Source organism: Cryptomeria japonica, chromosome 11 (assembly GCF_030272615.1).
Source record: "Cryptomeria japonica chromosome 11, Sugi_1.0, whole genome shotgun sequence".
Classification (NCBI taxonomy): Eukaryota; Viridiplantae; Streptophyta; class Pinopsida; order Cupressales; family Cupressaceae; genus Cryptomeria; species Cryptomeria japonica.
The window spans coordinates 321,489,802-321,633,980 of NC_081415.1; the positions used below are offsets into that span (position 1 = coordinate 321,489,802).

Consider the following 144,179-nt stretch of genomic DNA (forward strand, 5'->3'; position numbering starts at 1 on the left):
ATCCTAGCCCAATGTATCGTACCCTTACCCTGAACAATCACCTGGATGAAGTAAAACATCCACTTCTCAAAATAGAAGGCATGAGGTGCTCCTGTAACTCGGTTGAGCATGGTAATCAAATCTCTGTACTCCTCCTGGAAATCAATCCTGTGCGGTGTGTTCGGGATCTTGCTTAGACGGGGACGACTCTTGAGTAGCCAGTTCTTGTTAATTATGCTTAAGCAAGCATCTGGATCATCATCGTACATTGACCTGGCTCCTTCTATGCTCTTGTATATCATGTCCCTGTGCTCTGGAAGATGGAAAGCTTCACTTATAGCTTCCTCTGAAAGGTACGCCAAAGTGTTTCCCTCATTGGACACGATCGTTCTGGATTGTGGATTATAGTGTCGGGCACATTCGATCATCAACTCGTGGCACTGAATAGCTGGAGGAAAACCGGCCGCCTTAATGATGCCACTCTCTTTATTCTTCGGGCGACAGGTGATGGCTTGCCAATGTAGGGGACCTCTCGAAACTTCTTCGTGCTAAAGTTCCCCAAGTTTGTATCTCCAATGTTGCTCCACTTCGACACGATCTTGGTCTCCACTTCTTCGGTCTTCTGATCTTCTTTCATGAGAGCTGAGCGACTGGTGGATGCTCCCGCCTTCAGGGTCGCCATACCTACACAACATTTCATAATGAGAAGCTAGATTTTGCAATAAATAACATAGATTAGAGGATATTTTAGGAAACTTCATGATAAGTCTTTGAGTTATCATTTCCTAAAATAAAATGATTGAGCTAGGAATTCAAAATTCAAAATTTCAAAACTTAAAATATGACGATGAATAAATAAAGCAATAAAAATCAAATCGCCATACCTCAACAGAGAGCTAACTCTAGAATGCAAAAAGACAAAATTCGCCTAGGCCAAATTGAGGTATGAATGATCTTTAACGTTATCTCCTCAAGAAATCAATTTCGCCACCTTTGTCTTCAATGTGATCTTCAAGTTCACTTTTAACGTGGTCTTCAAATCTTAGCAAATTCGCTCAAATGAAGAGCTATCGCACCACCTTTGATTACTAACGCCACCTTGGATAAATGGAAATTCGCACCACCTCAAACACACTTCGCACTTTCCTTCGTCTTCCTCAATTCGCATGTAGAAAGGTAAAATAATGATGTAGAAATGATAGTTTTTACCCCCCCTTATATAGCGCTCACATCACAATTCACCCTCAAGGCCGACTTGATAAAATAAAGCAATTTCAAACGATTTTTAAATAAAATAACAAGGCCGACTTACATGCATGAGCGTTCTTATTCGACTTTTAATTATTTAATTCATTAATTAATTAAATGCCTTTTATTTTAATTAATAAATTTCGATTTTTAAATCAAGGCAAAATAATTAATTAATGCAAAACGCCATATTAAATGCCAATTAAATAGGACTTTAAATTTTATCGAATTTTGGCATTAAAAAAAAAGGTTTATTTGGCGCCAAAAATTTGAAAATGAAGTGGACGTACCTCATCGCCCTGGTCCCTTGGAGAGGGACAGGAGCGATTCACCATTTTTGTCATGATTCTTGCGTTTTCAACGTTCAACTCCTTCATTTCCACGTTCCAAATCGATCATCTTGTTGGGTTCTTCGAATTAGATTGCCTTGCATGTGCGCATGAGTGTCTTTAGATGTATCATCGCCCTTGTCCCTTGGAGAGGGACAGGAGCGATCTCCATGTTTTCACGTTCATCTTGCATCTTTGATCTTCGAACTTCTATTGCTAGGCGAATAACATCATTGCTAGTCCATTCCACGCACGTCCCACTTGCTTTTGCAAGGTACCTTTGATGTTATAAGGATCATCGCCCTTGTCCCTTGGAGAGGGACAGGAGCGATCCATGTTTTTTCTCCGTTTTGAGCTCAAGTTGGTAACGTTTAACCTTGGTTCATCGTTTATTGCCTTCGAAATAGCGTCCTTTACCTCGTCCATCCTCGCCTTGCCTTGACTTTGAAGGAGTATGAGTGTTTTTGATGAAATCGCTTTGGTCCTTGTCCAAAGGACAGGAGCAATATGGACTCCTTAGCTTGATTGATAACGTTTGGACGTTCAAAACTCTTGCATGTCATCCTCAAAAGACGTCTTGAACCCTTTACAACCTTGTGAAGCCTTGACTCAACGTAATTCTTGCATGAATTGATCAATATACTTAACATCGCTCTGGTCCCTTCCTGAGGGACAGGAGCGAAATTCATCATTGTGAGCTTGTTCTTGTTTATTTCAACTTACAATTATCTTCAACGCGTGTAATGACGTCCTTTCGATCCTTGGGGTAGCTTGATATTTGCTTGTCTCTTGAAATCTATACCTTAATGGAAATATCGCTCTGGTCCCTTCCCATGGGACAGGAGCGATCTGGGGTCTTAGAGCGCAAATCCTTCCAACGTGACGACCTTGATGCTTGTGTTTGATTAAAAATGTCTTAAGACGTTCCTGCCGCCTTGTTCCTTGTCTTGGATCGGTCTTAAACTTGAGGGAAAGGCAACATACTCACTGTATCGCCCTGGTCCCTTGGAGAGGGACAGGAGCGAACTTGCTCTTGTGGTCTTCATTTCACTTTGCTAGCTTCCAAATTTATATTCAACGGGTTCGTAATGCGTCCTTCCATTCATTCATGCCTTGGGATCGATTGAAACTTGGCAAGAAAATCATGTATAACAAAAAATCACTCTGGTCCCTTCCTGAGGGACAGGAGCGAACTAGGCATTTTGGGACCCTTGTTGACATTTTAAAATATTCAATTTATATTCACTGAGTTCATTTCACCGTCTTCCTTGCCACCAAACATGAACTTGTCTTGATCTTGGCCTGGATTTTACCCTATGAAGAATATCGCTCTGGTCCCTGGGAGAGGGACGGGAGCTATAATGTATTTCGCCCTGGTCCCTTCCTGAGGGACAGGAGCGATTTTAGCATTCTGGACCATTTTCCTTCATATTTGCACTTCAAATTATATTCATTTGATAAAACATCTTCCCTTGGACCTCTTCAAATCATCAAGTTGTTGAAATCCTGCAAGGACAAAGCAAAATTGGATTTGTAGCTCCGGTCCTTCACTGAGGGACAGGAGCGATTTTTCTCCTGGAGGCATTTCTGTGCTTATGAAAATCTTCAATTTATATTCAATGGAAAGATCTCGCCTTTCTCCATTACTTCCAACTCGAAATTCATCTTGACTCTGCAGGGACAGTAAGATATTTGAAAACGAGCTCTCGTCCTTCACAGAGGGACAGGAGCGATTTTGCTCCTACAGGCCAAAATAACATGATTTTACACATTTTAACACTTCACAAGGCGACAACAAGTCATTTCCAATGCCTAGGATCAAAATCAAAAAAGGTCAAAATTTGGTCAAAAATATTCAATCGGACAAAAATTCACATTTCATCTCCAACACTTAGACAAATTTAAGCTTTGCATCAACATTCCAATTGAAAATTAGACCATTCTGGCGAATTCATTGCATTCAAAATTAGCATCCTTCGAAAAGGAAGCTCAAAAGCCCTCAAGACGACTGGATTCTGGCCTGAAAAGACAGAAATAAAAACCCTAAGGGTTGACCCTAAATCCAGACAACTGACTGACTAACAAAATCCTAAAAACGAAGGCGAAAAACGAGGGAAAAACGAGCAAAAAGAGGGGGTCCCCATTTGCGATGGGGCGATGTGTGAAATGGTCACAACAGTGCCATAAGCCAAAATCCAAGGTTCCTTTCAAGTATTTGAAGATTCTCTTCATTGCTTGTACATGTGTCTCCTTAAGAGCTGCTTGAAACCTTGCTACCACACCAACTACTTGCATAATATCTGATCTTGAGGCTGTACTATAAAGCAAACTTCCTATCATAGATCTATATAGAGTTTGGTTGGCTTCAAGAGATTCGTCATCTTTACTTAACTTACACCTTGTGACCATTGGTGTACTTGCATTCCTCCATCCTAGACCTTTTTAACATCTCTTTAGCATACTTGGTTTGTGAAATAAAGATTCCATTGCTAAATTGAGAGACTTGTAATCCTAGAATGAAAGAGAGTTTACCCAACAAGGAAATTTCAAACTCATTTTGCATCTTTTGAGCAAAATCTTAACACTTCCTATCTTTGTTGCCTTCAAAGATGATATAGTTGACATGTAATACAAAAATCAATCGATAGTCATCTTCAACTTTGAGGTAAAGATTTTTGTCTACTACACATCTCTTGAATCCTTGATCTTGCAAGTATTTATCAAATCTAGAATACCAAGCTCTAAGAGTTTGCTTCAATCCATAAAGGGCCTTCTTGAGTTTGCACACATAATATTTGTTTTCTAACAAGATGAATCCTTCAGCTTGTTCTATGTAGACTTCCTCTTCTCGATGTCCATTCAAAAATGTTGATTTGACATCCATTTGATAAATTTTGAAGTTTCTGTGACGAGAAAATGCTGGAAACATTCTTATGGCCTCTAGTTGTGCGACTAGGGAAAATGTTTCTTCAAAGTCAACCCCTTCTACTTGTGCATAGCCTTTACATACCAATCTTGCTTTATTCTTCACCACTTGACCATCTTCATTTAGCTGATTTTTTAAAACCCACTTGGTACCAATTACATTTTTATCCTTGGGTCTTGGGACAAGTTCCCAAGTTTCATTTTTCTCTATTTCATTCAACTCTTCTTCCATGGCACTTACCCAATGTGTGTCTTTGCTAGCTTCTCAAATCTTTGGATTTGATTTTAGAAAGTAGAGACATATGTCATGGTGTGGTGGCCAATCTTCTTCTTGTCTGAATTTCTATATCCATGTCACTAATAACTAAATCGTCTAAATGGTTTCTTGAACAAAACTTGAAGTTATTTTGGATGCCTTTGTTGGTGTTGTAGACTTTTCATTCTCAACTTCTTTCTCTTCCTCTTCTTTGCAACATTCATCCCCTTCATGATCAACTTCTCGAGTTATTTTTTTATGATGTATGTTATCATTTATATGAACATTTCTTCTTTAAATCATCTCATGTAACATTGTAGACCCTAAAAGCTTTGCTTCTTGAGGAATAACCAAGAAACATTCCTTCATCAGCTCTAGTATCAAAATTCCCTAAGTTTCCTTCATCTCTCCTTATGTAGCAAATGCTACCAAATATTTGGAAATACTTAACCATGGCAAACCTACCTTTCTAAAGTGCATATGGAGTCTTGCCATGATTAACTATGAGTGCTCAATTTAAGATATAAACTGTTGTATGTACTGCTTCTCTCCAAAATGAATTTGATAATTTGGACTCATTGCATAGTCCTTGACATTTCTTGAACCATCATATTTATCCTTTCCACAACTCCATTTTGTTGTGGTGTTCTAGCAGCTGAAAAGTGCCTTCTAATCCCATGTCTTTCACAAAACTCCTCAAATTCTTTTGAGGTAAATTTACCTCCTCTATCTGATCTTAGGCATTTAATTTTTTATCCAATCTCATTTCTTTGGTTCAAACTAATAATTTAGTGTTAGATTGTTGATCTTATGTCAAAGTGATCCCAAATATGAAGTTACTGAATATTGTCACTCAACTAAACTTTCCAACTTCTGCAAAGGTTAATCATATTGATCAGCAAGATCCAAAGAAACACATTAAACATCACTACGAACACCCTTCCTGTTGTGAACATTATTACATCAGACTACAGGAGTCTAATGTTTATATTCATGATTTTCAACAAAATATGTAGATTTTTAATCGAACTTGTAAAAGACAATCTTAGAGTTCATACCAACAATACTCAAGCAAATGCAATTCAAGAGTTTGCTGACAAAGATACTCAATATCTATTAAGATTGGCATGGCATGGATCGTGCTTGACTCTATCCAAGTTATATTGGTGAACATATTCTCATGGTGCTTCCAAGTCAAAGCTTTTCCAACATGGGAGAGCATGTTATAGCAGTGTTCCACGGGGACGCATCTACAACCCCCCCAGGCCCACGTCCCCCCGTCCCTGAAACCAGCCCCCGAAACTTGGGCCTTTGTCCCCCAGTCCCTAAAGCCCATCCCCAATGGCCATGGAACATTGTGTTATAGTATACATAAGCCAGATTAGTCACTACTATGAGATGAGGCCTATCTCCTTAATAGGACACGTCCTATCAAGCATGCCCCTCGATGCACATATAAATAAGTCATTACCCATTCATTCTCTCTCGCATACATGATTATATATTATATTTTATGTATCAACATGTAATTAATAATTATATTCTACATTTACCATGTGTAGCTAGTACGTATACTATATGTATGCAAATAGATTATGAGATTTCTTATATCAGCTCATCTCAGTTTTTAGTTAGAGATTGTTGCACTTCTGATGCTAAAAGTCAGATCTGAATGTCAGGACTTGCACTTTAATCCTGGGAAAAGTTAAAAGAGTGCAAATTATTGATTTTATTCATCTTATCCGATTGCTCTTGTCCTCTGGAAACTTTGTGCCTCTTTCTGATATATATTGAAGCTTCCTAGATACAGTTCATTTTAAGTGAGTACATATGCTAATCTCACTTTTTAGTTAGAGCTTCTAGTGGTCCTGAAGCTAACTAGATACATTCTGTATTTATTAAGTATATCAGTTCATCTCGAATTTTTAGTAAGAGAATGTTGCAGCTCTGATACTAAAAATCAGACCTGAACTTTTAATCCTCCCAAATTTGTACGTATGTACTTATTACTACAATATAAAAAGCAGTGCATATGGGGTTAGTTTTTGACATAGGTATTGAGATTTTCAAATGCATGGTTTTTCCTTATATTAACAAAAATGAATCATTAAATGATAATACGTGCAAAAAAAATTGTTCCTTTTTGCTGAAATTTATGTGCCATTACCAAAATTTCAGTTGTGAATCAATTCTTACTTGTTGGTCCTCCTATGTTTACAACAAGCAATGGCTTTGGAAGTGGTGCCAAATAATCATGCCACTCTGCAGCAGCTTTTCGCAATGTTGTGAAATCAGCATGATGTAAAGCTCCAACTGTAAGGACCTATAATAATAAATTTTGAAAATCTAATCACCCCATGAACCCATAAATCCAGTGCATATTGAATAAAGGCTCGAAAAATACTGCATATAACCCAGATGTTTGTAATTAGTTCCAAATTTCAAAATGCATACCACATGTCTGTCTGGAGGCTCTCTTGGAGTTATCCAATTTCGAAGAAAACGAGGAACTTGCTCTTGTCCAGAAGGAGTCAAAGCATAAAAATCATGGTGAGGGGTCACCACTAAATCAAAACGATTGAGCTTGTACCTTGGGTGCTGTATCTGATAATAACATGCAACAAAGCCGTCAGCACTAGCGTACATATCTATAAACCAAGATACAAATTTACAAGTAATTCTTGAGAAAATAAACACATACACACATGTATCTATTTATGCACACATACATACATATACACATACGTATATGTATGTATTTTTGTATATATCTGCATATATGCATACACACATACACATACATACATCTATATGTGAGTACGTGTATGTATGCATGTATGCAGATATTAAAGGTAAAAGGTACTTCATGATACCATCAAAATGTTACAAACAGCTAGCTGTTTCATCAAATTTCTTCCTTAAGAGACACATGTGTTTTTAGCTCTAATACCATAGACTATCAAAATGAGGGACAGTTTTAACCAAACAAAACAGAAAGTACTTTGTCAGCCACACAAGTTTTCCCAATTTGTCTTCTCCTTGTTCTTTCCCAGCTGCACACCCACCCTGCCACTTATTGAGAATCTATTAATTATTTTCTGTATGCCTATCACTATGCTCTTGAGCAATCATAACCTTGAGGCTACTGAATTTTAAAAGGTCATTTTCCTTCGAAAGGTTGATGCATGACTGGTATCACTCTGGATTGACTTGGCTTATACCAAAGTTTGCTAGCATAGCTACATCCAACTAGAAGATTTATAATGTTTCCTCTTGTTATCCACATGAGATGCGGTAAGATGGCCCAAAAGAGCCTTTTTTCTTAAGATGTTTTATTTAAGGATCCAGTCACTAGCCGCCAACTAATCGAACACTTCAATTTTGGGCATGCAATTAGCTTGATATATGATTCTCCATCTTTCTTCTGTGTTACGGTTTTGACCTTGTATGAGTTGTATGCTTCTTTTATAATATATTTTCTAATCTTGGCTCTGTCCCATATTATTTTATCCTGGCCTCTTCTTTTGGAAATTTTGGAAGTGTGAAAGATTTATTGGAGCCCATCTTCTCTCACAAATTCTGAATAGCTCATTTTATACCTTAGAACTAAATCTGTCTATAACAATTTCTTCAATCTAGCTAAGTTTCTGTTCATCACCCCCTGGAAGTCATGAACTAGTCCAGAATGGACTTCTCCACTTCTTATAGACTATATGATATATTCTGCAATAATTATTCTACATGGAAAAAAGACATCCAAAGTGATGAACCCTTTAAATTGTTTCACTATTTCAATATCCTTCTTGGCTTCATAATAATGTATTTGCAGGAAAGGACTCTACTCCATAGCCCATTCTTCTCCTTCAATATCCTCAAAACCATAGTAGTATCCATTTACACAGCATTGGCATGATGTTATAATAGTGAAAATAGAAATTCAACTACTTGGGTTTAAAGTGGGAAAAACTTGGCAAAAACTCAAGAACTAATTAATAATGTACTAGTTGTAATAACTAATAACAGAGAATCAAAATGAAGAGCGATAGGAAGAGCGAAAGGCAGAGCGAAGGACAGAGGTGCGAGAAGCAGAGGAGCGCAAAAGATGGGCAGTATGGAACTGATGCGGACACAAGAGTGCGAAGACCCGTGAAATGGAGAATACTGGAAGTAGATTGGAACAATTCCGGAACCCCTTGCGAGGAGCATTTGGAAGGAGCAGCAGAAAACAGTGGAGATAGTATAATTCATCGCCCTTTCACAGAAAGGAGAAGCCATCCAGCGGCATCGAAATTGACCTATCCAAAGATATTGAAAATGAAAATCTGATCTTTGAGAGTCATGCGATCATCGCAAAAATTGTGGGACCAAAATTACCAAGAAAGGATATTGATTCCTAGACCGAGGAAAATTGGGGGAAGAACATAATGATTAAATTTCTGCCCAAAGGCTTCTTTGTAGCAGTTTTCCCCGAAGAAAAAGAACGAAATCACGTTTTGTATCTCAAAAACTGGTTTTTGAACAGTCACCCAGTGTATATGCAGCCCTGGTCTCCGAATTTCGATCCCACACAACTGGCTGTATATGATAAACCTGTATGGATTCGACTATACAACTTACCAATTGAATATTGGAGCGAGACAAGCCTGGAAAAGATTGGAAGAACCCTCAGAACTCTACTGGAAAGTGATGAAGACATAATAGAGGGTAACTTACATACCTATGCCAGACTCAAAATCGCTGCCGTAAAGACAATTCCCACTTCGGTGATACTACTTTCAGCGAATGGCGAATGGAAACAGCAGATTGAAGTGGAAAAAGAAATTAGGGCTTGCTCGAGATGTGGTAGTTTATTTCATAATTCAGACAAATGCAGATTATTTGTAAGAAAGGCCTTCAGCCGCCCTCCCAAAAAATAGAAACAAGTATGGAAGGAAAAAGAGAAAAAAATGGCATCGGAAATTCTGCTCTTAGAGGGACCTAAAATTACCAATCATGAAATGAAACAAGATGCGAGCATGTTGAAATCGGCGCAAGACATCCCAGTGGATATGAACAACGATATACAAATATATCCAATTGAAACCCCCCCTGTTGAGGTCGCACTTCAGGAACCTGAATCAAAAGTATCGGAGTCGGACAATAATGAAGATGAGTTGAATTTGGTAGATCCTAGATGCATCAGTCAATTGGCCAATACCATCCTGGGGGGGTGCGAAATGCACAAGAGGGAGGAGAAGCCATAAGACAGTGAGGGAGCATAGGGCAAATGAGAAGGGTATTGTAAGTATGTTAATAAAATTTGAATCTCTCCAAGGGAGGAAAGGCCTCCCTAAGGGGTCAATGAGGATTATCTCTTGGAATGTCAGGGGCCTATCGGCCCCTGACAAAAAACGCTTGGTCAAGAGAACTTGGCCAAGATTGATGCAGAAATATTCATTCTACAAGAAACAAAGCTAAGTAAGGATAAGGCGATTGAGTTCATCAAGTACTGTTTCAAGTGGGAAGGCATTTTTCAGGATGCCAGAGGTGCGGCTGGGGGTTTGGAAATATTGTGGAACCCTTCCAAAATTGATGTACATCCTATTGCTTCATTTGACCACTGGATGGCCTGCACCATTGTCTGTAAACAAACAGACCTATCCTACCCGCTATTCAATATCTATGGACCTATCAGGACTGAGGAAAAATTGAAAGTCTGGAATGAAATTACTAATCAAATTAAGGCGTTAGAAATGGATAGGGTCATAGCTGCTGGAGATTTCAACGCCCTTTTGGACATTGATGAGAAGGTGGGAGGTCTCCGAAAACCTTCGAAAGTGATGGAGGATTTTAGAGATTTTGTAGCAAATTGCAAACTGATCGATATTATTCCTAAGAATGGTAAATTCACATGTACTAATTGGAGGCTAAACTTTGCCAATATATCTGAAAGACTAGACCGGTTTCTGGTGGGTGAGTGGTGGATTAGTTGCAATTATTCCTTGGAAACTGAAATTATCCCCCAAATTGGTTCGGATCATCTGCCAATATCCCTATCCATTGCCCAGGACATTCGCAGCAAGAAGAATCTCTTCAAAGTATTGAGCATGTGGTGGCGGGATGAGCGGTTCCTTGACAATCTGAAAGAATGGTGGAACGAAGGTAATATCTACTCTGGGTCTCCTAGTTTTAAATTTGTTAAAAGAATCCAGTTCCTGGAGAACAAAATTAAAGATTGGAGCAAAATGTCATTCAAAAATGTATTTGTGGAGAAAAGTAGAATTGAGGATGAGCTAGAAGAAATTGGAAATCGGGTAATGCAATTCAGAATGACCAATGTTGAATTTGAATTGGAGAAAAAACTTAAAACTCAATATATGGAAATTTTAAAGCCGGAGGAACTATATTGGAAAGATAAGGCTAGGGAACTATGGATTGCTGAGGGCGATCTCAATACTAAATTCTTTCACGCTTCTTCCAAGGCCAGAAGGATCAACAACAAAATATGTTCAATCAAAGATGAGAATGGGATTTTGAAAACAGAGGCCAATGACATTGAGCTAATTGCTCTCAGGTATTACATGGACATATTAGGGGGTGCTGAGCAGGAGTCGGGTTCAATACTATTGATTGAGGAAGTCATTAATCCTCAGATTTCTAGCTCTGATTGTGATATGTTACTGGCTCCTTATTCTTTGGAAGAAATTAAACATACCACATTTTCTTTGCATCCCCAAAAGGCACCCGGACCAAATAGCATAACGGCAGAGCTTTTTCAAAAATGTTGGGATTTCATGGGGAAGGATATTTGGAACGTGGTTGAGGAATTCCAGAAAAAGCATAAATTTGTGAAAGAGATCAACCACACTATTATCACACTTATTCCCAAAAAACAGATCTGTGAATCCATGTCCGAGTTCCGCCCAATATCATTATGCAACACTATCTACAAAATAATATCCAAGGCCATGGCTGAAAGATTGAAAAAACTGCTACCAAAACTTGTGTCTGAGAATCAGAATGGGTTCACTCCGGGCCGAGAAATCGCGGATAGTATCATTCTCGTATCCGAAGTCATACACTCACTCCATAAAGATAAATTGAAAGGTATGATTATCAAACTCGATGTCACCAAAGCATATGATAAAGTGATATGGAATTTCCTTATACGAGTCCTTGATAGATTTGGGTTCCCAGCTAGTTGGCTTGAATGTATAAAGTTTTGTATTAGCACTGTGAGCTTTTCCATTCTTGTCAATGGCAATCTGAATGGGTTTTTTGGTGCCACAAAAGGTCTGTGACAAGGTGATCCATTATCTCCTTCACTCTTCGTTCTTATGGCGGAAGTCTTGGGGAGATTAATCAGAAAAAGACATAGTGAAGGCATTTGGTGCGGAATCAAAGTTCATGAGCAATTTGAGGCCATTACGCACTCCCATTTTGCAGATGATACAATAGTGTTTGGAGAAGCATCCATTCGGGAAGCAATTGGTATCAAAAACACACTGGAGGAATATACAATGGCATCAAGACAAGTTACGAACAAAGAAAAGTCCCAATTACTGTTCTTCAATACTTCCAAGATGGCTCAGATGAGAATTGCACAACATCTGAACATAAAAATTGCTGAGCTCCCGATCAAATATCTGGGGATTCAGATTGACAAAGGTTGCAGACAATCCCAAGTTTGGAATGATGTTATAAATGCATGTCAGGTAAAATCAGAAAATTGGAAGAATAGGTGGCTGTCCCAGGCGGGTAGAATCACCATGATTAAATCAGTTCTATCCGCCATCCCTATATACACTATGTCATGCTTCAAAATGCCGATCGCTGCCGGAAAAAATCTGAACAATCTACTCAAAAAATTTGTTTGGGACAGAGCCAAAGATAATAGGAAAATACCACTAATTAACTGGGACACATTGTGCATGATTAAGGAAGCTGGGGGAGCTGGATTAAGAAAAATGGAACTTCAAAACTCTTCCCTTGGAGCTAAACTATCATGGAAAATGTGCAAAGATCCTCAGAAACTCTAGGTTAGATTGTTTCAAAAGAAATACCTGGACTCGGACGACCCAAACCGGATTCTCACAGTGGCCAACTCGAGACGGGGCTCTACCACATGGAACTTCCTATGGGATAGCAGACACATTATCACTGAACACATTTCTTGGCAGATTGGGAATGGCAGATCCGCATTATTCTGGAGAGACTCATGGAATGGGTTTCCCTCTCTCTATGAAACATTTGAAGATAAAGAGTGGATTAATCTAGTCGAGGATAGTATTGGGCGACATGTATGCAACTATATGGAAAATCATGAAGACACAAGTAGTCTAAGAAATTGGAAAAGAATAAATATTGGTAATCCAGCACTATGTGCAAAACTTTGGGAAGCATTAAAAGATAGGAAAGTACCAGCCTCCTGTGAAGATGATAACATAATCTGGTGCGCCTCAAAGTCCGGGGAGTACAGTATCAAACTGGGATATGAAATACGACATAGGGGTACTTGTGATGCGTGGCCTCACAAACTTTGCTGGAGTAAAATAATACTGCCAAAAGCAGGGGCATTTCTGTGGATTGCACTACACGATAGAATCCTTACTAGTGATAGACTCAAAACTATAGGCATCTCGGGTCCCAATCGATGTGTGATGTGTTGTGCAGACGAAGAGACAGCCAACCATTTCCTATTCAAGTGTCCAGTGGCTGAAATTTGTTGGAACTGGTTCCTCGCCCAGATAAATTGGTCCACGGCTAGGAACGAAATGCTCTTGGACTTCCTGCAATCCTGGCCAATCAAACAGAAGTCAAGGTGGAGTGACCTATGGATGGTCAGTCTATCAATGATCGTTTGGCACATCTAGAAGGAAAGGAATACAAGAATCTTCAAGGAGACATCATTATCAAATACTATGCTGATTGACAAAATAAAAGGTGCAATCGAGGAAGTGATAAATGGTAAAATACTAAAGGGTGGTCCTAAAAAATACAAAAATTGGGACTACGAAATGGAAAAGCATTGGTCTCTTAGAAGATTAGATAATTTTGCCCCCCCTAAGAAGCCAGCCGACAGAAAATCTGTCAAATGGAAGGCTCCTCCTAAAGATTGGACAAAACTCAATTTTGATGGAGCTAGTAGAGGGAACCCGGGAGAATCTGGTATTGGAGTAATAATCCGAGATGAGCATGGTAATATTATCAACGGACTATATGAAGGAATTGGTTCTGCTACATATAATGAAGCAGAGATCCGGGCTTTAGAGGCTGGACTACGACTTTGTATTCAGCAGAAGATTACACAAGTCATCATCGAAGGGGACTCGCAGATTATAATAAATGGGGTGACCAAGTCAAATTTTCAGAACTGGAAACTCAAAAAGTGGTTGCCACTAATAAACAAACACCTCAAATCAATCAATAGCTATGAAATAACTCATGTGTATCGTGAGGGCAATCAAGTTGCAGACATTTTGGCAAACCTTGGGATCGAAAGGAAAGAAGGTCTCATCTCTTTCAATCATATCTCGACCGACAATGATATAACTAGACAATGTGTGAAGGACTTTTGTATTTCCCCACGGCAAGGAATAGGATAACAAATCTGCTTTAACTGGATCCACACCTGAGCTTGGGCATTGGCGGCAGTGACATACACCTCTGAAACGTGTAGAAGAGTACGTAACTGGGTAAAAATGGCAGAGTGCATACGCCCTAATCACGAGTTCTAAAAGTGACGGCAGATTGAGGCTTCACATGGATAAGCATTGGCCTGCGCATTTGGGAAGTACTGGATACAGATTGAGACACGCCATCAATATGAGATTGCCCAAGTTCAGAGGAAGAATCTGGTGGATTTTGTGGAATGATGATAATTGGGAACCGGATCATGCTTATATCCATAAATACTTGACAGAAGAATTATCTCTCAGAATTGTTTGTGTTGTGGATATAAATGGCTCATTTTGGAGATATTAGTTGTGTGAACTGTGGCAATGTGTTGGGAACACAACTTCGAAACTTATTTATCACTGAAGACTTTGTTTATGATGCTATTCGGGGATTAATTGGCATCAGTCTCAATTTTGGACGGCACTGGTGTGATGCTACTATCCTAGAGGCGGCTCTTATGCCCCTGGTTGATGTCATAGAGTCAGGGGAGCGTGCGGTGGAGCTTTCAGATGGCTTTGTGAAACCATTCATCGCGAACTATGTGGCCAACGACATCCTAAGTCTTGAGGAGGGCACCAGAGTAAACTAGAATATAAACTAAACTTAACTCATTGTGATTTGAAATTTAATTTCTAAAAGAAATCTATTCGAAGTGAAAAAACGAAAAATTTAAATAACCCTAACCTTCTACAAAAAATGTTCAATTTGCCTTTGCTCTATGTTTTTGTCTCAAGTATAACACTTTTTGAAAAACTCAAGAAACAACGCATCAAAAGGGGTGGGTCATGATTAATTGAGAGTAATCATGAGATTTTCAAAGAATGCTACTATGCTCAAAACCACCTTTGCTCATAAAACTGTATTCAGATCATAAATATCCTTGATTCATGCCCCCTCCCCAAAACATAGGTTTGCAAAATGTATTCAAAGCAACTAAGGGTAACCTTTGTTTCTTCAATGCCCTGCCATATATATCTCATTTGCTTTCCCTTGATTGTTTTGGGCATTAATTACAAAGAATGCTTGAAGAACTACAGTCAACTTGTAGTTTTCCTATTGATATAGTCATTTCCCCTAACAACTTTTGATAGAGTCATAGATGGAGGGTTCAAATAACAACTATCCAACCATGCAACTAGCACAGCACTTAATAGATTCACACAAAGTAATAAGAATAACACGGGAAATGAATTGAAAAGTGTTTTTCTTAATTCACAGTAAGAATTACATTAACAATCATTGTTGCAGGGGCTTACAACAGTATGATTCCTCAGTCTTCAATTACACACAATCAATGTGTGATTCTCCAATTGCAATCTTCTGAGCCAATATGTGATAGATGAAACCCTTCTATACTTTTAGTCTGCTACTGAACTCTTGTGAGCTTGCAATAAGCTAATTGTTTTCAAATGTAGAATGATCTTTTACAGCAAATGCAAGCAAGAAAAATGTTATGGTGTAGACCAGCGATGCGGTACAATGCTCAATGCATATTAGAGATGAAAATGTGTAGAACCTGCCTTACATGAATGAGGTAAGATGTAAGCATTGGAACTCAATGTGGTCCTAAGCATGAACCTACTTGGAACAAGTAAGTTTATAAATGCCTTTAAAAGTTGGCATGAGAACCAAGTGTTTGGCACACAACTCTATTAGATCTTCCTAAAGAAATTTGGCAATTCATTGTATTAACCAATATTCAAAAAACAAGTGGCAATGATGTGGCATGATGAAATATGGCTTATTAAGCTTTGTTAACAATTTGGTGTCTCTAATATTGTTATGCAATATCACACAGTAAGAATACTATACAGAACTTTGATGTATTGAAACGGTAACTACAACAGAAGCGTGCCTCTATGATAGGAATTGACTTTTATGGTAAGAGTTGGATGACTATGACTTTCATTTGGAAACCTATAAAACAAAACAAACATGACAGAAAATGTTTTGTGTGATGCAAAATTCCTCTTACACTTCAACATTCCCACTTCTTAACCTCAATTATATCACTTGGTTCTTTCTTCATTCTGCCTCTAAACAAGGGTATGCTTAGATGCTTATGAGAATCATATCTCATATCCCATAGCTCCACTGATTTCTAATTCTGTTGATCTCACTAGTGTCTTGTTGCTTTCTCATAGTTTAGAATTATGAAGGTTCTTAACCTCTCTGAAATTGAGGTCTTGCGAGAATTGTTTCGTGCATAAATTGCTGAATTGGTTGTGTACCTTGATGTAGCAGTGCCCTCATTCTCTCTTCCTCCTAATGGCCCTACCGTGGCCTTAATGATGAGAAGGTACAACTACGGCAAAGGGGTCTCTGTGTTGCAGTCCCCTTTTGGCAGCACAGAAACCTGCAAGCACACTATTCTCAAGTACTAAGAACTTCAGTCACTGAACCCGTTCATATTATTCTTTTGAAAAACCAGAGCTCCTTTGGACCACTAAGAATGTTTGATCCAATCTGTGATATGTGTTAGCCACACCTAGTATAATTATCATACCCAACCTTTTATTATTGAAGAGAAATTCACCATCACATGAATGAGAATTACACCATACACAATTGACGACTCTGACATAGACCCATTGCTTAATTTGTTGGCACCTTGAAGAGAACTGTATAAGATGTATCACATGGCTATTGGTCTTTAAACATCTAAACAATTTGGATTTTTCCATTTAGGGATATGAGCAGAAATGTCGCATTAAGCTCTTCCATAATGGTTATAAGTTCGGAAGTGCTACTTGTACTACATCGACAACCTCCTTAACTACAGCCTAGTATTTTTAATAGAATCTTGCCAAGATTCCACTTGATACCAATGCTTAGTCAACTTTCACGGGAAAATTGGCAGCAGTCACCTCAATATCTGAAAGTCGAAAATCAATGTCTTTCAGTGATATGCTTACGAATGTGGATTGGAACAAGTGATTTTGGGCTTCTTCATCTGCCTTCCCTAAATCCATCAAGAATCCTTTAAAATAATTCACTCCTTCATTTCTCGTCTCTGCTAGTTTGACTCTACTTGATATTTCCAAAGATTGTACCAAATTTGTGGTAAATTTTAGTACTGTTGTACGCTTCATTAAGCAAAGTTATTCTAAAATTTTGTCTTCAGAAAACTTCTTCCAGAAATATACTCTCCAATCCTTTCTATGTTCTTTGTTCCTCTTGTTAGTTTCTAACATCCCTTCCACTTGAGTCCTTCCATAAACTACGTTCATTTCGGCACCCAATGCTTCTCTATTCCTTAACATGTTTCCAAAGATTTTTCTCTTCCATATCTTCAATTCTTGGTCAAATCTTTTTCACTTATAATTTAACAAATACAATTTTTTTCCATGGCTCTTCAATTGTTCTTCCCATATTTTCTTAATTTTTCTTTAACAGCTGAAATGTCCACATCAGTTTTAAATCTAAAAGGGTCTCTCTTTGACATATCCACCTTGTCCATGGACGACAATATTGGCCAATGGTCTAACTCATTATTTTTAACACCTTTCCACTGCTACATTTATTATTTGTAATCCAATCACTAATTACAATATATCTATTAAGTCTTTTGGCTATTGCTTCTCTAACTCTTCTATTATACCATATCGAGTTTCCTTCAATTGATTAAACATCTCATACCTTAGAACCCATTTTTCAGCTTTCCAATGACAAATCTTTGATTCTTGCATGAATCGTGAAAGATAAGTAACAATAAAACTTGAAGATCACACAAGCAATACTGAGAGAATCGGTATTGTAATTTTCAATACCAACAAATGACACTTTAAACAAACTGAATCAAAGATGTATAGATGCAAGTAAGACTCAGAAACAACAACACAAATTTTTCTTGTAGAAAACCCTTTCGGGTAAAAAACCATGGCATAAAATTTTCTCCTATTAGATAAAAAGGGCACCAACCCAAAGGGCTACAACCCTATGAACAAACTGAGCACCAACTCAGGATGACTGAAGCACTAACTTCAGTTAACAAAAGCACAACTAAAATTGAGCACCAACTCAACAAACTACAGAGGCTACAATTTCTAATCTGCTGTGTACATTCAGCTTTGAGAATGTATTACTCAGAAACACAAACAACATCATCCATCTCCTGTTCTTTTTCTCTAAACCAAGCTGAACCTTACACACAGTGTACAATACCTTCCAAAGGTGATGATGTCACAATACAAAACTCGAATCACACTCAGCTTCTTCTATATCAGATTTATTGTTGTCCAGAAAGCACCCTTAATTTGCAGCACCCTCACAACACATAGAAACACAGCTCAATATGCACAGAGACTACTGGAACTGAATTCTCCATCCACACCCCAAAAAAATTACGACAGCACAGGGCCAACCACACATCTGAATCACCACACCAAGATTTTTTATATCACCCTTCCATCCAAGCAAACCCACCCAACAACCTCTATTACAGATAAAGAAAAAATCAGACGTCGACTTTGATCTATTTCACACCACCATAACCTTAGCAGCTAAAAGGAATATGTATCGACCATTCAAAAATGATGCCATTAACACCTGGGCACACACATCTTCGATAAACACAACTATATATATATATATCCTCCAAAAACTCTCGATATATCTCATACAGCCATTTTTAGAACTCCACCACCCAAAAAAAAATATATTCATTGCGAAGGTGCGAACCAATAAAAAAACACTTCCCCAATACCATCCAAAACCCACGAACTCCTCACAATTAATTCCCACAATTTTTGTATCAAAAAAAACGTCTGCCATACTTTGCACATAAATTTAAAACCTATATCATCCAATACGCACATCCACCCTCTTTAAAACGACCTGTGCAAAATAAGTATCCATGACCTCTGCAGGAATAAAGATGGAAAACAAATAAATAAAAAATCGTATAGCCCAAATAATCAAGCTTATCCTGTCGAGAATGTTAAAGATGATAGCTTCGGTCAGATAAATATGATCATGAATGAGACTTACATCATTAGAATAATTCATATATGCATACCAATATACATAGTAATAATCATTGAGTTTATTATTATTATGTATATTAATATACATACATATTCTTTTCATGAATAAATTAAATCTGATTAAATGATCTAATGGCTGATCATATATCAATTATCATCTTCCAAGTGTAAATCTGTGATCATGCATGATCCATACCCTGTCGATAGAGTGTATCGACTATCATCTTCAATATACCATAAATCGATAATGTGTATTGATTTACCTTAATCGATAATGTATATCGATTAACTGATTCTTCATTTTTACATACCAATTGTGAATCGGTTGTGTTAACTGAATAGTTAACTATCAATTGTGAATCGGTGTTTATTTGTTTGTAATAATAAATGGTTTGTTAATACACTATGAAACTACCGATTATGAATCGGTATTTGTTTTTAATAATAAACGGTTTGTTAATGCCACCGATTATGAATCGGTATTGGTAATATTAAATGGACAGACATATCGGTGGAGAGACATGTCTCCACACGTGTGGAGACATGTCTATCCATCGATGTGCCTCCCCATTTAGATATATATAATTCACAGACAGATCGATGAAGGTAGTACCGCAATCTATTGGTGCAAGCCTTGGAAGATCGATCTCATTCTCAACACAGCGATATTTGTGATATAATCAGCAGCAATTGCAGTATTATCAATACTTAGGAAATCAACATACTTTGTGGACATACTATCTTCCCTTATACTTGTAGCAACCTGCAAGATTCATAGGTTAGTGAGAGCATCATTTGTGAGACAATAAAATTAAAAGATACCTCTATTTTATCTACTAAGAAATCTAATCTACATTAACATGGTATCAGAACAAGGTCAAGGAAGATCCGATTAGATTTGAGATAGTAGATTATCTAGACTATAATTTTGCTCTTAGGAAAAATCACATTCCTTTCCTCATAATGGCAAGCAGAGTCAGATTCGAAGATCGTCTTGAAGGAGCGTCCAACTTTGTATCATGGAAGTTTAGGATCATGCTTACCTTGAAGGACAATGAACTAGATTCATTTATAAAGGAAAACATACCTGAACCAGACGATGATGTTGAAAAAATTCAATGGAACAAGAACAATGGAAAAGCCATGAAAGTGATCGTGGATGCAGTTAGAGACCATATAGTTCCAGTTATTTAAAAGTATGACACAGCATACCGCATGTTCAAATCACTTGAAGACATGTATGAAATAAACAATACCAGCAGAGCTCTCACGTTGAAAAGACAACTCCATCATGTGAAGATGAATAAGGGAGAAACTGTCACATCATATTTTATGAGGATCACTGAATTGAAGGACCAACTTTCCACAATTGGTCATCTAATTGACAACAAGGAGTTAACGTTGATGGCTCTAAATGGACTCCCAACATCGTGGGAATCATTTATTCAAGGAATAAATGCTAGTTCAAAGCTCCCCAAGTTCGATCAGTAGAAGACGGATTGCATTCAAGAAGAATCCAGATTGATAACCAAGGGGATTGACCAAAATACCACCAATGAAGATATTCATTTGTTGAACTCTCACTCTCACAAGAAAGGGAAGAAGAGGAACTTCAAGAGGAAGAAGGACAGGGGCACCAATAGAAAAGGCTCTTCCAAGAAGAGGAGGGACATATCTCAAGTGCAGTGTTTCAGATGTGATAAGTATGGACATTATGCCATGAAGTGTCCGGATAGGCCAAAACAACAAGCCTCCATTGTTGAAGTTGAAAAAGCTAGCGTGGAGAATGAACCCGAGAAGTTTGTCTTCTATTCAGCCTTATCAAGCCAAGTCTCAACCAGCCTCAACACCTGGGTAATTGATAGTGGAGCCTCGCGTCATATCACCGGATTCAGAGAACACCTAGACACTATGGTGGAGAATTCTGATGAGGAAGTAACCATTGGGAACGATTCTAACTACCCAGTCAAAGGGATTGGAACCTGTACCATAAATCTGAAATCGGGCATATCTCTTCAGCTCACAGGAGTATATTATTTGTGCAAGGGATAAAGAGAAACCTAGTCTCCATTTTTGCACTTGAAGACAAAGGGTATAGGATAACCTTTATGGAAGGCAAAGTTCTAGCATGCCCAAAGAACTCCACAATCAAGAAGGCTCATACTATAGGAGTTAGACATGGATGCCTTTACAAACAATGCACTACTCCCACTCAAGCCCTAATTCATGAGACTTCAAATTCAAACGAGATTTGGCACAAAAGATTAGGGCATCTCCATTTTCGTGCTCTACCCTCCATAGAGAAAATGGTGATTGGTTTGCCTAAGCTAAACCAAAATCATGAAGGAACATGCAAGGGTTGTGCCCTAGGAAAGAATACAAAAGGAAGTTTCCACAATAGTGATAGCAAATCTAAAACTGTATTAGAACTAATTCATTATGATTTATGTGGACCCATGTTTGTAACCTCTATAGGAGGATTCTTGTACTACGTAATATTTGTAGATGACTTCTCTAGGAAAACTTGGATATATTTTCTTAAATGTAAAGAGTCTGAAGAAATCCTTATGAGGTTCAAGGAATTCAAAGCTCATGTAGAAAACATATCAGGGAAGCAAATCAAAACATTAAGGACAGACAATGGGGGGGAATATACTTCAGCATTTTTAAGGAGTTTTGTGTAAATACTAGGATTAGGAGGGAGTTTACTATACCTTATAATCCCCAACAAAATGGGGTGGCAGAAAGAAAGAATAGGACCATAGTAGAAGCTGTTAGAGCTATGGTGTATGATCAAAACATAGAAACTTCATTTTGGGTTGAAGCCTCTACAACAGTTGTCTACATCCAAAATAGATGCCCTCATTCACTTCTAGATAACAAAACTCCTGAAAAAGCATTCATTGGCATCAAACCTGATATAAGTCATCTAAGAATCTTTGGTTGTTCGGTCTACTTACATATACCTAGAGAAAAGAGGTCTAAGTTAGAACCCTCAAGCAGAAAAGGAATGTTTGTAGGCTATAGTGAAACATCTAAAGCCTATAGGATATACAAACCTGGCCAAAGATTAATTGAACTTAGCAGAGATGTCATCTTTGAGGAAGACATTGCTTTCAAGAAATCCAAAAGCTCTCTTGAGACAGAAGATCAAGATTCTCCTAACAATATGGAAGGGGATCATGCTCCTGAGATTCAGAGGGAGACTCCTGAAGAAATTGATAGTGAAGATCAAATTGCTCCCTTAAATGAACCCAGTAATGTAAACCGAACGAGACCATTTTGGGCTAGGAAGATGATTCAGGAAGCCAAGAATTATACAGCACCAAAGGGAACCTTCAGGGAAAGCATGAGACCTCACAGATTCTCTAGTTATTTTGCCTTGATGAGTGAGATCATAAATTCAAAACCATCCTGTGTTAAAGAAGCTCTCAATCATCAAATGTGGAAAGATGCTATGTCAGAAGTGTATCAATCCATTGTAAAAAATGATGTCTGGGACATCGTACCAAGGCCTAAAGAAAAATTTGTTGTATCATCAAAATGGCTCTTCAAGATCAAACATGCTGCAAATGGTAGCATTGAAAAACACAAAGCCCGCTTTGTTGCCAGAGGTTTCTCTCAGAAAGAGGGAATTGATTATGAAAAGACTTTTGCCCCTGTTGCCCAATACACTTCAGTCAGAGCCGTAATTGCTATTGCAGCATCAAAGGGATGGAAGATCCATCAAATGGATATGAAGATTGCATTCCTAAATGGCACAATTGAGGAGGAAGTCTATCTAGAGCAACCTGAAGGATTTTTTATATATAAGGCGGAATCACATGTTTGTAGATTGAAGAAGGCCTTGTATGGACTCAAACAAGCCCCTAGAGCTTGGTATGAAAGGATTGATCACTACCTCTTGGGATTAGGGTTTTCCAAGAATGATGCAGATCCAAACCTCTACATTAAGGTAATTGATGGTGATATGTTAATTCTTATTTTATATGTTGATGACTTGTTAATCACAGGAGAAGATCACCTAATTACCCAGTGTAAAAAGGACTTACTTCAAAATTTGATATGAAGGATTTGGGTATCCTACATTACTTACTTGGATTAGAAGTTTGGCAGCAGGCAGATGGCATCACTCTGAATCAAGGAAAGTATACTATTGACATTTTGAAGAGGTTTGGAATGATGGAGTGCAGAACCATGTCTACACCTATAGAAACAAATTTGCACAAATTTAAGGAAGCAACAGTAGACTCAAAATTTGCATATCCCACTCTCTACAGACAAATAATTGGATCCTTGATGTATTTGATCGACACTAGACCTGATATTAGTTATGCAGTGAATGCACTTAGCCAGTTTATGTGTGAACCAAAGGAGATGCATCTTGTTGCGGCAAAACACATTCTGAGATACCTTCGAGGCTCAATTGGATATGGTCTTAGATACAAACATGTAGACCTAGATCTACATGGATACACTGACTCAGATTGGGCTGGAAGTGTGGTTGACAGAAAGAGCACATCAGGATGTTGCTTCAGTTTAGGATCAGCAATGATCTTATGGATTAGTAGAAAACAATCCTCAGTTGCACAAAGTTCTACAGAAGCTGATTACATTGCAGCCTCCATGGGAGCAAGAGAAGTAGTGTGGCTTAGGAAATTGCTTGTAGGACTGTTTGGACAGCCCTTGAATCCTACTGTCATCCATTGTGACAACCAAAGTTGCATCAAGCTTTCAGTGAATCCAGTGTTTCATGATAGATCAAAACACATTGAGATTCCTTATCACTATGTTAGAAACATGGTAGAAAGGAATGTGATTCAGTTGGAGTATATTAGTACAAGTGATCAGACAGCAGACATCCTCACCAAGCCACTCTCCAAGATAAAGGTTGAACACTTTCTGGATAAACTTGGTATGGTTGAAAATGTAAATTAAATTTGAGATTGAGTCTCTAATTATTTTTATTTGTACTAATATTTAAAGATGTTTAATGTGTAAACTCTTTTATCGTCATGTGTGTGACTCCATGACTTCATGGGCCCCTTGTGGACATTGTTGAAAGGTGACGACTTTTCAATAATGAACACTTGTATCTAATTGATATTGTAAGGTGACAACTTTACAATGATCAATTTCACTATCATGATGGATATCATGTGACTTGATATCCGTGGACATATCATGATAGTTACTATCTCTTAGACATTATGGTAGATATCATGAGACTTGATGTCATTAAATATACCATAATAACTCTACAAGAGATCATCATGGTGGATATTATGAGTTTTAATATCCGTGAATATGCCATGATTTGATATCCATTATGGTAGGCATCATGAGACGTGATGCCAAGTGCACATACAATAAATATGGATATTTGTGAGATATGGTGAATATCATGTGACTTGATATTCTTGGTTATACCATATCTTCCTTCACAATTAATGGATCTATTGTGTTATACTCTTGAATAGATTTTATCCTCCCTAGCTAAGAGGGAGTGTTAAAGATGATAGCTTCGGTCAGATAAATATGATCATGAATGAGACTTACATCATTAGAATAATTCATATATGTATACCAATATACATAGTAATAATCATTGAGTTTATTATTATTATGTATATTAATATACATACATATTCTTTTCATGAATAAATTAAATCTGATTAAATGATCTAATGGCTGATCATATATCGATCATCATCTTCCAAGTGTAAATCTGTGATCATGCATGATCCATACCCTGTCGATAGAGTGTATCGACTATCTTCTTCAATTCACCATAAATCGATAATGTGTATCAATTTACCTTAATCGATAATGTGTATCGATTTACCTTAATCGATAATGTACATTGTATATAGATTAACTGATTCTTCATTTTAACATACCGATTGTGAGTCGGTTGTGTTAACTGAATTGTTAACTATGAATTGCGAATCGGTATTTGTTTGTAATAATACACGGTTTGTTAATGCCACCGATTATGAATCGGTATTTGCAATATTAAATGGACAGACATATCGGTGGAGAGACATGTCTCCACACGTCTATCCATCGATGTGCCTCCCCATTGAGATATATATAATTCACAAACAGATCGTTGAAGGTAGTACAGCAATCTATTAGTGCAAGCCTTGCAAGATCGATCTCATTCTCAGCACAGCGATATTTGTGATATAATCAGTAGTACTTGAAGTATTATCAATACTTAGGAAATCAACATACTATCTACCCTTATACTTGCAGCAACCTGAAAGATTCATAAGTTAGCGAGAGCATCATTTGTGAGACAATAAAATTAAAAGATACCTCTATTTTATCTACTTAGAAATCTAATCTACATTAACACATATAAGACTTTGGTGAGCCTACAACGATGAAGCTAAATTTCAAGGAGATTTAACCAATACCTTGGATGTCATAGGTGGTATCATCTCCAAAAGAGACTTTACCATGATGGTGTTTCAATGTAAGAAAGCACTACTATCAAATCACGTGCTTGGTAACACTTGAGTCCACATGCCAAATGGAATTGGACTGAGTTATTTGCTGAAGTGTGGGATGAGAAAAGGTATTCCTCTTCTAGAGACTCTTCCTCTTCAACACAATTGCAATGTTGTTTATGTTTGTTCTTCTGCTCCATAAATGTATTGCCACTTTGAAATAACTTCTTTGGATGTTATTTGTTGGATGATCCTTTGGCCAAGGAGTTATACCAACAATTTTTCACATCATGTCCAATCCTTTCACATATTGGACACTTTTGCGGAGATCTAGATGAATTACTAGATCTAGAAGGTCCATCGAACAAATTTTTAAGCTTCTTGCCTTTGTGGTGTGTGGTCATTGCATGATCCTCCTTACCATGTTCCTAGCTTATAGAGTCTTCTTTTTGCAGTAGATTCACCAACTTTCAAAACTAGGTGTTCTCTGTGACACTCGACATTAACACAAACACTTTATATATGGAAGGCAGTGCTGTAAGAACCCGTTCTTATTCTGCCTTAATTTTCGATTTTGACACGAATGTTAGCCAACCTTGTACAAGCTGAAAGTGCTGTCCAATGATGCTGGAAGTGGATAGTATGAGGTCTGAGACTGAAATGACAAAGTCTGGAACAACTGGGCAAAATCAGGAAATGCCAGCCCTATTTTATACCACAAAATATTGTCTTCTAGGAAACTGATAATGACTAGGATGAAGGCAAATATTTAGTTACGCCTGCAAATAGCTGGAAACACAGAATACAAATGCAGTTCATGCCCATTACGTTTCATTCAAATCATCTACCCATACTGCAGACTGCAGTATTCAAGAGAATTGCCTCAACAAAATGTAGGAGCTGCACCCTCTGTGTTCTTATTCATGTCACTAGAATTGCAGACCTGGAGCTTCAACGTTATCCTCTCAGTCCTAAAGCACCACGTCATTGTTGCTAGCAATGGAAGAGAACAAGTATGGCTTGCTTCAGTGTTGGAAAGCGCTACAGAAAACATCCCAATGGTATTCATCACTCCTTGTTAGGCCAATATGTTGGTCTTCAAGCTTCTACCCAAAGTAACTGCCAGATGTAGCACTTCACATAAATATTAACGGACCTTGTACTCCATGTTGAGAAGGAATCATCAGCAATACTGTTCCAGCCGCAACCTCTGAAAGATGCCAACTAGGAATTGGCTCTAATCTGATTCATTTGTTTCAATCTGAGTCTTTGACCAGCATATAGGTGCTTTGGTTTTTTTGGAGAAGTTTTGAGTTTTATGCTTTGTTTGAAGTTTTGTACTTGTAGATTTGATAACATAGAAGAAAACAAATGCAACACATAAAAGAATAATTGATTGGAATTGAATTTCAGAACTCTGACTATTTATCAGCAAATTATAAATTCAAAGAATGAACAATTTTCAGCATCTAGAGCCCAAATTGGCATACCAGGTGTCCCATGCTAGCCTGGATGAACTTATTTTAATGTTGGAAGCAAGCTTGCCAAACTCGGCGAGCCATTAGAAAACTCGCGAGTAATCGCGAGCCCTAATGGCGTGCGAGTTACTCGCGGAAAAACTCGGCACGATTTTTCCATATAATCGCCGCGATTTTATTCACAAATACTCACCGTTAATCGCCAAAACCCGCCCAAAAACGTGGCACAAAACACGAGAAAAATGCGACTTAAGTCGCAGGCAAAAAAAAAAACCTAAGTCTTTATTCCATTTCGCACGACTCCGGAAGGCAAAAAACGCCACGCGATTTCCATGAGGGTTTGCATTTGCACGCGCGACCAGGTTTTTATTCATGATCTTTTTGTATTGTTTTATTTTGAATTCACAGTCATTTTAAATTTTAATCGACTATGTATTCATAGTCAATTAAAATGACTATGTTTTAAAATTTTAAATGATTGTGAATACATAGTCAATTAAAATGACTGTGTAATACACAGTCATTTCAAATGACTGATGACTGTGTAATACACGGTCATTTGAAATGACTGTGTAATACACAGTCATTTACAAATGACTGATGACTGTGTAATACATTAATGTACATTGTAATTAATGACTGTGTATTACACAGTCAATTGTGAAATGACTGTGTAATACATAGTCATTTGAAATGACTGTCAACTGTGTGATGTCAATGTGTATTAAAGTATTTCATTTAAATTTAAATTTGAAGTTAAAAACTTAAAAAAATACACAACCAATTAAAAAATTTAATTTTAGATAGTGATCTATTAATAGATGACTGTAAATAAAATACAGTTATACAGTCATTGTAATTTTTGGATGTTCGTGATTTTTTTTGTTAACAATGTTATTGATCTCTAAATGTTGTCTCTCTTTTGCTAGGTTCTTTTCCACATCTTTTTGAAAGAAAATGGATTCAGCTTCTACAGTTAAAGTTGGTAGCAAAAAGAGAGACCCTTGTTGGAAACATGGGAGACCAGGTCCAAAACGAGATGTTTTTTGCAACCATTGCAAAAAAATTGTAAAAGGTGGCATTAATAGGTTCAAATATCACCTTGCAAAAATTCAATGCCGAGATACCACAAGCTGTACGGAATGTACTGAAGAGGCTACGAGGGATGCAATAGCAACGCTTGAAGCCTATGATCAAAGGAAGGCAACAAAAAAGAGAACAGCAGAGGCAATGGCAGCCCCAAGGGCAGATTTGAGTTCCATAGGGTCACATACAGATGTGGGGACATCTGGTTCTTCCCTTGGGCCACAGATACAAGCAAAGGGAACTTTGGACAGCAACATGGAAAACTTCTTTATTCCATGTAACACTCCTGGTGCACAACCTGGATTGCTTGGCACTGCATGGAATAAAGAGGCTCACCAACAAGCCAAGGTGGCGTGTGCTAGATTTTTTATCTACAACGATGTTCCGTTCAATGCTATTTCTAGTCCATCTTGGGACCAATTGGTCACCGCGTTGACTGTGGCAAGTAAGGGGTTCAAGTCCCCAAGCCGTTATGAGGTAAGTGGACCGTTATTGCAAGATGAGGTCCAAAACACTCATGCATGAGTGGAAGAGCAAAGGACTATTTGGGAAAAGAATGGCTGCACCATTCTTTCTGATGGATGGACAGATGGTAGGAATAGGACACTCATCAACTTTCTAGTTGCTTCAGGAGGACAGTTAGTATTTTTAAAATCAATTGATGCCTCCAATGAAGTGAAGAATGTGGAGACTTTGTGCAACATGTTGGATGAGGTGGTGATGGATGTGGGAGTGCAGAATGTCATCCAAGTTGTGACTGATAATGCAGCTGCATATGTGGCAGCCGGCAGACTTCTAATGGCTAGACATCCGACATTATTTTGGAGCCCTTGTGCTGCCCATTGTCTTGACTTGCTCCTTGAGGACTGTTGACGTGTATTTTGTACACAATCATACACAGAATAAAATACCCAAGGGTACCTTATCCTCTCTTGAATAAAATCTCTAACTGCTGAAGATATCGCAAGAAGGATCAGTTAGGGTGACTTCAATGTTCTTTTAAGTAGGGTCTCTACGTGTGGATAAGCACCAGTGGTCGTTGTGATTGCTGTGTCATCAAGGGGCCTTACGTTTCCGAAGTAGAATTTCCTAAACTAAACGGATTCTCAAAAAGATCAAAAGAGTAAGGCTTGCAAGAGATCTAGTCTAATCTAACCCTAAGAATGACTCAATGTGGACGAGACTTGGCAAGATTCTACCAACTTCAATATTGCCATAAAATAACAACTCAATTGAAATTGATGCGATCTTCTAAGGTAACGAATGATTTTTCAATTCATCAAGGATCATAGACACTACCGCAAAGGCACATATCCAAGATACAACAATGATTGAAGGTTTAAGTGATTCAAGTTTATCCAGTTGACCACGCAAGGCGTTCCTACAATCAGCAAGAAGCTAGTGGTTTGGAAAGTGAACCTCACCGACGATCAAGTCCAACACTTTGTCCTTCAAATTAAAACACTATTTTGATTGAGAATGATTCAAGAAAACGAACAACCATGAAGATAACCACAAGAATTGCAATAAAACACCATAACTTCAATATTTTATTGATCTCAAAGCCATCATGAACAACAATTGTTTGAAATTCCTTCTTCAAAGCTCAATCTTGCTACAAAATACTTGCTTCTATCAAATTGCTAATCTCTAATCACTAATGCTGATATCTAATCTCTAGTTTCTAGTTACAAAATGAAAAGAAATGAGGGTATATATAGCATCCTCAATTACAATGAACGGTCCAGATCAAAAGAAGATCAATGGCCAAGATTATGACACCTAAACCCTGATTAGGGTTTATTACAAATAGCCCCCTTTTTACTGAACAATATTAAATACATAGCCAAATATTAAATTTGGCATGAAAATCTAGGAGACATAGACCAATGACAATTAAGGTGCCACATCATCTATAACAACCTCTCATCTAGAATCTTATTCCCTTTCCAATGCTCCTTTTTAGCATATGCAATGAATCTAGACACGATTCCTTCGATCTCAGCAATTGGAATCTCGGGAAGATTCTTCATTCGTTCCTCCAAGTGGATTAACTCGGTTGAGTAATGTTATCAAATCTTTGTACTCCTCCTGGAAGTCGATCCTATGTGGTGTGTTCGGAATCTTGCTCAGGCGAGGACGACTCTTGAGTAACCAGTTCTTATTGATGATGCTTAGGCAAGTGTCTGGATCATCTTCATACATGGACCTGGCTCCTTCTAAGCTTTTATAAATCATATCTTTATGTTCTGGCAAGTGAAGAGCTTCACTTATAGCCTCCTCTGAAAGATAAGCAAAAGTGTCTCCTTCCTTGGACACTATCAATCTGGACTGTGGATCATAATGGTGAGCACACTCGATCATCAACTCATGGCACTGGATTGTTGGAGGGAAGCCGGCCGCCTTGATAATGCCACTTTCAATTATTCTCCTTGCGACAGGTGACGGCTTGCCAATGTAAGGGACCTCTCGAAACTTCTTCACACTGAAGTTTCCCAGGTTAGTATCTCCAATGTTGCTCCACTTAGACACGATCTTGGTCTCCAATTCTTCGTTCTTTTGATCTTCCTTCATGAGAGCTGGACGACTGGTGGATGCTCCCGCTTTTGGGGTCGCCATTGTAACACCTACACAACATTTCATAATAAGAAATAGATTTTGCAATGTATAAACATAATTTAGATTAAGGATTGAATTTAGGAAACTTCATGATAAGTCCTTGAGTTGTCATTTCCTAAATACAATTGAGCTACTGGAAATTTCAAAATTTAAGATCAATATTCAAAATTCAAGACAAGGGAAGACTTCGCCATACCTCACTTGAGAGCTAACTCTAAAAATGCAAAATAAGGAAATCGCCTAGGCAAAAAAATCGAAATTTGAAGTATCAATGCGATCCTCCTCTAGCAAAGGCGCCTTCCTTGTTAACTTCGCCAACCTGTGGGGTCTTCAATGTCTTGATGGCAAATTCGCTCCACTTGAACACAAACCAAGTTCGCACTCCCCTTTGAATGGAAATTTCGCACCTCTCGATGAAATTCGCACCTTGTAATTGTCTTCTCCAAATCGCATGCAAAGGATGATTGAATGATGTTTTAAAATGCCATATCACACCCCCTTTATATAAGCGCTTACCTCCTTAATTACCTCTAGGCCGACTTTTGGAAATAAGGCAAAATAAAAACAAATTTTAAATAAAAATCAAGGCCGACTTTTTTAAAATATGGAAAATAAAACCCAAGCGCCCCAATTTATTTATTTAAAATAATAATTAATTAATTTAATGCCTTCGTATTTAATAGTTTCGATTTAAAAGACAAAATTAATTAATTAAATGTCTTGTGCGCACTTATTAAATGCCCATTTTATCGAAATTTAGCATTTGAAATAATTTGAAAATGATGTTAGCGCCAAAACATGGGAGATGTAAGGGGTACAAACCACATCGCTCTGGTCCCTGGGAGAGGGACAGGAGCGATCTAGCATTTTGCTCTTGAATTTCTCGCCTTTTACGTTCAAAATCACTTCCTCCACGTTGAAACTGGCATCTACATTGGGAATCTCGAGCTTGATCTATTCAATTTTGTAGATGAATGCCTCTTAAGATCATTATCGCCCTGGTCCCTGACTGAGGGACAGGAGCGATCTTGCATTTACTCCTTGGTCTTTGCCTCCTTAATCACTAATTTATATCACAAGGCAAGTAACAACTTTATTCTTTCATTCCACGCATACTTACTTGTCCTTTACAAAGCAAATTTGATATTTGAGTGAATATCGCCCTGGTCCTTGACTGAAGGACAGGAGCGAACTTGCCTCTTTGCTCAAGTTGGTCACCTTTTGATGTTTGGTTCCTTGCTTATCATCTTCTCAAAAACATTTTCCACCTTGTGCGACCTCGCCTTGACGTGGTTTTTGAAAGAAATGACCAGTCTAGTGAATATCGCCCTGGTCCTTGACTGAAGGACAGGAGCGAACTTTAGTCTATGGTGCAAATCCTCCATCATATTGATATCAAATTGTCTTCAAGGCGTAAAATGATGTCCTTTATTCCTTCTTGAACGTATGAAATGGGAGTGACATTCAACATTTAAGCACATTTGACTATTTCGCTCTGGTCCCTTAGTGAGGGACAGGAGCGAACTTGGGTAATTTCATCAATTTCCATGGTCCTTGCAACTTTGTTCTTCTTCGAGGCGTTCCAAACATCATTGCCACCTTGTACCTTGGCTTGGAGTGGTTTAAACTTGGAGGAGAATATTAAATAGCCTTGATTTCGCCCTGGTCCTTGACTGAAGGACAGGAGCGAACTTTCACTTGTAAGCTCATTCGTGCTTTGCCAACGTTTAAAACTATCTTCAACGGATCCGCTATGCTCCCCTTCGTTCACCTTTGACATGGAATTCGTTTCAACTTGGCAAGAAATTTGTCTAAGGAAGAAATCGCTCTGGTCCCTTGGAGAGGGACAGGAGCGCCTAGGACAATATGGGCTTCACTTGGCGTTTTACAATCTTCAAATTATCTTCAATGGGTTCGTTACGCCTCCTTTGCTTGCCTCAAACTTAACACTCACTTGATCTTTGCCCAAAACTTGTTTTATAAGGAAAATCGCTCTAGTCCCTGGGAGAGGGACGGGAGCTATCACTAAAATTCGCCCTGGTCCCTGGGAGAGGGACAGGAGCGATTTTGCTTCTAGGGCCAATTTTCTCCTTCGAGGTACAATCAAATTATATTCAACGAGTAAAATGTACCTCCCTTGTTCTTCTCGAATTGCGAAATCGTTCAAATCTTTCAAGGACAAGGCAATTTTGGATTTCAAGCTCCGGTCCTTCAGTGAGGGACAGGAGCGATTTGTCTTCATAGCATGTTTCCTTGTCTGCAAATTTCTTCAAATTATATTCAATGGACAAAAGATGTCCTCCTTTACCTCTTCCAATCCAAAATCGCCTTAGTCCTGCAAGGACAGTTGAATTTTGAGAAACAAGCTCCGGTCCTTCAGTGAGGGACAGGAGCGATTTTTGTCCTTGAGGGCAAAAGTTCAACTTTTCATTGCAAACGGCTAAATCCTGGCGCTCTATCATGTTGATTTCACCTTCCATTGCGTCCTTGATGCTTCAATTTGATCAAAATGAGGTCAAAATGGTCTAAATAAGTCATTTCGCCCTGGTCCCTGACTGAGGGACAGGAGCGATTTGACTTTAAACTTTAAAAAATTTGCCATTTTGAGTCTCAAAAATCTTTCAAAACCTCCAATTCGTGTTCAACTGCATCTCCTGGCGACCCTGCACAAGACAAATGGAATAAATTAATAACCAAGATGCATAAAATATCATTTTCGCCCTGGTCCCTGGCTGAGGGACAGGAGCGATTTCACTTCCATAGGCCAAAATACCAAGATTTTAAGACTTCAGTCACTTCACAAGGCAAAATTAGGTCATTTCCAATGCCTGGGATCAATTATCAAAATTTCCAAAATTTGGTCAAAATCATTCAAACAAAATTTCAAAATTCCATCATTAACACTTAGGCAAAATTTGGACTTGCATTCAAAAATCTGACTGAACCTAGACAAACTCATTTGACCTCCTGACAGATTCACCCTATTTCAAAATGCATCCTACGAGAGGAAGCTCAACAATCTTCAAAATTTGGACTAGACACCGGCTTGAAAACATCAAAATGGAAACCCTAAGGCTTAACCCCAGTCCAGACGACTGACTCACTAACCCAAAACCCTAAAAGCAGAGAGAGAAACAGGCAAAACCGAGCAAAAAGAGGGGGTCCCCATTTTAATGGGGCGATGTGTGAAATGGTCACAACAAGGACATAGGGAAACTAAGTTGGGTAAAGAAAGTGGTTGAAGATGGAAGGAATATCACCAAATACATCTACAATCACACATGGGTCCTGAATCTTATGAGAGAGCACACTGAAGGTAAGGATCTTGTGCGATCGAGGGTCACACGCTTTGCTACCAATTTCCTCACCTTGCAGAGCATACTTGCTACATTGCCCAACCTGAAGCGGATGTTCATGAGTGAAAGATGGTTGGGGAGTCCTTATGCTACAAAGCCTGAAGCAGAGAAGGTTGTGATTGCCATTTTTGATACTAATTTTGCCAAGATAGTGGAGGAGATCATCAATGTAAGTTTTGAAACTTTAATTGATGATTTATTATTTAATTTTCTAATATTTCAATCTGCTGATTTTGTTAGATTTTTTATATCTAGGTGTCGGAACCGTTGGTGAGGGTGCTACGAATGGTGGATGGGGATCATAACTCCATGGGGTATCTATACAAGGCCATGGATAAGGCCAAAGAGGCGATTCAACACTTGTATGGGTCAAACAAGACCAAGTATGAACCCATATGGCGCATAATTGATCGGAGGTGGAACCATCAACTCCACCAACATATTCATGTTGCTGCCTACTTCTTGAATCCCAAGTTTTTTTACTCTCCGAGTTTCAGAGCAGATGCAGAGGTTAGAATTGGCCTTGACACATGCATTCGGAGATTAGTTGATGATGAGATCCTTCGAGACCTGATACTTGATGAGTTGCAGAGCTATAAGAAGGCCTTAGGGGAATTGTTTTCTTCCCCTGATTGCAAACGTAGGAGAGCCACCTTACGACCAAGTAAAAAAAAACATATGTTTAATTTTTACCATTTACTTCTCTCTTTAAGATTATTGAAATCTTTACAAGTTATAAATCACATTTTGTATCCTTGCAGATTTGTGGTGGGAAGATTATGGTGTCACAATGCCTAATCTTCAAAAGCTTGCCATCCGCATATTATCACAGCCTTGTAGTGCTTCTGGTTGTGAGCGCAACTGGAGTGTTTTTGAGAACATCCACACAAAAAAGCGCAATAGGTTGACTCAACAACGCTTGAATGATCTTGTCTATGTGCGGTACAACATTCGATTACATGAGAAGAAGGTGCTAGGGCAAGATTCACATGAAGCACTTGACTTGGATGACATTGATCCATATGCAACAAAATGGGTTGCTTCTCCTGATGATGTTGATAATGATTTGGATCCATTCCTTACTAATGAGCAGCTGAGTGAGTTGGAGAGGGCAGGAGAGGAATGGGATGCGGAAGTGGCAGCACGTGAGGAGGAGTAGGAGGTTGATCATGCAACAGAGGCACCTGTTAGTGTTGAGGATGTTGCCACTACTTCAGCACCACCCACCCAGCGGCCACAATCTGTTTTGAGCTTTAGTCGTAGACGCAATTTATGATTTCTTATTTTCATTGATACCAAACTTTGAACTTGATATGTAATCAGAATTTCAGAGGTTCTTGTTTTGTGGTCTATGACTCTATGAGTCTGTCACTATGATACGTTGATATGTATTGAACTCTTATTCATATGTTGCACTTGGTTTTTGGTTTATGCTATGATACTTGCATTTGTTGCTATGTATTACCAAAAAACTTTGAATTATATATCATGGAAATCATATATGTTATACAAATTTGGTGTAAATGTGTGTTTTTGAATTATATATAAAAAAAAAATGTATTTTCAAATGTTCGATAAAGTTGCCGAGTTTTGCCGAGTTTTTCGCCGAGTTTTGGCGAGTCCCGAGTTTTTAAAATTTTTTGGCCTTGCCGAGTTATTGCAAAATCCAAGTTTTTCAAGCTTGGTTGGAAGTGGTGCAGAAGACAATACTGGAGCCTCCAAGTGCTATCAATTGCTCCAAACTTATTTATTTGCTTCACTAATAATTATCTAAAACAAATTGATGGATAAATGGCAGATCTGGTGCAAGTTCTTCACAGTTGTCAGGCAAAGTCCTTGGATTTGACTAATTTTCCCCAATAAGTTGTTGATGACAATCAAATAAGTCATCGAAACCTTGATTGAACCTCTGATCTGCCGATTATTATTACCAACAACGAATTCTAAAACAAAATTCAAATCTAAAACCCTTCTATTTAGTTATTCTGATTTCTCGGACAAGATTTGAATGGTACGGCCTGCCAAGGAAGGTACGACCTACATTATTTGGCTCTTTGATTGCTGGAAATGTCTTGTATGCTGCTCAGATCTGCAAATTGTTGTCTCAGATCTGCTATAAATGCAATATTCCTCAATAATTTGGCCCCTAATGACCTGAAAGAGGATCCTTCAATGCTGCAAGTGTGTGAGTTTTCATCCAAACACTATAAAAGATTCCATTCCCAACCTGAATTCCAATGGTGGCTTGCTGTTGTAGACCTCTCCAATGCTAAAAGTATAAAAAAATGAATTCAATAATGCTCAAAATGGCCTCCAACATGTTGCTTTATTGGCCTCAAACCCTAATTCGAATTTGGGGTTAGGGTTGTACTATTGGCATCATAAAACATGTTAAAATGTTTCTTTTTATTAAAAAATAACTTCCCCTAAGAGGTTTAACCCATTGAGGATCTAATTCCTAATTAAAAGTGGCCATATTATTAAGTTATAACTTCTAGGAAAATGTGCCAAGGGGCCACTTTATTAATATAAAGTGATTATATTATTTCACTTTATTATTATTTATTTAATCCAACCTAGGAAATTAATTTATTCATAAAATGCTCAAATGAGCTCAAAACTGAAAATTGCTTGTAGCCACCTAGATGCCTAAACCTCATAGGCCAACTGGTAGTTCTTCCCTAAAATCTAGGGATGCTCCTAAAAAGTAGGAGAGTGACCCTGTCAACCTGAAACTGAACCCCAATGGTCCTTTGCTATGTGCACCTCTGGAGAGTTCCTCCTAAAAATTAGGAGATGCACTCAAAGTCTCCAAAACGTACCCAGAGGCCTCCGGATGCCCCCTAGACCACTCGCAGTCAATCCCTAAAAAATAGGGATCCCTCCTAAATTTTGGGAAACTGTTGTCAACTACTCCAAACTACCTGAAAGGCTCATGCAGGACTCTCTAAGCCCCTGAGTTGGTTCCCTCCACACTCCGTTGGCCTACGAGAACCAGATAATAGACCAACCCTGCTAGAAATGTTGTTACTAAGGAAGGGCAAAAATTGGGGACATGACAGCCTCCCATTATTAATGGATCAATATAGTGCAATGGCGATATTCCTCCAGCAGCAATTTCCTTTGAACATTAGACTTCACGGCTGATAGTGATATTCGAATTGATAGTGTTTATCAACAACTAAACCTACAAAGATTAATAAATCAATACTTCGAACCTTCATATGAAGTTCGAGTTAACCATTGCCATTGAATCATAGTCTGGTATTAAGCACTAGTATTTCGTTTTGAACAAGAGCCGCCCTCAGGGGTTTTGTCCTAGGGTTTTAAGAGCTCAAGTCGTTTCTACAAAGAATGGGGAAAACAATAGAAAATGTAAAATCGTGAATGAATAATGGCTTGTAAAACCCACGATTTTGACTTATATTTTGCCTTTCTTCCCTTTCATCGCATTACTCCATGTATTAAAAAATATTTCGCTTAAATAAGGCACTCCACATAAATATTTGATATTTCCCACTTAAACAAAGCCGCCACACTAGATAAGTTGGGTAACATTAAAGTTTTCATGAAGGCATTAATATAATTGTATCGCCTTCCTTTTAAAAAGAAAACCATAGGTTCACAAATATTTTCCAAATTATGAGCGACATTGGCCTCTCTATATTTCGCCTTATAACATTTAATTGACCCATATAGATGTCGCATCCCCAACACATTAACTTAGGCGCTCAAGACATAATGATTAACTTAGCCTTTATAAAGTGTCGCCCAATATTAATATTTCCACCATAAAAAAATCGACACAAAATTATTGAAGTCATTTTTATTTAAATTAATTAAAATAAAGTCATCCTTTTTAATATTTAATTCATTTGAACAACTTTAAAATAATTAATTTTATTTCTTTATTAAGCCAAAATTTGGGGACATTACAAGTGCTCGCAAGACAATGTGCACTAGGACAACATCTTCAACTGTTTCTTCCAAGGCTTGTAAGGAAGCTCTCAACTCAACAATCCTTTTGAGAAAAGACTCCAACCATTCTACATTCTTTATCTTCACGCCATGTAGTTGACTCTTGCAAATTCAGGGACTGATTTTGATTCTTCGCTTCATACACTATATTAAGCTTGTCCCATGCATCTTTGCCTATGGACAAGTCTCAATGAAAGGTTGAACTTAATCAGACATGCTGAACATGATGATAAATTTTGCCTTTTTGTCGGCTTGATCAAATTTTCCTTGTGCATTGGCATCATTTTCAAGTCACATAATGGTACCGCCAACCACATTCCAAACTTCTTCAAACTCGGGTTGAGTTTTAAGTATGGTCTTCCATGCAGAATATTTATTCCCACGTAGCAATTGGAAATCTAGAGGAAGAAACTTCGAAGAACTGCCTGCAATTATGTTTGGCAGTTAAAGATGTTTTTTGTCCTATTTCTCATCACTCAGATCAGCAATTTTCTGTAGAGAAGAGGATACTTTAGGAGGAAGATTAACATCTTTAACAATGTTTTGAGTTATACAAATTGTTTTCAAAATGCACTCTTACAACAGTTGAAGTTTCCATTGTTTAATCACAAATGAATGATCTAATATAATTTTCAGAATGGAAAAAATGAATAATTAAATGTATTAGAGGCATCAATTTAGACTTCCCATCCCCTTGTTGATCTTTGAATGCCTTTTGACCGATTCTCAAAATAGAGTGGTGGAGGCATACTTTCCAACTAGATGCTAATGTGCAAGAATGTATCTTTTTATAGAGATCTGCCTAATTTTGCTTTCATTTCTTTAGGGCCTTAGGCAATATATCACCAGTAATGCTGTGAAGTCTTGCTCTCCTTACAATTGTGGGATTGATTGATCAAAATGCAGAATAATATGTATGCTCTAGATATCTAGCAATTTAGACCCCCTTTTCAAAAAAAATAATTTTAAAGAAACCAAGAATTAAAAAAGAAATACTTGAAGTAACTTGCCTCCACCTGCTAAAGGATACAAACCACCATGATCCTTGCCTTGGAAAACTAAAAGAAATTATGCAACAGGATCTCTCTTAGTTACATTGGACATGGTGTCTAGAAACCAACCACTACCTGAACCTTTTTTGTCTGGATACTGATGAAGGAAGCCCATTAACAATTACATGAAAATCAAACCGCTTAGGGACTACACCACTCTAATATTGATCTTGAGATGAAGGAAGTCCTCAACAAAATCGATGATCACAGAAGCCTTGGCAAAGGAGCTATGATTGCCCACATGCTACTCCATGTTGCAAACAACGGTGCCCTCGCAAATAGATCTCTAAGGCAAGACATTCCCCACAATCAGATTAGTCTTCTTACCGCAGTAAATAGACTAGCCATGTCTGCAGAGGCTGTCAATGATGTGGTGCACAATAGCATGCAATAGCATTTTTCTGCCTGGGTCGCACATGCAAAGATATTAATGCCTTTCAACACTACGATATTCTTTGGTCTCAATGCTATAAAGCTTTGACATTGGACAAAAATTCTTTCTTTTTCAGCATCCAAAATACGAGATTCTTCTCAATGTTCAGCTCCCTGTTAGAAAAAATAAAATTGCAGAGGCACCCTACAGCAGAGATCTCACACTTAACATGCTAGATGATGATCTACACTTTGATGATAGAATCACCGCTGGTCTGGGCATGACACCTATGCTACTTGCACTCCAGTTCTTCAATGCCCAAAAATCCTTTTCAATAAGAATAATATTTGTCTTGGAGATAATGTTCGCATTGGAGAAGAATAGAGGACTTAAAATCCTTCTATGGTGCTTGTTGCCCAATTTGTGTGATTTAAAAAATCTTCAATCCCCTCAATGGTGCTCACTCTAATACTATATTAGAGGGCACAATTGAATACCTTGAGTTGTATTATGAGATAGATTTATACAAAAAAAAATGACTAACCGTGTATTCACGAGTTCAACAAATAGCCTAAGTTAGCTAAAACACAATAACAAACCAAACAAACAAATAACAAAACAAATGATGATGGAGTATGCCAATAATAAAGGTGTCTTATAAAATGCCTTTTCATTGGTTGAAAGTACTGAGGTTGATGAGTGGCATGAGATTACTGGTTAAGAACATCCCCAAGGTATAGTGATGAAAGGTAATGGAGGAAGAAATAATGAGAGGTCGTGAGAATGGTGGATATGAAGGCCTGTATGACGTGTCTTTTTTCTTTGCCCTTATAAGGCTTCATGCTTAATCAATATATAGTTGGAAATATGATCATTTTCCTATGTGCAATGTGGATATCAGAAAATGATCTTGATACCTTGTGTGTTGGGCATTGGAGGCTATATCTAGCAGGTTGATTGTGTAGTGGGTGCTTATCTACAGGTGGTGATAATATACTGATGTATGAGTTGGCTTTGCGTGACCCTATGTGATTGGGACCATTTCAAACCGCAGACTCCGAACAATTTTAAATTATAATTCAACTGCTAAACTAAGGGTTGTGAAAGCAATTCTGGGAATGGTCGGCTTGGCGTATAATGGCAAGCTGCACACAAAAGCATCCATTATGGGGATGTAATGATCCGTGCCAATTTCTATACCAAATTTTTGCACTTTTCCCAAGCTTACAGGAAAAGTATTATATCAAACAGTTCGGAGGTTCACTCGTTCACTATCTCCTCCACCCCACCCCTTGCCAGGGTGGGTGGGGCTCCCTATATAGAACCCTGATACTTCTATTAATATAAAAAAATGTATTGATTTCATAGTTTCTATCTGTTAGTGGAAATTATGGATCATATAGGAATGTCTTTTGTGTGGCTCAAGCAAGCTTAAGAACAGAAAGTTAGACTTATATTGCAGCCTACAAGAGAAAACAAATAATCATCCCCTTCATTCTACAAAATCGATGGGCAGGTTTTCCCATGATCTCAAAAGAGTTAGTGCATTCCATGAAGAAAAACACTCGTAAGGGAAAATCTGCAGCTGAGTTGTTTTCAATAATGTTTGGATTCACTTCAAATTGCACAACTCTATCTTCTAGATAGGGATCCAAGGTTCTTAAGAAAAAAAAATTGAACCACATGGTGAGAGAAGATGTATACAAGGTAGCTTAATTAACTACTCTTCATCAACAAATAGCTGGTCAAACTGAAGTGGTCAAGAAGACATTGACACAACTTCTGAACAGGTATAATAATGAGCATCATAGGACTTGGAATGAATATTTGGAATCGTAAGGGAGAGTATTCATTCTGTTACTGATAGATCTCCTTTTGAATTATGTTTTCCTTACTTATTGAGAAGATAAGGCAAATACACCTTCAAGTGCACAAGAAACTGTCAAACTAGAGGAGTCTCAACCTAGCTACAAAGCAAGACATGATTGGGAATCAATGAAAGTCTCTGGAGGAAAGCAAGGAAGCCAAAACAACTTAGATTTGAGATTCTTGAATATGTGGGAAAAAAATGCATTTAGATCAGGCTACCTTCGTATACAAAGTTATGTTTAATTAAAACTTATATATTAGATGAAGAAGGAGAACCTTTCTTGCCTTCCATTCATTTCTATTGTTTTTTTGCAAAACAATAGAAATTCAGGGGTAAAGGTGCAAGAAAATTCACAAGTAGGTTTGACAGAATAATTAGAAGCAAAGCCAAGCTCATATCCAAAGGAGGTGGGGGAAATTGTTTCTTTGTCTCTTAAGTCATTGAGCCTTTAGGGACCAAAAACCTCGTAATATGATCCAACTTGGATCATGGGAGTTACTCAATTCAGGTAAGGCACTGATCTCAATCCACTAATCAATTTGACTAAGTATATAACTTGAAGACCCTCTCAGTATCTTTTACAAGATAATACAACAAGGATCAGATCTTGCCAGCAACATGGGTGCAGTGCACATGTACATAGTGGTTCAAGGGTGATCTGGACACAAAGGGGTCCAAGGAAACTATCAAAATAAGTTCACATTATGGGTTCAGCCATGGTTAGAACTGTCAAAATTTGGAATGCAGTCAACACTATCCAACCCAGAACATGACAATGGCACAGTTTCAGCACGGATCAGAAAATGCCCTGAATAGAACATAATAGCATACTCCCTTGGATTTAAAAAAGCCAAAGCATTTGAAAATCCATGTTTCTGAAGGGTCCTTTTGTTTGGGTTTTCTATACATGTAACAAGTTGAATTTGTTCAAAAGTACAACTTTGTTGAGGCTGGAGATTTTCCTGTGACTCTTGGTTGAGTGCATAAAGAGTTGAACGAGCAAGTGTGTGAATTCAGTAAATTGCAGAGTTCTTTTACACGTGTTTGGATATTGTAATTGGTTATCAATGTCCTTCAAGAAAGGAGAATATGGCAAGCTTATATATTGTAAGATAGCAAAAGATAAAGGTAAGGTCTTATTCTTCCGGAGTTCCTCCCACATTAGGTTTTCTTAAAGGGTGTTCTCTGATTTCGTGACTTTTTTGAGTTTTGATTATTTTAGTTCATGCATTTGACAATCTCAATTACTGCAACACTTAAAACAACCCATTCCTAAGCATATATTGCTTGCTTTCTTAAGAAAATCATAAATCGATGAAAATAAATTAACTAAGTTTGTGTTGAAGAATTAGTTGGGGATTATTTACACTAATTGCAGATCAACTGTGCCCTGCCTTCAAAATTCTCTATTGTACAATTTTCCTGAAAGATGCCGACTACGGAATGTAGCAATTTGACTTAGTTTTCTGATTTTTAAAATTCTTTGGCCAGCAGTAAAGGATATTGGTTTTGTTTGCTTGTTTTGTTAAAAAGTGGAGGATGGAGTGGTGGTGTCCAAGTCTAACGTGAGCTGAATAGCCTCCTGCAAAGTCTTAGGCTTCAAAGCCTTGACTAAACCACGGCATCTCTCATGAAGTCCCTCTATGAAGAGCATAACTACCCTCCTATCAGGCATCTCCGATACCATCACTACTATACACTGAAATTCATTAATATATGTATCCACATGACCCCACTGTTTCAAGAGAGCTAAATCCTTGTAATAAAGTTCCACATCTTTCCTGTCAAATCTGGAAATCAGCCTCTCTGTGAACTCTGCATATGAATGGATGAGAGTGTGATTCTGCGTGACCAATCCATGGTGCCACCAGTCATATGCGACACCCTCCAAATGTAGAACAGCAATCTGAATGGCCTCGTTTTCAGCCATGGGTTTCAAGGAGAGGCATATATCTAGCTTGTGAACCCACACTCGTGCACTAGTGGAATCGCTGCCATCAAAAGTGGATAAAATTAGCTTATCTGTAGCCTTCTTCAGATCATTATTCCACTGCTGTCTGGGTCCCCTGTCATTTTGTCCCCTCATGGAATCACGATGTTGCATACAATATTGATGCAACGGGAATGCATCTCTAACATGTGCTGGTAGACGTGCCCACTCATCGTTGGCAGCCATAACTGTGTCCTGGAAGGTGATTCCATTTTGAGGCTCAGCCAACGGTGGTACATCTCTAGGAGTGAACCGTGGGAGCATAGGCCTATCCGCTGTCCTAGTATGGGTCTTGTCCCTCCGTGGTGAGATGGATGCATTACTCAGGGAAGATGGAATTCTACTGCTGCCCCTACTTCCTACAGCTGATATTGTCCTGCTACGGCTCCTGTGCCTTCCCCTATTATTTCCCAATTCCATTCTGTCAAGTGTGTCCTGTAACCTGTTGATTGCTTCAACAATTCTTGGTTGTGCTTCAGCCAAGCTCCTCATAATCTCATCAGGATTGAGTGGAATCTGTCTCTCCTGTCTAGGTGGGCTCCTTTGTCCTTCAGGTATATCACCCATATTAGTTTCAAAGAGTGGTTTTGTGACAAAATTTAAATCCACTCTAGGTCTCCTGCGTGTGTAATATCTGTAGGTACCAAATCTGCCCCACTACATAGAGTTACTCTGATGACCCCCACGTTGGCAGGATCATCACTCTGATACCACTAGAAGATCCCTTACTAGAATTCTTATCCAAACTGCTGATTGTTTACAAATTCAAATTCTTTGACCAGCGAAAAGTGTTTTTGGAAGTTTATTGTATTTTCAATTTTTTTGTAGTTTTTTGGATTTTTGACAATACATGAAAAATAATAAATGCAATACAATAAATATAGAACTGATAATAGTTTCCAGACTTCTGATTATTAATTGCAGCAAATACAAATAATTAATAAAGAGGATTCTTGATAGAAATAAGTCGTTCAAGGCCTACTAGGAGTCCAACGCTGGGGTTTGAAGGTAGACTTTGAGCCTGAACTAAAGCAATGGTTGCTCTAAGCACTTCCAGCTGCTACTAAGGGTTGCAAATGACTTTATTTAACTCTAGCATAATTACCAAAAACTAATACTGAAGAATTATTCGAACCCAGTTGGAATTCCATATTCTTGTCAGGCAAGATTCCCAAATTATGTCCCTTTTCCTCAATGAATTGCTTATGTAGACCACATGTGCTGGAATTCCTCTGAATAAACCATGGATCTGTTCTTCCTTATTGCTGACAATAAAATTTATTCCAATTCCAACTCCTAAATACCCCTAGTTTATTTATTTGGCAACCACACCTCCAAGCTAGGGTATGGCTGGCTGCAAAATGGTACGGCTGGCATTAATTACTAGTGAGCTGCAAAGAACTCTCTCCAAAACCGCCCAGATCTGATCAATTCCACTTTCCCTTAAATCTGATGTCTGAAACAAAGGAATTTGGGCCCCCAATGGCCTGATAAGTGCATAAATATGAGTGTTGGAGTGATGTAGAAGGCTAGGATAACGTCCAACCAGTCCAAGATTGAAGGGTTTCGTCCTCAATCAAGCTTCCACAAGCTGTACCGGCTATGGCAGACTGCTGCAGAGACCAAATGAATAATTTCCAAAACAAAATGATACCTCTTTCCAACTCCAAGCCTCCTTTTTACCCCTCAAACCCTCATCATACTATTTGGCATCATTTAAAGATTCCTTTGGAATCTTTTCTCCTTAAAGAAGTTCGACCAGCAATGAGGGGGTAATTAGTCATTAAGAAGGGGCCATAATAAAGTTACTTTACCACCTAGGGATGTGTGCAAGGTAACTTAATAAAGTCTTTATTAAACATCTTTTAAATTAACTTTTTCTATTTTTAGAAAAAGTAACTTATGTAACTTAATATTATAAAGTTACTTTATTATTTCCACCAAAGTCATAAGATGACTAAGTTTAGGTCCCCTTTGGCTAGCGAATTCATCTCCAAACACTGAACTTCACCTGTGGAGATGGATGACAGGTGAATCTGAGCAACCGAATGGCAACTAAAGAAGAGGAGACATTACATTTCCAATTGTTAACACCCACGTGAAATGTCCACACGGCACTATTCTGAACTTCAGATGCTAAACCCTCCTTAAGTGATCCATGTTTTCATTGCCCAATTCCTTGAAACCACCATGAAAAATCCACACAGCACTGTTCAAAACTTCGGTTGCTAAACCCTCCTTAAGTGATCCATGTCTCCACCATCCAATTCCTTGGCTTCATTTCTTTAAGCCATGTCCCTTTGAACTTGAAAGTCGGTGACTTCCTGGACACAGTTTCCTTCTTCAATTAAAGTTCCTAATTAAGATTTCACATAGGCTCATTTTCCAATGCCTTCAAGTAACACTCCATGTTTATAAACTATCCTTGTTCTGTCTGCATAGCTCTTTAGTTGGGCTGTCATCCAAGTTGATCAAGAGTATCCTCTCCCTGATGTTTCTAAAAATCATTTATTTGCTGCATTTTTCCCTTCAATATGAGCCATTTTTCAGGGACTTTATTTCCTCTGGTTGATTTTGCTCAGTTAATCCACATTTACAAAGAGGAATGGTAAATATAAACATGCATGTCTGTGTGTACATTAGTGGACATATGTGGGCATAAGCATATATGTGTGTGTCTGTGTCTGTGTCTGTGTACATTTATGTATATATGTACAAATAAGAATCCCAGCTAAGGGTTTTTCTATACCAATGTTTCAGAGTTGGATAATAGAGATAACGCTTTGCCAAGATGGGCCTTGTTTGTGAAAAGCAGATTATGATTACAATCATTCCATGCCAATATTTGATCCAACTAAGAAAATGGTGACAAAACAACTAGTGGATAGGTTATTTGGATTACAATTGAATTCACAAATGACTCAATTTTTGAAAATATTGAAAATCTTATTGGAAAGCTTGTTATCTCTCCTATGCATCTACTTGATGAAGGGGACTCCCCTTTCACACCCCAAACACATGCTCTGTTACACTAGATGAGGTTTACTCCACCCAAGTGTCATGCATAGCATAACAAAGAAATTGAGAAATTGCAAGGATAGAAATAACTGATTTTCTATTACTTCAATACAAAGAAAAACAAATATTCAGAAATTACAAATCGTTAGCCACATGGACTTTACAAGACCTACAAGCTGTAACTTTACTCAACTCTCAAATGAAGGAGAATTCTTCTCAACTTTGAATGATCACTCAACTTTGGATGATGAAACAACTAGCCCAAGCCCCAATTCATAGTACTCTTTGTGACTCTTGGAAATCCCACACCCCCTCTTAATGAACAACACATGGCCATCGAGAAAAACAACACATAGCCAATAGATGTCTCCAGAACTTCCCCACATGTGCGCCTAAAGTGGTGTCTCTTCAATTTTCAAAGTGGGTGCCTAAAGAGGTGACTTTTCCCATTCTTCTTTACAACCACCAAGACATGTGTAAGCTTGACTCTTCCCCTTCCCCAAGTGGACGCCAAGATGGAGAATTTCTCCATTTTTCCTTACAATTAATGCTAAAATATGTCCCCTCATGAAAATTACAATTACTATTTAACATAGACCACAAATATTAAATTATTTTATCCCCCTATGTCCCCTTGAACACTTTCCAAGGTACGTGGAGACATGCAATAACTTGCATTTAGCCCTTATTGAAAATAGAATTATTCATCCAATTAAATTTATTTTGGGCGATGCAACATTGCTCTTACACCCCTGGATGCTCCTACATCACTACTTGTGTTAAAAACTTAAAAATATATCTCTTTAAACCATTTCCAATACCACTTAAATCACATTATAAATGTTTCCCTTATCCCTACTCTCATGTGCATGTATTTGTGTTGGAAACATATCTCTCTAAAGCCTTTCCAACAACAATTAAACTAAGTTATAAATGTTTCCCCTTAACATGTCATCATTGTCATGAAACGTGGCATTAGGAAGGGATCTGCCAAAAACATAAGTTAATCCAACATTAGTAAAAAAAAATTAAGATCCCATGCCCAAGTGGTAAGCACTCACCAGTGGAAGCCTCAGTAAGGAATTTTTCAAACAAATTTGGAAAGAAAATGGGCTCCAAAGGAAAAGGAAAGGCAATAAGACCAACAGATTGAGAACATGAAGAAAAGGGCTCTTAAACAATTATCAGAAAGAGAATTAAAAAAGATGCTAAGAAAATCATGTTAATAGCAAAAGGATCATTGGAGAATTCTCTTGCCAAATACGAGGCTTGACACAACCAGAAGCACAGCATACGCTAAAGCAGGGGACAAGGTGCACTTGTATTTTACAAAGGAAAGGCAAGCTAGGAAGCTCAAACCTGTAAGTTGCGGGACATTCACCACCTTGAAGCAGGCTCGAAAGAATGCTTTCAGGTTTGACTTGCCCCCGCTCATGTCCATGTACTCAACACTGAGCCGTGAGAACCTACATCTATATAAGCCATCCATGCTCAATGAGGATGAAGGCAGGCAATTGCTGCCCTCAATTGAAGTCACAATCTTGGATTCACAAAGATTGCTGTAGGTGGATGTGGTGTTGCAAACACTTGAATAGACTGGAAGAAGACCACCAGAATTTTAGCAGGTTTGCATCAAGGGGTAAATGCCAAGGCAAGCAAAATGGTACCTCAAGGAGAGAGTGGAAAAGCTCTTCCCATATCTCCTCAATTACTATGATTTTATGGGACCAAAAGCCCCTAAGAAGGGACCTATGATCCATAAGTATCAGGGAAATTCAAAATCCCTTCATTAATCAACTAAAAACAGTCAGCAACGAGTCTTTAATAGAGTATTTCCTATATGATCATGAAACTGCAGGTTGACACAAGTGTTGTGTGATGTCCCCTTCTTAGATTACTATTACTGATAAGTTTGCCTAGCAGTCATTATAAGGAGACAGGTCAGAAACTAGGACATACAATTGGGAATTAGGTTTACGGAACAACTGAATTTAATTATTCATCATAAAAGACTATATTTGTATTAATTAACACAGCGGAAGTCGTACGGAAGTATCCACAAAATACATCGATTACAAATACAAGAAACAGAAATAATATTGAACAATTGCCATTCCAGAATTAGTAAACATCAGTTTATTGTTCATACTCAATTCACTTTAACGCATTGAGAATTGAGTGGGGTAATCACATAGATTCAGTCTCCTAAATATTCTCCCAAACAGATTTATACTTTATCTTATAAATGCCCTGCATCTTTCCAAAGGACGATGGATGGTAATGGTGGTTCATCATGCCAGACCCAAACCCAGGAGCGGTCACTTGCCCTCCTGGCCTACTGGTTCATCTTTACACAGTAGGTGGGCTATTTAGGTGGGCAATCGACCCCACTACAGATCCCCCTCCTCTCAAAGAGCAGCCATATAATGATAAGTTATTACATATGATGTTATTGTGTTCTTTGTTCAAACTTTATCATTAGCTTATTTATTATACTGGTGCAAGTTGTAAAAGATGCTTATTTTCAGTCTTTTAATCAGAATTATAAGATGTGTTAGAATCGCTTAAAGTTCACCGTGATGGAGTATATTTATACAGTTTGGAAATTGGTTTAAACATCGACAGAAATATCATTCTACAGACGTATTTGTAGGGCTACGATTTTAACGTACCAATAATTTCATATCCTTTAGAATCTGAGTATGATGGCATACCTGGCAGTCGGTCTCCTGGCTGTAGTTGATTTCCTTTCCATATATTCCTCCGTGATCCCTTGTCCCCCTTTGATGTGTTTGTCTTATAGTATGTGGCGGGTCAAACTGAGGGTCACGTCTCTTTTTAGAAGAGACGTGATTACTTTATAGTTCGCTGCCCTTTTGTTTGTATTTGTTTTGGTCGTGTCTCTCTTCAGACGCATACCCAGTGCATTCAATATTATATTTAGTACACATCCTATGCAATATTTACATTAATAATTATAGGTATGTTAAGTATATTAATTTAAATTCAACAATAATTGTTAATGATCAACGCAATACTTATGGTTTCATATTAATTAATATTCACTAATTAATCTAACACAATAAGGTTTGAACTGTTTTCTGAGTAGCGACATAAGTATTAAATGAATATCAGAAATTTAAATACATATATGCAAACATATTATGTACAATTAGCATAGGGACATGACATGTTGGAAATTAAAAGAGTAGTTAGAACAAGTGGCAGCAAGTGTTGGAAATGAAAAGAGTAGTTAAAACAAGTGGCGGTTTTGAAACCACCTGATTATGCAGTAACCAAACTGTTGATAATAAAACTGCCAATTAAAAACAAGCAGTGGTTTCAAAACCACTAGATCAAATGTGTGACTATTATTCTGCATTAAGTGATGTTTGCCCTGGGAACCCATACAGGGAAAGATACAGAAGAATAACAGCTTTCATTTTCAGAATGAGAGGACGTCCTTTAGTACTAACTGTCTTCATTTCCAGAATGATAAGGAGTCCTTTAGCACACGAAAGAGCATCCCAAAGGCATTGCAGGGAGAGGATCAGTTGGCAACTGAAAACATGAATGCATGACTGCCAAGATGAGAGTTTGTAATTGATTTTACAATGAAGGAAATACACAACAGAGAGTGCCTATAGGAGCAAAAGGGTTGTTCTATTCATCCTTTTTGTATCTATTGGAAATTAAGGAAGCTGTGATTTGGCACTTCCAACTGGTTTTCCCCTCCTTTGAATTTTGAGATAAAAATTATGAGTATGTCATTCTTATGTTTATTTCTCCTTGTTGCTTGTGACAAATATTTTATATAATTTTTATTTACATTACAGCACTAATCTAAGACTTCTAAGCATTTAAACAAACACACTATGACTGTCATCTGAAGCAATTTCAAGTAGAATAGTTGTGTGATTTTGCAAATTCCACAAGTAGATGTGCTTGAGAGTTTACAGATCAGACGATTAGTCTTTGTTCCTCCATCCACAAAGCATCCCAGATGACAGGCTACACCCAGGGATGTCCTGTGGTATGCTGATAAGAATTAGAATTTTTCTAACAGTTTTATATGGTTTCTTTTGTGAAGCATTTAAGGAATCTATTCTGTGAAAGAACAAAATAATTATGAACTAGCATACAAGAATTATTTATGGTGCAAGTTACAAATATTCCAAAAGCTTCAAGAATTATTTATGGAAATGGGATTGGGGTCAGGGAAAAGAATAGGTATCAAAAAGTAGGGACAAGTCCCCATTGAATACAAGCAGAACATAAGATGGGTTTTCCCTAGACATTTATTGATTTCCATTGTGCTCAGTGAAAGCTATGCATTTCAGAACTTTCTTGCTCTTCCTATATCATTTCCTAGAGAGAAAAAGATAATGACCTAGAATGGAGAAAATTTTAATCTAAGGAGTCTGTTTCATTAAAATGAAGCTGAAGTAACTGAAGCCTGACCCACATACAGCACACAAAGGAAGAATGTGAATAGAACAATAACAAAATGTTAAAGTATCACAAACTCAAAGCAAATGGTCATGACACAAAAAAGCATACATAGATGAAACCAGTCGTATGAAAATAAATATCTTATTGCAAATAGGTAAATTCCTTCGGTTGTCATTCTCTAGAATATATCAAATCACCTAGTATCTTGTACCTGTACTACAAATGTATTTTGCGGAGCTAATCTTTTTATTGCGCTTGCAATTGAAATTGTGTCTCGACCAGATGCAACCACCAACAAGGGTCCGTCTCTGTTGGAAGAAAATGGGTGTTAGATTGGAAAGGCACTTTAATTGTTTTAAAAATATAATACAAATAGAATCAAGGACAAATGCACATTATAAGTAAAATATAATATTTGCTGCATCAGGTGTACTTGCACACCATTGTAGCAACGGAATACAAAATAAATAAACTTGAAAATGTGCACATCAAAAGGGAGATAATATCAATGAAGATCGAATCAAAATGTGGATAAGTTATAAAAGGATGCACTTGTAACAAACGTTAACAAATTTTCTCCTACATTAGAAAGAAAAAAAAAAAGTATATTAACATCCACAATGACCAAGGTAGTTTGATGGAAATCAAAAAGAATGTCAAGACATGTTAGAATAAGATGCTCACCCACAATTAGATGAATAGAGAGTATCTTCTCTCAAGGAAAGTATCGATCAACCAGCAATTAGGCGCTTGGTGTGGTTCAAATAACTCCCCGAGCAATCAAAAGTAAGGTAGTTTGCATCTAGGACTTTGACAACCATTGCATACCACCCAAACCCTACTAGAACATGGGCACCTAACAAGTCTATGGCATATTTTTGGGCTCATATTCTTGCCAACTGAAGATCTAAATCAAATTCTATAATGCATAGTAGCAGATTGCAGCAAAATATTGTGACCTGTTGGATCTGACCTAGCATCCGTCTTTTTGCTGAGAAAATTTTGCCATTTCCCAGAAACCACTGAAATTGTTGTTTTCCCATATTGTCCTATTTCTTCACAGTTCGACTGCTAGATTTGCACAAAAGGGCAATTTTTCTGTAATTTTCCATTTTTTACCATATTTTTTCATTTGTAACCACATTTTTTACCCACGGTGTAGTGATCAAGTTTGACTATTTCATGCTGATTTTAGCAGATTTCACCCAATCATTTCAACATATGTGAGCTTTCTAGGTGCCTAGTCTGATATTCTTAAAGGTTTGAATGTGGAATGAAGGCTTAAAAGCATTCATACCATGGTGTGAAGGGTTTGCTCTAATGCCCTTTAGATGTCACCAATCAAATGAAGCAAGCTTCTGAAGTCCTCTCAAAAAAATAAGGCAAAAAATGCAAAGATAGTCACTCATGTTCAATCAGCTTCTTCTCAAGCTACAGTGGACCACTTTACTAAAGTAGCACAATCACAACACACTTCAATGATTTATGTACCTTCTTCTTATCATAAAGACGTGACAAAGGCAGGGGGGCATAATGCCTTTTTTGCACCACGCACTACACTTGGAGCACAACCAACTTTGAAGAGTACACGATGGAAAAAGACTATACATGAGCAGGCCAAAAAGGCTATTGCTAATTTTTGGTACTATTCTTGCATATCATTCCATATTGTGAGATCTCCATACTAGCAACCTGTTGTGACCATTTCACACATCGCCCCATTAGAATGGGGACCCCCTCTTTTGTTTTTTGGTTTTGCCTTCTCTTTGCTTGTTTTTCTCTCTGCTTTTTAGGATTTTGAGTGAGTGAGTGGTCTGTCTGAGCTAGCTGGATTAGGGCTGAACCTTGGAAGCTCAGTTTTAGGGTTTCATTCAAGTTAAGTCTAACCAAATTTTGGAAAAGTGTTAGTTTACCTGAAGATTCAAGATTGTCAGAATGAGGTATACCTTTCAGGAGAGTCAAATTGGTTAGGTCAGGGATAGGACAGGTCTCAGGTCAGGTCTAGATTGAAGGAGAGTTTTCCTGGGTAAGGTCCAGTTTGTTTCTAAGTCTGGGTAAGCTAAGCATGGTCAATGAAGAAAGGGAGTCCAGTCGGCCAAGTTAAATAGGGAATGAAGTGGATCAAGGGCCTAAAAATGTCAAATTCGCTCCTGACCCTTGCTAAGGGTCCAGGGCGAAATTCCTTGTAGACTGAATTTCCTTCACAATTTTGACTAAGTTTTGACATGTTTGAAGATGGATTTATGTGTTCTTGCCTAGAGAGGGATTTGATCGATTTTGGAGAGCAAGATGATGCCTGAAATAGGATTTTCGCTCCTGACCCTTGCAGAGGGTCCAGGGCGAATTTCATTCTAAACACTGTTTCTTGCCTTAGATGAAATTGCAAACTTGTTCTTAACCTTGAAAATGACCTGACTTTGCCTTGTGAAGTGGTTTGAAACTTAAAAATTGAGTAGTTTAGCCTGGAATGAAGATTTCGCTCCTGACCCTTGCTGAGGGTCCAGGGCGAAAATTTTATTTTGAGCTTATTTTTCACTGACTTTGACTAACTTTTTATGTGCAGGGCCTCCTGGAATGAAGATTGGACGTCACTTGATGCATTTGAAGGTTTAAAAACATGGAAAATGATGAGTTTTGGACGAGGAGGGTAAATTCGCTCCTGACCCTTCCAGAGGGTCCTGAGCGAAATTTTGAATATCTCTTGTTTTGCAGTAAAAGGGGTCAAGTTTTGGACATGAATGGAACAGGAACAACTCCCTTTACCCGCCTGAGAAAGTTTCAACTTGAAAAGATGAAGGATTTTGTTGAAAACCTAAAATTCGCTCCTGACCCTTCCAGAGGGCCCAGGGCAAAAATCTTTATGGGAGATGTTTTTGCTTAACCCTGGTTGAATTGGAGTGTCAGAAACATGATGAATGGTGAAATGAGCATGATGAAGCCCCCAAACTTGTTTAAAGATGAAAGAATGAAGGAGTTTTGCCCAGGAAAGGCAATTTCGCTCCTGACCCTTGCTGAGGGTCCAGGGCGAAATTCCTTTAAAACACATTTTTTTTGGTTTTCTTGGACATGAAATCCTATTCATAGCACAGTACAAGATGAAATCTTACTTGGCAAAGAGGTTTCAAGGTGAAAAGTGAAACATTTTGGTCAAAATTGCAAAATTCGCTCCTGACCCTCTCAGGAGGTCCAAAGCGAAATTTTCAAAAACACCTTTTTCTTGCAAGGTCAAAATGATTTTTATGGTTGGAGTATGTTTTATCCTTTGAAGATAATTTGGATGGCCAACAAAAAGCAACCAAGCCCAAAAAAGGAAAATCGCTCCTGACCCTTGCTAAGGGTCCAAGGCGAAAATTCTAAAACCTATCTCTTCCTCCAAAGTTTGAGAAAAGCTGAGCCTAGGCATGGGTTTAAAACGATGTTTGGATTGTCTTAAAGTGAACTGGGATCGTTAAGAGTGAAGATTTCAAGGCCAAGAAGGAAAGTCGCTCCTGACCCTTCCAGAGGGTCCAGAGCGAAATTCCCAAGTCCCCCCCTTTTCTTGCAAATTCAAGACAAAATCTTGTTGTTCATGACTTAGGTGTGAGAAGGACATCATGTTTTATGCCTTAGAAGTGATTTGAAGCTAAAGGAATGAAGGAATATGCCTAAAACTCAAAAGTCGCTCCTGACCCTCCCAGAGGGCCCAAGGCGAAAATCACAAAATCAACCTATTCCTTCTGAGTTTTTGCTAAGGCAAAGATGCATTAAGGTGGAAATAACCTTTAGGACCATGATGAGTGATGGTTTGCTTCCAAAAACTTGATGATTCTAGGCCAGGGAAGAAAATCGCTCCTGACCCTTGCTGAGGGTCCAGGGCGAAAATTTGAAAAACCTCTATTTTACCTTGCAGAAACAAGACAAACTTGGGTGGAGTGAATAAAGAAGGGCATTGCCTAGTGATGAGTAAAGGATTCAACGAAAGATAATGATGGAGTGAGCCTAGAACATAAAATTCGCTCCTGACCCTTCCTGAGGGTCCAGGGCGAAAAACTTTATAGGAAGCTTTTCGCGCTTGGTTTGGTTGAATTGAAATGTCAAATGCATGTTGAAAAGAGGAATGAACATGATCTTGCTTTGACAAGTGTTTGATAGCATTAAGGAATGGAGATTCTAGCCAAGAAAGGCAACTTCACTCCTGACCCTTCCAGAGGGTCCAGAGCAAAATTCCTTGTAAACCCATTTTTAACCTTTCTTGGACATAAAAAACCTTGTTCCTAGAGCCATAAGCATCGAAATCCCACTAGGCAAGGAAGTTTTTAGGTGAGAAAATGAAGATTTTTGGTCAAGATTGAAAAATCGCTCCTGACCCTTACAGAGGGTCCAGGGCGAAAAACCCTAAAATCACACTTTTCCTCCTAAGTTGAATAAAACTAAGTCTGGAATGCAATGCAAGAGCCTATTTGGAGTGCCTTGAAGTGGTTTTTGAACTTTGAAAATGAACAGTTTGAGCCCAATTGTGAATTTCGCTCCTGACCCTTCCAGAGGGTCCAGAGCGAAATTCCCCTAAATGCACTATTTCCTTCAAAATTTGGATGAGCTAACCCAGTGATGGAAGGAAATGGACCCTGGAGATTGCCTTGGAGGAGTTTAATGATTGAGCTAAGGCGAATTCTGGCCTAAAATGAGAAAATCGCTCCTGACCCTTCCAGAGGGTCCAGGGCGAAATTTACATTTTCACCTAATTACTCATGAGAAATGATTAAAAATTGAAATGCAATACCTTGATTAGGCCAAAACAGACATAAGCTTGCCGTCCAGGAGATTTTGGAGTGAAGGGAATGAGGTGTTCAAGTTTTAAACTCAAAAGTCGCTCCTGACCCTCCCAGAGGGTCCAGGGCGAAATCATTAGCAAGCTTCACTAGCCCTCAATCCAACATTGATATTCCTCAAATCATCAAAATTGCTAAGTTCGAAACAATTGGGAGGATTAAATTAAATTCACATTAATTAAAGGCATATTTAATTTAATAAATTAATTTTTAGGCCTTGAAATAATAAAAAATTCCACCTTGGAGGCATTAAAATTAATTTTAAAAAATTGAAAAATACAAATTGAGCGCTCAAAGGCATTATTTTGCCTTTATTGGCAAGTCGGCCACCTTTTTAAAAGGTCTTTATTTATTTTTTACCCCTTATTGGCAAGTCGGCCTTGGGGAAAAGGACGGTGAGCGCTCTATAATTTCAGGCAATATCTGGAATCATCTATCTTCTTGTTCATGTACTCATAAATATTCACTAGACTAGGAAAATATGAGATTTTTCTTTCTTTGCTAGTTTCACGGCATGTGTGAAGCATTTATTCTTTGAAAATTTGATCAAAAAATAATGACGTATTTTTAGAAAAGCTTTAAAAAATATATTTTGAATTCTGTACTTTCCTTCATAAAATACAACATTAAAATTGAAAACAAAAGCAAAGAATAAGTATACGCAAAACAAGATAGTTTAAATGCACCTAAAAGTCTTATTAGAACATGGCTCTACCCGATTGAGCCGAGTAGGTGAAAATAGGTAACAGTGCCTATGATTGATCCTAACCTTATGATGCCTACACCTATGATCTATCTTCTTGTTCGTGTACTCATAAATATTCACTAGACTGGGAAAATATGAGATTTTTCTTTCTTTGCTAGTTTCACGGCATGTGTGAAGCATTTATTCTTTGAAAGTTTGATCAATAAATAATGATGTATTTTCAGAAAAGCTTTAAAAAATATGTTTTGAATTCTGTACTTTTCTTCATAAAATACAACATTAAAATTGAAAACAAAAGCAAAGAATAAGTATACGCAAAACAAGATAGTTTAAATGCACCTAAAAGTCTTATTAGAACATGGCTCTACCTGATTGAGCCGAGTAGGTGAAAATAGGTAACAGTGCCTATGATTGATCCTAACCTTATGATGCCTACACCTTGATGTAGGGTATCTTCATGTGGTATTGGCACTTAGTCTTTCAAGATTGTCTCATAATTCTCCTTGTTGAATCCTCATCTTCATGGTAATGTTTTGAATCCTAATGTTATGACCTATAGGGCAGTGTTATTTTTTCCTTGCATCATCGTGATATCCTCTACCATGATGTTGGGCAAGCTTTTAGCTTCATGTAATGAGTGTGATCTCTCCTTCACGCCTTGGGGTCTTGACCTCTTCATGTCGCCATGATGGAATGAAAGTTTTGAATATCTTGAAAACCTTGGTGTCAATTGACCTTCCTCTTGAACCTTGATGTTGATCCTTATATAGCTTGTGAAGTCCTTTCACGTTGCACTTGTTTCATTCCTCTTTATCATTCCATGAGCTTCCATCTATTATGATTTCTTCCTACAAAAGCCACAAGTATGAATGAGAACATTTGCAAAATCAATAAAGCCTTCTACACTTGTTAGATATTGTTTGTAAGTTCGTAGCCCTTACAATATGTAAGGACAGATTTTAAGCATCTTATTGCAAAACTAAGGCGCATCTTTGATGTTGTTCTGTATAAGTCATAGCTGGGTGGGTTTTTCATATGTGCATGCACAACCCTGATATTATTTTGGCCAATATTTGCATCATGAAGCCTAAGGAGCATGTTTATACAAAACAACTACTGTTCAATTCATAGCTGCAAATTAAGTCTGATCTTCAGGCCTTTAGGTCAAAATTCAGTGCTCTAGGTCTGATTCCCTTTATGTTTCAGGTCTGATGTTTCATTTGCAGGCCTAATTTCTGATCTCTGAGTCCTTCAAGTCTGATTTAGGTGTGTCTCAACCCCTGCAAGTCTGATCTCTATCTGATTTTGACTGATTTTTCCCCCCTTGAGGTTGGAATTTTGCTTTCTAGGTCTGATTTGCTGATTGCAAGCCTGATTTTCCATGTTTTAAGTGGGCGCATTTCAAGGGGTGTCTTGCATGGCGGGTTCAAGGTATTGTCTTGCACAAGGCATAGCAGGATTCAAAGATCATTTAGGGATAGACTTGCACAATTCAGATGTATGGTGGATTTTAGGGCGTGTTGTGCACAAATGAGGTACGATTTGAAGTGCATATTTGCACAAAATGATGAGTGGCATCTAGGTGCATGCTTGCACAAAGGGGGCGCAATTGGATGAGTGCCATAAACAAAATGATATAAAAGCAAGAGCACATCTGATATAGGTGCTCCAAGGTCTGATTTTGATACCCTTGAGGCCTCATTTGATCTTGCATTGATGAAAGAAGTTGCCATCATCTCTCATTTGACCTCTTCTAGGCCTGCTAGACACAATTTGGAATCACAATTAGAAATGCCTAAAAGATGGTCTTTGAGGTGATTGATGCCTCTACTAAGCTATTCGAGCACCAGGTACAAATAACAATCCCTACTACCAGTCCCATTATAGCATATTTCCAAGTAGGGTCATGACTTCCAAGGAATCTAATTCCAAAGAGACAGCTTCCATTTGTTGAGTCCAAACAAGATGCAGAGCCAGATGCCATTGTGATTGTATATTAACCTAAAATATTGATAAGGAAAAAAAATAGCATTTAAACAAACTAGAACGATTTAAACATGATTTTTCTAATCATATAAAATTTGAATGTATTTTAAAATTTTAAACGTAATATTGTAATAAATGATGACAGAATTAACAACTTTGACAAAAATAACATCTTTTAACACTAAAACAAAAACCCTATATTCATAAATAAAAATAAATAAAAAGTTTGATTCAAATCAACGTAAATCATTTAAATTTTAATCAACAAATAAATTGAATCAATCGATCCAATAAAATATGTAAATTATGTATGCTTAAATAATTAGAAATGATTTACAAGTTTATATGCTTGAAAAAAGAAAAAGAAAATTGAGCTAACTTGATGCAAATCTGAAATTTTGGAAATTTGTTCTTCAAATCCCCTTTAAAATGCTTCCCAATTTTCTCTAGAAAGCTTGTCCACTACCACGTGTGTTGAAGAAGGGTAAATGGGAAATTTAAAGACCAAATTTTGCAATCTTTGGCTCATTAAACACAATATTCCTGTGTTTGGTGTGTGCCCTTGCCATGGCGATTTTTTAGCACAAACTAGCCGAGTTTTTCGAATTACTCAGGACATTGTTCTAGTGAGTTTTCACTATGAGTACTTAAGCATCAAAAAAACTTACAAGTACTCAATGACTCACCCAATTTACAATCTATGTTCCCAACACTATATTAACCAAAACTGTTAGCATACACATAGTATATAATACTTGAAAATATGCTTCTATATATATTCTCCAAGAGTAAAAGACTTTTTGTTGCAATACAAAGCAAAGATGACATGCAAGGTATGAAAACCTTGAAAATAGCATTTCACCTTGTTAATTTTTCTGTATACATACAACACAATCATTAATTAGCCTAACTTAAGCCTAAGACCAAAACATAATAAAGGTATTATCCAAAACTTCCTCATCCACTTTTAAGTATTTCTAATTCCTTGCCTTTGTCTTTTACCTTAGTCAACATCCCCCTCATAACCTATTGTCTACTTTGAACCCACATATTCCATAGTTAAACATTGTTTACTTGATCCTCTAAGTACCCCCACACAACTCTGTACAATAATCCCTTAACACCTTTACAAACCTACACCCACATATTGCTTTTCCGTAATCTAAAATAATACTATACTCCATATCTCTTCCTCGCCCTACATCAAACATTCTTTCTTTTCATTAACATTAACCTAGGGTGTCAAGCTACTAAATGTCCTAAGGATTATGTTCATTCTCTGTGAAATGCCACTCCTCCATAATGACACTTGGTTGATACCCAATGCATGGAAGGCAGAAACAAAAATTGTGGACTTCATTGAAGATGTGAGAACATATAAACAAATGGAATGTTTAAATGCATCACAAGGAACACCAAACAGAAAATTAAATTTGAAGAACAAAGGAAAACAAACATCAGAAAGCAAATGAGGAGAATGGTGGAGTAATTATTTTCATCCTAACTAGTGAAGGCAATAAATCCCACCCCAATCAACCTAGTCTTAAAATTCCGCGCATTGCCATTATTTTCCCTTCAAAGTTTATTGCCATTAGTTTCCCTTCAAAGTTCATCCAACATCATTCCATAGCACACCCTACCTTCACACAAGGCCATCTGGCGATGACCTATAAATCTCACAGGTTTGTATTTGAGCTTTGCGGTAATTTGTCAAATGCAAGGCAATAATATCAAGGAAAAAGTATCCCCACCAAGGAAAAAGAAAGCGTGAAGTTTTACTGCAAATACAGGAGGAAAAAGCCTGTTAAACAGAAGGCAACCATGAACAACATAGATGAAAGGAAGTGTCACAGATATTCTCCAGCCCATTAACATGGATGAAGATGAAGTTGTCACTCATGTTGACACTAACAGTAGGAATCATTAGCAAGGTAAATCCTCTTCTCAAGAGCTCAATTTAACTCACATAATCGAATCAAATATAGTGAAAAATTCAAGGGCCAAGTTTGTAACTCTACTCACCTCATAACAAGGATGGATTTATGTCTCCAAAATGGAAGACCTCCATATTTTTCTCATCCCCACTCTGATTGATTTGGCATCAACACCAACCATCTTCATATTTCAGGACAATCATATTATGCATGTCCTAAACAAGGGCTTTCCCTCATCGACATAGCTCCAAAATGGAAGACCTCCATATTTTTCTCATCCCCACTCTGATTGATTTGGCATCAACACCAACCATCTTCATATTTCAGGACAATCATATTATGCCTGTCCTAAACAAGGGCTTTCCCTCGTCGACATAGGTCCTTAGCATCCCGTTTGGATAGATACTTGTAGACATTATGTTTCTCAAGGTCCAGGTTGTGCATCAAGATCCTAATGCATCCCCTCTACCCAACTCGGCTGCCACCCACTTTAATTAGGTCACACTAACTGCCATAATGGGCATCACCATAGTTATAAGAGGTCTCATCAAAATGATAGAGAAAGGGGTGCATAATCCATATGGATAGTTGTCCCCACAAGATTGCTTCACAGTTTCTTGACATAGTAAAACATATTGAAGGTATCGATGTTTAGGTTGAAAAGTTAAGCAAAGTCGTTGACCAGCATGAGAAGTCTTTAGAGGCTATCAATACTAATAGTATGCTTCTACCTACTAAACATGAAAAATTTGTTGAAATCGTCAAGGAACATTTGAAAGTGACTCTAACAAATGCCAGGCCACTCATGTGGAGAGCTCAAATGAAGCAAATTTCAAATATGTCTGGTCACACACCCTATCTAAACTACATCTTTTACCACCCAGATTGCAAAAACATTCAATGAAGAAGGTGGGCCTTACCCTTCCCTTCATGGGTAGAATTAATGATGTCTTGTTAAGTAATCCAGGACTTTCAGAATCAAGATCTACATGTTTGTAATTTTCCTTTCGAATACATTTTAATGCAACAAACTCATTGAATACAAGTTTACTGAAAAAAGTGGGTATCTTCTAAATTTGATAGTGATCTAGTTATAGGATGTAACAAATGCTACGAGTTTTTAGGCCTCAAATTCTGCTGTCTATGTTCTTCCATGCTCGCCTGTTTTGATCAAGACAGCTCTTTCATTTACTCCCTTTATCTCAATATAATAGAGAAAATTTAGATTTTCCAAAATATAAAGAACTTCCAAAATTTATCCACTTTCAGGGTAATTTTTGCAAAAATTGATCTCTCAAAGGCCCCAAAGAAGCAAGAAAGCAAAAACAAGGCATAAACTTACTTTCCTGAGGAATCACGAGCTATTGCTGCAATTTGTCTTGCATCAGCATCTGAAATAGACATGGAATCTGTACTAGTGCTCTGTTCTAAAGGAAAAGGTGTAACCTGATTTGCTCCTATATTCTTTAGAAGAGGCAAATTAACACATATATGCCTTATAAGATAATCCAGTCTTTTGTGAAGAGAAACAGGAAGCCATCTCAACCATTCATTATAACCCCCACGTGGTCTAGTAATACGCTGCACAGGCCATGAAAAACAATTCAAATTACACAAAATTGAAATTCCATGAAACAATGGTCTCCCCAAAAGTTTATGGACTAATATACAAGTCAAAGATGTATTAATCAACAAAACGGTACAACTTAAATGCTTGAATTCCATCAATTTCTCCTACCAAATTTAATATATTAATTTAAAACAACATTGCTTAAATTTAAGTTTCAACATATGTCGAGTACCAGATAATGAAAAATATACTCCAATAAAAGACAAAAAGCTGCACCAACAAAAGAAGCATCATTTCCATAGCTGCTACATCCAAGATAAATAATATGACATTAAATAATAAAGAAACATTAAAAGGAGTATTTCTTGTGCAAACTGAATCTAAGACAGCAACCTGAGCTTGAAAGTTGAAATTAATAAATCGATCATATAGTATTTGAATATTTGGCTGTATTTTTTCTGTATCTTTGGCTTCATTTGAAAAAATTTACTCCTGGTCTCATCAATTGTTATCAACCATTGCCTGAAAATAGGGTAAGCACAGCAATACTGGGCAGTTCTTTATCTAAATTTGTATTGTGATGATACCAGGGAAAAACTGGTTGCTCCATCAGCAAAGATTTACTTGTTAACGGCAGTTAATGTATTCTTTTTTATTTTGTTACATCTTGAATCTTGATAAAGATAAAACCAGAATGATTTCAGATTGTGCTGCAGGCATTGCAAGCAAAGGCCAAGATGCAAAATCCAAAATTAGATCAATGCTTACAGCCCCAACTTTTCTTGGTCTGGGATTGGTTTTTGAATTCAATTGTCCATGCTCCTGTGATGTGAAACTTTTGTATTTTTCCCTTTATTCTTGGGTATGGTTTCTGAAGAGAAAAATTCCATCTCCAATGATTCTGGCAATTTGTTTCTCAGTGAGGGAAAGCAAACCACTAGGGCCTTGCTGCTGCTTCTTGATCATCTGTCAGAGCTCCTAAAAATTCACTTTCTCACATTTATCATGCTGAAAGGCTGGTTGACAGTTAGCTAAGCTCTACTCTCTCTGTTTCTTTGCGGGCTCATGTCCTTCACAATTTTCACTGTCATCATTATCTCCCTTATAATCACCTTCCAGGCTTCCACCATTCATTAGGCCTGCCCGATACATTCTCTATTCTGCATCAAATCTTTCGGAAATTCCTTGGGCAGCTACAGCTTCAAGATTTCAAATCTTCTTGGGATAAAAACACTCCAACCATACATAGTATACCCATTCCTCTAACATAAATAATCAAATATCTGCACCTTAATAGTTATATAGGGAGCCTTACTCAGATTTACTTCAAGACAGATCTACAGACTTCAACACAGAGCCTTGCAAAAATAACAAATTCCAGTGACATCATTAGTGAGGTCCCAAGTGAAGTGAATTCTCATCATGATCAAAAACCTTGGTTCTAAAATTAAAATGGCAGTGTTTAAGGTTGCCATTCTGAATTAAGCTGGTATATCAAACAGTATTCTTCCAAAGGTATTGAGGAAATGTCTTACAAATCATGAACAGCCCAGCACAGTTTATTGATCCCTTGCTAAGCTTTAAAGATCTTTACTCTATTTGAAAATGATTGTCTATAGCATTATTAAGATTCCCAAACGGCCAATTGTCATGTCCCTAACTCAGATCGCAGCCTCTATTAATAGTAATGATAGTGGTTTGCAAGGTAAAGGGACGAACTGGTAACATACTTCCGCCAAAGTACAGCCCATTGAAATAAATTGCAGCCTTTACAAATACAAATCGCAAGTCCAGGCCAGGTAATTAATAAAGAGGCCGACCAGGATTAGATAAAGTAATAATAGCCAAAGAAGGCCGACTAAGGTTGGGGGAATTAACAAGAGGCTGACCATAATAAAAGAAAGAATAATTATTATTAAGCGGGCTGACCCAGAACTGAAAAGGCAGCAGTCAGTTGGAACAGATGCCTAACTTGGAAGGGTGGTGATCTTGGTAAAGAGATGTGTCCCTCCGTCCCTCTTAAGAGATATATTAAGGTAGATCTTCATTTGAGAGAAGCCCTCGAATCAGATCAGAAATTCTATAATATAATCTGCATTCAGAAAACAGCAGCCATTTGATTTAGCAAGTAGTTGGTATGCAATATGGTTAAGTTGATTGTTTAATATATAATCTCTTATGTATCTTTGATCAAGTTATTAATTGGAATTACCAATCTATCTAGATGCTCATAATTAGTTAATTAAACTATTTAATTCCCTACAAACAATCATATATGGATTAGTAAGGAAACATGTTAGGGAAAGGCAGTAGACCAGTTCCCACAATGTAAGTAGGCCAACCCAAGTTGGATGGACTGGAGGTCCTGCCACTTGTGGGCCAAGGGTTTGAATTGTCTTGGTTGGATGTTCAGCACCCTTGGGCTTAGTTGTGTGAATAGTTTCCAGGGGCCCTATCATGCTTTCCCCTCCAATCCCTACTATGGTTGGTTGTTGGAAGTGAAACTATAGAATGGATCCAAATAGGTAATGATAGGAATATCTATCATTTCATCAATGTTAATTGTTTATTTACCTTTAAAGTTCAATAGCTATTATATGATTTATTTATAAATACTATTTGTAAACAAATTATATTGTTGGAATTGTTATTTTAGGGCAAAAATTTGGTATATCCCAATAGGGGGCAATACACCAATCATCCATGCCCAGTACTTACAGATTTTAAAAATTGTATTTTCTCTCCAACCAGAGCTTAGCGGTTTGAAACAAAGACAGAACACCCATTAAATAGCAGATTTTCCCATTTAAAATATAAGCCAGCATTTAATTCAAGACTACATCCGGCTTTGGTGTTATTTCAAACTTGCTCTATGGGATCACAGCGTAGATAACCATTGAAGCAGATATCACAAAAATGTTGCAATAATTTGAATCTGCAATATTTTGGATCTCAGACACCAGATTAATTTTTTCATTTAAAACATACCTTTTTAAAATCTCATTGACCTTTATTTTGACCAATTTTTTGACTCGAATTATCTGATATGTCAGCCAATATTATCTGATTTCTCCTTTTAAAGGCTGTAAATTGCAAATTTTTGGTCATTTCAGCTTTATTCCGCTCTAGTTTTTTCTGCAACAAAATAGATTGGGTTTTTTTGGGCATCTTGACTGCTGAATAAGTTGATATCATTAGGATGGCCAAGCTATTTGATGAAGAGCATCTGAATCAAATTATTCAAGGGCAGAATGTAGAAGCTTTAAACTCAGGAACTCTATTGTATTCTTTTATGACATTGTTTCATGCTCTTTGTAAACTTTCAATATTGTAATGTGGTAATATTAAGGGCACCTCTGTTTATTCATTGCTTTGTTAGAATTCATGATTGGATGTAGGAAGATATCTCTGCTTGGGAAGATAAATGGCCATAGTTCCTTTTTGAAATGATAATTTGTTATTCGGTATTTTGCAAAGGAGACGAAGGCTCCTTAAATAGAGATTACATGAGGATCTTTCCATAACAGAAACGATCGAGAATAGAAACATGAAAGAAAACATTCTAACTAAGAACTAACTACGAAAAAAAAATCCTAAACTAACTAACTGAATGACCATTATAGAAACATTCCAATATTATTTTAATACCTTTGACTCACTTAAACTTTTGAGTGCAGATTCTGATGTACTCAGTGGAAGTAAGAATGTGCGAGCCATATCAGTAGCCCTGCACATAGCTTGGGAAAAGTGTTATGATAATATAGAAATGTTCTGAGAACTATAGAAACCATATCTCTATTGTAAGCAATGGTTTAGGATATGGAGATGGTGGTGTAGCATGAGGCTTTAGTAAACATCAACAGATCCTTTTATAGTGGCTTTACATCAGATTGGGAGGATGAAGGCCCTTGCATTTCATTGTTTTGAACTAGCACTAAAAGTGAAAAGTGGCATTACTCAGTGAATGACTGAACTAAGTGATTCTAAGCAATCCGGTTTATATTACATATGTTCAAATCCAGCTAGTATAAGACAATATAATCTACATATCGTGTTCATAGTTGATCATACTTCATACTCATAGTATCTGACCTCATTGACTCCACCCACTTTGTTTTACATTGCAGTTTGCTTTAATTTGTAGCTCAACATTTGTAGTTTTTGGTGTAATTGATTTTGAGTATTTCGAACTTTGAAAATCTAACCATGGAGTAATGCACTATGCAGTGTGCATTGTAATCCATGATCTTAAAGTTGATGAAGAAAATCCATATTTCAATATTCATGGTGTACGCTCTCATTTACTCACACTCTCGCTCTCTGTGCAATTAGGATGGCTTTAAGTGTCAAAAACATCAGTTATTTGTCCCCTTTATCTCTCTGCATTTTTGGGGTTCCCGGTTTTTTCCCAACAAATTAAAAATATCTTTACCTTTGGTTTGCCAAGACAATCCCATGAAAGATGTTTGCTTCTATGTAGATAACTACAAAAATAAAAGATACTATCAAAGTGAACATGGGTACATTGCAAACAAAAACCTACAAAAATAGAGAGAACCGCAAAATTAAAAGAATTCCATTGAAAAAAGATAAATTTAGCTATAGCCAACTAACTGATGCTAGACACCATAGTCAAAAAATCTTCACCATGTTGGCTGTCTTTTATAATAAGCATGATCAAGCTGTTGTTTATAACTAGGGAGGTGGATTCCAATTGCCAATGGCAACATTGGAATCCGCTTTAGGGCTGGGCCCTTTCTCACGCCACACTTAAAAGATTGTGTGTTCCCTTCAAATAGGGCCGACCCTATAAAAGAACACGCCACACATTAGATGAAATAAAACATAAAATGGCGCCAAGTTTAAATTAAACCAAGCCGACTTAATAAAGGTCAAGCATCATATATATAAAGTACTTTTGGCAAGCATCAAGAACAATCTTCATTTGTTCAACCCTCAAGCACATTAGCTCTGCAATCTAGTGCAAAATCTGATTGGAGAAGTAGGCGAATTCATCTATCTGCTGCTAGTTAATTCTGTGCAAATACATCTGCACCTTGAAGGCGAATTCCATCCAAATGATGCAAAGTATGTCTGCTGTTTGAAGGCATAATACTTCTGTCATATGAAGAGCTAGGTCATCAAGATGCAGATCTAAAGATGACATTTCCATTGATTTGAACAGCAAAGAAGTGTTGTTTACCCTAGGTGTTTTCATCAAGCTACCTAAGACATAAGTATTGTATAATAGAATATTAAAATAATGTTAATTTTAGTATTAATGCTCAATAGTGTATATTCTATTTTAGTTAGATCGTCTTCGATCTTCTCAGCAGTTTCTTATTAGAAACTTGCTATTCTTGTATTATTTATGAGCGTCTTGCTCATTCTATTAATGAATCAATTCTTTGAAATCCATATGCTTCTGCATTTGTTTTATGGTATCAGAGCTATAGGAGAAATTTTTTCGAAAATTTTTTAATTCTAATTTCCAATTAGTGGAAATTTTCGAAATTATTTCTGGTTTTTTTAAAAAATCCTTCTAGGGTTTTTTCAGTTTCCTAGCTCCTGTGACTACCTCGCGGGTTTGTACAGTCGCGTTTTTTTTTTGCGACCTGTGTTCGGCGGTGTTCGTGTTGTGCGCGACCTGCAGAGCCGTCGCGACCTGTGTTCGGCGATGTTCGTGGTGGTGCGCGACCTGCAGAGTCGTCACCGGTGCTCTGTCTGTCTGCGACCTTCGGCGTCGCGACCTGCAACCTTCGGCGTCGCGACCTGCAACCCTCGGTGTCGCAACCTGAACCCTCGGCGTCGCAACTTGCACCCTCGGCGACGCGACGCGACCTGCAAACGCGTCGCGACCTGCACCTTCGGCGACGCAATTTTTTTTTCTGAGCAAATCATGGCTTCCACGACCCTCTGAAATTTTCGATTAAGGTGTTTACCTTCCAGTTTCCATCGAAAATAAATTATTCTTGCAGATTCTTGGTGGATTTTTTAAACCCCAATCTAGGTAGTTGTCCATTTTTTCTGGGTGCCTCGATTTTTGAGCCCGCGGATCCAGATTTTGACAGCAGATTCCTTCTGGGTTTTTCGCACGAATTTCTGGGTTGTCTTTGGATTTTTTCTGGGTTGTCTTTGGATTTTTTCTGGGTCAGCCGGGAATTTTTTTTGGGAAACGTGCAAATGGCTTCTCTAACCAACCTGATGTTAGAAGGCAGTCAACGCTTTAATGGCAACAATTACAACATCTGGAAACAGCGTATGTTGACCATTTTTGAATATAGGCGTCTTGACCAGCTTGTTTTGGGAAAAGAGCTCAGTCCTGGTACACCTGGTGCAGATCAAGATAAGTTTGATGAACGCAATCGGGAGGCAGTTATGCTTCTCAAACTCTCAGTGACTGATGATCAGTTACCGCAGATTCCTTCCGGCAAGACAGCTTCCGACATCTGGAAGCATCTAAAGGAATTGCATGAGACATCCGACAAGAGCCGAGCATTCTTTCTAAAGAATCAGCTGTTCTCCATTATGATGGACGAACGTATGTCCTTACAGGAACACCTCACGAGGATTAAGGACATTCGAGATCAGCTCGAAGCTATTGGTCGGACTATGGAGGAAGAAGACATGGTAGTAATCACTCTGAAAAGTCTTCCGAAATCGTATGAACACTTCATTGAGACCCTCAATATTACTTCCACAAATGTTGATCTGAAGTTTTCAGAATTGTGCACCAAACTTCTCCAACAGGATCGTTGGAAACAATAGTTTGGTAGTGGTACTACATCAGCCTCCTCGGAAAATGCCTTCACAGCCCAATCCTTTCACAAGGATAAAGGCAAATTTCAGTCCTCTCAATCTTCTCAGCAGAAAGGCTCTTCTCAGACACAGGATGCTGCTAAGAAGAAGAATGTGCAATGCAATTACTGTCACAAGTACGGCCATATGAAGAAAGATTGCCGTCAGAGGCTCGCTTCTGAACAAAAGAAGCAGGGAGGGTCACACCAGAAGGCGCATGTTGCTGAACATTCCGAGCAGAAGGAGTCTGCCTTTTATGCTTTTATGGCTAAGAGGTCTTCAGATCATGCCAGGTCTTCTGCTTGGTACATCGACTCTGGTGCATCATGTCACTTTTCTCATCGGCGTGACTGGTTTACAGACTTCTCACCTTTCAGTGATTCCGTTGTATTTGGCAGAGATTAGGAGTATACAGTTGTTGGCAGAGGCACTGTTCAGATACAGTCTGGTGGCAGGACTCTCCTTTTTCTAAATGTGTTCTATGTTCCTGGAATGGAACTTAATCTGCTCTCTGTCAATCAGATTATGAGGAATTCTCCTCAGCTAGATGTGGTGTTCAGTGCTCACAAGTGTTCCATCATTGATCGGGAGACTCGTCTTACTGTTGCTGTTGGTCTAGAGGATCATGGCCTATATAGGCTTCTTGACACTGGTGATTCTCCTGAAGTGGCTCTGGCAGCTCGTGTTTCTCCTCTCAGCACTTTGTGGCATCAGAGATATGGACATCTCAACATTCAGTATCTCTCTCAGCTATCTCGGGAGGGACTTGTTTCAGGGTTACCTGATATTCAGACTCAGCATCTTGGAGTATGTGGCGCTTGTCAAGCTGGCAAACAGCATCGGACTTCATTCACACATGGAAAGTCTTGGCGCGCATCTAAGGTACTTCAATTACTTCATGCTGATATTTGTGGTCCTATGAATACATCTTCTGTTACTGGTTGCAAATACTTTTTGCTTATTGTAGATGATTTTAGTAGAAAGATGTGGGTGTACTTTCTTAAACATAAATCAGATGTATTTAGTATCTTTCAGAAGTTTAAGTCCTTTGTTGAAAAAGAGTCTGGACATAGCATCATTACTCTTAGGACAGATAACGGGGGGGAATTTTGTTCTTCTGCATTCTCCAACTTCTGTGATACGCATGGCATCAAACGCCAATTGACTACACCCTACACTCCTCAGCAAAACAGTGTTGTTGAGCGTCGCAATCGTACGGTTGTTGAGATGGCTCGCTCTATGTTACAACACAGGAGTGTTCTGAATAAGTATTGGGCTGAAGCAGTGTTTACTGCTATCTATCTACTTAACCGTTCTCCTACTCAGGCTGTTAAGGGGAAGACTCCAGAAGAGGTTTGGTCTGGTCGGAAGCCTAAGATCAGCCACCTGAAGGTTTTTGGCTCTGTTGCCTATGTTTGGATTCCAGATGCTAAGCGCTCCAAGTTGGATTCCAAAAGTCAGAAACTCATGATGACAGGATACAGTGATCACCATAAGGCCTACAGACTGATAGATATAGACACTGAACGTCTTATCTTCAGTCGTGATGTTGTATTTGATGAAGACAGAGGATTCTTTCAGTCCCCTTCTTCTGAGCAGAGTTCTGAGGATCAGCCTCACAGTGTTCTTATTCCATTAGGTTCGCCTGATGGGAGGGATGATGCAGAATCTATTTTCGATGATGCACTACCTGAGTTCCCTCAGGAGAATAATCCTCCTCCTGCTGCTCCTGTTCCTGATCCTGAACCTCTTCCAGCTCCTCCAGATGTTCGCACTTCTACTCTCCGGCCTAAATGGTGGGCCAAGACCATTGGTGATCTCAGGGATACTGAGCTCATTGAGGGTAGAACCTCCCGTAATAAGAGCAAACAGCAGCATACAGTCAATTTTGCTCTCATGGCTAACATACACAGTGTTTTTGAGCCTCAAACATACTCAAAGGCTAAAGGTATACCTGAGTGGGAACAAGCTATGGAAGCTAAGTTCCAGAGTCTTCAGAAGAATCACACTTGGGCCCTTTCTGATCTTCCTTCAGGGAAGAAGCCCATTAGCTGCAAATGGGTGTACAAAGTAAAATACAAAGCTGATGGAACCCTAGACAAGTATAAGGCTCGTCTTGTTGCTCGTGGGTTCTCACAGAAAGAAGGCATTGACTACGAGGAGACTTTTGCTCCTACGGCCAAAATGAGTACCATACGGCTCGTTCTTGCCTTGGCAGCCCAGTTCAGTTGGAAAGTCCATCAGATGGACGTCAAGAGTGCCTTTTTGAATGGTGACTTACAGGAAGAAGTCTACATGACACAACCCCCAGGATTCAAGGTTGCTGGTCAAGAACAGAAGGTTTGTAGACTAGTCAAAGCACTCTATGGTCTGAAACAAGCTCCTCGGGCTTGGTACATGAAAATTGATAAGTATCTGACAGATCATGGTTTTCAGCAGAGTCCATCTGATGCAAACCTGTATATCAAGCATACTAGGAATGATATTCTGTTTGTGGTTGTCTATGTGGATGACTTAATCATTACTGGCAGTTCAGCACATTTGATCACTGGGATCAAACAGGATTTGTGCCGCACCTTTGATATGACAGATTTGGGACTTCTACATTATTGCTTAGGAGTTGAAGTCTGGCAGACTGAGAACAGTATCTTTCTCTCTCAGTCCAAGTATTCTAGAAGTCTTGTGGACAAGTTCAGAATGCAGGATTGCAAACCTGCCTCTACTCCTATGGAACCCGGGATCAAACTTTCAGCTCAGTCATCTTCACCAGTTGTGGATGAATCTCTGTTCAGGCAACTAGTGGGCAGTCTCATCTATCTTACTGCCACTAGACCTGACATCAGTTTTGCAATGAGCTACATTTCACGCTTCATGACAGCTCCCAAGGCTGATCATTGGATAGCAGCTAAGCGTGTGCTGCGTTATGTGAGTGGCACTTCTGATTATGGACTTCTGTACACTCGGAGTTCTGATCCTATACTCAGTGGCTACACAGATTCTGACTCTACAGCAGGGTATGTGTTTAGTTTGGGATCTGGTGCTGTCACATGGACTAGTAAGAAGCAGCAGGCAGTGGCTCTCTCCTCGACATAAGCAGAGTATCGGGGAGCAGTTAAGGAATCTTGTGAGGCGGTTTGGCTTCGACGAATGCTTGCGGATATGCATGTCTCCCAGGCAGGTCCTACTCCCTTGTTTTGTGATAATCAGGGAGTGCTCAAACTCGCCAAGAATCCAGTCTTCCATGAAAGAACCAAGCATGTGGAAACTCATTGTCACTATATTCGACAGCTGGTTGAAGACGGATCCATCCAGTTGCTGTATGTTCCTACCTCGGAGCAGCCAGCAGACATCTTCACCAAGCCCCTTGGTCCTGATAAATTTGTAAAATTCAAGGGGTCTATAGGTGTAGTTAATAGATTGAGCATTAAGGGAGGGTAATAGAATATTAAAATAATGTTAATTTTAGTATTAATGCTCAATAGTGTATATTCTATTTTAGTTAGATCGTCTTCGATCTTCTCAGCAGTTTCTTATTAGAAACTTGCTATTCTTGTAAATATTCTTGTATTATTTATGAGCGTCTTGCTCATTCTATTAATGAACCAATTCTTTGAAATCCATATGCTTCTGCATTTGTTTTATTGTAATCAGAATATTGAATATAATCCATAATTAGATCTGAGGATCCTTTCTGGCTGGGTTTTTTTTTCTCCTAGGAGGTTTTCCCAGGGTAATGGTGTCTTGTTTCATTTTGCTTATCTTCTATGTTTGTTCCTAAGTCTGAAAATCATTAATTCTAACTGCAAACAATCTAATTTAATAGTTAAATTCTGATTTCTCAGTCTTCCATTAATCTGAAAGTATAAAATTCAACACAAGCATTATATAATATATTTCATTGCCAAAAATAGGGCAACAAATTCATATCTTCACTGTTTTCGCCACCCTAGATGGCAGTTTCAGGCCATTTCATCCCACGAAACAATATTCTAAATTATAAACATGGGCATTTTTGTAATAACCAACCTGGATATTGATAACCAAATAAATTGCAGTTTTCCCAAAGTTGATTATACAGACATTTTGTCAAACAGTTTGTTTGCAATAGGCTTGAGAATTCATTTTAATACTTTTAAATCACAAACAATGATCCTCGTCCAACATCGAAACACAAAATTTCTGTCTCCGGTAATGATATCATGATATTTCCAGAGTTAAATGACTGAAAATTGTGTACAACAGATAAATTTCTGCTAATGCATATGCTATGGTAATAAATTGGTGGGTACAAGAAACACTTACAGAATGTCTGCATTAATGAAGTAACACATATAAATAAATTTCTGACCTTTACAGTCTCCACAGAAGTTCAAATAGCAATCACCAATACTCCAAACTTCAAGTCTAAGTTGTATGGTACTCTAGAAATAGTATGGCAGTCATATAAACACAACAGCAAATGTAAAGACAGCTGCAACAGGTTTGATGAGCCCTCACAGGGCTGGAGTGGAATAGAGTTAAGGCTTATACCTTTCAAACAACTCCCATCGATCCCCTCTCCACTTTCTGCAGCTCTTTGGATATGGTAAGGCAACTCAAAAGAAGGCTCAACCCTTACCCATGGCTATCCAGCCACCTAAAGAGCAAGTTTTAAAGAAGAGTTCCAAAAAAATTTCTAAAGTGTCCCCTTCATATGATTTGCTTTTTAGGGGGCTGGATGGACGCCTCCTTGATCCTTTGGTTGAAGACTTTATTGACTACATTTGACTTCAAAATCAGCTACGTAGGGAAGTTTGGATGCCACGTTAGATGTTTTTGGGCTTTAAAAACTCTTCCTTAAAGCTCGACTTCATTTTCATGATATTAACTAAGGGGTAAGGCTTCACCAAATAAGATTTGACCCTCTTTAATGAAGCTGCGTTCGATTTTATGAGACTCCCAATATGCTATGGTAGACTTAAATGGCCTTTAACAAAACATATTGAAGCATTTGTGAGAGCTCGGCTCATTAAGATGCATCAACCAGCAAACACTACCCGATGAGATTGGCATGAGATTGTGATATGGCAAGTGACAGCCCGATGACTCTCTTTTGGAATCATGTTAGCAACAGAAGCACCCTTGATTGGCAGGACTGTGGTGCCATACATTACCAACCCCACTTATGACTGTTTTGTCGTCTTTTGCTTGTTAAGAAAGTTATTTGAGGACTGGCAGCTATCTATTCTTTGAATTTCTGCATAGTGGATAGCCTTTGTCCTTGTTTGTCTTGAAAAGATGCTTTTTGCTTGTTAGGCCATTATGTTTTGGGTTTATAAAGTTCTCGAAAACGGTCAAATTTGAAATTAACCACAAGGGAAAAGGCCAGAACTGTGGACATTAAGAAGATCTCTATCCTGTTGGAAAGGTATTGTATAGCTTGCATGTTAAAATATTTTATAATTGTGCAACATTTTCCTAGGTGAGGTTGTATATGTAATTGCAAAAGTATTTAATGTAGTTGACACATTAGGGGGTAATAGTTTAGTGAGAAAATGGTCAATTGGGCTCATTGAGAGAATAGATTTAATACTTTTCAGGACTTGTAAAACACCTTCAATGTTGTAAAAGCATTTGATGCTTGCACTCGCATGATGCATTCAATATTTTTTTTCTTGGGCCATGCGATATTGGTGAAAAAGTGGTTTGGGAAGCTTCTAGTAAATTTTTTATCATTGGTTGCTCTCTTGCATACAACAAGACAACTTGGGTAGAAGGTTATTGATATCATCTTGTACTTAATTCATCCATGACTGTGGGTGCGGATCTTGTAGAAGAACTTGAAGCTTGGAAGTGTATTGTAATCTTTTCAGACTTCAGTTGCTGAAGAATACAATAGTTCAGGCTTTGGAGGTTGGATTTCTCCCAAAAGGGTTTTCCCAATTGTGTGTGCACTTCATTGTGATCTTTAATTCTTAATATTTCTTTGCACAGTTGTTATTCCTAAATGATCCTGAATATTATTTAGGTCAGATGGCTTGTAACACCATTCTCGTAGGCTTAATTGTGGAAATTGTTTACGTATCTTTTGCATATTTCCTTTCATATCCTAATTTTTCAAATTTTGACGTGTAAAGAACAACTGAAATGGATGGGTTGTAGACACCAAATTGATCCACTCCACTTGAAATAATAAAGATAGGCTTGTCCAGAATTTATTGAGTATGACTATATAATACAAGCAGGATATAGCTTTCGTCTCAACACATGCAAGCAAGGAGATCTCATAAATCAGCGTAGGTGATATACATTTCTAGAATATGATCACATACATAAGTTCCTAGTAATCTAACTACAAACTGTTTTCTGAAAAGAAGCAATTTTGTAACGGTTGTCACGAAAGATTGCGCCCAATTGCTCAAGCTCTGAAGCTCAGCATTCCCATGCAACATGGAGACTCGAAGGTGTTTCATGTTGCACGGGATTGCTGAGCTTCAGAGCTTGAGCAATTGGACGCAATCCTTCGTGACAACAGTAACAACGACGGCAAAATGGCCCTAGTTAAGAGATGCTGAGCTTGCGGTTCTTTCCATCTATATGGATAACAAATGAAAGACAGAAACTGATCTGAAGTAGCACATTTCTACATTAAAATTTTATAATTTCGCTCTTCCTATGACCTAGATATGCTGTTTGTCCATTTTTTTTTGTCTTGGGATGTTGATCCTCTGGATTGTTATACCAAAAAAAGACTATGAAGTACGGATAATAATATTAGGACTAAAGTAAAATGATATATTAAGGTTAAGGCTGTTTGAAAAAGGAAAAAAAGTTCCTCTTCTAGAGTTTATGCATAGACCATGATGTGGTTCGGTTTGAAAAGCAATTGTCTTTGAATTTCTGAATTCAGAACGGAATTCGTGTATTGAAAAAAAATTCAAATAGAGAGGAGAAGAACTCACATAAAGGGAATGGTTGGCAGAAAGTCCAAGGGCTCTAACGAGGCCCAAGCACTGATTTTCGGAGGCAGCAATCCCATTACCAATAATGACGGCCCTTCTCACTACGCTTGACACCCCTCTGTCGAAAATTTCGGGCATTCCAGCTGAAACGCCGGGAGGCTCTGGAAGCTTTATTGGCCGCATTGCTCTGCTCTAAATTTAATTTAGAGAGAACGTCAATATAAAGTTATTTGACAAATATTTAGCGTTCGCAGACTTCAATCCCATGCGTTTCTTCCCGAAGCAACAAATACTCATTGTTATTATTAAAAGTATATTTTTTCGATGCCCCGGAAGCCCTAAATTTGACGGTCAACTCTGGTTACCTTTCAAAAATGAAGACTTATTTTATATATAATTTTATACAAATTTTAACCGTTTGTCTTTGAAAAAATTGATATGATAAAATAATTCAATATTAAATTTAGGTTGTGATAGTGTATATTCAATTTGTTTGAATTTTATAAATCAAATTTATATTTATAGTTTGTTTAAGTTTTGTTATGGTGAAATTTTTGCATTAATATTAATTTTTATTTAATTTGAGTATTTATTTTTTATATGCATGTGGCAATAGAGAGCTACACCTGTAATATATAAAGGATTTACATTGTTAACATAGTCTCGCATTTAAAAGAAATTGAAAAAAATGGCTTGTTAATGGGCCTTCTCAGGTGGATCTGATTTCTTTGAGGGGCTGCAGAGAATCCAAGTCTATTACGGTTTGGCAGAAGCCAGAAGTTGGTTGGATAAAAGTGAATTTAGATGGTGCGTCTAAAGGCAATCTGGAACCGTCAAGGGCAGGATTTATTGCTTGGGATTGGAATGGGAACATTTTGGCTATTGAAGCTAGGTGATTGATCGATGCGAGAAATAATGAGGTTGAGATGCAAGTGGCGTTTTGGACATTAAGGATGGCACAACGTCTAACAATCTCCCATCTGTATTTAGAAGGTGACTCTTACATTGTTGTGAATGCCTTTTCGAAAGGGGAGGCGAATGCATGGAAGATTAACAAATTTATCCACATCATTAGAAAGGATTTAGAAATTTTTTAATCCTTTAAAACATCTCATGTTTTGAGGGAAGGTAATGATGTGGCTGATGTACTATCGAAGAAGGCCACATCATTAATCAAAGTTGGCGAGGTTGGAGTGTGGGAAGACTTATGTGGTGTTGAGTTGGCGAAAGGCTGATGAGTACGCCGCAACTTGTGCGATCTTCAATGATAATTAATGATGTCCTTGCCAAGGGGTGAGTTAGAAGTTGTTTAAATGTGATGGTGGGTGGCGGGTTTTGGCATTCTCTAAGTGTTAGCATGTTGTAGAAGTTTGAGAGATTGAGACAAAAGGGGGCCTGGGAATCTTATAGCTAAGGGAGATGGAAGCAAATTTTTTGCTTCATTCACTCAACGACAACTTCCCTTCTTTGACAAGATTTTGGAGAAACGACTTGGGGGGATTTTCAAATTTGACGACCCCTCTTTTCTACAAATAATGGAGCTCCTACTCGAGGAGGATTATATGCAATCAAAATTTTGCTATAGGACAAACACAGATATTATCACTTTGTTGGTGGTGTGGGGTTCAGTTTTTGAGTCGAGAGAGGAGGTGGTGTGGGTGGCGAATACCTACGTTCCTAACCTTTCCTTATGCAGGGTAACGGCTCTCATGGCGAGGGAAGTGGCGGGGAAGGGTTTGCATCTGTCATTTGGAGAAGATATCGTGTCGAAAGGAGGAGAAGTAGATGTTGCATTTTGGCCATTTATTTTGTGGAATGATGGGGTGAACAAAGAGGCATGCACAGAGGAAGCTCGCTTGGGGTGGGAGGTGCTCAAAGATTTCATCTGGAAGCGTGAAGTGGAGCTACGAATTGCCAAGGAGGCCAAGAAAAGGAACACGAAGGAGAAATAGGAGTTCAGCCATGAGGAATTTTGGGTGAACGGATCAGGCAAGAAGAAGAAAAAAGTTTAATTGTGTTGTAGTCTTTTCTTTTGGGGTGTTGGGTTATAGTTTTTGGTCCTACTTTGCATCTCGCTGCCCTATGATGGTGGTCTCAAACCACTTTTTTTTTAAGGGTTGTTGTGTAGCCGGTAGTATGAATTTTCGGGGATGGTGGTTTAGTGTTTCGATGGTATTAGGTTTACTATTAGCTAGTAGTTATTTATCCATGCTCTGGGACTTGAACAAGGGTTAATCCCTGATTTTGAATTGACATAATGTATACCTTATAAATTTTATATTATTAATATAAATCAACATTGCCAATAAAAAAAAAGTGATTGCAAAAAGCATTAAAATCTATCCTTTACTCATCTAGAGCACCTCTATCTGGGCCCATGTATCACTTCTAAACATGTGATAAAACATATCGTAAACCTTCAAAAATAAAGCAAACATAGAATTTTTACTCTTCTCCTTCCTCATTTTCTTATGTGTGACCACCTCAACACTAAATCCTCCCATGCATGTTATCTAGGAAGGGACCATCAAATTCAATAAGAACCTAATACCTACAATAGCTTGGCCTCATCGCCTGTCCTCATTTATATTCGACCCCTAGATGATGAAGGGTACTAGTCGGTTGTTGAATTGGGCAGGACACCACCATTTCTACCATGTTTAAAACTAGAAACATACCCACTCTCCATTTCACCCACACAAAAGTCTTTGTAAGCCTTTGCATTGTGCCTTTCTCCTCCAACTCTAGTATCCATACCATAAACAAAGAGGCTACATCTACATTTGCTCTATATTTGTAGGCCAATTCAATCTATTCTTCACCCAAAACCATCTTGATGACCTAAAAAAACATCCTTGTATGGCATATGAAAATGTTCTTCAGTCACTTGAATCTATAATTCTCCTCTTACAAACTTGTCTCTCATGGGCTTTCAAACTAGAAGTAGCCTTCATGATATCAAATGCCTTCTACTTTCAACATCTCAATAAATAATACTTTGTATCATTTCTCACCAGGGTAGGCCACCTCTAACACCAATACGTCTTTAAATTTGGTCTCGGTCATATACATTTTTCCATGTCTCAGCTTTAAAGGCATTTAATGCAATCATCCATTTGTTCTCCATAATGTGGTCCAACTTGTGTCAAATATCTTTCATGTTAATCCTCTTGACCTCCTCTTTCATTTCTATCACTTAATTTGCAAGACAATCTGCTACATGATTTCCTTCTCTACACACACATGTGAAATATGAAAGTCTTTGAAATCCTCCAATAACCTCAGGATTGGTCATAAGAACTTATTGAACTTCCACCTGAATGTATTTGTTCACCAAATAGTGTCCGTGATAATTAGCAAGTCCCCTTTTAGGTGGACTTTTCTAAAGTTCAAACTACAACAAATACTCAAAGCAAGCCACACCATTTGAAACTCGGCCTCATTATTTGTCCCATTCTTTTATTTCTTGGCTTCCATCCCTATGATGTTACCTTCCTAATCTCTCAACACACATCATGCACCCGACAAGCCAGGGTTATTCTGAGTGGCTCTATCAAAATTTTCTTTATTCCATCCTTCATTAGGAGCAATACATCTTACATCTACTCTTAACTTGGAGGTTGGATTAACTTGCCCAACCCTATGAATAGGGGTGGTTTGGGTATATTTGATAAAATGGTTTAATACAATTATATATGCATAAATGATATGTTTTTGTATAGAATTTGGATCATTTCCCAATAATTTACTCATTTTCATTTGAATATGTGAAGATCAAAAAACATATTCAATCTTATTTTTATGCCAAGGAGCATAACCTACAATGGTAGCAAGGGTGGAGTTGGAGTGTAATGGTGTGACCATGTTGAAAAAAAATGTTAACTTTAAATAAATAAAAAGTCGACAACATAAACTATTTTATAAAAATTGAACCATCACATTTCATTCAGAAATAAATATATAAATAGCAAGTGAAAAATGACAGTAAATAACTTTCAAAATAATTATTTCTCAAAGAAAAATAAACTTGGGCAGAGCAGAGATAAATTACCGAATATCAAATTAAATGAAAGAGGAGAAAGTTGGGAAAAGGACTAATAAATTACCGAGCATAAGTAAGTTATATTTTATAGCATAAAATAGAAATAAAGTTTTGATGGTTGTTTATTTATTTATTAATATTCTACTTTAACTATTTGATAGTAAAATAAAATAGATATTAGTAAATAAAATTTATGTATCCATGTAATAGTCATTAGTAAATAAAATTTATGTACCCATATAATAGTTGTTGGTAAATAAAATAGTAAATAATATAGAACAATGTATTAATATATCTAAGCTAGTTATAATCATATTCGCATACTCACTTTATACATATATCACTTATTATACCTACTAACATATCTATTTTTAAAAAAATATATCTAAAATATGTTGAGAGAAATAGTACTAGTCATTGCACTTAAGATGTTAATTCAATCCCAATATAATTTTAAGATAAATAATTCTAAAAATTTTAAGATAAGTAAAATGTGCTTATGCCCTCCTAACATTAATACTCTCTCTCTCTCTCTCTCTCTCTCTCTCTCTCTCTCTCTCTCTCTCTCTCTCTCTCTCTCTCTCTCTCTCTCTCTCTCTCTCTCTCTCCTCTCTCTCTCTCTCTCTCTCTCTCTCTCTCTCTCTCTCTCTCTCTCTCTCTCTCTCTACACACACACACATGTATGTATACACACGTGTGTGTGTGTGTGTATATATGTATATGTATATGTACATGTATATGTATATGTATGTATGTATGTATGTATGTATGTATGTATGTATGTATATGTATATGTATGTGTATGTGTATGTGTATGTATGTATGTATGTATGTATGTATGTGTGTGTGTGTATGTACACGTACATATATACATATATACATATACATGTGTGTATATATATACACACTGACATACATATATCACATGTACACACACACACACAACACACACACACACATATATATGTTTATGTGTTTGTGTGTGTGTATTATGGAAAATTTCTACCATAGGGATAGCTCCATTCCATTAATGATCAAAAAATTACATAGTTAAATTACAAAGAGTATGGATCAAACATAAATGGCTTCAATGACTAGACATCCTCTATTTGCAAATCGTTGCCAAGAAGACACAAAGCTAGCTAGGTCGATATGGCATTTGAGACAATGGAATGGGTGTTTTGATCTATGACTTTATTTGACAAGTAGTTTGCTTCCTCGTTTTCCTCTCGCTATTTATGTCTTACCATATAGTCCATCTCATCAAGAAATCTCATGAATCCTGCTCAACCACATGGTTGATTTCCAACTTGGAGACTAATTTGACATTACGGCTCTAAGTACATTGAGATAATTCCCTTAGATGACAACCTCTTGAAGGTTCTTCTCTCTGCATAGTTTTAAGCCGCCAAGAAGAGCCACAAACTCTGCACCATTATTGGTGCCATCGGGTAACTTAATTATTAGATTTTGCGAGAAATGAGAACCGAGCTAGGATTTGATGTCCGTCATAGATCACGTGAAACTCCACTCAATAGATGGTTGAATATCAAAATATCAAAATAAAGAGAGATCCAAAATGAGAGAAAATAGAGAGGAGGCAAGATAAATTACAAAAAACTCTCATCGAGCTATAATTGATCTAGTGCAGATGAGAAGAAGAGTGTTGTGTATACAAAAAATAAATACAGCATATACATCTGAGAGGTCGATTAAATTCTACTTACCATAAAAGGTGGGAGGTTTTACCTACTTGGTAAATGCCAAAACATGTGGCATAACCTCCTTAGGTGAAGATAGAAAAGGAGTTATGAAAGGTTGTACATAAATATAAAAGAGGGTGAGAAAACCAACTACCACATAACCTACTTAGGTAATGACAAAAAAGTGGTTATGAGAGGTGGCACAAGAAGTTGAAAGAGGGTGTGTAACTCAAGTACCCATGTGTGGGAGAGAGTGGCACATGTAGCTGATATATTTTGCACGTGTCCTCGTATTAAGCACTCCTAATAACCTAGGCAAGCTTAAATAATATGTATAGGAAAAACAAACACCCCCTAGCATAGGGAAGATTAAAAAATCTACACAAACACCCTACATTAAGCATAACTTAGGGAGTAAAATTATTATGCAAATGATACAGTATCCTAAATGACGATCCAATATGGGTCCCAACAACTAAGCCACATTAGGTACCCATGTACAACTAATCTCTCACAAATAGAGAAAAGGAGAAAACCCTATGGGATAAAACTCCTCTCCAAACAAGAAATGCAAATATGATCGAGCAATAGACTAAGTGATGCATGGAGGTCTCAACATCAATCCCCCCCAAGAACTACATGCATCATGAAGACACAATCAATAATACCCCTTTGCCTCCCATAAGAGGGTAAGAGAGAGACTAAGTAGCCCTCCATAATGAATAATCTCTTCCAAGAATGGTAAGTGTTTGAAGGCAAAACATGATCTAATGCTTACAAACAACTTGTCTCCCATAGGATGAAACAAAACCAAGTACAAATGCAGGAATGCTTCCCATTCAGAAAATGGTGATGATGTCTCTAAACAATGCTCATGTGTCTCCTTGTCCAAGTAAGATGATGGCATGCTACAATCCAATCAAGTATAAGTGATAAATGGGAACTATGTAGAAATTGATGTATAACAAGCTTCAAAGGTGAATACGACATGACAAAAAGAATACAAAGAACATCATCAAATAGGAGAGATAAACCCTCAAAGGTATCCTCCAACCAAATCTGAAAGGCTCAAATTTGTCCTCTGACCAAATCTAAAAGACAATGAAATAGATCCATAAAAATTTCAATCAATCTCCCTTCTATTTGAAATATCAATAGGAGAGACATTGCCTCCCATAATGAGATAACCTATTCCAAAGAATCATTAGAAGCACTCTTGTGGAGTAAACTCTGGAACCCTTAATCTAAGAAATCAAAGGACTGGATATATCTACACACACAAAAAACTAGAAACTATTGATCAAGGAGTCTCATAGGAATCATAATAAGCAAACAAAACAAGTCATGCTTCAAAGGAATAATTGGAACTCTCAATTTGATACAACCCATGCACAACCCTAGAATCTATGAAGCAATAGTTGATTGACTAATGAATTGGAACTAAAATGAAGTACAAAGATCAAAATAACACCTTCACGAGTGATTGTATGTCCAAATAACGCTTCAAGATACCTAATAGGTGATATCTAAAACAAAATGTACTTGGGGATGCAAAAGAAAAAAGTGCATGGATGGCTATATTGAGCTCCTTGATACTTTTCCAACACTGTTAGAATTACCAAAGTCAAACATTCTAGAAAAAATTTATGAACTTGGGAGCCAAAAATGAGGATCTAACTTCAATTGATAAAAAAATTGTTAAACAACAAAATCTAGAAAAATAACCTGCATCACTATGAAGTTGGTGGAATCACCTTTTCAACATTATCACTTTTCCAAAAATTGACTCTGTATGCCTAAGTTATGCTAGTTAAAAAAGCGCCCAATTCAGGCTATAGAGGGCCACAAATAGCCCCCCTTAGCACCATGGCACTAGGGCTCAATCATTCATATAACCTACCCACTACATATTTAAAAAAGCTAGTTTGTCACTCCCAAGTGGTAGAGTATTGGGGCGAAGCGATATTTAATATGCCCATGCACTTAGCATAGGTGCTAAAACTAAAAATAAATCTGTTGGCAAAAAGGATTTATTTTTTAATTAAAAAACTAATGAAATCATACCTTCTGATGCAAAAAATGACGTAGGTGAGGACAAAAGTGCACAAAGATTACAAATGACACAATATGATGCAGGCAAAAGAATATTACATGAAATTGCAAAGTGTATAGATTGTATGGATTTATACACCTACAATTATGATAAAAAAATTCTTCGATGCCCCAAATGATGATCTCAAAATTTGATGATTTAACAATCAATTCTAGAGTTTTCAAGCCTTATGAGTGTAATTAAAAGGTCATATTTGGCCCAATCTACTCCAAAATATTAGCCACCTCTTAGATTAGCAACTTTCCCTATATTCAAACCCTCATAATTTTGACAAAATATGTCAAAAGTTGATGAAACAAAAGCTAAACCTAACTTTCTCTAATGTCTTGCATTAAACCGTGAGGTCAATCAAACCCCAAAATGTACCCAACATGATCTCCAAGCCATGTGATCATTGTCCAATATGGGACTTATTGTCTATAACAATGGAGTATTATGATACCATGTTAGATTTTATGAGAAGCGAAAATCAAGCCAAGATCTAATGTTAGTTGTAGATCATGTGCAACTCCACTTAACAAATGATCAAAGATCAAAATAGCCAAATGAAGATAAATTTCAAATGATAGAAAATAGATATAAGGCCAGATAAATATTAAAATATCCTCGATACTCTCACTAAGCTATCACTGAACTAGTCAAGGTGAGAGGAAATTGTTGCATATATAACAAAAATATGGCATATACATCCAAAAGGTGGATTAACTCCTACTTCCCATAAAAATTGGGTGGTTTTACCTACTTGGTAAATGCCAAAAGATGTGGCATAACCTCCTAAGATGAAGATGGAAAAGGAGTTATAAAAGGTGTCACATAAAGCCAAAAGAAGGTGAGAAAACCAACTACCCCACAACCTACTTAGCTAATGACAAAATAATAGTTATGTGGGGTGGCACAACAAGCCAAAAAAGGTGTGTAATTCAACTACCCATGCACAAGAGAGAGAGAGAGAGAGAGAGAGAGAGAGAGAGAGAGAGAGAGAGAGACATGTAGCTAATGTATTTTTCTATATTAACCACTCCTAATAACTTAACCAAGCTTGAATAATATGCATAGGAAAAATAAATACCCATTGACATAAGGAAAATAAAGAAATCTACACTAACACCCCCCTTAAGCATAGATTAGCAAGTGAAATTATTATACAAATGATGCAAGATCCTAAATGATGATGTAATATACAAATGATGATGTAATATGCAAATGAAGATGCAATATGTGTGTATCGACTTAAGTTTTTCACCTCAAAAGATAATCTGCAACTTGTTAGTCCATCATGAAAATATAAAACTACAGGAACTCAAGCTTCAACCAATGAAACAAAATTGAAATAAAGAAAATAAAATGATTATACCTTCATGGATTATGTCTCATTGTGTCTTAACCCCATTGTTCTTGGTTTCATATGATTTTGCTCTCAGACAAGCACTGGTAGCATCCAAGATGGCAAGTGTGGAATGGACTGATAGATGATATGATATGCAAAAGCTATGCTATGAAAATGATTTATGCTAATTTTCTCAAAAAATCTAAAATGCTTAGACAAATGAACTCACAGATGCAAAGATTAAGACTCCTAGTTAACTATAAGATTAGCTATTAGTTTCAAAAATGGCTGAGGAGACCTCTATTTATAGATTTTTAAGTGCATAAGCTTAGGTGGCAGAGATCAATGGTCATGATTAAATCTTGCTTTTTGGATGGCTATGAAATAAGAGGTTGAGATGTGAGAGATAATGGTGGAAGATGTTCCTCCTACACCTACAGGATGGAGGAAAAGATGGGAGGAGAAGCCAAGTGTCAAAAGGCTCACCTTGACTGAGGATGAAGACTTTAGAGAATATAGGATATTTGGAGAAAATTTAGGGATGCATAGACAAGTGGAGATGGACTAGGGTTAGGTGGACAAAACCTCCTCCAAGAATATAGGAGTGTTGGAGCAAAAATAGGGAGGTTTCAGAGATTATGTGCACGTACACATTTTATTCATGAATATGGAAGTTGGAGATAAGTGGCTCATAAATGATTTATTTTTATTTGTTTGTATTGATTTAAATTAGCCACATGATGGATGAGTTGGAAAAGGTGGAGATGAGGTGGAGATGAGGTGAGTTGGAAAGTGGTAATTAAATAATTATGAAATTATTTAATAATGGAACTATAGGATAGTGAATAGTGCACAAATATGATAAGGAATGATAATTTAATATTAAATATTTAATTACTGGCTTAGAAGAAAGAGAGATAATTAATTAATTAATTAAATATTTAAACTCAATTAATTAATAGAAGAATATTAAAGACTAATGAATTAAATAAATTAATCTTTTCAAATTAATTATTTGATAAAAAAAAAGCCATTAAATAAATATAAATATTTATTTTATTGCTCATAGCCAATTTTATGTGTATACATTTTGCCCCTCCTTGAAATGATGTTGAGACAATATTGTTTCAAAGATTAAATCAAGTCTCAATGATGCCCCTGACAATAATGAAAATCCTGATTGTGTGCCCCCTCGGGAGATTGATCGTGAAATTTTGGAAAAAATTGATTGAGCGATTAATCTCACGATAATTGATTGAAAAGATTTGATTAAAAATAAGCCCTTCAATTAAATTTACTTTTGAAAAATAAATAAAATTGCTCCAATTTGAAAAATTAATTACTCCTTCAAAAAATAAAAAAGGTAATAATAAAATTAACCATGGCCCATTTTTATCCTCATTTGCAATTTGTCAGTTTTTGGAGAGAAAAAAAAAGAAATCATCTTGGAGTTCTGAGCTGGCAAGATGGTGATCCTGTACGAGAACCATAGAATTGAGCGCATTCGTCGATAACACAGACCTGTCGAGTACGGCCCACCGGTGAGTGACCTATCCCAGGGTTATTTGTTGCTTTCCATACAAGTTTTTTGTATTTTCCGCATCATTGAGGGTAGTGTGAATTTTTTTTCATGATTTTGTTTCGTGCTTTCATTGTCTAGGTTTGTGCTTTCATTGAATAGGTTAGTGTTTCCGTTGATTTAGCACAGTCACCCTTTTTATTCACGCATGTGTCATGTTTGTTAGCACATCTGAAAGGTTAGTGCTTTTGCTTGATAAGGTCGCACATTTGTGTCGTATGTTAGCATTTTCACTTGATTTCACGCTTTTGCTTGATGTGTTCACGCAAATGTTTTGTGAGTTAGCGCTTATGATTGGTTTAGCGCCCGTGTGCATTAAATTAGCACAACTTTTTTTATTAGACAATGCTTTTGTTGGAATTTTAGTCTTTTTTATTGAGGCAATGTTTGATTTCACTCTGATGTATTTGATTAGACGTTTTGATGCTCCAATTTGATAGATTGATAGACAGTTGATGATGATTGATAACTATGATGAATGATTTGATTGATTTGATGATTTGATTAAGTTGATTGATTGATTGATAAATGAGTTGATTCATAGGATAGTTGTTCATTTGTTGATTGATGATTTGATAGGAGCTCGAAGAGACCGATTTAGTCTCTGATAAAGATCTTGATATGTTGATCATGTGATTGATAGCATGATTTGCTTGATAAATAAGATTTGATAGGAATGTTTGATTGATAAGATAGATGATTGATGGACAAACTTGTCTAATTAAATAGGAGAAACTTGATGTTCTCCAGTGTTGGGAGAAATTCTTGGCGATGCTCCACTTAGTTCCAAAGTTGAGTCAAGATGATATTAGACATATTGATGCTCGTGGTCTATGTCACCTTTTATATATGCTAGATATTACCCATAACATGGGTCTTTTGCAACATTAGCCGAGAGATGGCATAGCGAGCATAACACATTTTACCTACCCACATGTGAGTTTAGTGTGACACTCGAGGATGTATATAGGATCCTACACATCCCTGTTACTGGTGAGATTGTCCAATTTGATTACCAAGATTTAGGAGGGATTGAGGCCTGCAGGGAATCTTTTGGAGATGAGAGAATTGATGGGGGAGAGATCAGATGGGAGGATATGATCATGCATTATGAGACTCTCCCAGTTATACTCGCAGGTTTGATTGGTGGATTTATCTGCCCGTATAGGAGATCATGAGGTTTTGTTGTTGGATGGGATGACATTCTTCAGAGCATGATGCAACACCATACTCGATATGCACGGGGTGTTTGGAGGCTTGCACATATTTATAATGATTTACATCAAGTCGTGTATAATGGCGAGGCTAGTCTGTCTACTGGGTGCACACTCCTATAGATCTAGTGTTGGGAGCACATTGTTGTCACATGGTCAGTGCATGACAGGGTTAGAGGAGAGGGTCATCCTTTTGTGTACTTGTACGGAGGTATCATTACTCAACGTAAGCTGGGTAAGTTAGAGTACTGGAGATGGATTCTTGATTATTTGGATATTTTTATTGGCGACCATACATTCATTGTGAGCCTTGGTTAGAGGATGCTCATGTATTACCATTGATTTTCCAGAGTAGATATCTGATCGGTCGTACTCCTTTTTATTATTGAGAGAAAGTTATTTGGTAGGATTTTGAGACAGTTTGGGTACATTCAGCATATGCCTACTGGTGCGGTCATGTATGCGCAAGCATACAAGGATAGACAAGACTGGGGTCCTTTATCTTTTGATGTAGCATACGTAGAGTTTTTGGTTGTTCCCATGGTGGCTTACGATTTGAGACCTCATGTTCTAGATGCGGGCATCACAACAAATTATGCATAGTATCTACTTAGTCATCCATTTCTTTGCATTACTGATCCTGCGGACCCTCCTCCTAGCTTAGGAGGTGAGGAGTCAGATTCTGATGATCCCATTATTAGGAGGCGGAGACGGAGGTGAGAGCTCAGAGCTGCTCGAGAGGTTGGAGGAGATGAGGGGGATGATGGCGGTGATGGTCATAGAGGGAGGAGAGGACGAAGAAGAGGCAAAGCTAGATTCCAAGGAGGATCTTTTGGAGAGATTGGGCGGATTGGCAGGATAGGGAGACCACTTTCTATGACAGGGAGAGATGCAGGTTGGGTTGGTGGGGATGCAGGCAGAGGGAGTGGTAGGATAGGGTTGGCGAGAGGATTACCTTCTCTAGATTGGGTAGAGGCAGTGGATTGGATAGAGGTCGGGGGAGGGGGATTGATTTTGGATAGATCCGTCCAAATCCTGGGGTTATAGTAGCACGGGGAGGTTGGGATGACGGAGAGGATTTAGAGGATCGTGTGCCACTTATCTATCGACGGATCAAGAGATCCACACAAATTCAAACTCCAACTGGTGGAGAGATAGGAGAGAGGGCTGATGAGGAGGGTATGCAGGATGCACCTCTACAGGATATACCTCAGTAGGAGAGTATTGATGATCTCAGAGCATAGATTGATCAGTTGAGAGCACAGGTATAGGCTCTAACTCTTGAGAGAGATAGGGCAATGAGGAGATATCGAGATGTATAGGATACTCTTGATCACATACAAGAGGTTGGTTATGGTACACTCTCAACCGACACTGTTAGAGAATTATTCTGGGCTGGGAAGGAGATTGCGCATTGACAAATGTTATATGAGGATCTGGTCTCAGAGAGCCAGAGAGAAGGTAGCTATGCGACCACAATCATGACGGATACCAGCAGTGGTGGGGTTATGGGGCCTCCTCAGAGAGATAGGGATCGAGGAGCAGTACCATCTGGTGGGTCTTTTTGTCCACCTCCACAGAGACAGACAAATTCAGACGGTAGTGGCACTAGACACCCGTGATTTGAGACTTTATTTGTATCATGGGAAATTATATTTTATTGATTATTGCTTTGGGATATCATTGTATACTTGGAATTTTTATGCTTATGATGATATACAGACATGAACTCTATATGATGCTCTGATTTATGATTTACTATGCACGCTATTATGATGATGATGACCTATATGCATTGATTACATGTATGATGCTATGATGATATTTTCTTTTCTTTATGTTTCATGGTGTTATAATGATCTATATGCCTCTATGATGTGATGATGATCTTTATAAAATAATGTTGTCTATGATTATATGATCTATATGATGATGATGTTGCTATGATTTGCATGATCTATATGCATATGAAAATGATTCTATGATGCTTAACTTAAATGCAATGATCTATATGAAAAATGCTTATAATGATGACTTATGCAATGAATGTTTATTTCTATTCCATGATGTACATGAATATGATGAAATGATACTAATGAAATGCATTTGATTTGATGATTTAAACGCCTATGATGATTAGATGATGAGATATTAATAATAATGATAAAATAATATGATTAATGAATATAAATGCAAAAATGCAATTAAATGAACCTAATGGTTAAATGATCCTAAAGAAACTAATGATAACTTAATGCAAAAATGATAATGATAAATGAGCCTAATGCAACTTAAAATGACATGATCAATGCAAATTACACTTTATTCAAACTAATGCAATCCTAATGCAATTAAAATGAATGCAAATAATAAATGATGAATGATAAATGATATGATGATAACATGCAAACCTAATGATTGGAAAATGAAATGAGCCTAAATAATTGAATGCAACTTAATATGATCAATGAAAATTGTTTTTGTTTGTCCAAATATACTCAATCTTTATTTTAACCGTTGATCTCGAATGAAATGGGATGAAATTGACAATGAAATGCTTATAATGCAACTGACAATGAATAACACTAATCTAAAATGATCTAACTTAAATGATACTGTCATTCTTCACATTCTTTCTTGTAACAATGCTTGATTTCATCAGTGAGCTTTTAAATTGTTGTAAGAAAATACAAGCAACTTGACATAATGATTCAAGTTGACCTGAGTACTCTTACATGGATTTTGATATAGCATGTCAATACAAGCAACTTGATATGATGAACCAAGTTGACCTGAGTATTTATTGCAGAATAGACAAGGATTATCTCCTTTCATGCATGACTCAGAACATCCTCCATGATATTTTGTCGATCATATCCTTAGATGAGTACATACCTTAATAAGAGATAAACCGCAGACAATAAACAAAAAAAAAATCATGCCCCATCATAGCTCCTCTAGTCATGGACATCATTGAGTTGCACAGGGTACATGAATGGCAAAAATCATAATATAACATTGAATCATGTATTTCATACATATGTTCTCATAGTCATTAACTAATATAATCATCCTAATTAATGATCATTGACAATCCTTTATTACTTTTTGGTTGAATCTTTGCATTCTGAGTGTCACAATTCAGTTGTTACAAATGTCCTGATCTTCATTTCCTTGTTGCTTGTTGTCTGTTTCAAAACCCTAGGTGATTTTGGTTTTTCTAAGTTTCTGAATGTTTTTGGATTTTTCAAAGCTTTTAAAGATGCCCTTAGCAAAGGTTTTAGGATTTTTCCCCTAGTGGAAACAAACTTTATGATGGATATACAAAGGATGATCCAAACCATGGTGGGATGCAGATACATATATGATTGACTCTGATAAAATCCAAGACAGTGACTATGCTAAGTATGTCAAAAATTGATAACTGTTGATAAACTGCATATTTCCTGCTAATGGTTCAGAGCAATGGATGCGATAGATGAAATGGACATGCTAGGAAGGATATATGTGATAGGATGGATAGATGCAATAGGATGAATATATGCGATAAGATGGATAGATGAGCAAAGCGATCTCATAGATGGAAGAACCCACTTTCAGATAGCGCCTATTTACCACGTTTTCACCATCTAAATTTATTGCATTCTTTTCATATATTTTATTTATTTATTTTGACTGTTTTTGTTGTTTTATACTATTTTGTATTTTTCTCTTTATGCTTTTTAGGGATTTTTACTGCTTTTCTTATTTTTAGACTTTTTCTGCTTTTTCACTATTTTTTGGTATTTTATGCTGATACTTTTAAGCATAGAATTTCTTTAGATGCATAGTATTGATAGGCTCATCAAACCAATTACCTTCTAGTGTAGATAATTTGTATTCTCCTGAACCATATGCTGCTACCACAACAAAGGGACCCAACCAATTTGGCTCAAATTTACCTTTCTTTTCTCGATCTTGCTAGTTACGTGGATTTTCTCTTAGGACTAGATCTCCAATTTGAAAAATTTGTGGCCTAACTCTGTGGTTGTAAATTCTCGCCATTCTCTATTGATGTGTTTTTAAATGATCTGAAGAATTTTGGCGACGTTCTCGAATCAATTCAAGTTCTTGAAGCCTAGAGACTCGTTGTTCTTCCTCCGGGATAAGACCTTTGAAGGATACCCGTAGAGAAGGTATCTCTACTTCTACTGGTAATATTGCTTCTGATCCATAGACTAGACAATATGGAGTTGCCCCAATTGGTGTACAAATGCTAGTTCGGTATGCCCATAGAGAAGGATTTAGCTAAACATGCCAGTCTTTACCAGCTTTATTGACTGTTTTCTTCAAGATCTTTAAGATTGTTTTGTTTGATGCCTCAACTTGACCATTTCCTTTGTGGATAATATGGTGTTGAGAACTTGTGTTGGATATGAAATCGCTCACATAGTTCCTTCACATCTTGATTCTTAAATGGCCTCCCATTATCAGTGATGATGGTCATAGGGACTCCATAGTGACAAATTATGTAGTTCAAGATGAATGATGATATTTGATTTCATCTCACCTTTGTCAAAGGCACTGCTTCAATCCATTTAGTGAAATACTCAATAGCAGTCAAAATGAACTTATGTCCATTATAAGATGAAGGATTTATCTTACCCACTAGATTAAGTCCCCATTGAGAGAATGGTCATGATCCTGCCATAGGATGCAGTTCTTGTGCTGATGCGTGGATGAGATTCCCATGGATCTGACATTGTTTGCATTTCTTGGCATATGTAACAAATCTCTCTCCATAGTAGGCCAATAGTAATCCAATCGAATAAGTTTCTTAGCCAACGTTAAGCCACTTGAGTGTGTGCCACAAATACCTTTGTGGACTTCATTGAGAAATTTATCAGATTCTTCTTGTTCGAGACACCTCAGTAGAGTGCTATCTAGACATCGTCTATATAAAGTATCAACAATGATAGTATAGCGAGATGATTGATGGATAAAATTTCTTTTCTGATTGCGAGATAGGTATTGGGGAAGGATATTCTCCTTTAGTATCGATAAGTTTGGCTATATAAGGATTGATTTGTTCCAGATATGTGACAAATCATGTGGGTGTTCTGGGATTCAACAGTAGGATGCAAGATATCTTCCACTAGGAATTTGTAACGTTGTTGATTCTCTTGGATTTGCAAAAGATATGTTATTGTAGCTGTTGGGGCTTCAAATTTCCAAATAATTTAAAGCACCCTACTATTAAAAATGGTGGTCACTTCATGTAAATGACACATAATGGATGATTAATGATATGAACTAGAGTAAAGGAGGATATGAAAAAATAAATTCCAATGGACCCCATGAAAGACTAGTATTTTTGATCTGTAGAAAGATGATATAACAGAGAATTAAAACGAATGAAACATGAAAATATAAGAAATACCCATTTCAAAAAATCAAGTTTCCAAGGTCCAGTAAAAATATTAGATCTGTAAGATGTGTTTTTGGTTGTAGACCATACAGAAGACCGTAAGAAGGCCGAAAAACCTGTTATTTCAACCTACATGAAAGAAGATGTCGACTTGGAATGAAAATGTATGAAAATATCAAATCTGATCAAGACCCATTTTAGAAGTGGATGTTTTATACCACCACACAAATTTTCAAATTCTTATCTGAAGTTTAAGGTAGCTGACCAAACAAAAATCCAAAAGATAGCTTAAAACAAGGTTATTGACTAACTAGTTTGCATATTAATTTCAAAGGGTTTTGTTAATTTTAATGTAAAATGGTGACTTTTCACCCCAAAAGGGGTATGGTTCCCATTCAACCACATATATAAGTGGTTAAAAAATGTAGATATGGGGGGAGAGTCATAAGAACAACACAATTCTGTAAGGATTGGATATCATTTTGTATTATAGAAGTCTATAGGAAGAAGAAGTATCATTTTGTGCAAGCAATCTGTAATGAAGTATTTACAAGTGCAACTTATGTATACAATTATTTCTTGAAGATTAATATACAAGGTTCACTGTCTCTTTTTCCAAATATTGTGTACACTTTTATGTTGATGAGTTATCTTTATCCTCTTGATAAATCTGTTTATAGATTTTCTATGATGTGAATCACATGTTGTTGCATTAGGTGAAAGATTGAGTTCTTATTGCTTGTGTAACACATACTGAACCTTCATAGTTGATGAGAAATTGTATCTTGAGTTGATAAGATATTCTATCCACAAAGTGTCATATATATCCTTTGATAGAGGTACTGGTCTGTTATTGATTTTTCAAGGTTTCGATCTGTATGCATTCAAGGTCCTTGATAGAAAAACATTATTCCCAAATCCTATATGAACTGATCTATGAATATGTCTTTTAGGTTCTGAAAGCAATCTCATTTTCAATATACATTTACAATCATTTATTTTCAAAGCATTCAGTTAAAGCACATAATAAAGCATAATTGCAGACAACAATTTGCCAGTTTGCAATTTGCTAAAAGGTTTAAATCCACTTTAAATAATCTCTTTTGTGCTTGAGAGTGTGAGGTACACCTACCTAGGTTTAGTGGAGCCTAAAGTGCAGAGGGATTTAGTCTTTGACTATCCCTGTTCATTGGCCAAGGCTGATTGGACTACTTGAGGATTTGGCAAGTCTTTGGGTTTTCCAATCTGTGGTTTTGGGCACCAACAAATTGGCGACTCTGTTGGGGAGTTGTCTACAAAATTTCAATTCCAGAATCTCTGTTAAGGTGTGCTCTACTGGAAGGAAGAACCCACGAGATTAGTAAGTAATATTTTCCTCCACAGGAGGTGGCGACTCTATTCTACATAACAAGATCTATTTCAGTTGGTGACTCTACTGAGGGAGAAGATCTAGAAGGAGATGAAAATTTTCCTTTTTGAAAGAAATAGCAATTCTGGTTTAGAATGTTTCAAAGAAAACCATTTATTCTAGATGGCATCAGGCCATTGGATCTCAGAAGCTTTCAATGTATCCCAAACAAGTTGTTCCCTAAGCTTTCACAACTTGTACCAAAATTCCATGGGGAATATGATGAATTAGCACTTGATCATTTGGGCTCATTTTATACATTCATAAAGGATTATGAGATTTATGCAGAAGATTATGTGATGAAGTTATTCGTCAGGACATTGAAGGATAATGCAAGAGAAGCCTATGAATCACTCCCTACACAAAGCATATCATCATGGAGGGAGTTGGAGCAATGGTTCCTTGATGTGTTTCATGATGCAGGTGAAGAAGGAAGCATGTGCTATGAGCTAGAGGAAGACCAAGAATACACTATGGAAACAAAATTGTATGCGTCTCCCTTGGATGAATTTTTAAATATAAAAAAACAAGAAGATGAATCTGTAGTAAATTTCTTCATGAGGATGTTCAATATTTATCAAGAGATTCCTTCAAATGTCAAGCCTCCATTTTATGAGTTATTAAATAAAATATATAAGTTAGGGTATGACTCTCAGTTGTATAGTTTTCTCAGGTATCTACATGATGAAATTGTTGCAGAAGATAATGGATGCAGGATGATATCTACAGAGGGAACACAAAACCCTAATGAAGAAGGAAGCATGTGCTGTGAGCTAGAGGAAGACCAAGAATACACTATGGAAACAGAATTATGTGCGTCTCCCTTGGATGAATTTTTAAATATAAAAAAACAAGAAGATGAATCTGCGGTAAATTTCTTCATGAGGATGTTCAATATTTATCAGGAGATACCTTTAGATGTAAAGCCTCCATTTTATAAGTTATTAAATAAAATATATAAGTTAGGGTATGACTCTCAGTTGTATAGTTTTCTTAGGTATCTACATGATGAATTTTTTGTAGAAGACAATGTATGCAGGATGAGATCTACAAAGGGAACACAAAACCCTAATGAAGAGGGAAGTTTGGATCAGATTGAAGAAGAATCCATTGTTGATGAGACCTGTGTGGAAATATACAACATGCAATATCAAAAGGAAGATTGTCTACTTAGTAGTTAACAAATTTCAGATCTTCTGGATGGAGAGTATCAAAGAAATGCAGCAAAGGAAAAAGAGGTGTAACATTGACAACAAATAGAATGTGCACATGCACCTGAAAATAGGTTCAAATCTTTTTCAAATTAGTTGTGTGATGACATGATAGAGGATGGTTGCCATTCAGAAAAAAATTTATGTGATGAGTCCTCCTATTTCTCTGATAAATACATTAATGACAGTGAGAGTACATATGATGACCAAAAAATTGAAGAGTCATATAACTATCAAGATCATTTTAAATGTTTTACAAATCATCTTTATAATAATGCAGATATAAATGATGAAATGACATACTGCCAGAGTATGTCTAACAAAGATCTCTATGTGTTTTCAAATCCACTATATGAAGAACAAGAAATATTTCCAGATGATCAGGAGATCTTATTGAGCAATGACATAAATAACAATGAGGATAATTGGGAGCATTGTTATGGATCAGAAAAGTTGCATTCTCCAAAGCACACTCAGACAAATAAAATTGGTGATATAAATTTTTCAAAAATAAAAGAAAATGTTCATGAGAAAAGTTTAGGGTTTCCAAATAATCTATCTCTCCAACAAAAGGTACAATTGAAAAGTAAGCCTAAGTATGAATTTTTGAATTCAGGTTTACATCAATCACATAGGGGTGTAACAAAGAAAGAAAAAATCTCCCAATTCTGATGTTGATATTGTTAGTATGACTTCACCTAATCACAACAAGGAAATAAAGGTTGAAAGCCAACATCTCTCGGGAGAAATGGAGAAACCCTATAAAATAGGGATGAATATTGATGTATTTCCAAATATAGGAGTATTTCAAAGGAAAAACCCTTATAAGGATAAAAGCATCATGGTTCAGAGGAGTTTGATTTCCTATATGGTAAATTCAAGGAGGGGTAAAAAGCAATATGTCAGGGATGATTTGGAGCGTGTCCATAAAGTAAGGAGAGATAATGTGATATTTAAAAATATTAGAAAGTCTCAAAAGATAAAACTTTATAAATCAAATGATATAACGATTTATAAAAATTTGATGCCCTGTGTGGTGAAAACAAAAGGAGATTGTTGTGATTATTTTAGCATGGAATATCAAGACAAAAATAAAATATATTACAACATATATGGTAAACATGAAAATATGACAATTGATAAGCTTTATGATGAAATTGGATTGGTTCATGATATGTGCCAAATTGGAATATTTTTGCATGATGAGAACTAGGTGTTTGATCCAGGAAAAATGAGTGTTCATGTTTTTGGGACCTAGGGGCAACTAGATGCAGTTTTAACATAATTTACAAAAGGGAGGTGATTGGCAATGGTCTACTCTACTAGAGAAAAATGGATTCTTGCTATGCCCACAAGGGGCATACATCCCTAGACAGAGCCCCTGTTGGGGATTCAAATTTCCAAATAATTTAAAGCACTCTACTATTAAAAATGGTGGTCACTTCATGGAAATGACACATAATGGATGATTAATGATATGAACTAGAGTAAAGGAGGATATGAATAAATTAATTCCAATGGACCCCATGAAAGACTAGTGTTTTTGATTTGTAGAAAAGATGATATGAAGAGAGAATTAAAATGAATGAAACATGAAAATATAAGAAATACCCATTTCAGAAAATCAAGTTTCCAAGGTCCACTAAGAATATTAGATTTGTAAAATGTGTTTTTGGTTGTAGACCATACAGAAAACCGTAAGAAGGCTGAAAATCCTGTTATTTCGACCTGCATGAAAGAAGATGTTGACTTGGAATGAAAACGTATGCAAATATTAAATCTTATGAAGATCCATTTTAGAAGTGGATATTTCCTACTACCACACAAATTTTTAGATTCGTATCTGAAGTTTAAGGCTGCCGACCAAACAAAAACCCGAAAGATAGCTTAAAGCAAGGTTATTGACTAACTAGTTTGCATATTAATTTCAAAGGGTTTTGTTAATTTTAATGTAAAATGGTGACTTTTCACCCCAAAAGAGGTATGGTGCTCATTCAACAACATATATAAGTGGTTAAAAAATGTAGATATGGGGGGAGAGTCATAAGAACAACATAATGTTGTAAAGATTGAATATCATTTTGTATTAGAGAAGTCTATAGGAAGAAGAAGTATCATTTTGTGCAAGGAATTTGTAATGAAGTATTTACAAGTGCAACTTATGTATACAATTATTTCGTGAAGATTAATATACAAGGTTCACTATCTCTTTTTCCAAATATTGTGTACACTTTTGTGTTGATGAGTTATCTTTGTCCTCTTGATAAATTTGTTTATAGATTTGCTATGATGTGAATCACATGCTGTTGCATTAGGTGAAAGATTGAGTTCTTATTGTTTGTGTAAGACATACTGAACCTTCATAGTTGATGAGAAATTGTCTCTTGAGTTGATAAGATATTATGTCCACAAAGTGTCATATATATCCCTGGATAGAGGCACTGGTCTGTTATTGAATTTTCAAGGTTTTGATCTGTATGCATTCAAGGTCCTTGATAGAAAAACATTCTTCCCAAATCCTATATGAACTGATCTATGCATATGTCATTTAGGTCCTGAAAGCAATCTCATTTTAAATATACATTCACAATCATTTATTTTCAAAGCATTCAGTTAAAGCACATAATAAAGCATAATTGTAGACAACAATTTGCTAGTTTGTAATTTGCTAAAAGGTTTAAATCCACTTTAAATAATCTCTTTTGTGCTTGAGAGTGTGAGGTACACCCGCCCAGGTTTAGTGGAGCCTAAAGTGCAGAGGGATTTAGTCTTTGACTATCCCTGTTCGTTGGTCAAGGCTGATTGCACTACTTGAGGATTTGGCAAGTCTTTGGGTTTTCCAATTTGCAGTTTTGGGAACCAACAGTAGCCATTGCATCCGCTGCTTTATTCTCATTTCTTGGAATTCGAGTGAATGATATTTCTTCAAAGTGCTCTTTAAAATATTCAACCAACTGTTTATAGGGCATAAGCTTGTCATCCTTGGTTTGATAATCATCATTTATCTGGTTGATTATGAACTGTGAATCTCCATAAACATGTAATTCCTTGATGTTCCATTCAATGGCCATTTTGATCCCAATGACCAATGCGTCATACTCTGCAGTGTTGTTCGTGCATAGGAATCACAATCTATATGATTTTGGAATTGTGTGGCCTTGAGGTATTATAAACAAGATTCCTGCACCTGATCCATGTTGTGTATAGGAGTCATCAAAGTATAATTCCCAAAAATTTGTGCTAACGGTCAAAATGTCTGCATAAGGAAATTCAACGTGCAATGGTGTATCATCTTGCAAGGGTACTTCAGCCAATTGATCAACAATTACTTGTCCTTTGATATCTTTTTGATCAACATATTCTATGTCAAACTCACTTAATATCATAACCCATTTGGCCAATCTACCTGTCAAAGTTGGTTTGCTTAGAAAATACTTCAATGGACCTGTTTTTGCTATTAATTTCATAGAATGAGTCAGCATATAATGTCACAATTTTTGAGTTGCAAATACAACTGCTAGGCATGTCTTCTCAACTGATGTGTAGTTCAATTCATAGCCTACAAGTGTTCTACTGATGTAATATACTGCTCTTTATTTTCCTTCTTCATCATGTTGTGCTAAGAGAGCTCCTAGTGATACATTTATCATTGAGATGTAAAGCAACAGTGATTTCCCTTTGATTGGTGATACCAATACCAGAGGATTCACCAGATATTCCTTAATTTGCATGAAAGCTTCCTCACATTTATGATCCCATTTGAATGGAACATTCTTTTGTAATAAGTGAGTGAAGGGATGACATCTATCTGCTAGCTGAGAAATGAATCTTTTGATTGACTGCAATCTCCCTTGTAGAGAATGCAACTAGCTTATGTTCTTAGGTGACTCCATCTCCATGATAGCTTTAACTTTTTCAGGGTCTACTTCAATTCCATGTGCTGATATAATGTACCCAAGGAGTTTTCCAAAGGTAACTCCAAATGCACATTTCTTTGGGTTCAATCTTAACTGATACTGTTCAAGCCTATCAAAGATCTTGCCCAAGATCTTCAAGTGTTCTTTCGTTGTATGAGATTTTGCAAGTATGTCATCCATGTAGTCTTCCATAAATGTATGCATCATGTCATGGAAAATTGTTGTCATGGTTCTCTGTTAAGTTGCTCCTGCATTTTTAAGTCCGAAAGGCATGACATTCCAAGAGTAAGTACCCCATGCACAAGTGAATAATGTCTTATCCTGATCTTCAAGGGCAATTTTTATTTGATTGTACCCCGAGAACCCATCCATTAAGGAAAACATCTCATGACTTGCTGATAGATCTACAATTATATCAATGTTGGGCAGTGGGAAATCATCTTTAGGACATTCTTTGTTCAAATCTCTGAAGTCAATGCAGACTCTTATGATTTTATCTGGTTTTGATACTGGTACAGTGCTTGAGACCCACTCTGGATAAGCAACAGGTCTTATGAAACTCACATCTAATAGTTTCTTTAGCTCTATTTTGATAAGGAGAGCGATATGTGGATGCATCTTCCTTAGCTTTTGCTTAACTGGTTTTGCTTTTGGATCTACATTGAGATTATGCATAATATTTGGATCAAGTCTTGGTATGTCTGCATAGGACCAAGCAAAATTTATTTATATTTGTTTGAAGAACTCTATGTAGTCTTTCTTTTCTTCATCTGATAATGATGCAACAGGATGAAGGATCTTGGGATCCTTTGGTGTGCCAATGTTTATTGCTTATGTTGGCTCTATCAATATAGCAGATCTAACCTGAAAATATGCAGGGAGGGTGTCAAACCTTCCATCTTCCGGTGCCTCAAAGAGGTTTTCACCGTCAGATACGTCCTTTATTTTTCCTCTTGATTGATCTAGTGTTGCAATGAAATGGTTTTCAGCACTAGGTATTTTTCCTTGTTTTATTTCAATTTTGTGACTGGACAGTTTGGCACTCTCCTAACTGCAAGAAGTGTTACTTGATTCACCGGTGGAAGATATCTTAGGTGTGCTTGGTTCAATGGTGTTAATATATACGACTAAGACATGATCATTGGAAAAGATATCAAATTCAGGGTTTTCAATGTTTTCCCAATCAATCATTTCTAGATGAAGCATAGGTAGGTCATAGTCTTCGTCGTCGTTGGGTATATCAATATTTATGATGTAATAGTCATTATTTGGTGTTGAGTAGGTGATGTCATAGATAGAACTCTCTTGAGGATAATCTCTCCCAAGTGCTCTCCAATTAGCTCTAACAAAGTCATGATGAGCATTTTGTGATTCACTCTCAAGTGACTCATCAGATGACGTTTGTCCCTCAATAGAATAAATTGTATTAGCACATACATCTTTGGTACTGCAGGCTCCCTCTAGGTCAATTTCATTAGATCCATTTATAGCTAGAAGTTGACATACTTGTGCACAGGCCATAGAGGATTTTGTTACTGGTTTCTTTGCTAGCTTCTACCTTCTCTCAAACTCATCTTATTCAAGACTAATAGTCACTACTACTTGACTTTTTATCAATTCTTCTAGAGTTCTTCCATATCTTGGTGTTTATTTCTCAATGTTTGATATAAATATGATATTATGTTGATCTTCTGATGATTGATTAGTGACTGTTTGTGTTCCCCATGTCATCACTTCTTGATTCTTCTCATTCTCTTTTCTTTGTTCTCTTCCATATGCCTCTTTTCTCTAGATCCTAATTTATTCTCGCCTTCTTTCCATCACTCTTCTTTGTTTTATGGAAAGCGTGTCGTCACTTTTAACAACAATTTGTTCCTCATGATTCTCTTCACTTGATGCATTGGATAATGGATCCGGACCCCATTCATATTCATTTGAATCTGTATCTGAATCATTGTCTAGAATCACACCACTATATCTGATAGGAATATTATATGGTGAGAATAGTTCTTTGATTTTCATCATCTATTCTTTTACAATTTCCAAAATATCTTGATCAGGTTCCATGCTTGCTTGTACTCTTTGGACTTTTGTTTGTAAGATTCTTCTTCTCTTTTGATAGAAAGCTCTTCTTGTTGTCTCTCATAGTCTTCTTGTTTCTACTTCCTATTTATTGTTTCTGTTGCTTCATGTAGCCTTTCTTTCCATGGTTCTTCTTTAGGAATTGCCTTCTTTCTCCATTTAGGATGTTGATAATTGTGCTTCTTTTGTTTTGATTTAGAATACCCAAGTCCTAATTTATCTTCCTTAGATTGCGTTTGAGGACAAATGGGTTCTGAAATACCTTCCTGACGCTTACCAATTGGTACTTTTCCTTCATATCCCATCCGTTGCATGATTTTATAACCATTTCCATATTGCTCTATGGGAATAATGACTTCTGCAACTATTTCTATAGTCTCATTTTCATCTTTGTACAACCAGCTAAGAATATCCTTGTCTTCAGTTTCCTTTGAAAGTGTTCTAGCTCTAACAAATACTCCATCAAACATTTCAATTGATTTATGTTGGATATGTGGTTGAGCATTTGTAGGTTTTCCATATGATTTAGGTGAAAGAGGTAAATTATACAAAGAGTACTTCCCCATTCCTTCATCATTTAATTTGAGTTTTTTCTCAAAGTTCTGCAATAATATCTCTTGAGTTTCCTTGGTGTTATAGGCTGCTTCTCTATTATGTGGAACTCTTGCATCTTTTGCTGGTTTTAGATTATTGCAATATTGGCTAGAGTCTGCTAATATAGTAATTTCTCATCCATTATGAGGAAACTTAACACACTGATGGTATGTAGAAGGAACTGCTTGCATGTCATGAATCCATGGTCTTCCCAAAATAATGTTATAAGATAGATTCAAATCTAGAACCTGGCACAATGTATCTCTTTCTACTGGTCCTATTTTGACTGGAAACACCACAGTCACTTTAGAAGAATGCTCTTCCTCATCATAAGCCTTGATAGTTATTGTCTTCTTCAGATCCATTGCATTCTTTGAATATCCCAAAGCCTTTATTAGACTTAATGCACAAATATTCAAGACAACTCCACCATCTATGAGTACGTGTTTGACATGGGTTGTATGAATGGTGACTTTGATATGTAGGGGAGCATTGTGAGGGTGTTGTAAGGATGCGTCATCATTTTCAGAAAAAAAAGATAAACAATGAGGGGCTATGAGGTGTCCCACAATGTTTTTGAATTGATCTACATCCAGGTCTTTTGAGATCGTTGTTTCTGCTAGAGCTCTCTCCAATATTTCCTTATGGATAGGTGAAACTTTTAGGAGCTCCAAAATTGATATTTGGGCAGGTATCTTTTGTAATTGTTCCACTAAGTTGTATTGTCTCGAAGTGGATGCTGATTCATTCGTTGTACCTGGGAATGTAACCTTTGCTTTGCTTCTAGTGATGGCGTTGATTGGTTCTAAAGGTGTTTTGTCTTTGACAATGATGACGTTTACCACATCATCATATGTGTAAGTATAGTTTACCTTGGCTTTACCCTTTTCATCATTTGGTTTAGATTGTTCACCTTTTTCATAATTTGGGAGTGGGTTTTGAATGCTAGATGAAATTCATTTGTTTTAAGACCATCCACTATGATAGTTCCATTATCAATTAAGTCTTGAATAAGGTGCTTCGATCTTTGACAATAATTGGTTTGGTGTCCTTTGTTTCGATGATAATTGTAAAATGATTGTCATTCCACCAACTCGGTTTGATTTGAGGCTCATAATTTCTTGCTTCCGGTAAAGTAATCAATTTATTCGCAAGAAGAGTCTTCAAAGATGATTCCAATGGTTCCCCAATGTTTGTGAATTTCCTGCGGGGATTGGAGAAGAAAGACTTGGGTTTAATGTTCTCTTGATTGTTATTGTTTGGTTCTTGGCTTGATAAATTAAAGATTGGTTTTTGTTTGGCACCATTGTTATCATCATTTCCTCCATTGGTAATATTTCTATTCTTGGACCAGAATTTAGGTTTGTCATTGTTATTGTTACAATTGTTGTTGTTGTTGTTGTTGTTGTTGTTGTGATTGTTGTTATAGGAATTGTTGTAGAGTTTTAACTCTCCTTTCTTTACCATTGCATCCTCTATCTTTAGACCATTCTCAATCATTTTCGCAAAAGTAGGACATTAAAATTTGAGTGTATAACTCATTTTAATGGTAAGGTTGTCAATGAATATATCCATTTTCTCTTGATTTGGTACATCTCTTGGATACCTATTAAACAGTCGTCTCCATCGCTTTAGAAAAACCATGAAAGGTTCACCCTTCTTTTGTTTGATATTGCATAGGTCTAGCATTGTTATCTCATTTCTTATATTATAGGAATATTGTGAGATGAATCTACTCACAAGTTCTTCAAAAGATTTAATCCCAGATGGTAATCTTGAGAACCATTCTATTCATTGTTCGCTTAAACTTCTAGGAAATAAACGCATCAAGTTTCATTGTGTGCAAACTCCATACTCATACTGAAAAATCCCCTAATGTGATCTTGAGGATCATATTTCCCATCATATTTATCATATTTAGGGATCTCACAATGTTGTGGGAATGGTATCATGTTTAATTTTTTGTCAAAAGGATATGGACATATATCCTCCAATGAATATTTCTTGGAACTCGTTCCATTTTGCATATCCTGTATTTGTTGTTGCAAAGTTTGCATTTTTTGAGTGAGTCAAAGTTAATAGAGGATTATCAACACGGATTCTCCTTGCATCCTCATAAGTTCTTTTGTCACTTCGCTCTCTTCTTGTTTCTTCATGGTTTCTTGTATCATCATGGTCTCTTCTTGTTCCATCTCCTCTTGTTTCTTCATGGTTTACTCGGTTTACGCCATCATCATTGGGATCATCAGTGTTTTGATTATGACTTTTTTTTGCATCTTGTTTCAGACCTTCCATGTTAAAAGCTTGTGGCAATTTTGCTCCTGAATTTGCCAACATTAGGATATACTTTTGTTTTTAATTTTTCCAAGAGTTTTTCCATTAGTTTGTCAAATCTAGAAGCTTGTTCAAGGTCTCTAATGGTATTATTGACTGCTTCTTCATCAACATCTGTGTATCCAAATGGTTGAAACATTGAATTTTCTTCCATTTGTTTTTGTTGTCTTCTCAATTGCTCATGTTGAGATCTAGTCCAAACTGGCATATGATTGATTTGAAACTTCCCAAGTTTTGAATTTCTAAATGCAACTCAATAGGTGATCACTGGTTTAGGAAGATAAGCTGTTGATTTTACCACCTCTATTAGTGCATTGTGAGAAGGCGTCTTTTTGTTGAAAATAATGTGCTTGTAAAGTTTCTTCGTCAAACTCTGTTCCGTAACCACGTAAATAGTTACGAAAACAATGTAGGAATGTTCTATGTTTTAACAAAATTTTGCTATTGATGTATAAGAATCTTCTCTTCTTCAAGATAACCTTCCAACTTGGTTCTCTTTTCTTGAGGTGATATCTAAAAGTCATATAAGCATCTAATGATTTTCAAGTTGCTTGATTCCAAAGTAAGTGCAATTTTTTATTTTGATATAACCTAGGTCCAAATAGGAACGATATATCCAAGATAATGAGCAAAGGATGATATGATCTAGTTTCGTGATAAAGGATTTGATGTATATAAGAAACTGATGGTGATGTCGATTTTGTACTTGAGATGGTTGAATCAATAATTTGTTGAAAGATTATGCTTATGAAAACCTTTGGAAATAACCTATTTGATTGATAAACCTTATTGTTTGACTGGTTTGAAAATATATGCCAGTTGAAAATGAACCTCCTTGAAAAAGGGTATCTAAAATTGATGTTGAAATTTTGCTTTGATATGAGGAAATGCTCACTGTTGCAAATGCAGGAAAACAAATGCGCTAACCTGTTGAATAAAAGCTTTGTCATGCGCATTAAATGCACTGTTCTGTTGAGTAAAAGCACTGCTCTGTAGTTGTAAAAGCGTGATCCTAGGGTGTGAATGCGCTATTTTGGTTGCAAAAGTGTTGTCTCTTTAAACAAATGGATGATCTTATAGTCCAAAAAGTGATTTTCACTGTGTTGGATTTCTTATTTTCCCCGCAAGTTGTCTGATTTTTTACTCATTTCAAGATGATTATTTTTTCAAGTTTTTGACCATTTTGAGAACATTTTGCAGACACAAAAGACACAATGTTTGGAAAATCAAAATGCACAAGCAAGCACAAGTCCTATGGCAGGGCGAGACAATAATTGTTGAATCTCACAAGGGGCTTCCCTCGAGGCTATGCTATTCAAAGTGGATATCTAGGTGCTTGACCCCACTTGCTCCACCCTCGACACTCACTTCTCCAAGGCATCGCTACTAAGAACTGCATGTGTGTGAGCCACTTTAGAGGTCTGACCTCCTGCGCCAACAATTAGAAGGATTTTGGAAACTAGACAAAGTGGTCTTTTAGTAAGGGCTTCCGGTCATGTGGCCATACATGCAACACTTTACACACTGTAAATATAGAAGGTTCCCAGCCTATAGAGGTTGCGCTCCATAGGGTTTATGGGGAAACATAGTGTCGGTATGGACTAATCAACACATGTTGCCCATGCCTTTCTTCATAGACATGATTATTTAAAGTGGATCGTAAGGACTCGGTATTAACCCGTTTCCACTTGGGTCGTTCCCCTCTCATTGGCCCCCTCAAGGCAGCTCGGGAAGGCAAGCCCTCTAAAGGTAAGACATAAGATAAAAGCAGGTTTAGCTTTCTGATCACCGTATTAGGGTTAGAGCATACTCATCTACTACTTTTAAACAAACACGGTAGATAATGATTCTTTTTAACCTTTAGATTATCTATATGCAACCACTTTATTGAAAACACATGATGCAAGTTGCGTGTTGTTTATTAACCCCTTAGTTAAGCTAGATGAAAGATGTATGATCCTTTACTTTCCAAAAGAACTCCTAGTTAGATTAAGTGAGAAAATGCATCAAAATTGCTCAAGATAAAACCTGCATGCACACAAGTCAGTAGTTTGCAAAATTTAAGTCTTGGACAACTGAACCTGCAAAGATCTGTTAGCTGATAGATTAAAAAATTTCAAATTTGTAGATAATAAAATGAAAACATTAAATTAGTAAATGCGCTATCCTACAAAACATAAGTGCTACCCTGCACAACGAAAGCGTTAACCTAAGTTGTAAAAGCGTTATCCTACGTATTAAATGCATGATTTTTGAAGAAAAAGCGCTAACCTGTGAAACAAATGCATTAACCTGACTGATAAAAGCGCTAACCTGTGAAACATTAAACGTGTTAACCTGACTGATAAAAGTGCTAACCTAGGCAGTAAAAGTGCTAACCTATGTAGTAAAAGCGCTACCCAATTTCACATAGGTGCGAAACAGGTTTACAAATGCATTAATTCAAGAATTAGACATGATATTAGAAGAAGATGTGCGAGGCTTGAGCCCCACGGTGGGCGCCAAAAAATGTATCGAATTAAGTTTTTCACCTTAAAAGTTAACTTGCAACTTGTTAGTCCATCATGAAAATATAAAACTATAGGAACTCAATCTTCAACCAATGAAACAACATGAAATAAAGAAAATAAAATGATTATACCTTCATGGATCATGCCTCATTGTGTCCTAACCCCATTGTTCTTGGTTGCATATGATTTTGCTCTCAGACAAGCACTGGTAGCTTCCAAGATGGCAAGTGTGGAATGGACTGATAGATGATATGATATACAAAAGCTATGCTATGAAAATAATTTATGCTAATTTGCTCAAAAACTCTAAAATGCTTAGACAAATGAACTCACAGATGCAAAGATTAAGACTCCTAGTTAACTATAAGATTAGCTATTAGTTTCAAAAATGGCTTGGGAGACCTCTATTTATAGATTTTTAAGTGCATAAGCTTAGGTGGCAGAGATCAACGGTCATGATTAAATCTTGCTTTTTAGATGGCTATGAAATAAGAGGTTGAGATGTGAGAGATGAAGGTGGAAGATGTTCCTCCTACACCTATAGGATGGAGGAAAAGATGGAAGGAGAAGCCAAGTGTCAGAAGGCTCACCTTGAATGAGGATGAAGAATTGAGAGAATATAGGATAGTTGGAGAAAATTTAGGGATGGAGAGACAAGTGGAGATGGACTAGGGTTAGGTGGACAAAACCTCCAAGAATATAGGAGTGTTGGAGCAAAAATAGGGAGGTTTCAAAGATTATGTGCACATATACATTTTGTTCATGAATATGGAAGTTGGAGATAAGTGGCTCATAAATGATTACTTTTTATTTGCTTTTATTTATTTAAATTAGCCACGTGATGGATGAGTTGGCAAAGCTAGAGATGATGTGGAGATGAGGTGAGTTGGAAAGTGGTAATTAAATAATTATGAAATTATTTAATAATGGAACTATAGGATAGTGAATAGTGCACAAATATGATAAGGAATGATAATTAAATATTAAATATTAAATTATTGGCTTAGAAGAAAGAGAGATAATGAATGAATGAATTAAATATTTAAACTCAATTAATTAATAGAAGAATATTAAATACTAATGAATTAAATAAATTAATCTTTTCACATTAATTATTTAATAGAAGAATAACCATTATATAAATATAAAATATTTATTTTATTGCTCAAAGCCAATTTTATGTGTATACAATGGGTCTTGACAACTAAGCCATTTTAGGTAGCCGTGCACAACTAATCTCTCAAAAATGGAGAAAAAGAGCCCTATGGGACAAAACTCCTCTCCAAAAGAGATGCAATTATGATCAAGTGATAGGCTAAGTGATATATGGAGGTCTCAATGTCAATATAAGTAATTAATATACTAGTGCTTGCACCTAGATGAGGTGCAATAATTAAAGTCGATAGTAATTTATATAATTACAAATGTCAAAAATATCTAACAAATTATTTGTAATTAGCACAAACAATGAGATTGGTAGTTTTCATACTTTGTCACTCAATTTGAACACTAAGATTCGCAGTTGACATTAGATGTGGATAGAAAATAACTCGATTTTGTAAAAAACTCAATATATTTCTGAACATTTTTTTTTCTTTTGAAATTCCACTGGAACACTTGAATGCAAGCCACATGAACTGCAAGCAAAATGTTTATTTTTAATTTAATATTATTTACAATTTTTTTTCATAATTATTGACTATTAAAAAGCCTTTAAAACAATGAAAATTAATTCTTGCTCCAATTAAAATTTATACAATTTTGAATTCTATTTTTTTTCTTGAATTCTCATTGAAATTGTACCTTTTTAAAAAAAAATTTAAAATTTATTTATAGAAATTAAAAGTCTACTCTCTATGACCCGTTCATGGGTTTCCTAGGGTCAATCCTCTGTGCAGAGATCTAGGTATTAAGGAGGTGATTTGGCCAAAACCTGAGCGGGGTTGGGTTAAGATTAATTTCGATGGGGCTTCAAGGGGTAACCCAGGCACCTCAGAAGAGGGATGTGTGGCCTATGGTGATGAAGGGAAGGTTCTCTTCAAAGGTGCGAAAAGACTACAAGATGGTACTAATAATGACGTAGAGGTGCAAGCGGATTTGTTAGCTATTGACTTGGCAGTGAATATGAAGGCTTCAAAAGTCCACTTGGAGGGGATTTTCCAAGTGGTGGTTAATGCTATTATGAAAGGTGACACCTCAAGCTGGAAATTGAATAAGTTCATCACCCTAATCTGTGCAAAATTAGATTTTTGCATTTCCCATGTTAGGAGAAGTGGAAATGTCATTGTTGACGGCTTGTCTAACGTGGCTTGTGAGTTGTCCAAGGGAGAGGTGAGGTGGTGGGATGGTAATGACAACTGTGATGCTAAAAATGTTGTTAGTATAAGAGGCATACACATATAATGAGACAATAAAAACATAATTGAAAGGCTTAATTTCAAAACTAAATCAAAGATGCAAACCATAAGCCTTCCTTGAAATGTCCCATTTTCCTCTATTCTTGAGGACCTTGAAGGTGTTGGATTGATGGGCTCTCAGTGGAGCAATGACCTCCAAAGTGACAACTCAAGAGTTGAGTTGCTAATTGATCATGATTGACTATGGAGATGATATGAAATGCATGATGTAAGAAACTAGATTAACATGCTATGATCCATTCCAAATCTAATTACTAGATAATTGAATTGCAAATTGCCTATAGTAATGATGCCTAAATTGACATGAGATGGGATCAATATGCCTATAATAACAATGCATAAATTGATATGAGATCGGATCCATATTGCTCCAAAATGAGGGGTATTTATAGGAATTCCAAGGCCAAAGCTGAGGTGGTAGGAATCGACGGTCCAGATTTGATCTGAAGATATCAAGGGCCAAGATTGAAGAAGTTGGAGAAGAGGTTGGAGGAAGGGACACTTGTCATCTTTGTGGTGACAAGTGTCAAGGAGCCTTGCTCATGAGAGGGCAAGTGTCCAAGGGAGGAGACATGTGGCAAAAGTGCCATGTGTCTCAAGGAGAGAATATCCACACCATGAGAGGTTAGGATGAGGAGGTTAGAATGTGCAAGATAGGATAGGGTTAGTTAGACCCAAGATTAGATTGAATGGGTTAAGTTAGGGGATGGTTAGGTTGGGGGGTTAAAGTTAGGAGCCATGTGCTCATTTGAATTTAGAAATTCAAATAATTGGAAAATGACAATTAATCTCAACAAACTTGAGTTTGTTAATCTAAATTAGGGATTAGAAGAATTGATTAGTATGGGGAGACATTAATTAATTTAGAATTAATTAATCAAAGGGGGATGTGAGATGAACTATATAAATAAATCATTTAGATTTATTTACTAGTAGATGAATAGAGAAATTAATTAAATTGCTTGTGAATGCAATTAATTAGGAAGGGGAATTAATCAAATATCTACGTATTTAATTAACTATCTTCGGACCATTTTTAGGTGTATACATTTTGCCCCTCTTTGAAGCGATGTGTGACGACGCGTTGGTTCAAAGAAAACTTGATCGATGATGTTGTTGATGTGATAGAATGTAGATTTGATCTTGATTTGATGCAGATTTGGTTTCAATATGATATTGATTTGATTTGGAGATGATAAATCTCGATATGATTTTGTTTCAATCTTGGAGATGATAAATCTCGATATGATGTTGATTCGATGTTTGAGATGATATGATGCCGATATGATGTGGATTCGATGTTTGAGATGGTATGATGCCGATATGATGTGGATTCGATGTTTGAGATGATATGATGCCGCTATGATGCCCCAGACGCTGATTGATAGATATTGATGCGAGGATGCCCCATTGGGAGATCAATTGAGATAATTGACCTTTGGAGTTTTTTGGATCTTTGCGAAATTGATTTCCCGATAGACTATTGGATGATTCCTGCAATTGTGGTTGATGAAAGTGCGAGTTCTTCAATCACTTTGATGTGGTTCTTGATGTGATGATTGATAGAGTTTGATTGAATTGATAGGATTGATGAGATCGAGATCAAGTCTGGTTTCAGGAATGGCACCTCCTGTATAAGACAAAGATGATCAAAGCGTCTAGTTTCAGGAACGATATATCCTGTATAAGACTTGATCAAAACATCTGGTTCCAGGAAGGATTCATCCTGTATAAGACCTGATAGAAAGGATTAGATGAGATGGATTGATAGAATTGATAAGATTGATTGGATAAAGAACTAACAGTTTGTTGATATCATGTTGCAAGAAGATTCATATATGCTGAAGTTGGCATATTTGGGGGAGTAGCATAAGATTTGCGTTGGGTTTTTCCAGATTTAAAAAAAAAATCCATATGCCTCCCAAAAAATTTTATGCATGCATTAAAAATTTTTGTTTTTGATTTTTGCAATTTTCAAAAAAAATGTAATTTTTGCAATTTTAAATTTTCGCAATATTTTAAAAATGCCAATTTTTTTTTTTTTTTTTTTTTTGGGGGGGGGGGGGGGGAGGGGGAGTCGGTGGCGCAGGGGTGGAGGGCGGAGTGGAGGAAAGGAGGGTGGAGGCGGAGGCCCGCGGGCGCCACCGTCGGCACCAACCGGGGGGGAAACCCTTTTTTTCTTTTTTCTTTTTTTTGGGTTTTTCAATTTTTTGATTTTTTTGGTTATTTTTATTTTGACGATTTTTTTGGTTTTTTCGATTTTTCGATTTTTTTTTTTTTTTTAAATTTTATTTTGACGATTTTTTTGGTTTTTTCGATTTTTTTGGCTTTTTCAATTTTGACGATTTTGAAGAATTGATGATGATTTGATTATTCTGATTTTTTGATGATTTTGGTGATTTTTGATTTTTGATGATTGCTGATTTTGGTGATTTTTGATGATTTTTCGATTTTCGCAGTTTTTCGACTTTTCGATTTTTGATGATTGCTGATGATTTGATTATTCTGATTTTTGATTATTCTCGATTTATACTTGATTTGATTATTTTCGATTTTTTTTTTTTTATTGTTTTCACTCCATGTCTTAGTGGTCTCACTGATATGGGACATTGATCCATTCATGTACACACCCTTTTGTGATGATATATTGATGATTCCCGCAATGTATATTTGTGATGTATCTCATATATTTTGTGATATCATTGTACCTTGGACATTGATTTTGTTTTGATGATATGATATGCAGTTGATCCTATTCGCTCTATATGACCTATGAGATGATGGATGCATTCTATTTGGTACATGATTATGATGTGCAGTTATTTTCATGATGTATGCTTTAATTTCTATATGCTTATGAATTCTAGATGATGTATGCGCAATGCAATGTTTTCTATGTTTATGATATTTTTATGATTTTTTTTTTATGAATGTCAATATGAGATGGATGCAATGCAATGCAATGGTGCTATTTTATATGAGTTGAGAATTGATGAATGCCATGCAATGATCTTACTAAATGAATGAATGATTTGATGCTTTATATGAATGATGTCTTGGTATGCAATGGTTACATGAGATGAACTAACTTATCATGCAGGATGAATGAATTGATTAGTTTTTGTTATTGTCCAATGTACTCAATCACGTAATAAGAGAGATAACACCATGTTAGCTTTGGCCTTGGAAAAGATGAGCATTGTGATCCCATGCAGAATGAAATGCAAATCTATCTTAAAATGCAATGCAATGTAGTGATCAGACCAGTCATGGAGTCATTTCTTTGTTTCATCATTGAGCCTCTAAAATGTGGGAAGTGAGTGCAAGCATCAGTGGTATAATTGAACCATGATGACCTGAGCACTACTTTCTTGGGTTTTGATATTGCAAGTTAGCACAAGCATCGAGGTATAATTGAACCAAGATGACCAGAGTGTTGCTTGCATAAAACAAGTAATATTAACCATTTCTATATGCAAGTCCGAAATGTCTTCCATGATATTCTGATGATCATTTCCTTAGACAACTTTGCACATATTGATGATTAATTTACAAACAGTAGACAAGAAAAATACCATGTTCCTTCCTCGTTCCTCTAGTCAAAGACATCCTAGAGTTACTCAGAAATCATGATAGCGAAAATCAAAATAAAATTGTTGAACCATTATTGCCAAAGTGTTAAGATCATGAGTCAAGATATATCATCCATTGATATGTGTTTTGTCATGTTTAGATTGATATGTGATAGTTAATGGTTGATAATGTGATCTTATGTTCAATGTTGGATGTATCTCAGTTTTTCGCTTGACAAGCGTTGTCTGACTGTTGTTTTACCTGGTTTGATTAAGCTCAAAATGATTGTAACTTTTTGCCCCCAACCAGGTTCGGGATTTTGCCCCCAGCCTAGAAACAAACCTTTATTATGATAGTCATTGATCCAAACCATGACGAGAAATCACCTGGGAAGCCTGTGTATGTACAAATGCTTTATGATGAGTATGAACATCACTGATGGAAAAGAATGCAAGTGGAAGAAAGCGTGAACCAATAGATGGTAGAGCTAGCCGACAGATAGCGCCTGTTTGCCAGGTTTTCACCATCTGTTTTTATTGCACTTTTTCTCATATTTGATTTTTTTTTATTATTGTTTTTGCTTTTTCACTATTTTTGGATTTTTTAGACATAAAACTTCTTCAGATGCATGCTATTGATGGGTTCCTCGAGTTGATTTTCCGTCTTGTGTTGATAGCTGATATGCTCCTGACCGAATTACTGTTGTGACCACAAATGGACCTAGCCAGTTTGGTTCAAATTTTCCTTTCTTTTCTCGATCTGACTGGTTTCAAGGATTCTCCTTTAATACTAGATCAAGTCCCCATTGGCAAAAAGGCCAAGATGTTGCTAAAGCATGAAGCTCTTGTGTTGGTGCATGGATCAAGTTTCCATGGATTTGACATTGTTTGCATATTCTGGCTATCTGAAAAGAGTTTCATTCCATAGTTGGCCAATAATAGCCCAAGCGTATGAGTTTTTTTGAAAGGATAAGACCACTTGAATGAGTGCCACAAATGCCGTTATGGACTTCATTTAAGGCCTTTTCAGATTCTTCTTGTTTGAGACATCTTAAGAGAGTACTGTCTAGACCTCGTTTAAATAGGGTATCCACGACAAGAGTATAATGGGAGGATTGGCAAATAAAGTTTCTCTTTTGGTTCTTTGATAGGTCAAGAGGTAAGGTGTTATCTTTTAGGTATGTGTAAGTTTGGCCATAGTGGGAAGAATTATTATGTCCAATAAGTTGGCAGATGGTTTGGGAATCTGGACAATTATGAGAAGGGTATGACAACTCTTTAACTAGGAATTCATAACGCTCTTGATTTTCCTGTGTTTGCAATAGAGAAGCAAGCGTTGCCATAGCATCTGCTGCTTTGTTATCATTTCTTGGAATTTGTTCAAAAGTGATTTCAACAAAATATTTCTTGAAGTCATCCACCATCTTTTTGTAAGGCATGAGTTTGTCATATTCTGTTTGATAGTCATCATTGATTTGATTAATGACAAGCTGAGAGTCTCCAAAGACTTGAAGTTGTTTAATGTTCCATTCTATAGCCATTTTGATAAATAGAATGCCTGCTCCTGATTTATGTTGTGTTCCTCTATTGATGTCTGCTCTTGATCCATGTTGTGTTCCTCTATTGATGTCTGCTCTTGATCCATGCTATGTTCTATTATTGAAGTTTTCTCCTGGACCGATATTCGGGTGATGTATTATAAGATCTTGATCCAACCCTGGAATGTCTGTATATGACCAGGTGAAATTGATTTGCCATCTTTTGAAGGATTTCAAATATCTTTTCCTTGCTGGTTCTGATAAAGAGATTGCTGCTGGATGTAGATCGATTGTGTTAATGATAACTGTTGGTTCTATTAAGATAGATGACTTCTCTTGATAGTACACATGTAAGGTTCCAAATCTCCCATCTTTCGGCGCCTCGAGGAGGTTTTCACCGATAGATGCGTCCTTTATTTTTACTTTTTCATGGTCTAATGTTTCCAATAAATGGTTTTCAACATTATACCTGATATTGTTTTCTTTATTTTCATTTTTGCGATTAGGAGATTTGGCACCTATTTGACTTGAAGATACATTAGCGGAATCCCTGGTGAAAGTTGTTGTAGGTTTGATTTCATTAAGATATAAGGATATGGCATGGTCATTAGGTAAGGTATCAATGTCAGTATGTCCTTCATTTTCCCACTCCATGGGTTCAAGATAGCTTAAGGATAAAGGATCTTCAGGTTGATATGTTTCAAAGATATATTTGGAGTCATGATAGAGATGTCAGAGCTTTCAGTAGGTATTTCCATGTCTAGGATGATACTCTCATTAGAATGACCTCGTACAAGAAAATCTTGATCGTCCTCGGTTAAGTCCATGTTAGCCGTATGTGATTTTGATTCAAGTAGGCTATTTCCTAACTTTTGTTCTGCATACGTGTGAAATATATCAACACCTCCATCTGCTTCTTCCCTTTCAATTTCAAGTTGCTCTTGTTTGTTGTTCCATGATAATGAATATTCTTTGTTCCCTTGATCTTTTAGCTGCATTTGTTCTTCCATGTTTGACAAAATTGATGCAAATGATTGTTCCTTGGATTGTGTGTTTGAATATGCTTCCTCTCTGTTATGTGAAACAATGATCTCTTGAGCTGATTTCAGTTTATTACCACACTGCCTTGGATTTAAGTCTGCTGATATTGTGATTTCTTGTCCATTGTATGGAAATTTTAAGCACTGATGACATGTTGATGTAATAGCTTGTATGTCCTGTATACATGGTCTTCCCAAGAGTATGTTGTATGGTAGTTCCAAATCTAGGACTTGGCATGTTGTGTTTTTCTGCAAAGGTTCCACTCTGATGGGTAATACCACAACTCCTTTAGAGGAATTCTCTTCTTCATTATGTGCTTTGATTTTGATCTTTTTCAGGGGATCAACTGCATCTTCTAAATAACCTAGAGCACAGACAAGACTCAATGAGCAAATATTTAAGCTATCTCCCCCATCCATTAGGACACGTTTAATGAGCATTTTATGAATGAGGACTTCAATTTGCAAGGAAGCGCTATGGGGATGTTGCAAGGAATAAATGCTTGGATATGAAGTGGATGGGTTTTGAATAGGATCCTCTGAACTAGGTTTTATGGCCATTATGGATATCCCTTGGGGAACATCATCTTTGGGTGTATTGTCTGGTGAGGATGTTATGGAAGGTTTTTGCACTTTTTTAAGAAGTGTAAGAATAGATGCCTTTGGAGAGTTAATTTGCTTATGGGGGGATGAACCATTGCTAGATATAGGTGCGTGATTGTGATCTTTCTCATCCAAATCTTTTAGGGATCTTTTTAAGAGGTGCATAAAAGAGCCACCTTTCTTTGGATATGTATTTGAATCCCTGTTAAGTTTTGACATGGTTGGATTTTGATTCTGGATTTGTTTGATTTCTCCAATATGTTGGCTTGTTATGTGTTCTTGTCTTTTGCTTTGGTATGCCATGTTTCTATGATCTTCAAGTATTTCCAATGTTTCAGCGATCTTATGTCTCTGCGCTGTAATTAAAATGGGCATTGTGTTTTGAATGTTTTTGTGGTTAAATCTTGCTTAATGTGCCGCAATAAGTGATCAATTGTTGAGGAAATGATTTCTTTTTCAAGTATTTGCTTGTTTGCAAGTTTTTCGATCTTAGTTTTGGAGTGCAAATTTTGTGATTTTTGATATGACCAAGTTCAAATAGGAACGATATATCCTATGATAAAGAACGAGGTTATTCTGATCAAGCATTGTAGTTTCGTGATAAAGGATGATTGATCCTGATGAGAAACTATGTTTGAGTGATCAGTTTATCAAAGAGGGTGATAATGCACTTTAAGGTGTTTGATCTTTAACTTGTTTGAGGTGAATACTTGAGACCTTTGTGTGTCTTGTTCTTGAGTTTGTTTTGACATAAGATAACCTGATTGAATGACCCAACAAGATGACCTACTCTCTATGTTTGACTGTTTGAGAAATGGGTTGTTTTGGTTTTTTGATTTTGATGTAGTTTACCAGAAACGCTGACAAAATGACCAAGAACTCTGCTATATTGACCAGGAACGCTAACAAATTTACCAGAAACGCTGCTATACAGACCAGGAACGCTGACAAACTTACCGAAAACATTGACAAATGCACCCAAAACGCTACTGTACTGACCAGAAATGCTACTCTGCATACCAGAAACACTGACAAATAGATCAGAAACGCTGGCAAATAGACCAGAAATGTTGTTCTGTAATAGAATGACTCTAAAGCTCAAATAATGATGTGTAGACTTAGCAAATTAAGTATTTGAACTTAGGAGATTGCAATTTTGATCCAACTTTGTGATTTTCAGACTCAGACAATGGATATTAAGACCTAACAAGTACAAATTATGAGATTTAATGTTGCAACATGAGCAATTTGATATGCAACTCATAAGAGTTGTTGATTAGACCAAAGGAGCTGACCTTTAGACCAAGAGAGCTATTATTTAGACTAAGAACTCTGTTGTTTAGACCAGAAACTCTAATTGCTGGTCAACCTTGGAGAGTTTATATTAAACTATGAGAAACTTGACATTCATACCAAGAGAGCTGACGTTTGGACTGGAAATGCGACCTTTTGGACCGTAGGTGTGACTGTTTGAACCATAAGTCCGACTGTTTAGACCGTAGGTGTGACTGTTTAGACCGTAGGTGCGACTGTTTGAACTGAAAGAGCTAATCTACAGACGCGATTGTTTGGACTGAAATAGCAACTGTTTGGATTGCAAGTGCAACTATTTTGACTGTAAGTGCAACTATTTGGACCGTAGATGCGACTGTTTGGACTGAAAGAGCTAACCTGCTATGAAACTTGTGAATTTAACAGTTTGAAGTTTGAGTTTTCAATGTTTGTTGTATTTCAATGGATTATATCTTGACTTGACTTACAAACACATAATTCAGATTGTATTTTTGTCTCAAAGGTTTTTAACAATTAAAAACACATCAATCAGTCTATCCTAAGGAGATTGGCTGAGAATGAAAACCTTTGCTTGCTGACTTAGGTACACACCCAATAGCTAATCAAAATATGGTTGCTGAGTCTCACACAATGGATTCTCAACGTCGTATTATCCAACTCCAAACTCTAATGGGGGCATGATATGGCAAGTGTCTTGGGAGAGTTACTATCTCTCTTGCACAAAGCTTATCACCCTTTCGAAGGTGAATTGGGTAGCTTCTATTTTTATGGTTCTTAGTCAGGAATTCTATTTGAAATTACCCCTTGAAGTCACGCAAGCACGATTGAGGCCTATAGCCTGACAAGGTACCGAAACAAGTTGTAGTCACGTAAACGTGATTGAGACCGCGAGACCCTACAAAATGCCCGATATGAGAGATCTCAAAGAGAAAACTCAAATAATCCCATCCTATGAGACTTTAATCATCAGAGGCCTATTTATTATAGTGAGTTGGAATGCTCAGGTCCAACTGTACTCACTTGGGTCATTCTCACAGGGTGATTACTTTTTCCCATTGTGACAGGCCCTCTAAAGATATGCAATTGAAAGCAAAGGATGAGTCTAGCTTTCTGATCACCTAAGAAAGGTGAGAGCATACTCACCTATCATCAAGACACATAAGACATGTTTGTTCATTTCCATTGTAATTAGTCTATGTGCCTAATTTAACAAATATAAGTGCAAAATCCCGCGGCTGCAAACAAAGTTAGTAGTTTATATTGCATTCTTTGGCGGCGAAATAGTTTATGACTCCGGTCTTTCACAGCGAAATAACTACCTGCAAAACCAACAATCTGCCAATTAGGTTCGGAAAAATGACAGTCCAGAAGTAGAAATGAGGAATGCAACATACAATATTTGCAAAATTAATAAAAAACTGAAAATGCCATCAAATTGACCAAGAACGCCATCATATGTGCCAAGAACGCTGCTCTGCACACCAGAAACGCTACTCTGCACACCAGAAACGCTATTCTGCAAACCAGGAATGCTGTTCTGCACACCAGAAACGCTATTAAACAGACTGAAAACGCTGACAAATTTGCCACAAACGCCACCATACATACCAAAAATGCTAAAGTGCAGACTGAAAGCGCTAAAGTACAGAAAAACATAAAAACAAAGTTGAGGAATCTCCCATAAATGTCATTTGAGGTGCCGGAACGCCACAAAAGATGCTAAGAACGCGATTCAGGAGCCCAAAAGAGCTAATCTGCACTCCGAAAGGCTAATCAACCTATCAATGAAATTTCCTGCAAGCAAACTTGTTAAAGATCAAAGGGGCTAGGACCCACGGTGGGCACCAATTAATGTGATGCTAAAAATGTTGTTAGTATAAGAGGCATACACATATAATGAGACAATAAAAACATAATTGAAAGGCTTAATTTCAAAACTAAATCAAAGATGCAAACCATAAGCCTTCCTTGAAATGTCCCATTTTCCTCTATTCTTGAGGACCTTGAAGGTGTTGGATTGATGGGCTCTGAGCGGAGCAATGACCTCCAAAGTGACAACTCAAGAGTTGAGTTGCTAATTGATCATGATTGACCATGGAGATGATATGAAATGCATGATGTAAGAAACTAGATTAACATGCTATGATCCATTCCAAATCTAATTACTAGATAATTGAAATGCAAATTGCCTATAGTAATGATGCCTAAATTGATATGAGATGGGATCGATATGCCTATAATAACAATGCATAAATTGATATGAGATCAGATCCATATTGCTCCAAAATGAGGGGTATTTATAGGAATTCCAAGGCCAAAGCTGAGGTGGTAGGAATCGACGATCCAGATTTGATCTGAAGATATCAAGGGCCAAGATTGAAGAAGTTGGAGAAGAGGTTGGAGGAAGGGACACTTGTCATCTCTGTGGTGACAAGTGTCAAGGAGCCTTGCTCATGAGAGGGCAAGTGTCCAAGGGAGGAGACATGTGGCAAAAGTGCCATGTGTCTCAAGGAGAGAATATCCACACCATGAGAGGTTAGGATGAGGAGGTTAGAATGCGCAAGATAGGATAGGGTTAGTTAGACCCAAGATTAGATTGTATGGGTTAAGTTAGGGGATGGTTAGGTTGGGTGGTTAAAGTTAGGAGCCATGTGCTCATTTGAATTTAGAAATTCAAATAATTGGAAAATGACAATTAATCTCAACAAACTTGAGTTTGTTAATCTAAATTAGGGATTAGAAGAATTGATTAGTATGGGGAGACATTAATTAATTTAGAATTAATTAATCAAAGGGGGATGTGAGATGAACTATATAAATAAATCATTTAGATTTATTTACTAGTAGATGAATAGAGAAATTAATTAAATTGCTTGTGAATTCAATTAATTAGGAAGGGGAATTAATCAAATATCTGCATATTTAATTAACTATCTTCAGACCATTTTTAGGTGTATACAACAACAACGTTCAATGGAGTTAAGATGACCTGCTAAGTACAATACTATCACATACTTGATATGTGTGATATGTGGTTTTCACTTATGTTAATGTGTCGAGGCTGGATCGAGCATTATAGATAATTAATGTCAAATGTTTCTGCAATGGCAACAGATGTTGTGCGAGCCTCGTTAATAGCTAAAAATGGAATTTACGCTCATTCAATGTGGCAGATGAGCGAATTTGGTGGTGGGGATAACAAATTTTTTGCAGAGTTCGATGGTTTTGTGTGGCTTTCAACATGGAAGCTAATTTCACCCTTAAATCTTCTAAGTTGATGCCTACATTCTGGGGTCTTGTTCATGTTAAAAGGCTTGAAAACATGTTTTTGGCAAGAGATCCCCTATTTTTGAAAGCTATTCAACTAGATCTTGGTGAGGAGGTGGATGTCATTGGCCACATATATTGTTTGAGGCTGGACATTTACTCTGTAATTATGGCATGGGGGCTAGACTTGGGCTATTCCTGCGAGGAGGTTAGAAAGGTGTTGAGGATGATAGTCCCGAGAGACTACCTTCTAAACATGGAGTCTTTATTGGAGTGGGTAGTCCCGAGTTGGGGTTTTAACATTTTTGAAGGTATTCCAAAGGAAAATGCAGAGCTTCGGGGTAGACACATGAAGATTCCCTTCCTGCGACGTCGTGAGGAGGATAAAGCCAGGTTCAGTGATGACGCAAGGAGAGGGTGGGAAGGATTGAAAATTTATATTTAAATCATGGAGTTGGAGGAAGTTATCAGGCAGGCGAGGGAGGAAGCCAGGATGGTGGATGAGCTGTGGAGGAAGCGATCGATTACTAGGCATCTCTCAGTGGAATTAGCAAGGCAAAATGAGTTGGATATCGGTGCGGTTGGCAGAATAAACAGGGTGGGGGACGCTTCGAGTGCACTGATTGTTGCAGAGGTGAAGAAAGAAAGATGAAGGCATGGCGGACAAGGGCACCTCTTGGTACCACTTTCCTTTTTGTTATTTTTTGAAATCGTAGCTTTCAGTTAATTTCGTTTTGAATAGTTTATGCCAATTTAAGTTTGGCTTGATGTATATGGACAATTTTTCTCTAGTAGGTATGGGGTAGGGTTTATGCGAGATTCTGGTCTGAGAATAACAAGATTTTAGTAGGGTGGTTTGGTGGACTGTGGGTGGTTTTTTGGATGGTTGATGGTTTTTTCCCGTCGATGTACTGTTTTAGTTATATTTAATAAAATCATAAATATTACCGATCAAAAAAAAAAAAAAAGGTCTACTCTCTATATTTCATATTTAATTTGAGCTCTTCATTTACTAAAATATATTAAATTTTGCATTTGATATTTGTATTTTGTGTATTTTAAGTCTTAAATTTGTTGTATTTGAGAAAAAAAATCTATTTAAGATTAGAAAAATCTATTTTTGGACATTTTCCATGATCTATTATGAGAATCATATGTTTTTCTAATTCTTAACTTGATCTTATATTCTATTTTTAAAATTTTATTTAATAATATAAATAAATAATAAAAAATCTATATTAAAAATAAAAAGATAATTAATTATATAAATTAACATCACCACATTTTTTTTTTTGATCGATAAGAGGCCGTAGCCAAAATTTTTATTAATCAAAATTAATTTTTTACATCACTCCACTCGTGCGGGCGCCGGTAGGAAAGAGTGGAGGCGAGAAAACCTCCGGCCTTGCCCGGGACCGTAGTCCAGATAGTTTCTACATCTAATTACAATAAGCATAGATTCAGAATAATACAATAACACCTCGGGCTAGGGTGAGCAAGTGGGAAGATATTTTCTTTCCCTTACAGGCCCATATTACTATTTTTCAATTGTCAATGTTCTCCTTGTGCTTTGTTTAAGATTTTGAGCCTTGATTGCATGTAGTCTTTTGTCATTTTAGCAGCTTTCATCCTGTCATTTGTTCAAGATGGCCTTGCCCTCCTGCATGGTTAGTTTTCAAAACACTTGCCCAGATTGTTAGTCACATATAGTATTCCAACGTGATTTGACATCCTTGTCTGATGTTTCTAAATTCTTAACCTCATATATCTGAAATTATAAAGTCATCAATATGGCATATTCATAAATAGAGTTTCTAGATAATTTCCATTTTGAGAAGTGATCATCCATAGTTATGAATCACCTGTTTACCACCTTTTGCTTATGTACCCGGATGCTATCCCTAAAAATGGATGATATCTAGGATACAAAGGGGGTAAATGGGACTTCTGTCTTGCCTGAGTCCAGCTGAGGGTAATAAAGGTAGATGAGTTTTATGGTAGAACCACATATTACCCGCAGTCTGTGGATTGTCAGATAACCATTCAATTATAGAAAGCTCAGCAACAAGTATCAAATGAGTATATGGCAGGGCACTTAGGGATTCCTATAGGCCAACACATGCAGAAAATGAGGGCTTTTAATTTACCAAAATGTTGCACCTGTTGAATCGAAGAAACCTATCGATGTTTCATCAATAAGATGATTTATCGGATAGACTTGGGTGTCGATGAACTTCAAAAGGGGCTTATTGCAAGTGATATTTTTCTTCGATAGAAGGTTATCAAAGAAACCAAGGGAGGTTCCGTCGATGAAGCAAGGCTATCGAAGAAACTGCAGTATTGGTAGGACATGTAATGAAATCACCGAAGGAGATAGATCTTCCGAAAAGATGAGAACGAAGAAACTAGGGAATGTTTCATCGATAGGACAGTTCGAGAGAAGAAGGGTGTCGAAGAGATACTAAAGTTATTGGTTGACAGAGACAGTTTCATCGAAAGATAAAAGGTTGATAAGACATAAGAGAGTTTCATCGATATAAAAAGGGTATTGAGGTAAAGGGGACACCGATGAACCTAAGAGGGGCTCATCGAAAGCATAGATTCCACTGAAAGAGGATATCAAAGAAAGCAGAGACGGTTTTCATCGACGGGAAAAGGCTTCCGAGGAAATAATGCCATTGGCACAACATGAAGGAAACTTATCGAAAGAAGTGTTCTTATCGAAGGTACGATCAAACAAAAAGATATTGATAATAATATGAGTTTCGAGGAGGCTAAAAGGTACGTTACCGATGAGTGTGGTTTTACCGATGCAACTTTATCGAGGAGGATTACTAATGAGCTCATCGATGAAAGATGATAGTGGAAGCAAATCAACAAAAGACAGATGGCCTCGATGAAACAATAGACCCATTCATCTAAGGAGTGTAGTGATGTTGATAGAAAAAGTTTTTTGATGGAAGGATAAAGGAAGTTACCAAAGCCCAAGGTTTCTTTGACATAAGACCCAATGATGTCTCATCAAAAAAAGGGAATCGAAGAAACCTATTGGTGTTTCACCGATAAGATGATTTATCGAATAGACTTGGGCCTCGATCAACTTCAAAAGGGACTAATCGAAAGCGTTGTTTTCATCGATAGAAGGTATATCGATGAAACCAAAGGAGGTTCCATCGATGAAGCAAGGCTAATGAAGAAACTTCAGAATCGGTAGGATATGCAATGAGTACAATGAAGAAGATAGTTCTACCAAAATGATGAATCGAAGAAACTGGGGAAGGTTTCATCGATAGGAAAGTTTGAGAAAGGAGGGTGTCAAAGAGATACTAAAGTTATTGGCCGACAGTGGCATTTTCATCGAAAGATAAAAGGTCGATGAAACATAAGAAAGTTTCATCAATATAAAGAGGGTAGCGAAGGAAAGGGAACACCGATGAACCTAAGTGGGACTCATCGAAAGCATTGATTCCAATGAAAGCAAAGACAGTTTTCATCGACGGGAAAAGGCTACCGAGGAAATAATACCCTCGGCGCAATGAAGGAAACTTACGGAAAGAAGCATTCTTATCGAAAGAATGATCACTATCAAACAGAAGGAGGCTACATCGAAAAAAGATATCGATAAGAATATGAGTTTCGAGGAAGCTAAAAGCATGTTACCGATGTGTGTGGTTTAACCGATGCAACTTTATCGAGGAAGATTACTAATGAGCTCATCGGTGAAAGATGATAGTGAAGCAAATCATCAAAAGAAAGATGGCCTCGATGAAATAGTAGACCCATTCATCGAAGGAGTGTAGTGATGTTGATAGAAAAAGTGTTTCAATGGAAGGATAAAGGAAATATCGAAGCCCAAGGTTTCTTCGACATGAGACCCAACGATGTCTCATCGATATAAAAGGGTATCGAAAGAAAGGAAACGCTGATAAACTTCAGAAAGGACTCATCGAAGATAGTAATTCCATCGATAAAAGATATTGATGAAGGTGGAGATGGTTTTCATCGACAGGAAAAGTTATTTGAGGAGATAATACCATCGGTGCAAAGGGTCACCGAAAGAAATGTTCACATAAAAATAATAAGATCGATTAGACAAAAGGCAGTTTCATTAATAAAAGATATCGATAAGGAAATAGGTTTCGAGGAGGCTAAAAGGAATGTCTCCGATATGCGTTGTTTCGCCGATACAACTTTATTGGTGGAAGAAGTATTCGGTGAGACAATAGATCCATTCATCGACAGGGCATTGATATCGATGGAAGAAGTATTTCGATGGAAAAATAAAGGAGGTCACCGAAGCCCAAAGTTTCATCGACATAAAACCCGATGGATATCAGATAGGAAGTGGTGAGGAGATAGCCCTAGCGACCGAAAACAATATATCGATGAATGAAGGAAATACGTGATCGAAGTGATATTCGAAACAAAAGTGTTAGTTAATGGCTTATGTTGAGAAGCCAATATTTAAACTGAATGTATGTCTGAGTATCTAAATGAAAATACAGGGGGCATGAAGAGGAATAAATAAGGGGGTTAAAACAGAGTTTGGGCAAGAGAAACATAAGGGGATGAAAGGAGGAACATGCTAACGACAACTTAGGACACGAAAACAAAATATTGATGCCTTAAGGTGGCACAGACAGGAGATTGATGCCATCGGCTCCCAAATTGGCCAACTCATCCACTCTTTTATTGCCCTCCCTATAAATATGATTGATTGTGAACCTATCAAAATCTCTGCATAGGTCAAGATCTTTTGACAACAAAGTATTTAGTCTCCAATTAGGCATACTACCTTTCCTCAGAGCATTGTCAATTATAGCCAAATCTCCTTCAATTTCCAAGTTCTTAACTCCTAGTTTCCTCCATAAATGCAAACCCTCAACCAGGGCCATAAGTTCTGCCCAATTGTTGGTGTTGATGCCAACCGGAGAGGTAAGGGTTGCTAGTTCCTTGGCTTCCCAATTATGAACAACACATCCTGTCCCTACTTGCCCTGGGTTGCCATGGGATGCCCCATCAAAGTTTAGCTTCATCCAACCTTCGCCTAGGGGTTGCCATCTGCATGCATCCCTTGATCGAAGACTTGCAATAGGACCAACACCTACATAGGGAGGAAAGGATAAGCCTTCCCAACTTTTTTTCATTTTTTCATCCCAATGAGTGATAGAGGCATTCTTCAATGTGCCTGATAACAATCGGTTGTTCATGAGCTCAGTGATAGCTGACTCTATCCTATTAATGATTCTGGGCACCTCTAGCTTTTCATTCTTAAAGAGACATCTATTTCTCTCCTTCCATAGTTCCCACATTATGGAAGAGGGAAGAGTTGTCCATAAAGCTTCAAAGAGACAGCCATGCCTGAGGAGGGGCCATGCTTGAGCATTCCAAAGATGGTGTGGGGGAAGGCTGCAGACCATTCAAGTTTGTTGGTGAACCAGATCCAACATTTGTGAGCAAAGGGGCAGTTAAGGAGGATATGATTAGTGTCTTCCTCATCTTCCTCGCAAAGAGGACATCTTCTAGGGCCCTCATACCCCATTCTTCTAAATTTATCCGTAGTTAAGAGCATGTTCTGAACCGCAAGCCAGGAGAAGATACCTGCCTTAGGTAGATAGTATTTATCCCAGCAAAGTTTCAAGGGAAGCTCAGTCATAGGTCTTATAAATGATTTGGAGATGAGAGAGTACCCATCCTTGGAGTTGTATTCTCCTCTTAGGGAGCCATCCCAGATGAGCTTGTCCTCATTATGACCTAAGGCAATGTTCCTTGATTTGAGAATTGCCATAAGTTTTTGTTTATCCCTTACCGGGATATCCTCATCTTCCTTCTCGATCCACTACCAACCGACCCCATCTGCTGAAGGGGAGATATAGTTGTTTTAACAGGGGTCCTTTATGTGATTCAAGAAGGATATGAGTAGAACCAAAGTCATGGATATTATCAATAGCCTTATATCCACCCCAAGAATCCGACCAGAAAAGAGCTTTATCCCGGGACCCTAGGTTCCAAGTAAGTCTATCAGAGATAATCCTCCTACAATCTAACATAAAATTCCATAGGCAGGACCCTCTGGGAGGGTTGGTTTCTCTGAATATTTGGATAGGATTCCCTCCATTAAGGTATTTGTGGTGCAGCAAGCGAGCCCATTTGAGGTGGGGGGTTCTGAACATCCTCCAGAACAACTTGGCGCCCAAGGCTTTGCCCTGATCGTGAAGGTTTTTAATGCCGACTCCTCCTTCTTCTTTAGGTTTGCATATCTTGTCCCAAGATATGAGTGATATTTTACGATTGTCATTAGCACCTTGCCAAAAGAAAGTCCTGAGATGCTTATTGAGCTCTGCAAGTTTAGAAGAAGATAAATGTTGACAAGAGAGCTGGTAAATGGGCATAGTTGACAAGACCGATCTAACCAAGGTTGCTCTACCTACAAATGAGAGCCATTTTCTTTTCCAAGTGTTGATCTTGGACTTGATTTTATCCACCAAGTAGTCCCATAATTTTGAGGGTCTTCTACCCTTGTCAAGGGGAATGCGTAGGTATTTGCAAGGAAGAGTTCCTTCACTAATCTCCAGGACATTGCCGATCACTTTTCCTAAGGAGGGGTCTATGTTGAACATAAAAGCTGTAGACTTGGCCAGATTTACCTCTTGAACCAAGGCTAGCATATAGGAATTAAGGATGCCTTTGAAGGCTCTCGCTTCCTTTACACTTCCTTGCCCAAAAAGCACCATGTCGTCGATAAATTGCTGGTGCGTAAAGGGAGGGAGGCCGCTGGTAATGGGGATTCCTTGGATCCCACCTTCCTCTTTGGCCTTAGAGATGGATCTACCTAGGGCTTCAACCATGATGATGAAGAGGAAGGGAGACATAGGATCTCCTTGCCTGAGCCCTCTTGAGCTGCTGAAGAAACCTTCCGGGGAACCATTAACCAAGACTGAGAATTTGGGGGTGGATATACATTCAAAGATTAGGTTGATCTAGGATTTGAAAAATCCAAAGGCCTCCAAGAATTTGCATAGGAAGCACAAGTCAAATTTGTCATAAGCTTTGCTTATGTCTAATTTGACTAGCATACTTGGTGCCCTATTGAGCTGGACTGAATGAATGGCCTCTTGGGCTATAATAACCCCATCATAGATTGATCTATCTGCTATGAAGCCAGTTTGTTCTTCACTAATGATAATGGAGAGAAGATTTTGGAGTTTGGCTGCTAGAGTTTTGGTTAAGAGTTTGTATAGAGTGTTGCAAAGGGCTATTGGTCTGAAGTCATTAAAGCTTTCGGGATTCTCTTTTTTGGGGATGAGAGCTAAAAAGGTATTGTTGATTTCTTTGAGAATCTTACCAGAGTTCCTAATACCTTCTAAGGCATCCGTGATCTTTGTCCCCATAAAACCCCAACATTTTTGGAAAAAGCTAGTGGGGAAGCCATCTGGACCTGGGGCCTTGTCGGGATTCATCTTCATAAGGACAGATTTAACCTCCTCCTCAAAGAATTTCTTTGACAGGATTTTGTTGTGGTCATCGTTAATGAGTTTTGGAAGATTCTTGATAATATTGAGTTGGCCTATGAGGTTGGAGCGTTCAATATTGTTTAAGATTTTATCAAAAAACCTTGCTGCCTCGGAGGCAACATCATCCGGTTCAGATAGGATGGAACCCTGGCAATTGTTAATTTTAGAAAATCGATTGACCCATTGCCTCTGCTTAGTACTATTGTGGAAAAACTTAGTATTTTGGTCCCCATCACTCAACCAAGTCTCCCTCGATTTTTGTTTCCAAAAGATCTCTTCATTTGAGAGTGTCTTTTCATACTCAGAGAGTAGAGCCTTTTCTTTGAGGAAGAGATGTTCATCCATCCCCTTCTCAAGAACCTCAATGTTAACATTCTTAAGATCATTTTCTATTAGGAGTTTTTTATCAAAAATATTTCCAAAATTAGTCCCGTTCCATTCTAAGAGCTTCCTTTTGATGAGTTTTAACTTGCTTGTGATAACAAACATCTTCGAACTAGAGAAAACAGAGCTTCTCCACTAGTTCTCAATTAAGTTTAAAAAGTTATCATCTCTGAACCACATTCTCTCAAATTTGAAGGGAAATTTTTTAGGGGAGTGGTCAGATAATATGAGTAGTTGGAGTGGGAAATGGCCAGATCCTGCTAAAGGGAGGGGTTCTGCATTCATGGTAAAGTTAAGCTCGAAGAGCCCTCCATGGATAAAGAACCTATCTAGTTTCTCAACAATGTTACAGAAACCAAGCCTTCTGTTGTTCCAGGTGAAGGCATTATCTGCCGTTTGGATTTCCAACAAGGAGTTCCTATTGATCCAATGATTGAAATCTACATCCGTTGGAGGAAGTTTGTTGCTACCTCCTCTTTTGTCTGCTACCTTAGTGATAGCATCGAAATCTCCCCCAATGATGCATACATCATTTGGGAAACTTCTGAGGAAAGACTCCAGTTCCACCCACACCCTAGCCTTATCCCTATTTTGGATAGGACCGTAAACCTTAATCAATTTGAATCTGAGGTTATTTTTAAAACTTACTACTTCTCCTCCCATCCAATTTTGCTTAATCTCTAAAGGTGTAAATGAGATGAATCTAGAGTCCTAGATGATGGCTAAGCCCCCTGAGGCCCCTGTAGCAGGGGAGTGCTTTAGCTGTCTAACGCCTAGTTTTTTCTCAAAAAGGGATATATTAGAGGAGTTCATTTTGGTTTATTGGATTAACATTATATCTGGTTTAGAATCAGAGATGCATCGCTTTAAGATGCGCTGTTTGTTAGGGGCATTCAGACCCCTAACATTCCAAGTTATGATTTTCATGGCTCTATGGGGAGGAACTTCCCCTCCCCTGCATTAAAAAGAGTAGATATTTTAGACTGACCCTTGGCTTCTCCATCCTTTGATCTTAGTTCAGCAAGGGATCTCCTACCTCTTCTCTTACTGTGTTTAGCACAGTCAGGAGATTCTTTGCTTCTATCAGAGCTGAGAATGCCTAGAATATTTGGGTTATCATTTTCTAAGTTATCTAATGCTACAAAGAGTTCATCTGTTTCTAATTCGACTCTAGTAACATCCACAAGATTTTTGACCAAGAAATCCCTTTGTCTTTCTAACTCCTCGTCATCATAGATTTCATCAACCTATAGGTCCATGAGGTCATTTACTACTTCTTCCCCTACAAAATTGGCAATGATTTTAACTTCCCTAGCCACTCGATCATTCTCAAATTCTAAAATTGGATCAGAAACAACCTTCAGAGATGGAGGGCAAACCTCTACCTCCTCAAAGCCCTCCATACTTGAGACTAGAGAGATTGGTTGACCCTGTAAGGATGCCAATCTTGGATCCGGGGAAAGCCTATCCAGCTCTACTGATTGCTCAGAGGCAATTTGTTCCATTAAAGGGGGAGACCCCAAGGGACTCAACCTCTCTGGTGGAATGAGAGAGCTACACGATGACAAATTTGTCAGGCTGAGTTGCTCTTTCTAGGGGATAACCTCATTGATTTCACCCTCTTCCAGATCTTGATCCCCCAGAAGAGAGTCAGCTATAGGTGAATTTATAGTTAGTAGTGAAGGAAGAAGGGAGCGAGAGGGCTTAACAGGGGAGCTATGAGGATATAGGTTAGAGGTAAGATGATTAGGGTTAATATCAATCTTATAGCCCTCTAGGGTAAAATCCCCTCCTTTCATGAATCTGAATGGAGCGCCATTAGACTTGAGCAACGATACAGGGAAAGGTTTCTCGGAGGGGATCTTCCTTGGCATAGAATCTTCGAAGGGACCATTATAAAAGGGTAATTCTAGGGTTAAACAAGATTTGTCACATTTCATAGTTATAGGCTCTAAAGATTTAATGTTAATATTCATTTTAACGATTAAGAGCTGGTTAAAGAAGCTTAGGGCTGATTTTTTGACTTCTACAAATTTACCTATTTTGTTGCCTATTATTCTTAAAAAGTCATTATTGCGCAATTCTACAGGGATTTTATCAAGTGAAATTGCTCTATTAACCATGTAGGAATTGAATTGAGATGGGAGAAAGAGAGGTTGCCATTCCCAGCAATCAAACCCTAGACCTTTAAATTTTAATATATCTTCATTAAGAAATGAATTTCTAAGATTCTGATTACCACATTCAATAGCTAAGAAATTATCAGGAAGGATGTCAATTCTTACCTGGTTATTGAAGGAGGATGACACCCAGTTAGCAATTTGTTTCGACGGGATCCCCCAGCCTTTCCACCGAGCAAAGATCATTCTATCGCTGCAATGCATTTGATACCTAGCCTGAGTATAATTATCAATTTCAATGACCAACCTGTTAGGAGTAGCTGGGGAATTTGAAGGTAGATTTGACATAGGGTGCTTAATTTCCTTAGAATTATGATGGCCAGAGGTTTCCATCTCCTCTGATTTTGGGTTATATCCTTCCTTACACAGATTTTGGACCACTGACTTTGAGCTTTTCGTGGTGGGTTTTCTTAACCCTAATTTTATTCTGTTTGGCCCCTGATGCAAAATCATTTTGGGCTCGAGAGAATCTCTCCACACGAATGTATGGTGAATATGAAACACTGCCTTTGTTAGGGTAACAATTATCCAGAGAAGCCTTCGGGATGGTAAGAAATTCCTCTCTCTTCTGTGTTAAAGGATTTTCTTGTCTCTTTAATGGTGCACTAGGGTTCCGTTGTGTCCTTCTCCAAACCGGGTTAGCTATCATAATTGAGGAAGATGCCAATTCACCTATATTTCGCTGGCCGGATGGGGGGCCTCTTGGAACCTCGACAACCCTTTTGCATATATCATTAAGCTGTAAATTAATCAAATTTGCTCCTGTAGCGCATGATTGAGAGGCATTCAGAGTTGCAAATTTGTTTGAGGTGCCTACATCATTTTTATGGACCTTATGTAAATTTATTCCTCTTTGCCAATCGCCATTATTCCTCCCCTGCTTTCGAGGGTTTTGTAGAAATGAATCTGCTTTTCGCATATACATCTGCTATTCGCATTTTCGCTTTTTTCATAGCATTTTGTTCTTTTTTAAATTTATTTAAATTTTAATCGATGAAATCAGGAATTAACATCACCACATTAAGCTCATCGCATTCACTTCATAATAGTTCTTATTTATTTAAAAATTAGTATGTATTAATTAACTATTAAATATATATTATTATTTTAATAGATACTTAATAATTTATATAAATTTTATAATTTTTGCAATAAAATTATTGAATAAATATTTGATATTGTATTATCGGCATCCTTCCTACACAATTTAATAAGGAAAAATTTAAGCAAGATAATAACATCCATAGAAGTGTAAATGTAGAATGTTATATAAAATAACGTTTTAGTAAATAATAATAATCTTTAAATAAAAATAAAGTAAATAAATCAAAATAATTTTTCTATAACTCTAATCTAAAATATAATATTTCTTATATTTATGACAATAAATATATTCTATTAATATACTTGGTGCATGTGCATATACCGTGTGAAATTATGATTCATTTTGGAGTGAGGAAAACAATATTTGCTGGACCTCAGAGATGGATAGTTGACAAAAATAATTGACCATGGACATAATGAGGGAAATGATGGACATAATGAGGCTAGACATATATGTATTAATCTAGAGTTCAAATATCAATATTTTCTTAGTTCAAACCTTATTTTTAAAAGCTTCAAGTTTTGGATTGGGCTTAAACGTCAAGTATGTATGTTTCTGAATTTTGAGAAAGTAAAATTTAATTGTAAATTTGATTTTAAGGATATCATGTGTGGAAGTAATATAAATGACTTATCTAATCTAAAATAAAGAATAGATAAACTAACAATGTTATCTAAATTTTAAAATAGACATAAAAAAATAAAAATAGAAAAGGTAAATTATGTCACCAATTTTGATTAAAAAATAATCATTTATGCATACTAATTATTTGATGAGAGACAAATGAATTCAATTTTAGTTCATTAGGCTAAATAATTTTAAAATAAAATAAAGAATCTTAACCATAAAATTACATAATATCAATTTTTAATTTAATAAACGAACAATATAGAACAATGCTTACATCAAAGTAATATAAAATAATTAAAAAAAACCTAATGAAAAACCCTACCAAGCAAAGCGATTTTTAATAGAAGTCAAACTTTTGACATAAAAAATTTCGAGGATGAAGTTTACCAAATTTTGAATTTGTACAAAGAAAATTCGACAAAGACTTAGTTCCCAATTATAGTTGGGAAACTATTTACCCATTGTTCTAATTTTATCCATTAAGAAAAATGTGCATAATGCTCCCTTAATAAGACAAGAATTATTTTACAGTCCATTGGAAGATAATTAACAAAAGATTACACTTAACATAAACTTTTCTAAAGGTACATGTATGTTAACCCTAATGTTAACCATAACTCTACTGCTAGCTCTAGTTCTAACCTTAAATCTAACCCTAACCTTGATTCTAACCCTAACTCTAACCTAATCCTAGTTCTAACCATAACCCTAGCCATAAACATAACCTTAGTTCTAACCCTAACATGAACCTTAAAACTACACATAATTTTTCTAAAAGATTATATAAGTAAATGATTATAATATAATATAATATTTTTATTACTAATGGAATTAATATGATTATTATTATATATATTATTAGCCAACTATTATTAGCCGACTATATATGAAAGACTATATAAATAAACAAACTCTCACTCAAACTTTTTCACGCCATTGAACTTTTATGTTTTAAGAAAAAGAGAGTTCAAAATTTAGATGGCATTTGATTTGAAAAGTTTTATCTTAACTTCATTCTCTTGGACGTTTTACAAACCAATATGATGCTTCTTAAAAGGTGGAAATACAAAACTTTGATGTTTGTACTTAAATGAAATCATTGAGAATAACAACTCAAATAATATGTGGGCGTTTGTTCTTCTCTTTTGAAAGCTTCAACATCCTCTCCAAGCCTTTAAGGAAAGTTTGTGTAAGGACCCTATTGCTAAATGTAATTAAATTTGTAAGGATATTTATGTAGAACACAAGATGCCACTGAGAGGGGGGAGGGGTGAATCAGTGGTTTCCAAACTTAACCCTTTTAATCATAAATGTGAGTATCGGTTAACATATCAAAGACCAAGAGAACATACCAGTGAGATAGGGGAAGAGATCAAGATGCAAGCACACACAAGGATACATCACATAACACCGAGTATATGAGGAAAACCCATTGTGGGAAAAAACTCGATGAGAAATGTTGTTGGAGTCTACTGCTCCAATCTAGCCTCACAATAAACACTTGTATTACAAAGTTTAGGGCACCAACCCTTGATTTAGGGCACCAACCCAAGGAGCACCAAACCCTGCTAATTTAGGGTACCAACCCAAGGAGCACAAACCCCTACACCAAGCACCAACTCAGTGATCACAATGATTACAAACAATACAATAGTTATTACCCAGTTACAAATGAATTATGTAACCTCTCACAATAAAACCACTCTATCGATTCAACTCTTCTCAATAGGTCTTCCTCTTCTCTGTTCTCTACCGATTCTTTGCTCACACTGATCCTTCTCTACTTCACTCTCTGCTGCAACATTACTGGTTCAGCCTCTACCTCTTCTATGTCGGTTTACTTTTCTCTGACCCGTTGCCTCTTTTCACTACCGGTACTCTGGTCAACCTCTCTGAATCTTCTGCTACTCAGCCTCTGCCATGTTTGACCTCTTCTCACTCTCTTTGCTCTCCTTTGCTCATTGCAGCTACCTTCTTACCGGTTCTAACACTACCGATTCACACCACTGTCTACCTCAGTGACAGTCTACCAGTTGCCTTAACCTTGCCGGTTAAACTCTTCTTTGTCGGTTATACTCTTCGAGCACTAAGTTGCTTCAATGTCTTTTCTCTTCAACACTTTGACTGATCATCTCTTTGCTGCACTCTCACACTCTAATCTTCAATATCTGACACCTCATCATCTAGCAGCATCAATTCCTAAGGTCTTTGATCAATATATTTATCTTTGAGCTTTCCTGCCAAGGTGGACATTCAAACTTGGTGTGTTAGGGTTTTATTCACCAACCACGAGGTGAATCAGATCGGATTTGATTCGATTTCCGAGATTCACGACTTGCCACAAACTAGACGACACTGCCATATCTCTTTTCTTCCAACACATGTTTGCTATATTTAGCAAATATGGCAAACTGATCATCGACTTGCTTCTGTTAATCACATTGAATGATCTTGTGGTTGTCTTCACCAAATCTGATCTGCACTTGGACATCCTGCATCGATCATGACGTCGATGAATCAAATCCTTGTCCTTCGACCTACCGTGAGCCACAAACCTCTGCAATTGACCTGTGATATTCAGAGTCTTCATTTAATGTCGATCGACTCTACAACTACCTTGCTGAAGCACTCTTCACCGACCTCTACATGCTTGCCACCTGGTATCCACATGTCATCTTTGTCGGCGTCCATCTCAGTAGAGTCCACTGTGTCGATTCAGGCTTAGTCATCGACCACAACACACAACCGGTATACATCATACTACCGACCTTCTTACCCTAACAGTCATGCACTAACTGGTCAACCTTTGAACCATGCAGTCTCTTGTTATGTCGATGGGATCACATCAACCTGGTCATAGACTTGCCAAACCTTAGCATATATTCAGAGTGAGTAATTATAAATATCTCCATCCGGTGAGAGCCTTTCACCTTTGCCTCTTTGGTCTCTTATCGGTTGACATACTTACAGGTTGACACTAGTATGTCAACATTCTCCAATTCACACATTCTATCACACCGGTGGCACGACAACATAGACATCAATCATCAACAGGGATCTCTGTTGATATCAACATTCTGATAACTCCATGTTTGCAGCTGCTAACCTTTCCTTCTCCTTCATTAGCTCAGACCTCATCTCAACTAGTTTGCCAAAGTGGAAAACTCATCACTTCTTATTCTTTCTCTTCTGTCCCATTAGCTCATCATGCTTACTCTTGTTGATTCGGTGCACAACTTTGATTTCACATACTGGAGACTCATGATGCATTCCCTGCATTTAGTGGGATAAACTAAGTATTCTGGTAGAAGTGGAACTTTTTCACTTGCTGACCACCATCTGATAGGAATCGGTTGCCAAAACATTGCTTTCTCTGCTTTCGGTATAGCACTGATATGACTTAGCTAACATTGAGCAGATACATCTTCAATCAGGCACATAACCCGATAGACATCCCCTTTGTTTACCTTACTAACTTGTAGTAGCCCAAACTTTTTTGGTCATATCTTCATCCTATGATGACATCTTCATCCGATGGCAGTCCTGTTGTATGATATCCAACAACTTACCGGTTGCCTGCACATTCTTCATTATTTCAACCTTGCTTTCTGACTGGTCACATGCTTACCAGTTGGCAACAACATACTGCCAACACATCACTCACCGATTGTCATTCCATACCGGTCTCCAATCCTTACTCATCGGTTAACTCCATCTTGTAACATACCGGTTGACATCAATGACATCATTACCGATTGACATCAATGACAACACAATGTCAACAATCTCCCCCTTTGGCATTGATGTCAACACATGTAGTATCCAGTATACTATTGGTTTTCTCTCCCCCTTTGACAACAATGGAAAAGGGTACTGACAGAATTTTCTTCCAGTTGCTTCTCCCCCTTTGACCATTTCACTCTGCATCTTCTCAACCAATGACATTGGAGATAGAGGGCTCAGACACCAACTGACACCAATTGTATATACCAATCTGATACCAATTATAGAAAACTGTGTCAGTGAATTTCACTTACCTGTCAGTCAGACTGCATCTTCTCCCCCTTTGATATGCAAAAAGTTATTCTGACACCAATTTGCTGATACCAAGTGTTGATGTTGACACTGATACCAATTTGATATCACTTGTATGTTCTCCCCCTATGTCCAAGATGTTTGGTACCAATTAGCAGATATGGCTATGAACTCCCCCTGAACCACAGATCTCAGGTCTTCATTGCTTGATAGGTCCTAAACTGGGACTCCAATCTACACCTTATACTAGTAGAGCTGAGCATATATGATCTGTAGATGGTCTTCCACTTCCATGATATCCATCACAACTTGTGACATGTGAAGAGGGGGGAATATGGAAAGAGGATATAATGGTCAAATACAATGAAATAAGCAATAAAACATTAAAAACATCAAAAGACCATTATACCTTATATCTTCTCCTTCTCCTTCGGATTGGGCTTGATGAGGTTGAGCTTGTGCCCTTGTCTTCAACCTAATTGGATGTGATCCTTTGTTTGATGTAGTTGGCTCTCCAAGATTGTGCACAAGGTATTGGATGATGAGATGGAATGAATGGGAAATTGGCTAAGTGATAGGTGAATGGAAATTTTGCTAGAGTTTGGATACTTGGATTATTTTCTAGGCTCAAATTGACAACATGAACTTGGATAACTTGGAGATGGCAAATGAAGGAGTGGAGTCTCCAATTTATAGAAGAGGAGAGGAGGAAATGAAGGGCTAGGATTGATCCAAAGATGGAGGGTCAAGATTGCATGTGAGCCCACACATGGCCTAAGGGGAGTTGACAAGACAACTGTGGAGTCCAAGAGATATGCCATAAAGGCATTTCTTGTCTCCACACTCCTCAAGGTTCATTGGGAAGGCTTCCCAATGTACATAGGGAAGATAAAAGGAATAAAATATTCCTTGAGTGATGAGGAGAAGGAATTAAAAATTCTTTAAAAGAATGCCCATAGGAATTGGAGGAATAGAAAGGAATTAAAAATTCCTTGGGTGAAGGGATACCTAGAGGAATGTGAGATTTTGAAAATCTCACATTCACCTAGGTGTGAAGTGGAAAATTGGATCCTAGTGACTCCCCACATAGGAGAGAGAAAGGAAGCCACTAGGATGATTTTCACTTGGGAGGAAATTTACATTCAAAAGAGGGGCTTGAATCCACTAGATCCAAATCCGAGGGAACAAGGATGTGAATTCCAAATGGATTGCAAGGGTTGAGGTGTGATTTACCCTCTTTTGTAAATGAGAAAGTTGACTTATTGATTATGCAGAAAAGAGAGAGGAAATGAGTAAAATATGGGGCTACCAATCCAGGATCGCGTTGTAACTTCAAATCTGAGCTAATTAGACTGATACGGATCTGCCTTGCAAATTTGGAGAAAAGTCGTCGGGACCGTGGTGGGAACGGACATGGTCCTCCACAAAATCCGTGAAATGAAAAGGGTTCTTCCGTCTTTGCAAATGAAGCCCAAACCTGCAATTACAGCTGCACACCTACAACCTACACATAGAAAAGAGAGGGAGAATGGTTGTGGATAGGGGTTTGCCTCAGTCAAACCTAGGTTGAGGAATCAACCTTGAAAGAAAGTAATTGCAAATGCTTGAATGTAAACAATGAAAATTTATACCTTATAGATCTGAAACTTGTTGATGATGATTGCTTTGCTTCTTGAATGTCACCACAAATGTTGTATGAAATGGCATGTAACATGACAAAACCCTAACACACACACATGCTTGCAAATGAATGTTGTAATGTTGCTCCAATGGATGAATGAATAAGACTTGAATGCTTGATGATGACTTTGAAATCTTGTATCTTCTCCTTATGCCTCTTATCCCCTATCATCCATCCATCCATCCTTGAATGAGGGAATTGAATTCCTTTTTATACATGCCTCAAGGATTAATTTTCAACCATTGAAGGCCAACAAAGAGGAATCACAAACCCCGAAGACACGTAATGCATAGGAGACTGGGCAAACCGAACATAGGGCCACCTTAAGGGGTGAGGACAAGGGTGCCACACCCTTGTCCTAGGTAGACAGGGGTGCCATGCCACTATCCTAGGGGGGACAGGGGTGCCACGCCCTTGTCCTGCCCTATTTTTGGCCCCAGACAGGATATAGAGCAACCATAGGTCTTGAAGGAGGAAGGGTGAAGGGATGAAAATGTAGAAATAGGTCTCGGTTAGGAAGGAAGATGTCATCGCCAAGGTGAGGACCCAAAATGTGGTTAAAATTCCAGGGGTCGCAATTTTATGACACTACACTAGGAAACAAGCATTTAAGGAAGGTGGGTGAGTGAGGGGACAAGGAGTTGACTTTGTGGCTAATCATGAGGATTAGCCACTAGCAACTCATTAGAGGATAGATTAGAAGAATGATTAGGTCGGATTAGGACAAATGGGATTTGTAGGAGGATTGACTAGGAGAGAGAATGGGTGGAGGGAATTAAAAATTAGAAGAATAATGATAAGTGAGATTAGGGGTGCTTCTAGAAGAATTAATTAGGTCAATGATGGATTAGGAAAAAGTGATTTGTAGGAATCACTTGGATTAATTAATTAAAGGGGGGATTTAGGAAGAATTGATTTTGGGGATTTTGGAAGAATAAGAGCAAATTGATCTATGAAATAAATCAATTACTGGACTATAGTGACAATATTAATTAAATTCAATTAATATTGAGAAAGAATAGGGATTATCATAATTAATAAATTAATTATGTGAGGCAATTAAATTAATTAATTAAAAACAATTAATTTAAGTTTCTACATTTTACCCCTCTTTTACGCAGCGGCAAAATTTGGCGATGGGTAAAAGATAGAAGAAGAAGGATGCCCCGACACAAAGCGTGGGTGGTGCATACCCCCTCGATAATTTTTCAGTTTTTTTGAAAAATTGACAGAAAATTCTTGAAAAGAAGGAGGAAGGAGAAGAAGTGGCGAGTGAACGAGAAATAAATATATAGAGGATTGGGGAAATAGAAGAAGGGAGAATACGAAGGGAGTGGGACCACAAGGGGGCCCATATAAGCCACATTGGGCCCAATGGAGGGTCATTGTCACACATAAGCATTGGAGCATTTTAGAGCCTAAAAGAAGAGAAGAAGAGATGGATTGCATTCTAACACGTGAGCATCCCACTAAGAGAGTTTGTTAGTATGAGAGACCTCGGGGATATGGACCACCGGTACGTATGACTAACCTCCTTTGTGATTTGGTAGATTTAGGATAGAATTAGGGCTTAGAATAGGCTTAAAAGTCTAACAGGGTGGATGCGTTGATCGTTGTTTCAATGTGCACACCCCTAGGTTAGCGTGAGCACTTGCAGGTAGAAGGGGTCCTAGGGAGGTTTTAGGGTGAGCAAGCGCATTTGGCGCGATCGCTTGTGCTAGGGTAAATTAGGGTAAGGTTGGGGAGGGGAGAAAGGGAAATGAAGCGCGAGCGCGTGCTAGAGTCAATTAGGGTTCGACCGAGGAAGGAAGAAGGGTGGCTCTCGTGCTTGCACTGATTAGGTTTGGGAACCCAAAGTCAGGGCCGATTAGCGTGTGCGACTGTGGCACAATGCGAGCGTCATGGGTTTGGCACGAGCACTAGAGGAGAAGAAAATGGGAAAATTGTCTAAATTCATTTCATCTAATATTCAGTCGATTGATAAGATTAATGAGGAGACAATTAGAGAAAGGATAAATAAGGAGAAGATAGACTTCTTTAATAAATCTATTGAGGACTGTACAAGAAAGTTAGATTCCTTAATACCAACACTAAATTCAACAATTTTAGAGTTTAAGGAACTGTATAGAGATGTTTGCAAGCCACACCATTTGACTGCTGATATTGATGATAAGATTAAATAGCCACAGAAGGAAATTGACGATATAACAAACAACCTGATAGGATCTTCTGAACTCACTTCAATTTTAGATCAAGAAACGATAGTATATGAGGAGAAAATAGAAAATCTTGAAAAGGAGAAAGCTCGATTAAGGTTAAAAGCCCGTGAATTAAAGAACAAACTTGATCCTAGATTGGACAATCTGTTGACACACCGGAATGGACTATATAAGGCTACTATTCGAGGAGGAAGATCACCAGAGGAACAAATGCATCATCTAACCGACATGATCTGACAGACAGAGGATATCATTTCTGATAGTTCTAAATTTTTGCAAGGAATTAATCTGATTGTAGAAGATATCTTTCAGATTGTACATAACAGGTTACAGGCAATGAGGTAGAATTTGGAATTTTCATTTCTTTTTGACAACCTTTTTCATTGATGTCAAAGGGGGAGTGATAGAGAAAAAAAAATATACTGAAGGACTTCATTTGCTCAGGGGGAGCACTTTCGGTTTTTGGCAATTTTGGTTTTTGTTTTTTCTCATGAGTGTTGCCATCAATGCCAAAGGGGGAGATTGTTGGCATTACACACTAAGATGAGAATGGTTGATGTTGTTATTGATGGCAACCAACTAGTAATAGGGTTCTATAGGATTCTATTGATTTTACCGGTAATAGACTTCGCATACCGGCACCAGCAGCTACACAAAGTTCATTCACACCGACATCCAGTTTACACCGACAATGAATCATACCGGCACTCAGGCCAACATAAGATAAAGTTTTGTTTATGTGAATTATATTATAATTTAATTAATTATTTGTAGCCGACATGATGTATTGTAAAGACTCATATATGTATGAGATCTTGTAAGGCATTTTGTAAGTATATGTGGTATGTAAGCGAAGAAGAAGATTATGTAATTAGGTAATGATTATGAGAGCAAATATCTATATAAGCATTTTGATGTAATAATTTTGATGAGTGAATAAGAGAAGAGAAGAGTGAAGAAAGGTTTATGGAAGAGGTATTTGATAGAGCTTAAACCGGTACTGAATCCAACATTGTAGATGCTATTTTGAGCAGTACATTGTCATTGGATTTAATCATCCAATTTTGTAGTCAGTGTGACTCCTTTTTATGATTGATTAGTGAGCTCTAGGCTGTTGGCCTTCCTGCATGTCCAGGCCCCTATTATATCAGTAAGATTTATTCATATTGGCCAGTGAGTAAATATTGTGGGTCATAAATCCCACCGAGGTTTTTCACCTACCGGGTTTCCTCACCAAAATATCTTGTGTTATGGTGTGCATTGATGCTGTCTCTCTTATTTCTCTTTATTGCTTTATTGCTTGTTTACTGATACATTAATTTGGGTTGTAAAGTTGCAAACAAGTTTAAATATTTCATTCACCGGTTAGACACTGATTCACCCCCCCTCTTAGTGTCTTTGGGACTGATCAAGTATCTAACATTTGAAATGTCTATGATTGGTGAGATGAAATTTTTCTTAGGTTTGCAGATTACTCAGACTGATAAAGGTATTTTCATTTGTCAAACTAAGTATGTGAAGGAGTTACTTAAGAAATTTGGACTTGAGAATTCTAAACATGTTGGTACTCCTATGATAATCGGTTGCAAATTGTCAAAGGATGATGAATCACCTAAGGTGAACCCAAGCAGATTCAAATCAATGATTGGTGGTTTGTTGTACCTAACTCAGACAAGACCTAATATAATGAATTTCATTTGTATTTCTTCTAGATTTCAGTCAGATCCTATTGAAACTCATGATATTGCTGTCAAGAGGATATTCAAATATTTGGTAGGTACAACAGACTTTGGGTTATGGTATCCAAAGAATGATGACTTCACATTATGTGCATATACAGATTCTGAATGGGCAGGAGATGTGGATGAACGGAAGAGCACTACTGGCGGTGCATTCTTTCTTGGGAAGAAGTTGGTTTCATGGCTTAGTAAGAAACAATCATGCACTTCATTGTCTACAGCTGAAGCATAATATGTTGCAGTTGCTACCAATTGTACTCAAATTTTATGGATGAAACAAATGTTAAAGGATATAAGGGTAAGTTATGATGAGCCTCTTGTTATTCACTATGATAATACTACTGCTGTTGATATGTCAAAGAATCCGGTATTTCATTCCAAATCAAAACACATTTCTGTAAAGTATAATTTCTTGAAGGAAAAGGTTGAAGCAAAGGAAGTCAGATTGGTTTATGTGCCTACTAAGGAATAGATTGCAGACATTCTAACAAAACCATTACCTAAAGACACTTTTGAATATCTTAAAGATCAGTTGGGGGTTACCAACCCTCCGGAAGAGACTTAGAGATGCATAGATGCATCAGTCCGGTGAGCTTATTAGACATACTTTTCTGATCCGGGTTGATGAAGATGGTGCTACTACTCAGGGGGAGTAGTCAGCTATTTGGTTCAATATTCTTGGTTTAGTATGCATCCTTTGTCATTCATGTCAAAGGGGGAGAAGGTATTCATGTGAAAACTACTAGATCGTTTGATGGTGTTTTGGAAATTGTTGGCATTCCTTGGCACTTGGATGTTTTTCACATTCAAGTTGCCATCAATGCCAAAGGGGGAGATTGTTGGAAATATGCCGGATTTGGTTAAGTGTTGTCATTGATGTCAATATTGTATCCTGGTTGGATCTATCCCGGTTAGTCTTGGTGATCATTTTGGTAATGGCCGTGATTCTGATCTGGTATGATTAGATCTCTGGAATCGGTTTTGGATGCTTATTCTGATGGTTATATGCTTGTTATATTCTAGTGGTTTCATGATTTGGTTATCTCTTTTGGTATTTCCAGTTACTGGTCGGTTTATGCCTTTACCGACTAACTTTTGGCTTTACCGGCTTATGGCGTTCCCAGTTAGCTTTACCGATATGTTGTTTTGGTGATTTGGTCAGTGGATTTTGGATCTGACTTATGGAATTAGTTTTTTTCATGTTTTTTGTGCTTCCTGATCATATACCGAGCATTTGGTGACTTTGCATTGGATGGTGTGCTATTATGGTGGTCCTATTTGGATCCAGTTAAACTTTCACTAAGGGTTTCTATCGACAAGTGAAGCATGTTGGATTTTGGTCTTAGCGGAATCCCCGACGGATGTAATTGTTTGGTTACTTGATTTAGGTCCATGCTATGTAATGTAAATTATAATATTGGTCTGGTGGTATCATGTGATGTAATTTTTGTAATTATTGGTTTATGGGTTTAGGGTTTAACCGACCTTGTCAATAAGGTTGATGATTTGTATTTATAGGTGACTTATTCATGTAATTTGGGACGTGATGGCTATGGTTGGTTAAGTTTGCATTATCAAAGAAAGAATTAAGTGTGAATAAAGTCATATCATTCAGGTGAAGGTTGGAAAGGTTTTGTATTGTAGAGAAGACATCAATGCTTAATCAAAATTG

The 144,179-nt window shown here is 37.2% G+C and overlaps 1 protein-coding gene across 1 annotated transcript; it reads right to left on the reverse strand.

Annotated features, from left to right (window-relative positions):
- Positions 1–6,907: 6,907 nt before the first annotated feature.
- Positions 6,908–76,133, reverse strand: LOC131859917 (mitochondrial fission protein ELM1). The gene is made up of 5 exons (XM_059214195.1): positions 75,850–76,133; positions 61,883–62,121; positions 51,318–51,414; positions 7,192–7,341; positions 6,908–7,060 (listed from the first exon to the last, which is right to left on the reverse strand). The coding sequence occupies exons 1-5, from the start codon at positions 76,030–76,032 to the stop codon at positions 6,923–6,925; spliced, it is 807 nt and encodes a 268-aa protein (XP_059070178.1). The 5' UTR covers positions 76,033–76,133; the 3' UTR covers positions 6,908–6,922.
- Positions 76,134–144,179: the final 68,046 nt, after the last annotated feature.

What these genes read in the sequence shown, in the direction of transcription:
- LOC131859917 (XM_059214195.1), bottom strand. Translation starts at nt 76,032, where the DNA reads ATGCGGCCAATAAAGCTTCCAGAGCCTCCCGGCGTTTCAGCTGGAATG. An exon ending in CTGCCAACCATTCCCTTTAT is followed by an intron (nt 62,122 to 75,849) that starts GTGAGTTCTTCT and finishes TGGCCTGTGCAG; the next exon opens with CGTATTACTAGACCACGTGG. An exon ending in AAAATACATTTGTAGTACAG is followed by an intron (nt 7,342 to 51,317) that starts GTACAAGATACT and finishes TGTTATTATCAG; the next exon opens with ATACAGCACCCAAGGTACAA.